Below are 144,179 nucleotides of genomic sequence, written 5' to 3'. Positions count from 1 at the left end.
CTGGAGCAGCACAGGGCAATGGATGTTTCTGCAGAAGGCTGGGCCTCATTTTCTCCTTTGGCAGCAAGTTGCTTCTCTCTACAGCCACAGAGAGCTTGAGAGGTAATAGTGCTGGCATCTCCCTGTTCCAAGAGTGGAGATGAGATGAGCATTGATGGTCTCTGGGATGACAGAACAGAACAGAACCCTAATCTCCGGGTGTGGGGAAGAGCTACATTTAACCCTGCAGGAGCTGGCTTGAAGGCTAAACCCCCCTGAGGTTTTGCAGTGCACAGGAAGTCACCCTACGTGATCACACACCATGGTCCCATCCCACTGGTACAGACATGCTGTCAGTTAGCTATGGCTGAATCCCAGGCCACTCTAAAACTTAGGGGCTTTAAGCAACCATCATTTTATTACTCATATTTCTATGAGTCAGAATCTGGGTGGTTCACCAGGAATAAATGATTTCTTCTTTACTTTGTGTTGGCTTGGGTTGTCCAAGGTGGCCCCTCTCACATGTCTGGGGACATGATGCTGGCTGTTGGCTGGGGTGTCTCTATTCACCAGCATACAGCCTCCCTCCAGCAGGACATCCTGGGCTTGTTTACATGCACTGGGGTCTAAGAGCCAAAGTGAAACTACAAGTCTACTTAGACATGGACTTAGAAGTCAATGCTATATATACACTATCTTGGTCAAAGCCAATCACAAGGCCAGATCAAGCTCAGGCTCAAAGAAACCTTCTGCATCTCTGGATGGGAGGAGCTGCGTAGCCACAGCAAAGGGGAGGGAACCCATGAGTGGGGCTCACGGGGGGCTGGAAGCAGACTCTGAGTTAAAGTTTACTGAGCACTCTGTGTATATGAACACCGCTGGACAGTCACACATGGAAGGGAGGGACAGGAGCAGGAGTGGGCAGAGAGAGAGGGAGATGAGAGTCTCCAGCATCACAAGACTTTACACATGGGCAGGTGGCCAGGACTTTATACATCTGCCACCTGCCCACACCCACCCAGCCGCTGAAGGGGGCTCTGGGCAGCCCTCACAATGTCCACCTCAACTTCTCCTGTACTGGCCTTCACCAAGAATCTGCTTTTCTCCCGAGTGCCCCATCCATCCACCTGGAAGACAAAGCGAGACACCTCTGATCTGACCTGACGCCCCCTTCTCAGCATCCCTCATTCCCTTCCTCCCTGCCCTCATGTTGGCACTGCTTCCTGCCTAATCTCCTCAATTCTACCCTCTCCCCCTCAGCCCCAGCTGCCTCTGAAAAACAGAAACCTGCCCAACACCCTCTGGCTTAGCCCTTCTCTGGCTCCTGTCTCCTGGAGACCAAGCCCTGACTTCTCGACATGGCTTCTCAGGCCGGGTGTGGCCTGCCCTGGCCCACGGCCCAGGACTCAGCACTTCCCTTTCACACTCCTTTGGGACCCTCAGTAGATTTGAGCATTGTCTTGCCTCTGGCTGCCACAGGAACTGTCCCTCTGTCTGAAAGCCCTGTTCTGCACTCTCCCTCCCCACCTCCTCTCGTTGCCTTCGCCCTACCCTTCACCAGACTGTCTTAAGCCCACCCTTTCCCTCACCCCATCCCCAGCACCATCCCATGTCCCTCACATTCCAGGTACCTGCACTCCGCCATCCCAGGCTGCACCCGGGGTAGAGGTGCCAGTGAAGCCTGTCTGACCCCCTGCACTGGACAGTGGGCTCCACGGGAACAGGCTAGGCTCACTGCGCCCCAGGGCCTGGAACACAGCATCATGCAGGGCTGCATGCGCAATAATTGCAGCGCCTCACTTACCAGTTGCCTGGGCTGTGCTCTCAGCTGATACTCAGGAGGGTGAGGGAGACAAGAGGAGGGAGAGGGCTGAGCCTGAGTCCTGAATTAGGGAAGCCGAGTCTCAGGAGGCGAACACCATGGCCGGGAAGAAGAGCTGCCCTGGGAGCCTAGAGGAGCCAGCAGGAGCACACGGGCTACACGGGCATTGAGATAACATCCAGAGCTCTACTCCCTGCGGGGCATTTCCACCCTGACAGAGCCCTCAACAGTCCCTGCCATGAAGCAAGATGCACAGCCTGTCTCTTCCTGCCCCTCAAATACTGCCAACCTACAGCACAAGGGAACTGCACGTCATTTCATAGCTCTCACAGAGTCAAGTGATGTCCATTGTGCTTTATGGGGATTGTTACCCTCAATTTTCAGGTTAGAAAACAGAGCCACAGAGAGGTTAATGGCTCATCCAAGGTCCCCACAATTAGTAAGTGTCAAATGCTGGATTTGAAGCCAAGTTCTGTCTCCTGTCCACTGCGAACACTTGACACTCTGCAGAAAGCCCAGGTGAGGCAATCTGTACAGGTCAGAGAGTAAGGCCACTGAGAGCTGCCCACCAATGAGAACAGATCACGAAGCTCGGACTTCCAGCCTCTATGAGTCATAAGCCTATTCAAAAGCAGGACTGGGAGGGAACTTGGAGACGATCTTGTCCAACTACCTCTATTTTTATTTGGTTTTATTTGGGGGGCCCTCGGGGCTGTGGCTTTAAGATCCATCCCTGTTTCTATGTGAACATCTGGTCCACTGCTTTTAAATGCTTCCAGCAGCTACATACACCCAGATTTGCTGCCCACTGCTGTAGGAATCAGTGTCCAAATGACAGCTCGCTCCCCAAATACACTGCAAAGGTCACTCACAGACATTGCTGTTTTTAAAGGCAAGAAGATGAGGGCTAAGGAGTGGAGAGACACTTGCACCCAGTATTCACGTATTTCCAGTTGGCTCTTAGCAACCCCGGGGGGTGGGGGTAGAGGGGGAGCCATTTCTCTCTCCCCTAATATCTGCATGTCCATTTTGGAAAGAATCCTGGCTGGCTGGCCTTACTTGGATGTTCACACCTTTGACTAATCCCAATGGCCAGAGATGGGGCGTTCTGATAGGGCAAGCCAGCCTGGATCCCGTGCCCACCTCTCGTTTGCAATAGCTGGAACAGATTCTTATCTGCCCACAGGACACAGAGAGGATAGGGAAAGGACAAAGAAAGAGGGGTCTTGGCAGAGAAAAATAGAAGGGGCCATCTAGGGACTCACAATTACTCCCTGCTGATCATGCAGAAGGGTCCTTTGTGGGGGGGGGGTGAGGGGCACAATGATACTCCTAAAGTGGGAGGGGGAACATGGAGGCGGTGGAGGCTGGAGGCATGCTTGTCCCTGCAATGTGCTTCCACAAAGGACAAAGAAGCCCCAGTGCCTCTCTGTCCCTCTGAGGTGCTGAGCAAGGAAGAGCAGCCCCCCCCCACACACTCCCTGCTTTATATACCCATCTCCTCACTTTGCCCCAAGTCTGAGACCCTGCTCACAAACATTACCAGATCTGCACAGAACTAGTAGAGAAGCCACGAGAATCTCCCAACATGCAAAGAGCTCTATCCTCCCAAATGCACAGCCCCATCCCTCTTCACAATTTAATCTCAGAAAACACAGGAAAAAGAACAACTCAAAAAGGAAAAAAAAAAAACTGCTTCCACAGACTTAATTCAGGTGAGCAAAAATCTGGCAGTTGAAATGGCAGAGAAAGGAAGTTAAAAAACATAACCATTGGCTCAGAATGTGTATGTGGGCGAAGTGTGTTCCCTACCTGCCACACTCTCCTCTTGTCCACAGTGAATTCCTGAGACTTCCCACATTAGGCCCAGGCAGGGCAATCTGGAAGGGTCAGAGTTCATGGCAATCTGGAAGGGTCAGAGTTCATGTCTCTGGAAGTTGCCCAGGACCCATCTGGATGTGGGAATTTGGTGATGAGGATCAGTCCCAAGCTTCCTCTCCCTCTGCTGGGGACTGAGATATGCTTTGCAAGGGCTGCCAGGGCTCCCCAGTGGGATAAGCTGTCCTCACCCAGAACATAACTTGCATGATAACAAACACGTCATCAGCTTCTTCTCCACCGGGTCTTGCTTCTCCACACCCCTACGACTTAGCAGAACAACTGCTTGCACTCAAATCCTTCTCTCGGGGTCCATGACTAGTAGGATTCCAACTAAGGCAATGTGAGAACAAAGAAAGTAAATTCTAGAAACCTGGAGGCATAGTACTAGAGTGGATAACCCTCCAGGCTTTGGGATCACATCGTCTGTTTGAATCTGCCTTACTAGTTTGTAAATACTTAAAATTAAAATGATTGTTATTTAGAGACTTTAGGAAGAGGATTTCAAGAGTGACAGAGCTGGAAACTCTACAGAAGGAAGACAGTTCCAGAAGGGTGGGAGACTTCTTAAAATTCTGAGAAATTCTCAGAATATCTCAAATAATTCATTCTACAGAGGCCCCTGCAGAAACACTGTGTCTTCCTGGGATGCACTGTGGAGGACCTGTATTTGAAAGGACAAAGGGCAGAAGGAGTAGCCATAAGCAGGACAGAGAACAAAGTCTACCCACCCCTGCCCATAAGATGAGTGTGGAGAGGCCAACCCCAGAATGTGCTGTGGCTTGCAAATCTCCAAGGACAATACGAATGGCTTTGTTAAAGCATGTTCCAAACAAAGCCAAGAATGAGGAAGGGACAAGCCAGTGCTTGGGGCAGGACGAGCTGTTCACGGGTGACAGAGAAAGTCAAACTGCTCAACACCTGCCTGGCCCTGTCTCTCATCACTGAGAAAGATTTAAAACACACAAGGTGAAGACAAACAGGGTTAGGATGGAATCCACACTCCACTAGGGCCCCCTCAGGCTTTCTGGCTTGACAGGGTTACTAGACAGAAACTCCGAGAGCCAGCAAGGCTGGGTTTGGCCTCAGAGGCTGGCAAGTAAGCCCTTGGCCTCAGGTGTATGGGGCAAGTAGGGACTAGGAGCAGGCTGCAGGGCTCTGTCCTGAGTCCCAGTAAGTCTTTCAAGAAAGTAGATGAAGATCTTAAGCACAGTGCTTAGCCTAGTGAAGGCTCTAAAAGTGCTTTTCAACAAGGGACAGTGACACTCACCCTCCCCGCCACCACACCACCCTTGTTGCCAAGAGGCCTTTGGCAAAGTCTGCATGCCAGTTTTTGACTCTCACAACAGAGGTGTGTTGGGGAGAAGGACCGCTACTGACATCCAGTGGATGGAGGCCAGGATGTGTCCCTTCCTACAGTGCTAGGGAAGACCCCCATGTCAGAGAATTGTTTGGCTCAACAAGTCAATGGTGCCAAGATTGAGAAGCCCGAGTCTCAAAAGATTCCTGTCCAATGAATGAGTGAATGAGACACTGGGCAACCACTATGAGCCCTGGAAATGCAGAAACAAATGAGACACAGGCTCTCCCTCAAGCGCTCAGATTATAATACAAGAAAAAAGGAACGGAAGTTTGGCTGGGACATGAAGTGGAGATGAAGGGTGGATGGCCATTAAATGTGCCTGGCGTGTTCACAGGGCCCTTAGGAAGGAGCACTGGAGACAATCCTGGGGAGGGACCAGGTGCCATGGTACAAGCCCCCACTGTCTTCTAGGCACAGGGGTTCAACAAAGTTGTGAGGCATGGTAACATAGGCAGATCTATTTTTTAAATAAGAATATACTTATTATCCCTTATTTTAAAACATTCTTCCCTCCAGCAAAGAATTAGTACAATTTTAATCTCATTTGAAGTGCGCCATGATGACCTTACACCCAAAACGGTAGAATACACTGGAACCCTGGAGAACACAGCAAAATGCTCTGCCCTGGGCACACTCATCAGCTGCTCCTTTGCTCTGCACATGTGCCAGATTTTTTTTAAAGTGTGCAATTCAATAATTTTTAGTAAAGGAATGGAGTTGTGCAACCATCGCCATAATCCAGTTTTAGAATATTTCTGTCACCCCAAAGAGTCCCTCGTGTGCATTTGTACTCAATCACCATTCCTCCCACAGCCCTAGGCAGCCACGATTCTTCTTTCTGTCTCTATATATTTCCTATTTCTAGACATTTCAAATAAAGCGAATCATACAATACGCAGTCTTTGCCTCCAGCTTCTTTCGCTTAGCATAATGTTTTTTTTTTTTAAAGAGAGAGTGAGAGAGAGGTAGAGAGAGAGAGAATTTCAACATTTATTTTTTAGTATTTGGAGGACACAACATCTTTGTTTGTATGTGGTGCTGAGAATCGAACCCGGGCCGCACGCATGCCAGGCGAGTGCGCTACCGCTTGAGCCACATCCCCAGCCCAAGCATAATGTTTTTGAGGTTCGTCATGTGATAGCATGAATCAGTCGTTTGTTCCTTTTTATTTCTGAATGACATCTCCGTCAGATTTCTATTTAAAAGACTGTGCTGGTTACAGAATGAAAGATGAGTGGGAGAGAGAAAGTAGAAGCCAACAGACCCTTTAGGACACCCTGGTCGTTGTTCCAGGGGAGACAAAGCCTGAGATGGATGAGTGGCCTGGGTGGTGAAGAGAGAGGGAAGGAACGGGGTCACAGAGCCAGGAGGCAGTTAGCTGATAGTAGGACCAGCTGGGAGGCTTGTTCACAGGACAGGGTCTGTGGGGGCCAGGTGAGGAGCCTAGGAGAGGTCTGCACTCTCACAGGGCTAAGCAACAGGGATGTGATCTCAATGTACTTCTGGGCAGGTTCAGACTTGGCTGAAGGGATCATGTTCAACAAATCCAAGCCACCCATGGACACTCCTGGCGGTCTGTTGAGAGCCTGGCTCTTTGAGCCATTGGGAATAGAACACATGTGGCAACTAGACAGGTGACACAAAATTGTGAGGGACAACAAATCTAGGGTAACAAAATTCAAAAAATTTAGCAGGCTCCAGTGATGGACTATGGCAGAATCTGGGCTGATCCATAGTGGAAAGAACTAATAACCTGTGACTTTCTGGTTATTCTTCCTGGGATGCTGTGAACTTTGTGAGAACAAGGACTGTGTTTACAGGGACATAAGGAAAATAATCTGAAAATGACTCCTGAAGCTTGCTCTGAGTTTTTTTTTAATTACTTTTTTAATTTATATATGACAGTGAAATGCATTCCAATTCTTATTACACATATAGAGCACATTTTTTCATATCTCTGGTTGCATACAAAGTATATTCACACCAATTCGTGTCTTCATATCTGTACTTTGGATAATAATGTCCATCACACTCCACCATCATTTCTAACCCCATGTCCCCTCCTTTCCCTTCCCACCCCTTTGCCCTATCTAGAGTTAGTCTATTCCTCCCACGCTCCCCCTCCCTATCCCACTATGAATCAGTCTCCTTATATCAGAGAAAACATTCAGCATTTGGCTTTGGGGGATTGGCTTACTTAACTTAGCATTATTTCTCTAACTCCATCTATTTACCTGCAAATGCCATGATTTTATTCTCTTTTATTGCTGAGTAATATTCCATTTTGTATATAGGCCACATTTTTTTTTATCCTTTCATCTATTGAAGGGCATCTAGGTTGGTTCCACAGTTTAGCTATTATGTGACACAGCCACATCAATGGTTATAGCAGCACAATTTGCTTGCTCTGAGTTTTATGAGGGTCACCTTTCTCAGATTCCTATGTGACTGACAGTTCCATGGAATGCCCACAGGTACACAAGATCCCATGTGCAAGGTCATGGACCACTCCTTTAAAGATCATCTCTCTGTGAGGCAAGTCCAGGAGACTGACCTTCCCCTGACTTGCTTCTCCATGGGATGCTGAAAAGATGGGGACTTTTCTTTGTGGTAACTGTATTAGCAATAACAAAATGCCTGAAGCTGGAAACTTACAAGTAAAGCGATTTAATTAGCTCATGATTCTGGTGGCTAAAGGGTCCAAACAGTGTGATACTGGCCTCCTGGTGAGGTTCCCCGGGCTGTACTACAACATATTAGAGAAACAGAAAGGGAACTGGCCTCATGCACAAAAGGTCACATGGTCAGACAGGAAGCCAGAGAGATTCAGGAGTCAGGATCCTCTTTTTATAAAAATCTGCTCTGATGAAACCAACCGGGTCCTAAGAGAACTACATTAATGTCTTCTGAGAACAATGTCCTCCAGCAATTTAATTCCCAACAGTGCCACACCAAGGACCAGGCTTGCAACATACGAACCTTTGGGGAACACACACAAACCTCATCAAATCATAGCACTGACCCAATAAGCCCGTTCCTTAGCCCTTACTGTGTGCTGGGCCAACATTTACCCCAAGCTTTGGTACACAACAGGTGGCCATTCTGGTAGCAACTAACAGAGCCCACTTCATCTTTATATCCATCTGTGCCGGCAGAGTGCCAGCCCATGGTCAGTAGCTCCAGATTTGCAAGGATTAAGTAGGGACCTTATCACTGTATTCACTTCACTGTGCCCTCATTCTTAGAAACTGGAAATTCTGATAAGATTTACCACATTTTCTAATTATATAAGTAGCTGATGCCCTCTGAGGCAGATGTGGAAAAATATAAGCAGTGCTAACTTTTCATTACTTTCTGTATAGAGAATGTATGTTTGAACATTCGTTCATTCCTACACACACACACAGACACAGACAAACATACTCCGCACATTTTTGCTACATAATTGGGATCAACAGTGCAGTTTTCAGTTTCAAATTAAAAACACTTCTTGTCTTTGAAGACACCCTCTGTAATCGGAGCATAACATCCCACCAAATACAGGTTACATAGTTGATTTTTCCATTTCCTTCTCACTGCCCCTGTAGATTTTTCTGGATCTAGGGATTGACGTTAGTGACACCCAAGTCTGCATTCGGGACTTGGCTCATTTCCCACATGGGCTCATGATTCCTTCCCCAGTTACCCGATTTTGCTTCCTTTGCCTTTAACCACCTGCTCTCAGCACCGGCACACTCTCCTCTCTGGTGGCCTTGCTTCTGGGTCTCTGTGGACACTCCCCACTCCCGCTCTTCTTCACCCCAAGGGCCTGTTCTGCCCTATTTCCCTGTTTTCTGCTACCAGCTAGTTTCTATGACTCCACAGCTTCACAGTCTCTCTGAGGCCACAGTGGCTCTCTCCTGCCACCTCCTGCCCATTCACAACATCTCTGACACCAGCTCTCCCCTCACAATGCTGCCTGCCCACTGATGACTTGGGAAAGGACACACCTAAGTCAGCATGAAGACATTATTGGGTTTAAGGAGAAAAGCTACCACTATGACAGGACCTGAGTTAATTTGCATCTGAAAATAGAACTGTAAGCTCAATAGGAATCAATAAAGGGATGTGGCTGAAAAAAAAGAAAAAGAAAGAAAGGAAAGAAAAGAAAAAGAAAGAAAGGAAAGAAAAGAAAAAGCCAATGCCATTTCCAGTCACCTTTGTGTACTGTTTTCAGATTCAAGATCAATAGGGGGAAGTCACAGGAAAACAGATTTCAGGTCAAAATGAAAAAAAGACTTTGTTAAAGGAGTTTGACCTCCAGTGAAACAGACTGGCAGGGCATTGCCCATCACAGGCCACGTTCAGGAAAAGATGGCATCCATTCTGCCTCCAAGATTTCATGGATACCCACTGAAATAAATGTATTCTTAAAAAGTGACTGTAGAAAGAGACTACCCTCGAGGTCTACAGGAGACATGGTCCGATGTTCACGTGGACCTTCATTATGCAGTCCCTTTCCTGGGGTCACAGGGAGGAATGTAGTTGCTCTTGCGGCAGGTCCTGAACAGACCTGAGGCTGGCTTTTCACCATGTCTTTCTTCTTGACAGCACGGGGCAGCACCAGGTTTCATTAACTAGGTCCATCCCAGATGGGACACAGTGTCCTCCATGCTCCTTGAGCCCTGGGAATGCAGAGGCCAAAGTCCCCCCCCACCCCCAACGCCCCACATCAGCCCCATGGTGCTTCACCAACATTCGTGTACTGTCTGTACTCAAATAAGTCATAACAACTCTGAGGGACACTTGCCTGTCACCTACTCAATGCACATTTCCTTCCTCAGCTACAGAACGGCTGACAAGGGTAGCAAGTGAGTACCTAAGAGAATGGTTCCATTTACCTTTGGGAGAGGAATAAAGAAAAGAAAGTCTTAAAGCGTCAAGACAGAGGATGAGTAAATGGATGTCTGTTGGCCCAAAATGGGCAAATGCAAAGGCGTGGAGATGGAGGGAAAGAGAGGAAAGAGAGCATCCAATGGGGCTACAGCAGAACAGGGTGAGACTCGAAGTTGAAGAGGCAGACGGGGTTCAAGATAAGAACAGCCATGCGAAGAAACTTGGGCTTCACCATGAAGGTCATGGGGGACCACTGAAGGAATATAGAGAAGAAAATGACGGAAGCAGATTTCCATTTACAACAGACACTCTTGTGACACTCCTCAGTGGAGTGGAGAATGGATTGAAGCAGAAGAGACTAGAAGTAAGCAGGTTAAGCGGACAGCACCACCATTTGTTGATGAAAAGCACCCAGCACCTTCATCACAGCAGAGAGGATCAGGAGGAGGAGGGAAGGTTTCCACCTAGAACTATTACAGATGGTTACACAGGGTTGTAAGGAGCAGGACAGGTCTGGCCAACCCCGTTTTCTGACTTGGGCAGCACTAAGGATGGCAAAGCCACTCCCCTACGCAGGGCTGTCATGAATTCAGATACTCTGCCTTGCTGCCCTTGCTTATAGGAACCATATGTCTTGATTTGCATTGGAAACGAATAACATCCATGCTGTATATGTGATGTGTCTAAGTTTTGGATGCCTAGTGTCTGAACCACTTCTTATGTTTAAAAATGTCCTACACTAAAAGTCCAAATGAGAAGCCAAGCCTATCTACCTCTATAGAAGCTGAAAATACTCAATTCTTGCTTTCTCTGGCTCCCTTACAGATATAGGACCATTACATGCCCTTCTGCCGCAGTCCGGCTGCAGCAAACTAACTGGGGGGTGACGAACAACTTGTGTAGATTGATACAGCAGGAGTGGGAGCCGTTTATTGTAGGACAACAGAGGTATTTATACATTCCACACAACTTATCTTAATTAACATAAACTAGATGCAGCAGTCAACCAATAAGAAATCTCCACACTTATTGGCTCGCTGGCGTTACTTCACACACCACTCCCTCTGGCAAAATGCCAGGCGCCATCCTGATTTGTTTACAGACTCTAACACCCTTCCAATCACACTCCTGCTCAGACTGTAAGTAAGGACCTGGTGACACAAAGAAGCAAGAGTCACAAGACTCTGGCAGAGCTGGTGACTACAATATCATGGACTTTCTGGGGGCTCAAGGCGGCAACATTAGCAGTGTCTCCCTGTGTCTAATAATTTGCGGTACAAACAGCAGAAGCAGACTTCTCACTGTACAGGTCTGTGACATTATTTAAGTAGCCTCTGAGTCTAGCTCTCCATCTCTTCTGGCAAATCTGTAGCCTAGTGTGTAATCATTCAAAAATTATTTTTCTCCCTAAATTAGCCAGAATTTGTTTCCATTGCTTGCAATTAGGATGCTGTTATTGACATTGAAGTCAGGAGTAGCTGTTGGCAGATCTTTAGAGAAATGGGAGAATTTGGATAGAGTTTGGGGAGATGAAGTCTGTGTAACCATCTTGTGTTATATGGTGGGATTCCGGCAGTCCATGCCTGCAGAGGTAGCCCGCAGATTAAATCACTACCTCCTTATACCTGGTGGGGTAGTGGGCAGGATTATGGCTCCCAAATTTCTCATACCCTAAACCCTGTGATAGTGATTAGGATATCATGCCTTACAGATATGTTACCTTACTCAGTAAGAGGAACTGCGCAGATCAGCCAATCTTAAAATAGATTATTCTGAATTATCCAGGTAGGCCAGAGGAATCACATGAACCCCTAGAAGCAGAAATATAAGGGGAAATCAAGAGAGATCTTCACCATAAGAATAATTTGATGTGTCATTGCTGGTTTGAAGCTGGAGGGCCTGCATGTCAAGGAATGGGACCCTGGGCATTCCTCCTCCACACTGAAGTGAATTCTGGCAGCAACATAAATGGGTTGGGAATGGATTCATCCCCAAAGACTTCAAAACAAACATGGCCCTCTAGCTCCTTGATTTAGACTTTGTGAGCCCTGAGCAGTGGGTTCCATCAAATCAGACCATTCTTCTGGACTACAGAACCATGAGAGAACAAATGGGTGTTGTTTTAAGCTGTGAAGTCTGGTCATTGTTACGCAGAAATAGAAAACTAGTGCAGTTACTGAGGAGGCCATTGTCAGAGAAGAGGTGAAAAGCCTGAAGAATTTGGGGACTGTCCATGGGTGCTTCCTTCTAAGGGCAATAACTGGAATTCCTAAATTCTTGGTCACAGTGGATGAGCTTATCTGCCTGCCTTCACACAGCACCACAGAGGGCACTGCTTTGTTCTCACAGAGGATTGGCTTCCATGCCCAACAGGTTCTGCCAATAGACTCACCATCTACAGATTTAGAATCAAAGACAAAAATCCATTTTTCCACAATTAAAAAAAAACTGACAATCACCCCGAGGCAGCAGGCCTTGTAAAACGGGGTAATCATTTATTAAGGACTCAGGGTATTTATCGTTGGACAAGCAATACCTTTCAGGGACTGTTCTTCCATGTCTTCCATGCCTCAAACCAGCCGCGATTACCTGGGGCCAGAAAGTGAAGGGTGGATATGCAAATGTTACTCATCCTTATTACACCTCATGACCCACCCCCAATTTTTACCTCCCATTTCTGCAACTCAGAGCTCTTTGTGTTTAAAGGTTTTAGTCACGGAGAAGAATACTTTTCATCAAGAGACAAAACAATGATTTCTAAAACATCTCAGAAAGAGACGTTGCTAGGCTCCAAATATAAAAAAAATAATAAAAGTTGGAAGAGGTGGAAATGCTAATTGCCCTGATTTCATAATTACACATTGTATACACATATTGAATGATCACACTGTGCCACATACATCTGTACAATTATTATATATCAATTAAAAATAAATTTCAAGGAAAGGCAAAAAAGTAGCTATCTGAAAAATGTGATCTTTCTGGTCCTGATGCTACTTTGGTTATGACATAAATATTACATAACTCAGGCAAAGAGATGAATAGATGGAGCCTAGGGGCTCCCTCAGACTTCTCCTGGTACTAAGATAATCAGTGGTAAAAATGTACAGAACTTCTATCTTGTGATACTGAGTCATAGCATTTGCCATTTGCCTTGGTGTAAAAATTCCCACCATGACGAATTTTTAATCATCAATATGAACATGGGGTTGGGATAAGATGCATATAATAGCACACCATTATATAATCTCTGTTCCTTACACATACAAAAGACAATCTCAAAACCATAGTGCCTCAATCCTAAAGAAAAGGAGGACATTCCAATACCATGTCCCTGGAACACCTTTAGTTCCAGAAACCTGGCCACATCAAGGGACAAAAAGGGCAGGCACAGGGTCAGGAATGCCAAGATAAACTAGAAGGACACCAACTTTGGCTCATGTATGCTGGGAACTAAGGCAAGCTAATGCTATCTGTAGAATATTTCCTTTTGCACATACTGAGATACTGGTCACACAAGCAAAGTAAGCAAGATAATGCTGATAGTGTCTCTGCTTCTGCAGCCGAACATAAAACTCCTCTCTGTGTGGTGACTGCTACAGAACTGAGGTTCCTGTGGAAAGGATGTATGTCACTCATCTAGCCAGTGGAAAAATTGCTGTGAGGGAGAAGAGGTGCTGCTTGGCAAAGCACAGTGACGGACAGTGAAGGACAGAGGTGCGATCAGTTCAGTCTTTCATGACTGGACCTCCTCTGTAAGCAGTTCTCACTAAAGCTTATACCTCATGCACTGTCTCCAGGTACTTTCTTTGATCTCTCAGCAACCTATCCCCACGGCCTTGGCACAACTGGGCTGTGGACAGAGAGATGGGTTTGAGGTACCAATTACATTTGTCTCTAATACAATTTATTTGATTAACAGTTTATATATTTTTAAATAACATCTATATTTTTAACAAATGGCCCACAACATTGTAGAAAATTGGCTAATCTTCTCTCACAAACCAGTTACAAGACAGACCCGACACACCAGTGATAAAGTAATTCTATACAGAAAGGGTCAATCAGGCTCAGATCCCTCATAAATGAAGGTCAAGGTCACCTTTCCTGGTTAAAAAATTCAGTTGAGGTTCTAGCTAATGGCAAAGTAAATTGTAAATATTGTGGAAGAAAAAAAAATCGTAAAAACCAATTCTGTCCTTCAGTCCAGTTGTAAAACTCAAGACTAAAATAACTACCCATATTTTCTCCCATTCCATGAAAATATGAGTTTTAACTGATTTTCCTTGACTTTCCTTTCTCTATATCCCACTCTTAGAGTAGTTGACTTTCTAATTTACTCTATAGAACTTATTGTAGAATTTTGAGAATGAATGTGACAACTCAAGAAGGGCTGGACAGCCCCAAGACCCTGGACTTAGATATGGAGCTGGTCACAGTTCTTATGAAATGTTGACTTGTCACCCTTGAGGAAATGCATGAATTCATTTTTTATTATGCAAGAGTTAAGAGGGGGACATTTTTGTTTTGCATATTTTGTTTTTGAAGCATGAATGTGGAAAAAGGAATGTTGTTGATATAGTAAAATCCCTCAATAAGCATCATTTCACATTGTGAATTTGGATACAACACAATTCGTAATTGCCTTGATCTTCTACCCAACCCTTGCTCTCAAATTTGGAAGACTTAATTGCTTATCTTGTGCTTCTGCAACAGGATGGAGGAGTCAGGCAACTGTGATGAGGTGAAGGGTTTGCCCTACCTCCCTGGTATTCTCCCCACATCAGGACAATGAAATGGAAACCAGCCCCGCAGGAGAGTTTTAGAATCATGTACTGTTCTAGAATCACTTCCCACTGTAGAATCCAGAATCATTCTCTTGAAATTTAAGTTGGAGTTGACAGCTTCTCCAATTGTCACCACGTGGCAACCAGGACCTGAACACAAGAGAATCCTGCAGTGGGACTTTGAGAACTTCCTTCTAATTAGCTATGCGGTCTCACCCAGTTAATGAGTTTATTTCCCAGTAATACTCACATTTTACAAGCTTTGATTGATGTGTGTGTGTGTGTAAATGTGTGTGTATGCTTACTTATGACATTACAGCAGGGGTTTATGATACTGGACACCAAAAGAAAGACCCACGAATATTTGTGTCTTGTTTACTTAATTTCAGCTTCCCAGCACTTGAGTCAATTTTTATAATTGGGGAGCTTCCACCTTTTACATTTTAGTATGAGGTTGTGCTGACGAGGCTGAATAGTCCCTGCCCCAGCTTCCTTTGTAATTAGTGTATGGGCAACATAGCCCAGGAGCAGCCAGGATGGCAAACCTGCCCTGGACTTGGCATTCAGTGACAACTGTGGCATCTCCACTGAGCCAGTCTTGATGGTTTGGCTACACAGCCCTCAAAATCTTTCCATCTTTCCAGTGATTCCATGAGCCACTTTATATTATTTTTCAATAATATAAACACAACATCTTTTATTTTATTTTTATGTGGTGCTGAGGATCGAACCCAGCACCCCACGCATGCCAGGGGAGGATGTTACCGCTTGAGCCACTTTTTCTTCTTAAATCAGACAAATATATTTGTAACTAAAACCTATTTATATAGTTCTTACTATATAAATAGATTCTAGAGGGAAGTAGCAGAGCTTCATTCCAACTTTGAACTAGTGAAACAAGGAGTAGGGCTACCCACTCACGGTGCTGGGCACACAATTGATAGAAGAGAAATGATGAGCCCTTGGAGGAAATATGGAATCCTTTTGAATGAATCTGCTTCTCACACCAATTTGCTACTTCCTTTTGTGAGCTATTTGAAACTAAACTGCCTTTAGTTTTTCCTTTCATATGGCTCATCTTACAATCACTATTTCAACCAGAATAGTGTCAAAAGAAGCAACTCTGAAATTCATAATTCAAAGAAAACAATAATAACTTTACTAGTCCAAAAGCCAAGGAAAAACAATAATCATGCCAAGAATAGAGCCTCAAAACTGTTATATTAGGAAGTACTTTTGTAATAATCCAAGCCTTGTTGTTGTGAAGGTCCAGATACTGGGCTTAAGTTAGTTATCCAAGATCACATCAATAAATCAGGAGCTTACCTAGGAGCAAGAACCAAATCTTACTTGTACATTTCACAAAAATTTATAAATTCTCATCATTAAATACGTTTGGGATGGTCCATGGATATTATCTCATGTGTACACACACACACACACACACACACACATATTGAATATTCCTTAAGATGAAGATTCTTTTGACAAAAAGGCAAATTCCAACTTCCAGCTAAGATCACTAATATCTAAAACATGTCTCACTTGATTTAAAGTTAGTCTCTCCCCTTAACCAACCTCTTCTCCCACCTAGAACCACTTTAGAAGGATCTCAGCAAGCTTTGTGCCTTGGAAATTCAACTGTATTAGTTATTCCACATTGGACTTTGGCTTTAAGTCCTGTAGGCCCTCACAGTTGAAGCACAGTAGGAAAACCAGGATCCTGCATACACCCAGATCTAAACACAGAAGAGAGAGGACCAACGTGAGCCAGTGTTCAGTGTTTTCATTCTAATATGAAATTAGACAAAACTCTCTTTTTTTCCACTCAAGTTCTAAAGATCATCCTGTGGATTAGAGAGGTAGCTCAAGGGAAAACATAAAAATCCTTAACAGATTTATGATTTTCATGAACTTTAGGAAGTTCAGAGCCAATTTTGTAGCCCAAATTTAGTTATGATGTAACCATAGAAGCAGAGATTGAAATGAAGCGTCCACCAGCCAAGGAAAGCCAGCAACTTCCAGAAGCTGGAGAAGACAAGGAACAACTCCTCCTTCACTGGAGAGAATTCAATCCTGTGAACACCTTGATTTTGATATGGAAACTGATTTCTGACTATTGACCTACAAAAGTATGAGAGAATGAATTTCTGTTGTTTTAGATCACTGCTAAGTTTGTTAGCAGTGACCACAGGACACTAATACACTCCCCAAACAACTATGACAGTGACTTTCTGATACATAGCAATCACTTAAGAAACATTGTATGGACTAGAAGAACCTATGATATCATAGCAACTCCCCAAGGTTGAATTCAAACCATAATTCTTCAGCAGCATATTGAGGTAGAAGACTGAGAAAATGCCAGTAGCAACTCAGAAAGCTAGCAACCAGATGAAAACGAGAAATATTGGTTTCTAGAATAAAAAGAATAAACTGGTAGTACTAGGTGCATAGTGGCTCAGGGGGTTGGCAGGGAGGAAGATTTCCTTTAATGAACTCAAAGAAATTCTCCCACCAAGTTTAAGAGAAATGGGCACCACTCTCCCCCAAATTCACAGTCTGAGCAAAAAAGTAAGCTCAGATACGGTGAGGTGACCTGGCACAGGAGAGCGTCCCACCATTCTCCAGTAGAGCCAGTGGAGGTGCAGAAGCAATGATTGTGTAAAAAAGACTTTGGGTTTCCTAAAAATCCCCATAGTTTACATTTATTTTTCATCTTCCATTCCATTTTTTTAATTCGTTTTTTGTTCTGCTCTTGGAATACTTCTATTTGAGTATCCGAGACCAAACAGATACTTAGACTTTACTTTTCCTTGATTAATGGGTGCCCAGGCCATGAGTCTGTCTAGGCACAGAGCGCAACTGTGACACTGACCTGGGGGAAGAGTGACAGGAGCCACTGCTGCCCATCTTTGATCATGCAGAGCAGAGAGGCAGAGGGCTCTTTCATGGGAAACTGGCGTTCTGAACACTGATAAGGAACGTGACTAAGAAAGAGTGGAACTGGTACAGAGCAGGGTTGGGCAGGAAACGGTTGATCCCGCATCCCACCACAGGCCCTGAGCTGAGGTCCCAGTGCCCAGAAGGGTCTAGAGGAGGCAGGTGCATCCCACATACTGGCCCCTGGACTGAGGCTCTTAAAGTGAGAGGTGCAGCACAATCCAGATCAGCCCACAGGCTGCACAGATGATAGAGCTGGCCAGCAGCCCCACCAGACTACTCTCCCAAGCCCAGTCACAATAACAAAGGAATTCTGAGGGTAAGTCTGCTCTGAAAGGGACAATGAGGCCAATAGGTGCTTACAGGCAAAGCAGGGAGGAAGAAGGTTCAGCATACAGACTGCCCTAACAGGTTTGCCCAGTTTGGAACAGAATCCAGGACGAGAGGATGATATTTGTGTCATACAAACTTTCTAATACCTGTGAGATTCTAAAATCAAAACCCAGGAAAGAAATGTGTCCATTTTAACATTCTCAGCAAGAAGGAAACTGACTCTTTATGACTTTATTGCGTTAGCTACTCCATGTTAACTGATTGCTAGTGTCTTCGCATATTTTGTATTTTTTCAGTTATGATTTTATGTATTTTCTCAATTAATTGGATCCTCTCTCAATAGCTCTTCTTTCTCATCTCTATTCCCCCTTCCCTTCTCCTTCATCCTTCTGTCTCTTCTCATTTTATCTTCTGTTTTCCTTCCCTCCCCCACTTTTTTTTTTCTTTTTCTTTTCTCTTTGGTCTATTTTCTTTTATCCATTTTCCAATTCAATTTAGTATACTATCATTAATGCTTAACATTTTGAGCCTGTTATATATTATTTCTCATACACTTTCCTCTTTGGCTAATAGAGTTGTAGAGATCATTAGTGATAGCATTTTTAGCATATGTTGACATATACTTAACTCCTTAATTACCAGTTACTAATGATTATTCTCTCTTCTTAAAGTGGTATTGCTGTTTGAACTTAGCACTTTGTTTATACTTGGATGTGTTGAAGATAAGATATACCCTCAGTCCAGGGCTTATTATACAGAAATAACTCCTCCTTAAAGGACCCTCACATAAAAAAGGAAGGAGGAATCCAACTCAATAGTTGCGTAAATACAGGACCACAGAAAACATGAGAAAACAAGCCAACAAGATGCCTCCAAATGCTTATAACTCCCCAATACCTAAATCACAGGTATGTGATGAAATCTTAGAGAAAGACTTCAAAAAGTTGATTGTTGAAATGATTAATAAATTTTAAAAATATCTAAGGAATAATCTAAGAGAGAAAATACAGGATGTATTCTGTCAATAAAGAGAGATTTTCAAAATAAACCAAACAGAAATCTTGGAAATGAAATACTCAATAAAGAAAATAAAAAATTTAATTGAAAGTACTATTAATAGATAGAACAACTAGAAGACAGAACCTCAGACCTTGACGACAAGGTGGACAGTCTTGAAAATTGAGATAGCGTTATATAAAATTTTAAAAAAAAGAAAAGAAACAAAACAGGTCAGAATATTTAGGAATGCTGGGACAACATTAAGAGATCAAACTTAAGAATCACTGGCATCAAGAAATACATGATTACGTGACCTGTGAAACTCTATATCATGACACCCAGAAGAATAAGAAGTTATATTCTATTTATGTATGATGTGTCAAAATGTATTCTACTGTCATGTATAAATAATTAGAACAAACTTTTAAAAATTTAAAAAGCATTTGCTGTCATAAGTTTATATATAAACAACAACTGATATTACTTTGTAAATATTATATTTTGATCATAAAATTTCTGGCTTATTCTTCTGCAATTCGATTTGTACAGCATCATTTTAATGTTTCCTCTGGCACTTTCTCTAATTTATAAAGGTCTGATAAACTGACAGTAACTTGGTTATTTGTGTGTAATTAAGAATGCTTGTCCATGCACCCTATCACTATATCTTCAATTACAATGAAATTAATATTAAAGTTATATTCTGTGTTTGAAACAAAAAAAAGGAAGGAAGGAACAGAAATACAAGTTAATGGCATTGATACCTTTTCAGTGAAATAATAGCAGAAATTTTCCAAACCTTGAAAATGAGGTGGACATTTAGATACAGAAGGCATTTAGAACCCCAAATAGACAACATTAAAAAAAATACCTATCTACAACATCATCTAATTAACATGCCAAGTATACAGAATAAGGGTAATTCTACAAAGTCTCAAAAGCAAAATGTCAGATCATAACTAGAGATTTAAAAAAATCTTATTTCTCAACAAAAATCTTAAAAATCAAAAGGGATTTTAAGCCCTGAAAGAAAATAACTACCAACTCAGATTGCTATATCTAGCAAAGCTATTGTTGTAGGGACAGATGAGGTAAGGCATCAAAGATAGCTGCAGCCAGGTTCAGAGGGCACAGCTTTTGCTGTAATCAATTAATCCCCTGAATCCCGAGTTCAGGTAGTTTCAGAGTTTTATACCCAGCATGTAAGGGGAGGGGCTCAGAAGTTCACAGTCTGCAGAAGTTCACATAAAAGCAGCTTTTACTTTTACTGTTCTGGGCAAGTTAACCCTTCAAGGACAACACCTGAGAAGGGGAGAGCTTCTTCTCCCCTTTCTTCCCCCCTCCCCACCAGCTGTTACCATGGAGCCCAACTGTAACTTATCTTAAAAATGTAGACATCTCTGTGAAGCCCAGCTCAAGGCCAGAGGCCTTGTTTACACATTTCTACAAACTACTAAACTGGATATGTTTGTGAAAAACTAGTAAGGGGGTTTTTTGTTCTGCTCTTGGTATACTTGGTATACTTGGTATACCTGGAGTGCTGGTATCTTCCCAGCCAGTGGCCAAGTAAAACAGGGTGACACGAAAATAGGAAGTTTATCTACATTGAACTCTTTTGCAGAAACTCTTTTGCTGACAGTCCTAAAATCAGCCATCGTGAAGATTTCTGGAGAAGCTCAGTTAAGACTTTTCTGTGGAGAAAGGGGGTGCCACTTCACTATCTTTCAAAACTGAAAGAGAAATAAAAATCTTCCAAGACAAGCATAAAGTAAAAGATTTCATGACTATTAAGCGAACATTGCATAAAATACTTGAAGAAATCCTATGCACAGAAGAAGTTATGAACAAAAACAGCAGAGCTTTGGAAAGGGTAAATATTATTAGAAGTGTAGTTAAGCAAATAAGAATTATGACATAAATAATTCAACAGAAATAAATCAAAATATCAGGTAATAATAAGTATTTCTCTATAATCACACCAAAAATAAGTAGTCTCAATTCTCCCATTAAAAAAAAAAAGTAGACTGGAAGATTGGATTATAAAACAAGACCCAACTATATGTTTTCTGCAAGAGACACACCACTTAGGCAAAAAACATTCTCAGGCTTAAAGTCAAAAGATGGAAAATAATATTCCATGCAAATAGAGACTAAAAGCAAGAAGGAATACCTACTTTCATATCTGACAAAGCAGAGTTCAAGCAAAATTAATCAGAAGAGACAAAGAACACCACTTCGTACTGGTAAAGGGTGCCATCCAATAATAAAAATAGTGATAGTAAATATTTATGCCCCAAACATCAAAGCACCTAATTACATAAAACAAACTACTTGACATAAAGGCCCAGACAAGTTCCATACAATAATACTGGGTGATTTCAATAAACCTCTCTCACTGGTAGGTAATCCGGACATAAAATCTGAAATAAGACTTCAGAACTAAAAAAAGTACTGTAAATCAAGTGGACTTGACATCTACAGAATATTGCATCAACAACAGCTGAGTTTACTTTCTTCTCACCTGCCCATAGAACTTTCTACAAAATAGACACTATTTTGGGCCACAAAGCAAGTCTTAGTAAACACATACCACATATGCCCACATGCACTCAAAGTATATAATTCTTTGCATCTAATCAGATTATAATGGAATGAAATTAGAAATTAACCGCAAGAAAAACTATATAAACTATATAAACACATCCTCGCCAACACTTATTGTTGTTTGTGTTCATAATAGCTGCCATTCTGACTGGAGTGAGTAGTTTTGATTTGCATTTCTCTAATTGCTAATTATGATGATGAACATGTTTTCATATATTTGTTGATTGATTGTACATCATCTTCTGAGAAGTGTCTGTTCAGGTCCTTGGCCCATTTATTGACTGGGTTATTTGTGGGTTTTGGTGCTTAGCTTTTTGAGTTCTTTATATACCCTAGAGATTAAGCTCTATCTGATGTGTGAGGGGTAAAGTTTTGCTCCCAAGATATAGGCTCTCTATTCACCTCACAGATTGTTTCTTTTCCACTGTCATATATAAATTAAAGAAATTAATTAAAAAGAAAAGAAACTATATAAATACATGGAGATGGAACAACATACTTTTGAACTATGAATAGAAGTCACAGAAGAAATTGTCAGGTGAGGGGGCGCATGCCAGTAATCCCAGTGGCTTGGGAGGCTGAGGCAGGAGGACTGTGAGTTCAAAACCAGACTCAGCAACAGCAAGGATCTAAGCAACTCAGGGAGACACTATCTCTAAGTAAAATACAAAATAGGGCTGGATATATGGCTCAGTGGTCATGCACCTCTGAGTTCAATACCCTGAACCCTCCCCCCCCCAAAAAAAAGATCATAGAATAAATTAAAGGAGACACGTAAAATTCTTAAAATCAAATGAGAATAGAGACACAACATGCCAAAATCTCTAAGCTATTATGAAAGCAGTGCTAAGAGGAAAGTTCATAGATATGAGTGCCTACATAAAAATATCATAAATATCCCATATAAATAATCTAATGATGCATCTTAAGGTCCTAGGTAAAAAAGAACAAACTAATTCCAAAACTAATAGAAGGAAGGAAATAATTAAAGGAGGGGAAGAGTGGCGGTAAAGGGAAGATACTAGGCAATGAAATTGATCAAATTAGTTATGTGCATGTAAAAATACATTATAATGGATCCCATCATGTATAATAAAGTACCAATAATAATTAAAAAATATTTTATCAACTTAAGTTCATAATAAAAGGAAAATTTCTTTTTCATTTTTTTTTTTAACCACTGGACCACCAGGGAAGGAAAAATTCTTTCAAAAGGGGAATTCCTGGAAGTGTTCATGAGAGTAGGATTTGAAAAATTAGGTGAATTATAATAGGAAAAAAATGGAGCAAGAGAACATTTCAAATGGTGGGAATAAGATGGACAAGCAAGGAGGCAGGAGATCTCAAGGCTGTTAGGATGATGATGTTGGGATGTTGGCCCAGTGTGACTTACTGGGGAACAGTGGAGAAGCACTGCAGTACAAATACCTTAGCCCCCTCATGCATGGGTCCATGCTCTGACTTTCACTGGCAGAATTTCCTCCAAATGCAACTGATCTTGCCAACGTGGGACACTTTTAGATTATTCTTCTAAGACCTGAGCATAAGCTGACATATTTTTGGTGTGCTATAAAAATCCTACCTTGGTGTATCCCTTTGACTCTCCTGCCAGAAAGCTATTTGGAGCCTAGCAGGATAGAAAGTATAGTTTGGGTCTTGTGGGAAATGGCTCTGTGAATTACTGACTGACTATTTATCATTGTCTTAAGTATTTTTCTATAATAGTTCTAACTCACAAAGTCCATTCATCAGTTTAATGTGGATAGGGTGACCCACCTAGAAAACGGATGGGCCTGTCATCTGGCTCCAAGGGCTCTAGCACTCATTTCTCTCCCAGTATTCAGGAAGAAAATACTGTCAACTCTATTTTACTATCTGGTATTCTGCTCAGGCTCCGTGCATGAGCACATTGGCACATCTGCAGTATAATGACCATCAGTTTTGTGATATTACTGATGATCTTGAAATACTAGAAGATCTTATGAATTCTCAAAGTAAGTTTCCTTAATACCATTGTTTATATACCAGAGTCCTGCCCACATAAAATAAATAGTTTTCCATATGGCAATCCCCAATGGACACTATCCCCCAATCTCCCCTTATTTATCAAGATTGCCTTTTATTTTTTAAAAAAAGCAATTTCAGATATATTTGAAACTTGAGGAAAGATGATAGGTTTTGAAGTAGAAAGAAAAGACAGACCACTGGAAAATAAGAAAGCATGAAAAATAATCCCAAATATTTATAGGAACTCTATGCTCAAGGTGGCATTACAAATCAGTGCATAGATTATTTAATTGAAAATCAAAAATTGTCTAGTTAACCAGAAAACCCAAATAGCAATTTGGACAATAAATGAACTAAATCTATATATCACATCATATCATAAAGCAAATTCCAAATGGATTATTTGTTTCAATAGTACAAGTACTAGATAAAATGTTAAAGTTCTGACACAGATGCCGGAAACCATACAAAACTGACAACTGTTAATTATGCACACATTTTAAACTTCTGAATGAGAGAAGAAACAAAGTTAAAGGACAAATGGCAAAATTGGTGTGGTGGGGGGGGGAGTGTTCAACCTATGTGACAAAGAGCACCCTTTTGTAAGTGGTTCTTAAATTAGCTTCAGAGGTAAAATTCAACTTTTTCATCCTTCTCTTTTGTCTATGTTGTCAAATTCAACTAAGTACTCAGCCCCAGGCTTTTAAAAGAAGGATTGGAATCCTATTCATTGGGTTCCCTGAACAAAGCAGGAAGTGGCCTAAAGCTCCTGCCCTTTATTCCTTCACAGGATGGGCTCTCTTGAAACTGATGGATGCATATAATTTACTGGAAAAGAGAACACCAAAGCATTAACAGTTGTTATCTACAGGTTTAGGGCAAATTATTTTTTCTTTGTCCTATCTGTATTTCTAAAACTTTCTAAATTGAAGATACTTAATTAATTCTAAGCAACAGAAACTGATTCTAGCTGTTCTAAGCAGGTAGGTGATAATGTATTTGGGATGACAGGTATAAGGACCACTGAATTGGGGTCTCACAGTAGGAAAGAGATACAAGGTTTCTCTGGTAACAGAGCATAGGCAAGTAGCAATTTATAGCCAAGGAGCAGATAGAGGTCAGTGGATTGAAAATTACTAAGAGGAAGCATCAGGAGTGAGGAGGATTCTTGTTAAAGACAAATCAGGGTGATCAGGTGATCAGACCTCATCTAAGAGGTCTGATAAAGATCCTGATCAGATATCATGGCAAGGTGAGGGATGAGGGTGATACCACCGATTACCATGATGAGTCCTTGCTTCCCTGAATGCTGAAGTATAACACCAAAGAAGCAGGCCCAGGCAAGTGTGGAGTAGAAATTGAAAGGCTGTATTAAAGGATAGCAGAAAAGACCCCCACCCCCACCACCCGCAGGAAGAAGGGGACCCGAAAGGCAGAATCCCTGGGAAGGGGAGGTCTTCTCCCTTTTATATCTAAGGTCTTCTTTTGTTCTTCTACATTTTTGTCCTTTATTTTGCTCATCTCCCTCTACCCTGCATGTGGTGGGGGATGCAGGTGGGAAGGCCAAATGTGGAAGACAGGTGGGCTGATGGGGCAGGGAGGAGTGATCTGGGCAGGAAAGGCCTAGGGTGATTTGATTAGCATCTCCCTGTCTTGCTGGGAGCTGCTTCATCAACAGTTCTTTGGGACAGCCTGGCCTTGGAAACATAACTTTTCAGTCTCCCAGGTGCTGTTCTGGTTTTCTGGGCTTAGATTGACTCTGTTTTCTTTATTAGACTCGATATTAGGCCTGATTTACCTAACTACACTACCTACCTATCTTTAAACCTGGCTTCAAAGGTGGTTGACAAACCGACTTGACAGGGTACTTTGCTAAAACTGGATTTTACAAAGAAGTACACAGATGGGCCTAGAAGATTTCCTTAGCCAGTCAAGCCAAGTTTGGCCAACTGAAGAATCGGTAAGCACCTAGGAAACCTAAAAGGGCAGGACACAGGTAGAGGAAAAAGAGCAGGAAGGAAGATATCAGGGAAAGCTGTCTACTTTAGAAATTTATTTGAAACATTTGTGGACCAAGAATAAGCCAAGATTTGTAATCCCTGTAGTTCGGGAGGCTGAGGTAGGAAGATGGCAGGTTCAAAGCCAGCCTCTCAGCAAAAGCAAGACTCTAACCAACTCAGTGAGACTCTTTCTATAGATAAAAAATATTAAAAAGGGCTGAAGGTGTGGCTCAGAGGTTGAGTGCCCCTGAATTCAATCTCTGGTATCTAATAATAATAATAATAATAATAATAATAATACAAGAAAAAAATGAGTTTTTCCTCATGGACCTAAATGGATACAAAATATAGACTCCTCCTCCTCTGGTTCAATTATCTCATAGGATATAAATTACTCCAAATTAAAAAACAGCATTCTGACTATCAAGTCCAATGGAAATACTTTAGAAGATGTGCCAGGTGGGATGTGCCAAGCAGATGTGCCAAGGGAGGGCACTCTTCAGTTTGAGAAGCATCCCAAGTGATGGGCTGGACCCACAGGGGAACCACTTGCCAGTTTCAGAAAGCAGGAACCACTGTGCTCTTCCAAAGGGATACTGTTGCCTCAGGCATGTGTGATCATTATTACCAGCCAGTTCAGAGTCAAACTAAGGTCAGCTCCAGAAAAGGAAACATGTTTAAGAACCTGTTTTCTGGGATCCAAAGCTTGCTTTTCCTACCCTTTTAGTATTTACAATCCCCTTTTCTCCTTCATATTAAGAAAAGTAAATGAGCCACCATAAACTCCTTTTTGTGATGAGGTAGAGCAAAAATCATAAATATGCACATTGACATTTCCTTGGGAAACTAGAATGTAAATTAAAGGCACTAGCTCTTTACTCTGGTTAGACATCAAATCACAATTAAATCTTCCTCAAATTCTCTGTTGTCCTGGTAACTGCTCTCTACTTAGAAGGGTGAGATTGCCCAAAAGGGCCTGGAAGGAGAGCAAGAGCTTATTAAGGAATTCTTTCTGATGCTCATAACCACACAAGCCCTGCCAGAGTGGCAGCATGGAGTTGGAGAAAAGCCCTCCTTCAGGTTATCCCGATTGCTGTGATATACTTGGGGCCCTGCTGCGGTTAAATGGCTACGTACATTATAATAACAAGATTGGCTATGGTACACCACAAATATTGACAATAAATAGTATTTTGGATAATCAGATTATAAATCCTCTTAAACACATTTGACTCTAACAGATATATTTAGACTTGCATGAACGGAGCTGGGGGAATTTTTTTTTTTTTAAGTGTCAATTGGTGTGAATGAATAAAGATAGTTTTAAAGGAGCTACACTGCTTAGGGATTAAGGCCAACTGGAACAATTCACTTAAAAAAAAAAAAAGCCTCCAAGCTTAAGAGAATGGCTCGAATTTATTTGATTGTGGCAGATATACTTTAATCATTAGGTCTTGTACTGGTAGTCCTGACATAGTTCATCTCTCCATTTGTCCAAAGAAGAATGACTTTTAATTGTGCATAAATAAGATCTTGCAACTCATTGTATTGAGACTATGTTTGCAGCAGCAACAAAGAGGGGGAAAATTTAAGTAGTAGTCATTTTTATTTTGGTTTAACAGATTTTTAGCAAGAAGACTCTGAATATGAATCGGCTTCATTTTTAAATCCTGAAGAAAATTTCTAAGCAGCCCATAAGGTGCCACTTCAGTCAGAAGCAATTAAAAAAAGCCTAGAATAGCAAGAAAGAAAATCACAAAATTTGTTTGGACATTGTAGGGAAAAGTTACAAATTACACTAACTCCGTTCCCACACCCTACTCAGTCTACTTGCCATTATTCTCTCACATTAAACTTCTCCTAGTTTTGGGGGTGGGAATGGGGCAGGACATGGTATAGGTAGTGAAAAAAAGTTTATATTAAGATATTGCTAGTCATGTTGTAGCTCCAACATGCAAAGTACTTCAAGCCCATCAAAGGATGGAGTGGACATTCTCCCCATAGGCCAGGGGTTCTTCTCAGGGTCAGACCCCTGAGGGTCCAGCCTGCCCTTGATCCCTGAGGCATCACTACAAAATGTGAACTCAGCTTCTCCTCTCTGGGTAGGAGAGAAGGAGAAGGCATTTCCAGAGAAGATGCTCTCACACTTAGATTTTTTTTGACAATATATAGCAACCTTGAGGATCCTGGAAACAACCTGAAATTTGGTTTCTCAAAGTGCAATACCAACAGAGGAGATAGAGCTACTTCAATTTCTTGCAGGTTCCTTTTTTAAAGTGGCCTTCATCCTATTCTCCAAGCCTCTAAGAAAGCTACTTAATGATGCATAAAACTAATTATTATAAAATAAGACTGAATCTGTATGGTAGCTGTTCACAATGTGGAAAATCACACTTTTTCATGGTCTATTTTCTTTTAAAATGTGTGGCCTTTTCCCATCCTTAATGTGTTCTGTATATGTAAAATAAATACTCTTCGCAGCAGGACCCTGGCTTAGAGGCCTTAAAACCTAATAAAAGAGTCCTGTAGCTTAATGGTCCTTAAATGCTCAACATCTTTTTCACTTAATGTAAAATCCATCTGATCTAATAGCTGTGACTGAATTATAGATATATAATTTTTTTCTATTAAATGTTAATCTTCTGAGTTGGCAGAGCAATAGAAGCTCTAAATTATTAAGAAGGCAATAACCTCTCTAAACTCTTTACAGAATTCAGAATATTCCCAGGACTGCTATCAAGGAAAAAAAAATTGCAAACCTGCTTAAAATATAAAATAAAAATCAGTTCTATTAAGTACAACAATTTGATGGCAGATAACAATTATAAGGGGCATTGTTTTTATTGATGTCTCCCATTATTTCACTGAGTACACACACACATATAAACATATATACATACACACATGTGACAGTAAACCTCACAAGTCCTGGCTCTTTCTCATTTACATATGACATTTTTGTTACCTTCCCCTTTTGGTTTAATTCATTCATCCCAATGTTTGTTCATGCAGGCATAAATAATGAAAATGCCCTCTAACAGAACAGTGATGCCACATACCCAATTATGCTAAACACCAGCACTCCCACTGCCCAGGGAGTCTTGTTGGAATGTCATCTCTGCAGCTTGATTTAAAAAAAAAAAAAAAATCTGTACAATCATGACTCACTTGAGCCAAAGGTCAATACAGGTAGTAAAACCAAAAACCATGCTAAAAAGCAGGTTAATATGTACCTAGAGACACTGATCTGCAAGGTTGTCTCAAAACATGGAAAAGAGTTGAATTTCCAACCAGGAAGTATCAGATCCAGCTTAGCTGGGGACATCACTGAATGAAATGGGAGTTGAAATGACTATTCTACATTCCATTTTCTATTTAGTGTACAATATATTTTTTGGTGCAAACTCTGTCTTATTCATCTGTTGTCCCCCCCCCCCCACCAAATTAACTTATGATATTTAGGGGGCTGAAGTAAGATCTAGATTCTTTTCTTCTCTGCCAACCATATGCTGCTGTATTTTACATGTTCATCACAGGCAATTCCTCTCCAAGCCAGATCTTGCTGTAAGAGTACTGCCATTCCATTACTTTGGTGAACATACATAAAGAAAAAAAATCACCACAAGGTTGCAGAATTCTGGATGAGGAAAGTAAGGAGGCAATAAGTAGTTTTGTTTTTTTTTTTTTTTCCATCAGGTGAAGCAAAAGTCAAGAGAAGCTCACAACTGTTGAGTCAAATTTGGCATACATGTAAGCGGGTACTGATACAGCATCATGAACCCCAAAAGTTAATTTGAAACTCTTCCCTTTCCAACTTTGAAAAAAGCAAGCTAAAGAACAGGAGCCATTCAGGCAGGTAAGGTTCTTGTTAGAGAAAAGCTGGTAAACACTTGGGGAGAAATGATTTTGTTCAAAAGCCACAAGATTTTTAAAGCAGCAACGAGCCAATGCATTTAGAAAAACAAAAATAAATAAACTGTATAAAATTTGGTTAGGGTCAAGAGAAAAGGTTTTAAATAAAAAGCAAGCCATAAGAAAGACTGTTAGCTTTTTGTTGCTATGGGAAAATGTCTGACATAACCAACTTTAAAAATAGGAAATGTTTATTTGGGCTCATAGTTTCAGTCTATGGTTGCTTGGTCCTGTTGCTTTCCAGCCTGTGGTGAGGTAGTACACCATAGCAGAAGCAGGGCCACAGAGGAAACTGCTTACCTGATAGTAGTCAGAAAGCTTAGAGGAGGGAGAAGGGAAAAGGGAGAGAGACCAGAATCCCAGTCTCTCTTTCCAGGGCATGCCCCAGTGATCTAACTTCCTTCCAGTAGTCACCCCCTCCCCCAAGAGTCCCATCACTTCCCAATAGCACCACAGGCTGGTAGCCAAGCCTTTAGCACATGGGCCTTTATGGAACATTTAAGATTCAAACCATAACAGACTAAACTAAATTTTAGAACAATGCAGGTATAGCTAGTGATCAAGTCACTATAATTTAAAGTGTTTATTGCATGAATATTTAATTTTAATCAAAACACTGACCCTCAGTCAAAGGGAATTAGCTTTTCTGATGAAGCAGGACTGATAAGAGCGATAAGAAAAACTAAGGATTAAAGGATAAAAGATTGCACTGCAGCAGGAATTCAGTCATTATCCTAGAGGGCACCTGCAACATTGTAGACAATAATTCTCTGAATGTGGCCCTAAATTCAGTTCTCACAGTCTTTCTGAACACTGAATGGCAGAGAGATTAGCACTATCCATTATCTATGTCCTACTTGTTTACTAAATAAAAGGCTTTAGTTATCAGTGTTGTAAATGCAATCTCTGCCTTTCATATCAAAAGGTGAGACAACAGGATTAGCTTAAAAGGATTCTAGACAGTTAACTGAAAATGATTACCATTCTGAATTTTGACCTCATTTTCTACTCCAAATATTCAAAGATTGGAAATGAACTAGTTCCAAATATTTATAAGGAGTGGGTTCAAAACAATACTCTACAGAAAATATTTTATTGATGGTTGAAGACAAAATAAAATACACAGAAAGTTCCCTTCCCGCCTTATTAAGAAAAATACAACACTGAATTCAAGTATTCAGTCTAGAACTTTGCTCCACTGTTGAGCTTCAATGGTGACCTAAAAGTCACTAAACAGAACCCAGGATAAAAGACAACAATGTATATAATTAAAGAAATCAGATATTGCTTATGTAAACTATGTGTCTACCTAGAGAATTAAAAATAAATCCAATTCTGATTTTTCACCATTGTTTCTATACTGAAGAAATACAGTGGCTTATTCTTTGGTTTGAGAAGCTATTCTGATGGTCTTTTTTCCCCATTATGCAGAGATGGGACAAACATGTCTGGTTCAGGGTAGTGAAAGACTTTGCTAAGGCACATTTTGCAATTAAAGAAAAGTCAGCCAAAATGATCACTTTGTTCAGCTATTTGCTAAATTTTTGGTCTGAATGGTAAATAAAATATTAATAAAAATAACATATAAACTTTCCTTAATGAGATGTAATCAATAAAAACAGTTATATCATTTACTATAAACATGTCCTATTTCATTATTTTCTTGCTCTCTATAAAGTTTACTGTGTTACTGCACTTTTGTCTAACTTAAAATGTCTTTGAAAATCAATTATCTAATACTAATTTTGTATTTCACATTATTAATGTCATTAATATAATTTTCCTATAAGTATGAAACATCTGGAGGATGCATGTATAATGAGTGCTTGATATAATACAGCAGCAAATGTCAAAGTAACTGCTCAAAAAAAGTCTATAAATTTTTTGACACTTTAAAATCTAGCATATAATTTTTCTCCAAATACTGTGGTAACAAAAGTCACCACAGGTTAAAAAAAAAAATTAAGACATCATTGTAAAGATTATGTAGGAACTTTATTATAAATTCCTGAAATATTTTACCCCTATGTTTAATCTAAATGTAACTTAGCACTACAAAACATTTATGAAAAGAAATTTACTTTAAAAGGCATAAAAATTATTAGCATAAGAAAAATACTGTACCTCCAAAAGAAGTTAAAGTCTCTCATTAAGTTATCTCAATAAAGACAGAACTTGGCCAGCCAAGTTACTATGCTTGCCTTAAAACTACATGAGGCTCAGGATCAACTAAAAGATCTTTTTGATACACTTAAAAGTAGTCACCAAACAAATTACTTTCTCTTAAATAAATCTTTAAACAAATATTCCTGCCTAACCCCTCTTCATATGGAACCACTCTGATGGCTCATATTTTAAGTAGCTCAAAGGTACGTAGTTAGTGCAAGGCAAAGTGTTATGTGGTTTGCAAACTGTAAAATAAACATATATAGAATATAAGATTGAACTTGATATTGAAAAACTCAGTAACATACTCATCTAAAAAAAAAACCCTATTAATGGAACAAAATATATTTTATTTTAATTCCAGTAGCAGAGTCAGGCCCAGAAGAGTAAGAGTTGCACACAGAATGCTCAGCACCAGGAGGAGAAGTCAGACTGGGGCTGCTCGGTACTAATGCTAGCACACAAGCCCCTGCCGCATCTGAATGATCTGTAGTAAGGCTGCCTGAACATCTTCATCCATGTGACCCTGAGAAAAAGAAACATTTCATGTCATCATTGTTTACACAGATATCGAAAGTCAAAGCCTTTATCGCAGGGCCCAAGAGGTTGTGACTGACCACATGCTAAACCTCACCACCATGCTAAACCATGCTAACCCTCACCACTGTGATAGGCTACAGGAAGTAATGGAAAAGAAAGAACAGCTCTATTGTGAAAATTAAAAAAAAGTCAATAAGTAGTATGCACTAGTTGATTTTAACATCTATTACAGAAAACAAATGGACAAGCTTCTCACTCTTTTTTAATAATGGCTTTAAATGGTTGGTAGCTTAAGGTCCAAATGAACAAAGTCAACTACATACTTGTGTTATTGTTGTTGCTGCTGCTGCCACTACTGAGGATTTTTTTTTCCTAAATAATTTTCTAAATAATTGAGGGGAAATAATACTCACATTATGTTTTCATATGAAATGTGATCAGAAAATAAATATCACTTTACAACTTGCTTTTTTACTTAGTGTCACAGACATCTCTCACTAGAGCTACTTAATCAATATTTGTATAATTTCTCTTTGTATTAAATTTCTTTACCTATTTCCCTAAAGATGAAAATACTTTAAATGTATTTCCAACCTTTACAGACAAATATCTAGAGAAGAAATTGCTGGGTTGAAGAGCTGATTCATATTTTAATTTTGTGAAGTACTACAAAAGTTCCCTCTTATGGAGATTATAACAATTTATACTTCCATCCATACAGGATATAAATGCCTATTTCCCTCACACTATGGCCAACACTATGGGTTGTCATCTTTTAATATGTACCAATCCCACAGATAAAAAAAAAAAAACAATGCCCTTTGTTCATTTGTATCTCCCCTGTTACTGAGTAGATTGACCATCATTGTACATGCACAGTGACCTTTTTGGGGGGGTGGGGTGAGAGCGCAGGTGGGAGGTACTGGGGATTGAACCTAGGAGTGCTTTACCACTGAGCTACATCCCCAATGCTTTTTGAGACAGGGTCTTTCTGGGTTATTCTGGAAGCTGGTCCAGAACTTGAGATCCTCCTGCTTTAGCCTCCCAAGTAGCTGGAATTACAGGTGTATGCCTGATGTGATTTGTATTTTAAAAGAAACACTTTATCCAGGTGTGCTAGTACATGCCTGTAATTGCAGCTATTAGAAGCTGAGGCAGAAGGATCAAATAACACACCCTGTCTCAAAAAATAAAATAAAGAGGGAGAAAAAAAAAAGCTGAGATTGTAACAAAGTGATAGAGAACCCAGGGTTCAATCCCAGTACTAAAGAAAAGAAAAGGAGAAAGAAGAAAGAAAGAAAAGGAAGAGAAAGAATCAGGGAGAGAAGGAGGGAGGGGAGGAGAGATTTAAAAAAGTAGAAAGAGACTTCATTAAATGAGTCAATATGGTGGGCTTTCAACAATCCTCTACTTCTTTTTTTCTTTTTTCCTTGTTGAAATACTTGAATAGGTTTCAGCACAACACTTCTATTAATATAAAGTTTTGCTTCTGAAATCTGTTTTTATAACAGCAGGATGCTTAAATTTCAAACATTAGCCACAGTTGACTAAACTGAATTCTTAGTTAACTTTATGATGCCAGAAGGCAAGACTATTTCAAATGCCAATTGCTTTTGTTATGTTTCATTAGGACTCAGTAGAAAATAATCTCAAATTTCAGAAATGTAGATTATACTAAGTGGAAAGGCTTGTTAGTTTGTTGCATCTTTCAGTGAGAGCAAGCTCCTCCTCCTGTGGCCAATACCAGTGTGCTTCACATCCTCTCTAACACAGATTTTCTATGCTCTTCTACCATTCCCCTCCAAACTTCCCATTCAGGTGTCCACATACAGTTTTTTCTAATAACTACAATAAACTTTGAAATCTCAGGTTATCCTCCATCTACTCAAAAGATGGCAGTATGGATGCCTTTTTTTATTAGACCCTTCATTCTTTTTCAGCGACTCCCCTTCCACCTACAGAAACAGTAGGACTTTTGATTTTAGGAATTTGATATTATAAAGGACTTCTCTTTTTATTATTTTATCTAGTTCTCTTTTTAAAAGTGGTCTTCATTTGAAATTTCTTCTCAACACTCATTCCCCCCCCCTTTTTAAAAAATTTTAACAGTGTGCCCTAACACCCTTCAAATCCAAATAATTCCTAGTATCTCACTTGTCACTCTAACATTTGTCTCTTGTAGTACACACATCTTCCTGAGAAATCTATTCTGAGAATTTTAGAGATGCTGCTCGTGCAGTTTTGGAGATGTTGCTCATACAGAGCATTAAGAATATATTTTAATATGCTAAGTATTTCCTTGATATGATCTAAAAAGAAACAGTGTTCTCAATATACCCCTAAAGAAGAAAATTTGTAAGCTTATGCTTCAATAAATTTAAGGCTCAATAAATATGATAATCTCTTAATAGACCAAGTTTTCTTTACTTATCACTATTCTACGCATGCCCTCTTTGTCCTCTTCATACTTCTCTAGTATTCTCTACATTTCAAAGAAATACTCCTAAGCTACCAAGAAACATATGAAGCCCTTTCCACTCTCCTCTTTCAGCTGACAGCCACGTGTGGATGTCAAGGCTTTATCTCCAGCTAGCAACACTATTAATGTGCTCTGCCATCATATATTGCCAAACTGTCTAAAAAATGAGTGACAAGCAGATGGAGACAACACTAAATTTAAGTTGTTGTGTTGCCATATAGCTTTGTAAATTTTTCTGGGAGATATGCAAGCCATGATTAAAAGAAACACAATTATTTTTAAATAAGCATATGGGACACAGCTACTTTAAACATCAATTACTTTTACATGAATTTACTTGAAAATAAAAGCTAATTTTCTCTCAAACAATACCCTTTCTAACAGAGCAATAGTTTTTCACCTGTGCAGCACTAAGGAGGTGTGTCCGATAAATTGCAATTACTTCTTGGTGCTGTCTGTCGGCATCCTAGAAATATGGAAAGATGGGACATATCAGAATATCAGCATTTACATTTCCAAACATGTGGAGGCTTGTGACAATGCTCTCCTCGGGCCTGATGCTATAAAATAGCAACCTATCAAAGGACTTCTGCTACTCTTCTTAGAACAAACCACCTGGGACCTACCAGACACTGAATTCCATAACGTGAAAGAAGATAAACTTCTCTAATGAATGTGCGAGAATACTCATCATGAAAGCAATACCACTTATCCTAGGTAACATGAATTTACTGTCTTGGTTTACATATACTGCATGAACTTGCCAGACACTTATCAACTTGTGCTTTGCATTATTGGCAAAGTTTTCATTTTATCTCCCTGTCACCAACCTGGGTTCCCTACCATGCTTCCAAGACTGAGGTAGCTCTTACCTCACCTCCTTTTAGTTTAAACACTCTGAGTGGCACTTCTTTATTTATAAGTGACTCATCAGCTTGGTTCTTAAAGTCCTCCACAATTTGGCTTCATATATTAGCCTCAAGATTCAGGCAAGGCGTTTTTTTGTTTGTCTGTTTATTCAATTGTGCTGGGCCATGCCACCTTACACTCCTTCTCCATGGCTCTTCACCCTATTTCCTTTTCCTAGAAGACCCTCTATTTTCCTTATGCCTACCAAACACCATCTATTTTCTAAGTTCAGGCCAAATACTCTCTTCTTGAAACAGGCTCCCACTCCACCAGTAATTATTCCTTCCTGGGAAACAAGGATGCTTTGAATGTGTCCCCCAAAATTTCTGTTAGAAACTTAATTCTTAATGCAACAGTGTGAAGAGTGGGGAATTCTCAGAGGTGATTAGATCATGAGGACTCTACCCTCATTCATGGACTAATGTCACTATCACAGAGTTGGATTACTAGAGTGGGGTCCTGATGAAGAATGCGTTTCACCCACACATGATGCCTTCTGCCCCGCTTTTACACAACAAGAAGGCCCTCATCTGCAGCAGCCTCTTGACCTCGGACTTCCCAACTTCCAAAACCACAGACCATATAAATTACTGTTCATTAGACATTATCCAGTCTGTTATTTACAGTTATAGCAACACAAATAGATGAAGACAGAACCCTGTCCTTCAGAATCTGGTATTACATTCCTAATTCTGTATCTGACATTTCTCATTTAGAGGTTGAAGACCCCACTGCTTGAGGCCCTATTGTGAGGCATACACATTATAGTAGGGCATGCACGGGGGAACAAACTCTTCACCTCATAGCAGGACAGAGAGGAAGGGACAGGCTGGGGGTCCCAGTATCCCCTTCAAGGACACACTCCTGATAACTGGAAGACCTCCCACTAGGCCTCACCTATTAAAGTCTTCACCATCTCCCAAAAGCATGGAGCTGGGGACTGTTTTTAACACATGTGCCTCTGGGGGACATTTCAGATCTAAATTATGAGCAATATCTTCTTTCTATTCAAAACCAATTCATAACCAAATCCTACAGAATAGGAAAACATTGGCAACAATTTGCATTTGACTAGGTCATGCTTTACTTTGCATTCAATGTGTACTAGCTCAATTAAAAATGTGAACAAGCTGGATGCAATGAGGCAGGAGAATCACAAGTTCAAAGCCAGCCTCAGCAACTGAGCAAAGCCCCAGACAACTTAGTGAGACCCTGTCTCAAAAAAAAAAAAAAAAAAAAAAAAATTTAAAAAGGGGCTTCTCATCCTATTTTATGGATGTGGAAGCCAAAGATTAAAGGGAATGTTCCATGCCACTCACTTTTGAGTTGCAGGACTAACACCAGAGCTCCCATCTTTAAGGACTTCTAAATCCAGATACCTTCCTTAAAGTTATAAAGCATAAAAGCATAGGAATTCCTATTTTTGTTCGGAAGGATAGAAGATAATGAAAATTTCCCTTAGGTTAGTAGACCAATATTTTAGAGCACACACTGCATGAGAAAGATGCTAGATTGATAACTGGTCATCCCAAGTTTAAATTCCAGCTCTATGATCCCAAACATGAAGTATTTTAATCTTTGTTTTCTTAAGAATCAAACAGTGGGAATAAAATCTGTTTGAAGAATACTGATAAAGACAAACTTTATACTTAAAATAAGTAAAGTATTTAAGGTAGTGCCTGGCATATATTAGGCACTAAATAAATGATATTATTATGCCCCCAACAGAGGTAATTTGGGGCAAAAATGATTACATTCTTAGATGTGAACACAGCTACAAATCCATTTGCTCTCCAGAAAAGCCTTACACACAAACTAAGACAGACAGCTGCCAGCCAAGGCCTGTATGTCTGGTACTCACAGCCAGCTGCTGCTGCAGGGCCTTCACTTGGTGCTGAAGAGTGTCAATCAGCTGGCTCTGCCTCTTGGTGGGGCTGCCACTTGTGTATGTGAGTTGGGAAAGGCCGTTGAGCGCCTGTTTTAGTCTTTCTACATCATTAAGCAATTCAGTTATCTTTTGAAAAAGAGAAAAAAGTCATGGTAGAAATGCATATCATTTACTTATTCTTTATACCAAACACCTTTGTACAGAAATCAATCCTTACTTGAGACATTTATTCTTTTTTTGCCAGAAAAATGAGGTAGAAATATTGCAAAGATCATTATCAACAATATATACAACATATTATTTGCATTTCTTTGACTTAATTCCTCTCAGTAAATTTCTTAGAAAAGTATCAAATTAAAGAATATAACACATCCTAAGATTAAGAATGAACTTAGTCTTGATTTAAAATAATAAAAAAGGATCTATGAAGGTACAGAAACTATCTTCGAGGCAATGTTTGAAACAGAGAGGCATCTCCATCTGACAAAGTGTAAAAAGTAAAAGAACACAGCTCATGTATTTCTAAAATTAACTTGTGTACCCTGTTCTTTACAGAAGTTGTATTATTAAGACTACTTTGTGTAAAGAAAGAAAAAAAAATAGGGAGGCTCTTTAGAGAAGTGGAAAGAGCACAGACTTTGAAGTCAGACAGACTCGATGTGGAAAGTTTAGCTAATTTCCTTTATTTTTCTGAGCCTTGAAAGGTGAAAAACCTTTCATAGTCAAGAAAATCAATGAGGTCATAAATATATACCTAGTACATGCTCAAAAAATGACAACATGTACTATTAAACTATATGCTATCATATTCATAACCACCCTCCAAACAAAGTTAGAGAATTTACATTCTGAATTATATGGAACGATGTGCCAGAATTTGTACTTATACCTCTCTAGTGAGGAGTGCTGGGTCTGAATCTGCTTTTACTCATTGCTAGTTCCTAGCAGCTGCCATATAGAAGGCACTTAATAATGACTTGTTGATTAGATAAAACTGTAGTCAATCTTCATCTCATGTCCACAGAAGAAATTATGTGACTACCAGTTTCAAAATATTGTTGAATACCTATTCTGTAAATTGTACCATGAGATTGAAAGAGAAGAAAGAAAATTAAGTTATAAACCCTGCTCTTCAAAGCTGGTTGGAAAGATCAGTCACACAATTCTAATGCAGTAATACAAATGTTTTAAATGCATGGAAAAGCTAAAACAAAATATGAGTTCTAGAAGATGAACCCTTTACTGAAGCCTAGAGTGGACAGGATAGGCTTTAGGAAGGAGAATAAGGGGCTAAAGAATGTACAGTATTCAACTCAATAAGAAAGGAGGGGCACTATATACTGGCCCCACTGAATTCTGACTATTCCTCTAGGAAGCCAGTGAATCACAGTATTTTTTTCAACTCTTGGCTGTACTATCCAAGGAACATTAGGAAAAATGCTTTTGATTTTTGTGTTTTTTTTTTTTTTCAATTCAGGATCTTCTGCACATCAATAGTCATAACAAAAAGGGGGCACTTATTTAATAACTTTGTCAGCTTGTCTGTGGAATTCTATGGTTAAAAAATCCCATTCTATTCTGGCCGTCCTGCTCTGGGGTTTTCAGTGCATAGCCACACAGACTATACTGTGCCTACCTTATTATCTTTTGCTTCAATTTGTTTAGCAGATTCTTGAATTCTTCTCTGTAACTCTGTGATTGTTGTTAAGGACTTATCACATCGTTCCTTCTGATCCTTGATTTCTTGCTCAATGCTGAAATGTACTAAATCCTTTTCATCTTTCTTCTTTTTGGCATGCAAAACCTCTTCACATACTTCATCATACTTTCTATTGAGATTGGCCAGTTTTTCATTTAAATTGGAAATCTGAGTCTCCAAATCACTTTTTGTTGCTTTATATTTAGACAAATCAACTACCTCTCTTGTCTCTAATTTCTTTAATGCTTGTTTAGTGTTCTGAACCTCGGTCTGGAGTTTAGAGACTTCTTCAGTTTTGTTTTGGCTTTCTTCTTCCTTTTTTATCAAGCTAATTTTCATGATTCCAACCTCTTTCTCAAATGCTTCCTTAATCTGCAAATGCTCCACCAGGGGTACTGAAGAGTTCTTTTGATTCTCCAACAGCTGATGCAGTTTGGTCACCGTCTGTTGTTCTTTCTCAAAACACCTTTGCTTATTCTTCAGTTCTTCCTTTAAATTCTCAATTGTGCCATTAAGAGACTTTTTCAGAGCCTCAACCTGTTCCAATGGAACATGCTGTTTTTGCAAAAGATTTTGTGCTGCAAGGATCTCCGAACCCTGTCTGGCATTTTCTTCCATGAGCTTCTCTTTCTCCTTCTTTACTTCAGTGTATTTCTGTGACAGGTCTTTTAACTCTTTGTTTAGCTCTTCTGTTTTTCTGCTTAATGCTCTTTCGGTTTCACGGGAATTCACCATTAGAGCACTCTTATCCTTTAACTCTTTCTGAAGGGCGAAAATCTCCTTCTTTAACTTGTCATTCTCTAGCTTGCTTTTCTTGGCCTCTTCTTCTCTGACAGTACACTTCTGTGTCTGCTCTAATAGCTGTTCTTTTAGTTCTTTCTCTGTCGCTTTGAATTTTCGCTCACACTCTTCAAAGCTGATAATTGGGGCATATTTTAGCTTGATGCATTCTTGTATTGTATCAAGTTCCTTCTTCTGGGCTTTAATTTCAGCATGCAGTGTCACAATCTCTTCCTGGCCTTGGTTGTACTTGGTCAGGATCTCAGCATTAGCGTCCTGCTCCTTCTTTAGGCTCTGGTTCATAACACGCATCTTTCCCTCATGTTCTTCCAGGCTGATGTACTCAGCTTTTATTTGATTCTGAGTGTTTTCCAGGTTTCTTTTTAAAATTTCATTCTCATCCTTTATTTTTATGAATTCTTGATTTATACCTTCAAAGCTTTTCTTCACATCAAATAATTCTCTGTTAGTTTTATCTAAAGAGTTATTCAAGGCAGTCTTAATCTCTTCGTGGGTTTTGGCTGGTACATACTGGCTACTCAGAGTCTTTTTCAAACTTGTGTTTTCAGACGTGAGTGCATGAATTTTCTCTTGGTCTTCACCACATTTTTTATTAAGTTCAGACTGCTGTTTTTTAAGTTCAACAATATTGGATTTCAGAGCCATTATCTCTTTTTCGTGTTTCTCAGGAGGTATAAACACAGTTTCCAGGTGGCTAACATTCTTACTTAATCTGTCATTTTCCATCAGCAATTTCTCTGTCTCCAACTTCTTCTCTGTATATTTTTGTGTTACATCTGAAAGCTTTTTATTCAAATCATCAATATTTATATCATGTGACTTTTTCATTTCTTCACTTACCTTTAAAGGAACATAATGATTTTTCATTTCAATTGTTAGATTATGTACTTGCTGGTTGAGGAGCTTCTTATCCAGAGAAACTTTTTCAACTTCCTTTTGTAGTGCCTGGTTTTTCAGTGTTAGCTCAGTGATCTTCTTTCCAAGCTCTCCTGACTTTTGTTCTAACCTGCTCTTGAGCTGCTCATGTTCCTCTGGTCTCACGTGTTGGGCGAACTTGGCCCTAATGTTCTCAAGTTCTCTCTTCAGCTGTCTAATTTCGCTAAGTGATTTTTCATATTCTCTTTCCATCTCTGCCAGTTTTTTTGCTTTCTCACTCACTTCATTTGATAATAAGCTCTTCATGTTTTCAAATGTTTCTGTTGGAATGGAAAGGGCCACCTTTGCTAACAATTCTTTTAACTGGCATTCCATCTCCATGACCTTTCTTCCTTTCTTCTCTCGTTCCATTTCACACATACTAAATTCCTTCTGCAATCGCTTATTTTCTTCTATCAACCTACCTTCATCCCTCTTAAACTGTTCTACTAACATCTCATTTTGTTTGATTTGGTTTCTTAACTTTCCCACTTCTGCAGATGCGCCTTCATATTTTGCTTTCATGTCTTTCAGCTGATCCTTCAGTTCTTCCATTACTCTGTGATTCCCTGTGGCTGCTTCACTGGTTAGGTGCTCTTTAAGGGCAAGAAAATGGGTCTGCATTTGTTTCACTTTACCTTCTGACTCGTACATTCTCTTCTGCACATCTTTTAATGCATCTTCTAATTGCTTTATCTGTTCATCTGAGTCCTCCTTGACCCTTTCACATTCTAATGCTAAGGCTTTGCACTCTGCCACCTTGTGAGCCAGTTCATTTTGGAGCTTGAGTCGATCTTGCTTTGCTGAATCACAGAAGGTTCGCATTGCTTCTAACTCTTTCTTTAAAATTTCATTTTCAGAGTATGAGGTTTGACTGGGTAAAGATAGCTCCAGTGGTCTTAACATAGATCTGCTTTGCATATGAGCTGGCATACCTGGGGAAGTACACTGAAAAGGAAAACAAGGCATCAATCACAAAAGTCTAAAGAAGACAAAGATTTCTTATTTGCCAAACTGTAGAAAAGGCTGCACATCATCAGGAGTCAAAGGATTTTTCAGAGTAAGTAGGTATGTTGAGGACTAAAAATCACATCACTGATTTCTACGGCAAGAAAAGCAATTTTGAATATGATTTTTTTTAACATACTCAAAACATTTTGGGAGTTCTATATGCTTGAATCTATTTCTGGCAGAATAAGGAAGAAAAATAGCTGTGGTCTCTGGGCTCTATTTTCTCTTTCTTTCCCCATTCATAATTCCTACCTATAAAACAAAAATATCAATTTTATCAAAAAATATTTACCTCTATGTTTTATGATATATGATGTACTAAGAATTACAAATTATTTAGCAGATGCTGTTTTTTTTTTTTGGGGGGGGGGATACTTGAGGGTTGAACCCAGAGGTACTTAACCACTGAACTACATCTCCAGCCCTTTTTATGTATTTATTTTTTATTTTGAGACATGGTCTTGTTAAGTTGCTTAGGGCCTCATTAAGTTGATAAGGATGGCCTTAAACTCATCATCCTCCTATCTCAGTTTTCTGAGTTGACAGAATTAGAGGTATAAGCCACAGTGCTTGGCTTACATATTATTTATCTTCTAATAAGACATATGACTTCTGAGTACCCTTACTGTTAACTCTGAAATAATGTTATTTAAATTTTTAAAATACCACCAAAATAAACCCAGCTAGTATAAGAGCTGTCAAAAGAATGTCAACTCACAAAAAGGAAACAAGTTTTCTTAGGAAGATAAATTAGAATATAGTACATAATGGTCATATAAAATTTGAAGGGTACCTTGTTCCCTCTCTTAAGTGCTGACAAAAAGAGGAAGTATAATTAAACTTCTGAGTGAAATAGTCCAAATACCAGAACATGCAATCATGAAGGACTAAATTTAGCTATTTTTATTTTCTCAATATAGCCTATTACAATAAAGGCTCTTTACAAGTACTAATTCATTGATAAAAGCCATGTGTCATGAGCATATCCGATTATTTTAATGGGCAGTTAAATGAAAACTGTCTTCTTCTGAAACAAGAGAAAGAAAATTGACAACATGGAATAATTTCCTAGCCTGGATCTGCTGCCAAATTATCCTTTAATTTATCAATTATCTTTAGACTTATGGCTATTTTAATTGCCCCCAAAATTACACACACAGCTTCATAACTTATATGCCTATTTTATTAAAATCACATACTTACCTAATCTTAAATACTGGTAAGTTGATAACCATTCCTTCCACTTAGACGCTTAGAATTTCCCACCTTAAAGAGGCCTTACACTTTACCTAGGTCTACTCACTCTGACTGCACAAAAGAAGGTATATAAAAGCCTTTACAGCCCAAATATACATCAGTTCTACAGGCTATAGAAGGTTCTAGAAATACAAACCTTAAACGTACTGGAAAATAAGGACCTAAAGCAGATAGATAAATAAGTAGTAAGAAAAAAAGCCAATACTCTAACTCTTGGAAGCTTGCTTTACTTAGAGGTGAATTTCCAAAACATAGAATGTATATTTAATTGAAAGGATACATTTCAAAGCCAAAACAATTTATTTCAAAATTAGTCATATCTGTTTTCCCCCTTCCATGGGAAAATGTGAAGAGTTAACTGCTATAATAACAGAGGCTCATTAACAAAGACAATGAAACTGTAATTCAAATCTTGTTTAAGCCAATACTACCACAAACACTCTAGAGGGCACCACAAATAGCAATCTGCTTTGATTAAACTCAAGAAAGCAAGATCAACTTTGATAATGAAATCTGTACTTAATGCATGCAGATTTAATAAATATATACATAGGACTGTTTTCTCTTTTTTAAAAGATACAAATATTTTCTTAAAATGTTTTTTAAATAAAAGAAACAATATTACCTGTGAGTCTGTCATATACATTTGACCTTGTTTAAGAAGCACATCTTCTTTTCCTAAATAAATCCAAATAAATGGTACCTTAAATATCTACGCCAAAGTAGGCTAAATATTCATTTAGTATCACTCCCTCACTTATTATCCCATCAAAAAAAAGCAGGAAGTACAACAAAATTATTCTTGTTCTAAAATATCTATTTTTCTTATTATTTCTACTAAATATAAAGGAATTATGTAAGGTCTATAGTAAGCTGTTTTTTAGAAATATGAAAGATGGTTAAACAGGCTACGTAATTAATATAAAAGATACAGTCAAAATAAAAATATGTTCTCTGAGATTCATAGGATAAGTATTATCATTATACTGAATGAAGAGTTTAATACTCACTAGGAAGAAAAAATCGATTTTCTAGAGAAAGTGTAAAACTGAAGAGTAAACGAAGACTATGTACAGTCCTAAAATAATTAATAAATAATTATTTATGAAACTTGTAATTACAAAATGCTTATCTGAATTGAGATTGATTTCTCCAAATCAGAAAACTGTGTTTGTTTTTATTTCCATGGAAAAGCCAACTATCACAAGAAAAATGTCTACTGATCAAAAAGGCAAATGTATTACACATAACTCACAGTAATGCTATTGGCATACAATTCATACAATGTACAATTTAAAACTACAGGTGGCAAAGGAAAACAGGGCCTCAGTGACTCTCAGAGTTTATGGTAGAGGTCATGGCATTCATCTGAACCTCTTCCTATTCTACTTGCTGAAGTGTAACACACAGGTGGGTGTATAAAGTTTAACAGCAGGAGTATTATGTACAATCAGACAAATAAATAGGTATAAATATTCTTTTTCGCTTGAACTGGGAGAACCATAATAACAAAGCCAATATTTTTATACTCACGGTTACTGAAATGACTTCCTGATCCTAAATGATCACTCTGAAATCAGAAGCATAAATTAAAACACTTGTGTGAATGCTGCTTCATTTTCTTGAAAGTCTAGTTTAGCTCTAAATGATCCAGTCATTAAAACCACATTTTTTACATTCCTTTTTTCTCCTGAGTATTATTCTATTTGATCCCACAAAATGACACAGCACTAACAACAATTAGACAGATCAGCTGGGAATAAACAACTTCACTAAGCATTTAAAAGCAGTTAAGTGTTTCAAGGAAAAACTTTATTGCTCTATAGAAAAAAAAAAAGTGAGCCCCAAACAAACTGAAACAACTTTCAATATCTAGTGTTTGCCCCTGCTTTACCTCAAAAGGAAAGAAGTACCCCGTTTGCATCCAGGACTCATTTTACTTTACGACTGTTGGGAGCAGAAACCCTAACTCAGTGACTATGAAATATTAGTGTAATCCTTTCCTTTGGAATTTATAGAATATTGATTACTTTTGAAAGCAAAAGGAGACAGAGAGCAGGAAATGAAACTGTGGCAAAGACCTACACACAAAGGTAGTAATAAACCTGTCAATGTATCAGTTAGGAAAAGGAATACAATAAACACTTAAGATACTTTGAAATACCCTTGGTTTGCTCCTTTTCCCAAGTAAGGAAAATACAAAGAATCTAATATATAAACTAAAGTATTACACTTCAAGAATAAGTGTATACAGATGAAGTTCTGGGAGTATTAGTAGCAAAAGCTACACATCAAATTCTTACATTAAGTTACTATGATAAAAAGTCTAGAGTTTCATAGCTAAATTAATGCCACCTCCATTAAACCTTAATGCTCTAAATGTGTGAAAAATATCTCTAAGCTTCCTTAAGTTCTTCATTCCATGCAATATTTAATATCAGAGTTTGTAAAAACCTAAATAGGCTTGTATGTGGATGTAAGGGATAGAGGTTATGCACACAAGGAGTTAAAAAAACCTTAATTTGGTTTTGTTATCTTTATTTCTCAAATGAAAACAAATGCATGGATTATAAAATTATACTTATTCTAAAATATTCATATTTCCATGTATTTTTTCTATAAATGTAAGGGAAATACCTTCATATTAAGTATTACACATAACTCACAGTAATGCTATTGGCAGTTTAAGAAGTTTTTAAACATGTGAGATGATACAGTAATGGATATTTAAGTTGTTCCTTGGTGTCCATGAGGATTTGTTCCAGGACCCCACAGATGCCAAAATCTATAGATGCTCAAGTCTCTTATAGAAAATGGTACAGTATGTGCATTTAACTTCTATGCATACCTTCCATATAATTTAAATCATCTCTATATTACTTACAATACCTAACACAAGAAAAATGCTATGGAAATAGTTGTTATTTAGGAATATTAACAAGAAAATAGTATGTGTTCAGTAAAGATGCAATTTTAAAAATATTTTCAATCTGCAGTTTACTTAATCCATGGATGCAAAAATCATGAACATGAAAGCCTGATTTTATTGAAAGTTTTTATTTTATTTATTTTATTCTTAGATTTTAATGGCTGCTTTCATAAATACTGGGTCACATATAAATAGGTCCTGTAATTTTCTTCTTGAAAGTAAAAAATCATTCCTAGCATGAAAATTAATCAAAATTAATTTGTAACAACTAAGGAAACTAGCCCCATTATATTGAAAGAAGGGTTACAAAATGGAATGTACAATATGACTCAAGCTGTTAAATGAGTATGTGAAAAACAAATAATGCACAAAGTACTAGAAAGATATTGGTCAGGTACTAAAAGCACAAAGATGACAGGTGTCTCTATTTTCTGCTTTTAGTTTGACTATATTTTCTAATTTAAAAATGCATATTGGTTTTGTGATAAGAAAAATAAGGTAACTTTTCTACAGATTATTATGACCTTATTGAAAGTTACAAACCTGAAAAACTAGAGTTTCTCTACAGAAAACAACTTATTCCTGAGACATGCAGAGTAGAAGAAAAGTAAGGTAAAAACAGTACCCAAATTACAGGTGCCAGACTTTGATGATTACTTCGAAGCCCCTGTTTATACACCTGTATTTTCTCATTCAAGCTATTCTAAGTGCAAATAGCATGTGAGTTAAGATACCTGGATTCAAGTTTCGGCTCTGCTACTTCCTATTTGTGAAGTCCCTCACTGCGTAAAACCGCTCTGCTCTTCAGCTTCTTCACTTATTAAGTTCAGATAATAATAAAACATATCACACAGGGTTGATGTGTTCATTAATGCACATACACTGCACAAAGCAGAATATGATTTGTTCTATGAAAATGTTGACTCTGACTAGATTTCACAACCTTAAAAAGAAGTCTTCAAATACGACTAGATTTCATAACCTTTCAAATGTGAAAAAGAAATCCCTACAGTTAGATTATTCTTATGTTTTAGCTTATAGAACTGTTTCTGAACACTCTTTAGAATGCAGCCATAAATAAAACACTTTTGTTCTATTTTTAAAAATGTATGAAGGCCTAACTCAGCTGCCTGAGTACACCAGCATTAAGTGCCCACTACAATAATTTCTGCCCACATATACTCTGTGTAATCACAACCCATGTCAAGATACAGAGTATGTACAGCAGCCCAGGAGCTTCTTCATGCACCACTCTGGCCTATAACCCCTTCACCAAAGGGTGGCCTCTATTAAATATCCAACAACACTGATCTGTTTATCTGCTTTTAGATTTCATAGAAATAGAACTGTGCAGTATGTACTCTTTGTTCAGATTGCTTTCATGCAACATTTTGTCTGTGAAAGTCATCCATGCTTTACATTCTTTTTTCATAGCTGCATACATACTTTTTTTATTTACAAAGAAAACAATTTACTCTGCATGTCCCTTAAAATATGCTGAAACTTAACTTAGGTGGTACCAGAGGTGGAGCCTTTTGGAAAGTGATTAAGTCACAAGGGCTTTGCCTTCATGAATGAATTAGTGCCTTATAGAAGAGCTACCAGGAACTAGCTTAGCCCCCTTTTTGCCCTTTCACCTTCTGCCAAAGGAGAACACAGTTTCGTATACTTCCACCACATGAGGATGCAGCCAGGAGGCCCTCACCAGACAGCAAATGAGGGCACCTTGATCTGGGATTTCCCAGTCTTCATAAATGTGAGACATAAACTTTTGTTCTTTATAAAGTACCCAGTCTTGGGCACTTTGATACAGCAGCACAAGTGAATTAAGACACACTTTTAAAGTACTGTGGAATTATATTTCCCAGTAAGAATTAGATTCATTCTCAATCAGTCACTTTTTTCAGCAATCCCTAATGATGAATGACATTATACAATATATAATATGGCATTACAGTTAAAAGTTGGAGAGAGGTTCCCCTTAATGTAGCAAGAGCAAGGAGTGACAAGAAGCAAGTGTGAGAGAGGCTTTAAGTGTTGGTAACATTCTGTTTCTTGATCTGGATGTGTTTAAATTGAAAATTTATTAACTTGCACACTTTAAGTGTGTACTTTTAAAATGTCTATTATATTTCAATAAAAGTTAAAAATATGATCTTGAAGAAACTAAAAACTAACTGATTCAACCAAATGAGTATATGATGTCAGCTTTATTAATATACCATTCTCACCAAGATGTTCTAATTAGGCCATATGCACACAGTTCTTCCTGAGACAACCCTGGTCATACTGCTTTTCATTTATATGATTATTAATCTTGCCACTATAATCACTGAAAATTTACAGGTAAAAACATGAAGTTTTGAAAAGGTACAAATAAACAACTAAGAAGGTTGGGGAAAAGAATCTGGACTGCAGCTAAGTGTCAACAGCATGCTAGTCAACTGTAATGACTCCACCTAACCGTTACAACTCTCTGAAGAAAGGCAAGATAGTCCTAATTTTTCCAAAGAGGCAAAAAACTAAGAGATTTTAAACAAAATCCTGAGGTCACACTATAACAAAGAGTTATAACCCAAATTCAAGTCTGATGCCAAGCCCCTTACTACTACTACCTACTATGAATTATAGGAAATAAATAAGTTTTCTATACCTCAAGATATTTAAATCTATTTTTCAGAGTCTCAATAGTTCTTAAGCTTTCTTCATGTTGCTTTTCTTTAGCTGCCAAGAGGGACTTCAGCTTTTCTCTCTGAAAAGCAAGGAATAAATACAGAGTAAAATCACCCTGTGCATGAAATAGGAATTCCTTTGAGAACTGGAGTTAATGAATTCTCTAACCTGGTGGAATTTATTAGTAGAATTAATAACATAAATATGCTAATAAATCATGCAATATATACAAATATTATAAAAAATTCAAATCTCTGTTATTTAAATCTTAGTATGTTCATCCTTTATAATGTTTAGAATTTTTCATCATGTCATGATAAGTTCCACAGAAAACAATATTCAAAACAATTTTAAGTCATACATAGGTTTTTCTTTCCCTCTAAGCAATAACTAGAAATAGAATCTTGTTTTTCATCTCAATTTAGGACTTAAACCTTTACTACAATATTATCTTCAAATTTACAAAACACTTTATATGTTTAAAATAAAATTTAGCATCCTACCTCACTTTCCAGATCATCAGCAACCATTACTTCCTAAATTTAAGAAAAAGAAATGTATTTTAATTCTTGAAAGTTTATCTCAAAAGATAAGAGAGTGGCAAATATATTTTTAAAAGACTGGTAAATGTCTTTAAGATTGGAGACAAGGATGTGAGAAGAAAATGGTAAGTGTTACCATGTCTGCTGTAGTTCATTCTTCTTACCGACTTCAGAAGCACTTTTTTTTTTTTTACATTATTCAAAGTTTTGTGTAATTCAATTCAATTACTCTTCTATGTAGAGACCTACATAACACATATTTCTTTAAGAAAAATACATATATGAACACATGTACTTTTTTGATTCAAGTCAAAAGAAACTTCCCAAGTCCTATCTGCTCTTCCTCCTCATATCTTCTGCCTACGGCTGCTTCTTCAATCCCCTGGCCTCTACTATAGTTCAATCCTTTGCTATTATCATATACCTAAATTATTGATAATGGCCTTCTTTTTTTGGTATGAGCTTCCTTATTGTAAAATGTCACATACACACAAAATAAGTCCATTTTCAATACTTTAAGTATTATTTAGAGGACAATAAAGTGAACATCTGTGCCACTATCTTTCTATATTTATAGTAAAGGAATGTATATCTTCTATAATTCCAAAGTTCAGGATTAATTTTATATGCTAGATCAAAATTGCTAATTTATTTTTCTGTTAAAAGCTACTATGTCATGAGTTGTCCTATGGGAAGTTCTCATGGCAAGGAATGAGGATCCTTTAACAAGCATCACGTCAGTTAGCTTCAGAGCAGATCCTTTAGCCCTTCAGATACTGCAGCTTGGTTGACTGCCTGACTTCAACATGAGAGACCTGGAGCCAGAACCAACCCTGCTCTTAAAGCTTCTAAGTTTGAGGGTAACACATTACACATTAATAAACACCTAATACACCTTGTGTATATGAAATTATCTTTATTTTATCCTCTTGTTTGATTGAGTATTTGGCGATAGAATTTTAGCATGAAATTTATTTTCTTCAAAATTCTGAAGGTATCCTCTACTGTCTTCCCATTTTCAATGTTACAGTTGAGATTCAGAGTCATTTTGATTTCTGATCCTTGAACATGCTACCTGACTCTTTTAGGGAGTGGGGGGAGACAGTTGTTGGTAGGATCTTCTTCGTCCTCAATTCTCTGAAGCTTCACAACAATTGCTAGTTTCATCAACGGTGGGTCTTCTCTATGTGGAAAAGCATGTCTTTCATTTCTGGGAAATTTTCTTTAGTTACCTTTTTGATGATTTTCTCCCCTCTGCTATCTCTTTCTGGAACACCTATTACTTAGATGCTGGACTATGCTCTTCCGTTTTCCAATCTTTCTACTTTTTTCTAGTTGATAAGTCTTTATCTTTTTTCTATACTTGCAGGGTGTTTTCCCAGATTCACTTTTTTTTTTTTTTTTTAAATATCAGAATGTTCCCCTTTTAGATGAGATATTTTCTTGTGTCACTGAAAATATTAAGAGTAGTCAGTTTTAGGGTTTTGTTTTTTAAAACTTGCTTTCCTGCACAAACCATTTCTTACATTCTCCTGTGTGTTAAATCTCTACCTTCCACAGATCATAAATATGCAGCACCTTGGTTTTTGCTTGTGTTCAAAAGTGAAGACTTAAAGAGGTGACTGAAATGTCTACACCTGTGTATGACTAAGGGTTGTACTGCAAGACAGTATGATGGGGCCAGCTAGGTAAGGAACCCTTCATTTCAGCATTTTAAAGTGTTTCCTCCTTGGGCTGAAAAGATTCCTTTGAGAAGACTTCCAATCTCCTGCCAGCTGTAAAGGACTCACTTGCAGAGCAACAGGATCTTAGCACTATTACTTAACCTAGTGTGTTTCTTACGGTGCACCCACCTTTGGCTACACTTGGTGTCCTCAGTTCAGATATTCTTCTATTGAGAAGAATAAAGAGGAGCAGTTAGAACTGAATGAAAAGAGTCAGGTATTTAGGAACCTGTTTTTTTTTTAAACAGAATTTTAACTACTCATTCAGCTTTCATTCCTAAATCCAGAGATAGCTGACACTACCAACTTCTAAGCTTTTTAGAGGTTATGAATTATAAATCATTCCACTTTCCCCACTGCTGGCCTTAGATTCAAATTTCTCAAGTCTAATAATTTATTGTTCATTAATCTGCTTTCCAGATTCAATATTTTGTTACTATGATATCTGTTCCTACCATACCTGTCCTGAGAGATGCTTTTGAAATGTCCCTTAACTCTCCTTTCAGTGGAGATGTGAATGGAAGAATGTGCATGTATTCTAATTGTTGCCTTAACTAAGAAGTTATCCCGACCAAAGTTAGTATTTAATTTTTATAATGAAAAATTAATCTTACCAACATAATTTATCAATTTCCGGACTCATCTGTGTTTCCTATATCCCACAACTTTCCTCTTAGTTTATCTTTCTTGATGCAGAAGTACATTCTTTAATGATTATTTTATTGAAGGCCTACGTGTGGCATATTCTCTTAGTCTTCAGAAATCTGAAAATGTCTTCACTCTGCCCTCATTCTTGAATGAGTGCTTGGAAACAAAAGTCTAGGCTGAAGCTCATTTTTTGCTAGCATTTTGATGGTATTAATGGTTTTTCTTTTTGTCCATATAAATTACATTGTCTTTCCTTCTTAACCACTTTTAAGATCTTCTCTTTAAATCTAATGGTATATAGTTCTACAATGTAATATTTAGTTGTATCTATATTTTTGTTCCATCTTGATACTCAAAGTACACAATCACCTAGTTTCAATTCTTGAAAATTATCAATAATTATCTCCATTTTATTTTAATTGGACTTATCGATTTTTATGCATTTTTTATCTGTGTGCCACATCTTGATGCATACTTTACACTATCTATAAATCAAAATTCAGTCTTTAAGTGTAACCAATCTTGAGTTTAGCCTGTCACAATTTTTATCTCAGTGACTATCCTCAGGGCAACTAAATCAATGTAGTGGGGAGAGGCAGTAGGAAAGGGGACTCAGAGATGATTCTAAGGTTAGTGCAGATACCAAAACCAGTCAGTAGGGCTCTTAGAACAAAAAAAAAAAAAAAAAGGGAATGACTAATTTCCAGTTAAGATGGTGAATTTGCTTTTGGATACATTCCATTTTAGGAAAATCTAAAAGAGAAATATATTAAAATAATGAGGAAAATTAGAACCAAAAGGACAGCTATCCCAATCATGGGCTTATTTCCCACTCTTAAAATAAAAATATCACACAAGATGGCACCTGTGACAAGTCATACACATGATAAAATATGCATTTAAAGAGTGAAATGATTATCCTGGATTTCATATTTTCTTTAAAAAATAATAGCTTATAGATATTTCTTGCATTTTCAACTTTTACACAATAGATAATATAGATCACTGTTTCTGTGACTTTGTTCATAATAGCACTCTCTGGAATATCCCTTTGTTCCTTCTTGCTTGCTACAAAATTCAGTCAAAATACCATCTTCTTGCAGGAAGTACCACCTTAGAAGCAACAGCTCACAGCTCTCTCCTTTCTCCTCTAATGTCCCTCACATGTCCTTACTTATCATCTGGGTTGCATTACTTTATATATTTACATTAGAAGCTTCAAGGAAAGGGTTTGGCCTCAGTAAGATACAACTGTCCTCAGGACAATGACTTGATTTTACCTCCTTTAGCATTGTGACCTGAAATGACAGACAACTGGTAACAATATCTTATTGATAATTATAGGTACTAAAACAGTTTTCAGATTTTTAAAAATACTGTGCAGATTATTTACCTCATTCAACTGTAATTGTAAACCATTGACTTTATCCAATAGTATCCTTTGTTCTTGCTGAATTTTTCTCAACCGCTCTTTCAAATCTTCATTTTCAATCTCCAGATCCTTAAGAGAGAAAACAGATAAAAATTTTTATAAAATAAATTTAAAAAGCAGTTTGCTATCACAGATATACATATATATAAAACAGCTTTAAGTACAAATGATATAATTTCAATGACAATGTTACTCAAAATCTAAAAATGAGTAATAAAATTGCTGTCCAATGATAATAAATACAAGTATATTAAAGAGAGTAACTAATCAATTTGATTTCAACAAATAAAAAATAAAAGCAACACTTGGAAACAGAATATGGCAGAATATGCCACTTTAACTTTTGCTTAAGAATTCCCAAGTTGCTGGGTACAGTGGTGCACACCTGTAATCCTAGGAGTGCAGGAGGATTGCGAGTTCAAAGACAGCATCAGGAACTTAGCAAGGCCCTAAGAAACTCAGTGAGACCCTGTCTCTAAATAAGACTTTTTTAAAAAAACTGGGAGTGCGGGGTGATATGACTCAGTGGTTAAACTCCTCTGGGTTCAATCCCTGGTACAAAAAAAAAAAAAAAAAAAACTCCAAAGTTTATGAGACATTCTAATGCTTCTGTTAAACTTATCATTTCACGACTCTGATAAAATATGAAAGGTTCCTACTTAAGTCCACAGTCTACTTTCTCAACACTACCTAGAAACCCAAATAAAATGCTTTTATTATATTGAAAGCAGCTATTTAACTTATAATTTAATGATGTTCCAGTAATAAACTAAGTATGAGTTCTTTACTCAACATAATCCACTTAATAATTACTCTGGAAAACTTTGACCAACATAAAAAGGCACTGTGTAGTTAGTTTAACAAAATTATTTTTCTTCATAAAAATAAAAAATTTTTAAAGTTTAGATTTTATTTTTTTATATTACCATTACTTTTATTACCATAATTAATTTTACAACATGAACATAAATGTATGGTTTATAAAAGACATGAAAATCAAAAAGAGTTAATAAAATTGCTAAGTTATTTGATTTTCTAGTGTAATCGAAACAATGTATTCTATACTATACTTCTGTTATATACTTGAGTTACTTAATACAGACTCAAACACTCATAACAAAAGTCAATTTTTGAAAAAGAGTAAGAAAATATCCCAACCATAACAAACTTCCTTTCCTTTCTCCATTCATTTCACCTGTGTCTCTGTTCTCACTTCCCCCATCCCACTATATACAACACTGAAATTCTTTTAAAAGTAAGATATTAATTTTTTTTCTTTGTACCTGAATGTTTTGATGCTCCCTCTGATTTGACTTCATGTTTATTTCATCTTGCATGTGTGTCAAATTTCGCTTGGGTAAAACATTAAGAAAAGACAAATTAACAAGTATAAGAATATGGAACAGTAATATTTTCCTCAATAGTCAATACACCCAACCAGTGACTTTCAGTTCATTCAACATTAAATTTTACTGTGTATAACACAAGATGGCAGTATTTCCACTTAAAAACCCCTAAATGGAAAGCATCTTTAAGGATAGAGGCTTTAAAAAAATCAAAGTATAATTTAAAACACTACCAATTTTTTAAACTTATTAAGGATTTATTTTAACTAAACTCACAAAATTTAAAAAGTAAATTTTTTACTAGACACAATATGAATGTTGTGCTATAAAACATCACATACCACTTCATAGGAAGAATTTAGTTTTTAAAAAATGGAGGGGAAGGGCTGGGGCTGGGGCTCAGCAGTACAGTGCTCGCCTAGCAAGTGCAAGGCGCTGGGTTCGATCCTCAGCACCACATAAAAATAAATAAAATAAAGGTATTGTGTCCAACTACAACTAAAAAAAAATTTTTTTTTCATGGAGAGGAAGAGGAAACCACATTAAGTTTGAAAGACAATATGGAGATTATTTCCTTTTCTGAGTACTGCTAAAACAAAGTATCAAGATGCAGTGTTAAGAAGAGACACTGACTTGGATATATAAAAGATCTCTAACTCTGTTGGGTATATGTTCCATTTTTTAACACTTACAGCTTTGGAACTTTATTCCAGTTTAGAGATTTGCTTTAACAAAAACAGAGCACAATGATTAAGCAAGAGAACAAATAACCTCCTTTTTAAAAAATCCAATTGGTCTTCAAATCTACATAATAACCAATTTAGAAACATCACTCTTAAAGTTAAAAAAAAGATTGCTTTAATTCCTCTAGATAATTTTTCATGTTTTATATTACTTGTTTGTTTAATCAATTTATTCAACTACCATTATAATGAGTTCGGATCTAGAATTCGGGGACAGGTCCCTTTAAAAAGATATTCTGTAGCCACAATTTCCAAAATATGTTTCTAGTTTCATTCATTCTACTAGAGGACTGTTCCTCAAGAGGCATTTGACATTTATTAACAGCTCACTTCATCATATCACTCTTATTTTTTTTATTGTTTTTGAGACACGGGTCACTGTGTTGCCCAGGCCAATCTCAGATTCTCAAAATCACTGTGTTGCCCAGACTCAGTCAATCCTCCTGCCTGGGACTACAGGTGCCCACTATGGCTCCTGGCTCATCATAGAGCCCTCATTCCCAGCCTTCCTCTCAGAATCCTCACCCATTTCCTCCCCTTAACCCACCCCTGCTCAGACAAACTAAGTCAACTCCACCCATGAAGACCCAGCTTCCTGACAAGGCCTTCTTAGCAACAAGAAGAGAATGTTCCTTGCCCTTCCAGCTCCAAGAGGCAGTGACCCAGGCACAACTAATGGCTGATATAAGCCTTCCGCAAGCTGTTGGTCTTCAGAAGACATATATTTGAAGTCTTTACCACTCCAAATTCTTCTTAACACAGCACCTGGTTATTTTACCACTCTCTCCTTCTGCCCGCTCCATCGTGTACACAGCACTTCTGCCAACCTGAGCTTCTACTGTCCCACAGGTGGGCGAAACACACTCCCTCATCAAGGGTTGGAACTTGCCTCCCCCTCAGCCTGTGAACTTCTCTGGAGCCCCCACTCTCTCCATCTTCATCCTTTAATACTGTTTCCTTCGTAGCATCTGCTCTGATGCAATTGGTCATTTGTTTATTGTTTTTCTCTCTCAATAACCTGGGAGCTGCATGAGGGCAACAACTTTGCACCTGGCAATATCCTGACACTTAGAACAGTAACTGGCACACTGTAGGTGTTTGTTGAACAAACAACTAAGTCTTCCTTTTACAACTATATTGCAGGTTTCTTGATAATAGGGACTGCATGGCTTGTACAAAAACAGTTCCTATTTATAGTAGATAGTCTATAAGTATATTCAATAAATATGGAAACAGGAATTAGGAGTCATTACTCTTACTGCTCCTAGTAGAAAATTAACTCCTTGTATTCACTCAGAAATCCTTACAGTACTTAGCAGAGTACTATTCCCATGTAAATATTCAATAATTCTTTATTTTAAATATCTGTACATTTCAGAACTCATTTTTCTCTTCTGTGGGATGGCTGGTATAAACACAAGAGTATACTTTTTATCTCACTCGACTCCTACTTAAATTATCTGAGAAACAGGGAGAAGGTTGATGAAAAAGAAAGTATCAACAGACATGACCCATGTATGAACATGTTACTTCATTCTGATGGATTGAAAAGGAGAACAAGCTTTAATACAGCTTTCAGATTGAGGTGAGAGGTAGAGATAATGGTGCAGAATGATGAATAGAATTGCTCAGAAGGTACCTGATTACTTTTTCTTCAGGGTTTGGAAGTGCCCAGGTTCCTCTCACTAGAGAAAAGCTGAAAGCCTGGAAGGGAACAGCCAGCAGAAGAGGAAAGCTGCCTACACTAGCTCTGCAGCCAGAGTGCTGTCAACCACCCCACTTCAACTCAAAAAGATGAGAGGAAAACACAAGACATTTACTCAAACCAGGACATAAAACCAGGGTTAAACTGTGATTTGTTAAGTGGTTAGTATAAAGTATGAATTGTTCCATGTGCTATTTTAAAGTCCTCAATTGAGTATACATAGAAAAAAGACTTTTAGAAATAGAAAATACTCTATATTAACAGTGGTATTGAAATCACAACAGATAATCAGTTCTTAACTGTTTTCTTCAGTTCTTATTGCACTAAAAGAATTTTCCCAAATCAGTACAGATTGGCTCTGTTGTTGAGAGAGGATAGGGGGAAACTGCCTATGATCTGCCAGGCTAAAATTCATCATTTAATAATTTCAGTGAGGTGTGATATCACCACATACATGGAACTAAATGCCCAAACCAGGAGGCTATTTATTCCCCACTGGATACATTCATTGTGATTGTGATCCATTACCAGGCTAAGTGATATTATCTTAATATAATAGGATCTTATGACCTTAATACTACATTCTACATGGGCATGATAAACTGGGGAGATAGAAAGCATGCACTTAAACTCACAATGAGTTGTGTATAATCATTAACCAGCTTTACTAAGTATTTTACTTAAATTGCACAATACCTACAATTTTTAAAAATTAAAATTAAGATCTACCTGTTGCAGAGATGGTCCTTTCTTCCAAAGTTCTCTCCCTAAAGATTTAAAGAGAGAAAAACAGTAAAACAGCAGAGTATTATGGGTAGATATGCATTCCTTAACTATACCACTCAGTCAATATTAACTAAATAAATCTTAAAGTTTCCTCTAAAGCTTACTACTTTTTAGTTTTAATTCTGAAATTCATGCTTAAAACAACAATAAAATAACATTTTTGCTAACCAAATTAACAAAGGTTTTTTTTTATATGACAATATTTAGATAACTGAAACATCAACTTGTTAAACTATCTCAAAAGCCATAATGTACATATCCTAAAGCCTAGTGATTCAATTTCTAGGAATTGATCTCAGGGGAATAATAAATAAACATATGCCCAAAACACATAAGGAAAAACCAGTGAAAAAACAGATATAACTTAGATACCACCAACAGAAAATTGTCTTAATTAATTGCCTTAATTTAAGTAAATGGAATCCTATGCATTAATAAAAATTATACTAAAAATATGAGGAAAAAAATAGAAAAACGAAAAAGTCTTCAAAATATGTTACATAAAAAAGTAAGCTACAACTCAGTGTTATAGGTGACCTTCAATTTTATAGATAAGGAAAAGACTGGACAGCTATGCTTCAAAATATCCACAAAGGCTTCTCAGTGGCAGGATGAGTGTCTAACTTTATTCATTGTGCTCTTCTGCATTTTCCAATTTTTCTTTCATAAATAGAAAAACACTTGGTATAGGCATTTGATATATAACATTTGAATACTTTATATACATATGTTAAAATGTTTTTTTTTCTTTAAAATTTCCTGAGTATAAAGTTAGGAGCTTCACTCCTTATCAAAAATATTAATATATACAGTTTTTATGTGTCAATTAAAAAATATTAGTAAAACCCTTGAGTTGACTCTTCCTCTCAGTTCTTAAATTAGTCCACAGTATATCAGGATTTATTTGATAAACTACACAATAAATGTGACAGACACTGTCCCAAAACAAAGGGGTATGATGTAAGTAAGCAAATCTATGGTACAAAGGGAGGGAAACCAACACTTTATTAAAACTTTATTATTTATTATCTAAATCTTTAAAAAGCTGCTCTTTCTTAACCTGGACTTTTCTAGTCATAGAGAACTGCTAATACCTTTGCTGGTATTTTCTGACGCAGTCTTCAGTAAGGTTAGAATGTCCAGATTGTCACCAATTCTTGCGTAGTAAGAACTATCATGGCCAAGGGCATCCAGTAAGCTTACATCAGCACCATTTTTAATTAAGATTTCTACTGCATCTCTGCAACCATACTCACAACCCAGCATGAGAGCCGTTCTAAAAGGAAAGGGGAAGAATAAAAGACCTTGAGGAAAATCCAAGGAAATGTTTCAAAAATATTCAGCTAGAGGCCTCCTTAAAACATCAGTACTACTTTAAGAGATTATATCATTATAGATACAGATTTTACTTTATCTGTTTATCTTACATTTTAATTTCATCACATTTATAAAAAAAACATTTACTTTATGTTTGCAGAGCTTAAACCTTATGATGTCTTATATACTTTAATTACTTGTCAAACTAAACTTGTTTATTCCAGTTCATTAATGTGGTATAAATAATTACCATAAAAAAATCTTCTACAACTAATATTGTCACCCCCTCTGCTCAAACCTTAACTCAGTCTTTTCATAAACTGAACCACATCACACAAACTTCCCCGAGAAATCATTTATCCTCCAAGGGAGGGCTTTCATGTCTTTAAGCTTCATTTAAAACTTGTCTCATTAAATGAACTTTCCTCAACTACTCACACATTAACATAGACCATTCCTTTATTCTGCATGAGAAAGCCACCAGCACTCAAACATTTCACATATGTCAGAAAACAATCATCATGAAATAATACAATTAACTTGTCATGGAAATTTAGAAGGACCCTAAAAATTATTTTGTCAAATTTTTTTTACAACTGAGGGAATCAACACCTAACAAAATAAAGTGACTTATCCTATATCAAACTTCAATTGAGACTACTGAATTTCATAAGAAAATTATTCTTGCCTTTACTATCCTATGTAAGCTCTTTCTTATACAACCAATACCCCCATAGTTGCTGGTATAAAATTCTATACAAAATAGGCATTAACAAAGTTGTATTATTAGCTTTAAAAAAATGCCAAAAACTCAATAACAACCACAAAAAAGTTGAATACAGTGTCAAAAACTATAATTTTAAAATCATTTGCTATCTAGCAAGTTTATAAAACATCATGGTGTGTGTGTGTTTGTATGTGTGTGTAAAACAAAAGAACTATAAAAATGTAAGGCATTATACATAAATCACCAGATCAACCCTCTGTAATTAAAATTAAAATTTTAATTTTAGAATCAAATTTTATTAGTTATGCTTAGACAAACAGATTATAGTATCTGCACAAAATAATACAAGAATTCCATCTTCTTATCACATTAGTGATTTAATTGCTTAAGAATTTCCTCCATTGAGATGTCTGCACAATAAAAACAATTAGAATTATAAATATGACATCTAAAAACTATTTTATTTGTCTTCTTTCAATGAACTATAAATAGTATACATGTTTAGAAGAATAAAATTAAATAAAAAGAACAAATTTATTAGTAATTATTTGTAAAATCCCAGAAACTTAGCTATAAATTATTACAACAGCCCAACTAATTAGGGGAATATATTTCAGATATTTGCTACCAGAAAGTTTGTGACTATATATACATCAAAATTATAATATAGAAAACACCATGATACACCAGACTCAGAGAAGGAGAAAAGGCAGACTGTGGATGGAAATTATCAGAGCAGATTACCTGAAAAACATTCATATACAGGGGGAAAGTAAACTAAGGGAAGCTTAGGATGAAGAAACAGACTCATTTTCAGAGGAGACAGCACTGTGCTCTGATAGGCTAAGGAGAAAACACCTCAAGAAAATCTAAATTGACCATGTCAAGCTTTACAATGTCCAAGAACCACCTGAATCTAAAAAAAATTCACAAGTGAAGAAACAGTCTATAGATGTAATTTTTTAAATTCTTCTGTATTTTGTATTTATGCCCATTTCATTAAAGATTTTTTTTAAAGCTTAAAATAACAGGGATGTACTTCCTTTTTCCTTCAGTTCCCTGACCCAAATATAGGCCCTAATCACTGCTTTTATTCACCATTTAGCCTGTCATTTCCCCCTATTTTCCTTGCCTTTATCCTTCAGCAACTGAAGAAAAGTGAGGGATGGATGATAATTCCAAAGAAGAGCAAGCAAAGGAGGGGAGAGAAGGAGAGGAAAAGGCCAAATCACAGCAGCAAAGTTTCAGAATCACTGTGCTTCCAGCTGCTACCTTGGAGCCAAGAAAAAAGAATTACCTGTTTTGTTTGTCTCTGGAATTAATATCTGCCCCTCTATCTATCAGCAGTTGACATATTGTTGGCCTACACATCTGAGTAGCAAGAACAAGTGGTGTCCGCCCATCCTAAGCAACAAGAAAAATAAACCAGCATTAAGAAAAGAAAGTTAGAATACATGAGACAAAATGAGAATAAAAACATAAACTGACTTACTATATCCTTGGCATTCACAGAGGCCCCATGGTCACAAAGCAGCTGTATGCTAGAAGGACAGTCTGCCATTGCTTTGAGAAAGAAAGAAAAGTGATAAATGGTGAACATCTGTTAGGACACATGGTGCTTTTCTAGGTCCATATAAAGCAATATAGTTCTTCAATTTCTACACCACCAATCTTTATATTCATCATCCTCAGTGTAGCATTATAAGCATCAATTTTCTATTTAAAAATGGGTTATATGAGATCATTTTGTAACTTTTTGAATAATTTATTAGGATCAAGGAACTATTGTCATCCTTGTAGAAGATAAGGATATATTACTAATCAAGGGCAAAAGAGATAATAAAAACCAAACTTAAATTTTCTATTTATAGCATGTTTTTAAACATAGCTACAACTACCTTGTTTCTTGAAGTTAGTGGGGTTTTTTTATATTCATTTTATAGTACAGTCACAGTGAGTAAAGAATGAAACATACAATTCACATTTTATTTTAAAAGTAGAGAATGCAATATCTGCCCTTTAATGATGGAAATCGGGCCATTTTGCTTAAAATTATAAAATCACATAACACTTCTTCTTGACTAACACTAGACTTCATATTTACATTGGGAAAAAATTTTTATTAAATTCAGACTGTTTACACGCCTCATGATTTTTTTTCAAAGCCTTATGAGCACATTATTTTTTTCCCCTTGGTGGAATTTAATAGAATTAAACAAAATATACATAAGAAAATCAAGTAAATTTTAATTTTTGTCTCTGAGCCAGCAAATCCCTCATTAAAATGCTAATCAAACTTAATAAAGAAATAAACCAAACTGAATACATTAATTCAGAAACTAAAATCTATAACTAGCCAGGTTCAACTATAAATGAGAATTAAAAATGAAAAGCTTAATAAATTCCAGGGTTATAATATACTGAACATGTAAAAGTTAGTATTAAAGGTCCATGGTGAAGACTGTTAGCTAGTCACCCAACTTGGATTACCCTCTCTTCCATGATAATAAAGTTGTATTGAGCACATAGTGACTCATCTAATGACTCCATTTTCCAATCCCTCCCCCCAATAGCCAAGTGTGGCCATGTGACTTTGATTCTGTCTATGAAATGTGATAAGAGTGATGTGTGTCACTTCCCAGTCTAGACCTTAAAAGACTAGTGATGCCTTCCTCTGCAATCTTTTCCCTTCCTATGAGCTGGAACACAGAAGTGCCTGCTACCAGCTCAGCCTTAAAATTGAGAACAACTCTAAAAGATGGTAAATCTGCTAAATGGAAGAAATCTGGGTTTCTAAATGACCCTGTGGATCGAAGCATTAGCCAATGTGAACATCAGGTCTGTGATACGAAAGAAAGAAATTCTGTCCTTCCTTTAAAGCCAATGTTAATGTTATTTTATGGTTTGTTATATAGTAACTTAGCCTAAGACAAAAATTACTATCAAGTGGGGTGCTAATATAACAAATACATAAAATAAACAGTACAGGTTTAATGGTTGGATGCCATGTGATGAGTTAACAAATCTCAGGCTAGAAATCTGGTGAACCTCTTATGCTGTGACAAAATATTTTACACAGCTATTATCTATGATAATTTAGAAGGTATACCGTGTGATTATACCTTTCTTGGTTAGGCAATAGAAAAGAGCCATACTAATAGGATATATTTAATAATATATGTATTTGAGACCTCACAAGTGTGGTGAAGCAAATTGTTTCTCTATACCAAACAATACAATATAAAATCATTGTTGCTTACAACTTTTCTCAAAGGCCTTATAGCAAGGGAAAAAAAGATCAAATCCTAGAATAAAGATAAGATTGAGGATGTTATATTAACATTCATGACTATTGTTTCAGATGGCTTTAAGATAAGTAGCCATTAAAATAAGATAAAAAAAAAATCCTGAGTCTAGAAATAAAGACAAGAGATAATGGAGGGTTAAGAACCATATGTCCAGCACATAACTTCTGATATGGTTCTTGGTATATAAGTGGTTGGAAGCAAATAGGTTTTGAGGGAATTGTCCTACTGCAAAAGCCCAGTCAGCTGAAACTCAGTTGTTCCGAACTTAATCTGCTTCCACAAAGGGCAACTTTCTCCAATAACCAATTTACCTGTCTTAGAGGAATATAGACAAGTAGGACTCTCCCTAAAGGCAGGGCCAGGAGCCACAGAGAGCAATGGATAAGGGATGTCTCCCATAAAACAGAAGGGGAAGGTGGCAGCACCAGTAGAACAAATCAAGAAATTGAACCCTAGGATCTCAGCAGGAAGTCCTGTTCCAAGTTCTGCTCAGCAGGATTTGATACCTGTTACTAACTAGTGAGTGCTGTGTGTCCCCGTTCCTTCCTTCCAAAAAGGAATCTTTATTTTACTTACCCTGTTCTTGTGCCTTCATTCTATATTATAAGGAGATATCTTCCATTTGAATTTATAGACTGCTACACTATGAAGTGTTACCTCAGAGCTAAAATAATAAAACTGTTGCAACATCCAGAAATCCTGGACTTTGAGCTAGAGGCTGAAGAACTGATTTATGTATTCTCACCCTTGAGAAGAAGATGAAGGATTCCATGTGTGGGGAGTAGAGGCTACAGAAATATCTGGAAGGACAGAGTTGGACTAGAGCAGAAATTGCAAAATCTGTTCTCCCCCTTTTCAACTGTGTAATAACCTGACTAGTCACCTAGAAACTATACTTCTGAGCCCCCTTTACAGATAAAAAAATGCCACCTGGCTTTGCTTTTTTTCAGGAGAATATGAATGGAGGGTTATTTACCACTTCTAAGTTTGGGCCTTAGACTTTGAGCATGTGGTCCACCCATATTCCCTTTCCGCTCACTTCTAGTCCCCTCATAGACAAGACTATAACTGCTTCGACCACACAGTTGAGGAAGAAACCCAGAAGATAGAGTAGCAACAAGATGAAAAGAATTTCATACAGAAATGACCATGAGTCACCTGCCAATCTATACTACATTCAAAAGTTTTTTGTAAGAAGCTGATATTAGAGTTCTTTTGGTAGAGCACTAAAAAGATATCCATCCTACCAATAAATGTATTGAACAAATATTAAGATTTCAATTGATCAGGTGGTACCAGTTCTAAAAAAAGGGGATAAAATTCATAATAACTCTTGGAATTTTATTGTAAGGCTGAAATGATAATGTACATGAAAATGCTTTGCATATAATACCATTCTATATAAAAATAAAAGAGAAGAAAATGCATTGAGAAATAAAAACAGAAAAGCACCTAAAATGCAAAAGAGAAAAAAGTGAAAGAAAATTAAGACATAAAAAGTTAAAGGAAATTAAAGTGTATCTTTAATATGGACCACTTTAAGTCATGCAAATAGTCCCTTTACATGAAAAGAGAGGGTAGATTTATTTTTTTCATTCTAGTAAACTATAGAAATTTCACACTGAGAAGAACCACACAAGAAGTCAGGCTATCTTACATTCCAAAAATACCTGAACATCTAACTTTTTCAATGTATTTTCTTTATGACACCTAAAGAATAATTCAGACACTTTGACACATAAGTGTGAACAATAAACTCTGTGAAATTACTAGTAAATTTTTTTATATATAGCACATTACAGTGATATGAAATTCAGTATTGACACCTCTAAGTCAAAACAATCACCATAATTAATTAATTACTTAATTAATTCAGGCACTATTTATGATTTAATTGTAATAGTATTATTAACTTCATTCTGCAAGTGAGAAAAAAATAAGGTTTAGATATGCTAATTAGGTACATTCAATTTTAGAAACAAAAGTCTTTCCCACTTCCCATATATCTTAACAATTCACACACACACACACACACACACACACACACACACACAGTGCTTGGAGCTCCTTGAGAGCAGGGTATGCTGTATTTATCTTTGTGCCTTTAGTATCTAACAAACTGGCCTGTAAAAATTCACTGATTCAATCTTTTTAAACTTTATAATCTAATAAATTATACACAGAAGTGTAGAGCATTCTTTATTTCACCATGAATCATACCAATACATGTTAAAACTTCGACATTAATTTAAATGATTAGATGTTTTAATAAACATTTGTGTTCATGTGAAACCTTTGCTTACCTGCATCATGAAGTGCAGTTCTCCCCTGAAGGTCTACATGTTCAGTAGGACAATTGTACTGTTAAGACACAGAAACTTGGGTGATCTGAGAGAGTTTTGTTTTAAAATTCAATATCCAGACTGAAATGAACAGCTGTTATTTCTTAAAATATTACAAATATCAAAGAAACTTAAGACTTTTTAGACAATGTAGCAAATATTTTGACATGAAACAAATATAATAACATGATATAACTGTAAATTTCACGGTATTTCACCAAACAGGAAACATACGGTACATTACAATAGCACGGAATATTGAAAATATGTTTGTTTGTTTGTTTTTTTCAGTGAAATTTAAAACAAACTTCTGAATAAGAACAAATAAATCCTACTGTGAAATTTAGTGGAAGACCCTTTGATTAAATTCAGCCAACCAGTTCACAGAATTTTGTGGTTGCTGGATTAAAAGTTTAACTAATAATGTTAATATTATGTAGTCAAAATTATTTACATTTATATAGAAATATATAAATCATATCTTCTATCACTTTATCTTAGGCCATATTCTAGACAACAGAAAATTCCAATCTCCAGCTAATGTCAACAGGAAGGTCAAGTCTTTGTTATTTATTTTTAATACACTGAGTTATGCAATTCACTTCCCTTGGAGTTTTTGTTCTTTATTGTTCACATTCCTTCACAAACGATGGAAAAAATATCATGTAAGCTAACAAAGTTAGCCTACCATTTTCTTTGAACTCAAATTCCAAAATACATTAAAAACACATTTTTCAGTCAAATAATAAAACTAAAATTTTAACCACTTCCACTACCTGTAGAAGTTTTTGCAGGCACAATGCATGTCCATACTTAGCAGCCAGATGAAGAGCATTTCTCCCTAAAAAAAAATTATGTAAAGGATTGTTTTCTTCATACATTAATTTTTATAAAAATATGATTCTTTATTCCAAAATTAGTTGACAGGATATTTAATTTGTAAGCAGGCTCTTAGTTTCTATGATTTTTCACTTAGTCTGATATTTTAATAAGAGATAAATATACACACAAAACAATAAAGATGGGATGAAAAATTAGCATACAAATTCAAAGAAGTAGGAACTTTGTCTTATTCACCACCACCGAATCTCCAGAACCTACAGTAGTATCTAAGACAAAGTAGGTAGTTAAGTACTGGCATAAAGAAGGAGGGAGTAGAGAAAAAAAGAATGGGAAGAGGAGAAAAGGAAAGAAATACCAGATTTTATGTAACATTTCCAATTAGGCAGTGTGGGCAGTAATAATGGAGAAAGTTAAATATAAGTCATAGAAAAGGTATTCTCTAATTTTCATACTTCACCTAGAATTCATAGTCCATTATGAGACTATATTTCTGAACATCAGACCATTTGTTCAAATATAATATGTACCAAAATGTGCAATTTTATACACATTTTAAAAGAAATGCCAAAGGGATTGGGGAGGAAAGGTTACCAAATAATTTAAAAAGCTGACTTTGAATTCTGGATAAAGTAAACTCTCAGAGGATATCTTAACTCCAAACATTCTCTTCTAATTATGTTTTTTTACACTTTCATCTCTCTTTGTTCTCTTTTTTACTGGTTTACTTTAGTTATACATGACAGTAGAATCCACTATGTATAATTATACAAGCATGAAATACATTCACCTCTCTTGAATAGTAAAAAATACAAGGGTTTCACTAAGATATTCTATCTTCCACTTTTTAATACTCTTAATTTTCTTCTAACCTCACAAATTTCTGAAAATATAATTTGACTTTGCAAGTACACCTTTCTACTAGAAAAATAATTTATATTCTGACCATTTTGGATGGATAAATAAATTGGCTTTCAATTCCCAGTCAAGAGTTTAGGTAAGTGGATAGGTTTTCCTGGCCTGATCACTTCTCTGCAGCTGGTTAAAAAGATTCTAGAACAAAATACAGTGAGACCAGGCACAGATGTAATATATCAGCCACATCCAATCATCTTCTAATTTCAAATCAGTCAGATGTGATCATTTCAAATTTCAACTTAGTACCATTAATGGACAAGTTTCCTAGAAACATTTTACATTGTGAAAAATAACTGACAGCATGGAAATGGAGGTGGTGGAATGAGGCATAGTGGTGAGTCTCTAGTGTTCAACAAAATGTTACAGAAAGCTGGTTACATAAATAGGCCTAAGGAAATACTCAATCCAGACACTTGAGATGTAGCAGCAAAAAAGAATCAGGACACACCAGATCTAAAATGTGCAATGTTAAGGAAAACACCAAAGGGGTTGGGAAGGGGAGGAAACCTTTCATTATAAATCACTTTCATATAAAACAAAAATTAGGTTAGTTTACATAAAAATTTTAAATCAAATATCTACATCTGGATTGTAACAGATTCTGTAACAAATGAGAAATGTCCTTGTCTTCAAGAAAGGACATCTCTAGAGACAGACAAAGAATCAAATAAAAATATAGCTAAATAGCAGCATAAACAAAAGAAAGGAAGACTTTAGGATATGTTAGAATGCAGTATATGAAGCAATGTCTGCTGATCTTGGGAAAGCTTTATTTGAGTTTTATCTGCACTGAAGGAGGCCGGAAAAAAGTCACTAGATTATCCACAAGGCAAAAATGTCCAGAACAGAAAAAACACAGATTAAAAAAGAAAGAAAGAAAATACATGTTTGAATTGGAATCAGCACAGTAAATAGTCTTAAAAGTTCTGAAGACATATAGGTTTAAAATTTCTAAGAATATATACACCTTCAGTGATATACAGGAACATTCCTACAATAAACATATTTCTTTCTTCAAACATAGGTAATAAACTAAGTTTGGACTTTTATTTAAAATTTCATGTGTGTTAGGTAAAGATTTTCCTCACTAACTCAATTGTATCTCTGTTTCCCTTTTTCTGTTTCATTTCTAAAAACAACACTGGTTAACAGTAATATATTTATTTGCCCATACACAGAGTCATAGGATAAAATATTAAAGGTGTTAAGCAAATTCTCTGCTCTGAGTCAATTCCTATATTTAACTGACTAACAAAGTAGAATTACAGAGAACTAAGCTGTTAAAGAATGCCAGAGAAATGAGAATGGTGATCCTGATGGACTGAAAAGTAACACTCACTGAAAACATAAAAACATATTTTTTAACATAAAAACATATATTTTATGTTAACACTCACAGCTATATTCAAATACTTACGGGTCTACCTTTGATATGCAAACTTACGCTACATGATTTTAAAGGACAGACATAGGCATGACTAAGTGTAAGCAGAAGATAAAGTAAAAAAGATTTCCATTGTTTTTAAAAATATAGCTAAGCAAACAGACTGGGTTCCCTTTGAGGCATAATGGCTAAGAACACAGACTGACTGCAACGTTATCTACTGCAGGGCCTTGGGCAAGGTACTTAACAGCTCAGTGCCTCATACCTCACTGAGTTAACATGGAGATAAAATGAGTTAACATATGTGAAGCATATAAGGTACTTATTTATCAGCTTAGCAGAGAAGGTATACAAATATTATATAAATGTCAGCTATCCTTGCTACTATCATTATTGTTGAGGTTGTTGCTATTTCAAGGTGGTTAGTTCTCTATCACAAAAAATGTTTAACTGAATGTCAAATGACCCCATGACAGAGAGGACTCTTAGAATAATATATGAATATCAATTCAATAGCCCCTAAAGATATTAAAAATCTGAGATTTTAGGATCCCATAACACTACTAACACCAGCACTAGACTATAGGTCTTACACTGCTTATCAGTCCAGTAATCCTTTCTCCTCAATTCCCTATACATGACTGCTCTCCACAATGATAACTCAGAAGTAAACCTTTTCTCAACTATTTGAACATAGAAAAGTAAAGGACTTTTCTTTAGTCTAACTACTTAAGTGGCCAGGGGTATAGCTCAAAAGTAGAGCACTTGCCTTGCATGTGCAAGGCCCTGGATTCAAACTGAAACAACACACACATATACATATGCACGCACTAACAGTGGACAGTGTTTGCAACCTCTTGATGCTTTGACATTGACTATGGAGGTAAACATACCTGCAGTGTCACTGGTTGTAATGTCAATTCCATGTATAAGGATGGCATTCAAACACTCAAGATTCCCCTTTGAGGCCACAACATGGAAGCTAAGCAAAAAGAAAATATTTGTTATGCCACAGAGCCTACCAAAGCTAATTTTTATGTTACATGAATGTCACTACTTATTCAAAACGTGCATGTGCACGCACGCACACACACACACACACATTTAAAGGCTACATATTTAAAGGAACATATTGAGCATCCCTAAACCAAAAATCTGAAATTTTAAATACTCCAAAGTTGGATTTCTGTAACATGCCAATACATTCCAGAACATTCATTAGAACCAATAAAATATTCTAATATTCAAGTCTTAAGAGAAAATTTATACCATTAATACCATTAACTCCATAATTTACCATTTCAATAGCAAAAGTATTGGTGCTTGGATAATAAATGTACACTGAAAGATTTCTATTTAGATCATTTTGTTTAATTTCAAATATACCAAAAATACCAAAAAAAAAAAAGTTATAACAAAATCCTGAGGTAAAGATACATCAAAACATTTATCTCTTGGGGCTGGGGTTTTAGCTTAGTGGTAGAGAGCTTGCCTGGCATGTGTAAGGCACTGGGTTCAACCCTCAGCACCACTTAAAAATAAAACAAAGGTGTTGTGTACATCTACAACTAAAAAAAAAAAACAAACAAAAATTTAAAGTCCATTGACAACTAAAAAATATTTTTTAAAAAATTTACCCCTTCTCTTTACAATTATCAAACTAAGCCTTCCAAACAAGCAAAATGACCTTTAAAAGCCACAAAAGAACCTGTGACCAGTGACCAAAGACTATCAGCTAATTCTTCTTCTTGCTTACAGACCTTCATGATTGGTTAAGTTTCACACAAACCGATATAACTGAATGATTTTCCTTATAAGGCAAGTCAAACCTGCTTAAGAAACTGTGAAGCATCAAGGATTTAAGACACCAGATAACAAAACATTCCATTTCTTTGATCATCTAGTTTATAATCAACATTTACAGAAACTTTCTCTGTGCACTAAGACCTGACATTGACTATCAAATTCAAAGCGGTAAATAACATAAGAGTTGTTGGCAAAGGACACTGAACTCAGGTTGAAGTAGAAATGAGGTTCTAAACAAGTACAATAACCACTCTGAAGATGCCAGGAGACAAAGGATATGAATGTGTTCAGCAAGGTGCCTGGAAACAGAAGCACTCTGTATCGCTTTCTCAACCCAGGGTGCATCCCTGGCCAGACCATTGAAAAGTTTTATGATCCTCCTGGTCCCTGAAAGCTTAGTACTTCTAGTTCCCCGATCCCTGCCTTATTATTTTATGAAGAACTTAACATTTTCATAATACATAAATTCAATGCTTATTTTCTTTATAGTTTTTGAATCTCTTCTTAATCAATTGCAAACTCAATAAATGCAGAGATTTTATCTGTTTTCCTTTCTATTGAAGCCCCAGAATCAAGTGCAAGACAGATAGTGGACCTTGAAATATTTGAATAACTAAATACTTAGAGACAAACTTTGAAGACAGCTTGCAAATTAATTTCCAAGTATTATGATATTCAGTGTGTGACTCTACCTACTATTATGACAGATAAAATGCAAACTAGAGACCAAGCATTCCTTTAAAAAAAAAAAAAAAAGCAGGTTTGAATACAAACTGAATTAAAGAAAAATAGATGTTTCTGATAAAAGGTATATAGTGTTCTTAAGAGTCAGACTAGTTCTCCTTCTAACAGAATAATTAAGGCTGAGGATATTGTTCAATCTTTGCAATAACACTGAAATCAAGAAATAATTGTTACATTTTTGCTTTAAATTTCAAAATTAAAAAAATCATAATAAAGTTTTTTATAATTACAGATAATACAAAAGATACATTTGTAATGACCTATACTTGACTACTTACTAAATGCTTTAATTAAGGAGAAATATAGTTTATATTTATTAAGTATATATTAAGGCTGAGGATATCGTTCAATCTCTCTGCAATACTGAATGAATTATACTATGCAATGCACTATGAGAGCCTTTTGGGCGCTGCTAATTCCTTCACACAGATACTTAGCCCCCCAGTGATCTTGGAGATAACACTTTTTGTTTGCTTGCTTGTTTTCATCTCTTGGCTCACAAAATTTAGAAGACCCCCTTCTTCAAAATCAATCAATATTATAAGAATGACATGCTAAAAGTCAGAAATCAGAACAAATCTATAATGGATTATTAATATCGGTATGCTATAAATAGTAAATGTGCTTCAGAAAGACAATACATCAATTATTAAAATGTGAGCAAAGAACTGTAAAGGAATATGAAAAACTGCTTCACAAAAATACTCTTTTGCAATTAAAATATCAGTTCTTAGCTTTTCCATTTAAGAATCAAGAGACGAATTTCTGCTTCCATAATGGAAGATATAGATAATTTGGACAATCAGTACCTCTGAGGACAAATAGAAAAGCTGCACAAAATATAAACATATCCTCGAGGAAAGATAGTAAAGAAATGACTAGGCCAGGATGCAAGGGAAGACAGACGCCCAGAGGGGAGAGCTTAGTATCTGAGCGGAGGCCACTTCTTCCTTGTGAACATTTGCTGATTCCGGAGAAAGCAGTTGGGAGGTTGAACACCACTTTGAAAGCCACTGGGGGAAGGGAAGTGAAAATCTAGAGCCCATAGTTCTGTCATTGGTGGTGGGGATCCTTGGTGAACCTGCCTATTTGGGACTGGAAGTTCCAAAGGCTGTGCCCTAGGAGACAGGTACACAGGAAAGAAACAGATCCTTGCAGTGACAATGGCTAGGCTTCAAATATTTCATTTGTTAAATAACACTGAGATCAAGAAGAACTTGTTACATTTTTTTGCTTTAAATTTCAAAATTAAAAAAATTCAGAATAAAATTGTTTTTATAATTACAGATAATACAAAAGATGCATTTGTAATGTCCTATACTTAACTAAACACTAAATGCTTTAACTAAGGAGGAATATAGTTTACATGTGTGAATAAAAATTGAAAATATTTTATCCCATGAATCCCAGGAAGAATTCTACTTCTTACACTGAAAACCTCAAAGATTAATTCTATTCATTTATTTCACAAACTAGAATTCAAAGTTCATCGAATGATACTAAATTTTATACTTTATAAGTAATTTCACCCAAAACTGAACCTTAGATCAAAAATTCAAACAAAAACTCAAAGATCGTTCATTCAAAACACTGAAAACAGGGATGGGCTGAAACGAGGTTTCACCAAAGAGTTTCACACCACAGAAGACTTCCTTTATCTTTTAACATCTCAGAGTTTCTGGAAAAACAAAATCACTTACAGATACTAAATTTTAATTATTTCTACTGTGAGTCCATTTTCATAAATAACTTAAAATTTAGAAAAAAAATAGGGAAAATCAAAAATAACCAATGTGTCTATAACTATCAAATTATAACTTGATGAAAGTGAAACATTATAAATGTTTAACTTTTCAAATTTTATTGTTTATTTCAAACTTTGTATTATCTTTAAAACTACTTAATTTATAGTCATGCTTTACTATTTTTACTATATTTAAAAGTCTAAGCATTCCAAGGTAATGACCTCCATCAAACATTAACTATTCACTTCCTAATATTCATTTCTATATTTAGTCTTTGGTTTCCACCTATAATATTCTGAATAAACGCTTACAAGTATAAGACTGAGGAATTTTAGGAAATGGGACTTTTCACCTTTAACTTTGGAAGGATGCCCAGATAGGGTTTTAACTGCTATAATTATAAAGGGTCTTAACAGAATCTATATCTACCCTTTAAACCAACTGATCCCCACCCTCAACAGGAAGGGAAGCAATGAAGATTTGGAATGGGTGGGGGAAGAGACACATAGTTCATAAGCACATAAACTAGCCAGCTGTCCTTCTCAGTAACAAAAACAAGAGCAGGATCACTACCTATGTCTCTCTAGGACACACTAGTTATTCTGCTTCCATTCTGTTCTGAACATTCTCATTTAAGTATCTAAGTTTTAAAAAAAAATAGATCAGGGACTTGGGGGGAAAGACAGTAAAATTTACAGAACTCTTCAAAGAAAAAAGCTTGGGCTCACATCCTAGTTCTGTGACTTACCATGAGATTAAAGCAAGCATTTTAACTTCTGTAAACTTTTTTTCTACTTCTTTTATAGGGCTGCTCTGAAGATCAAATATGGAAATATGAAAAAATCTTATCAATAAAAAGGCATCAAATAACTATAGGCCATGGTTTACTCTTGGGCCTAAACAGCTAGACCATCAGAGTAATCTGGTGTTCTTTCTCTCACTTGGGAATCTTTTAAATTAGAACAATCATTAAAAAAATAGTAAAGAATCTCTTAAATTAGCTTGTTTGAAAGGTTTTTGTTTTGTTTTTTGTTTTGATACCAGGGATTTAAGGGGCATTTAACCACTGAGCCACACACCCAGTCGATTTTTCTTTTTTAAAAATTATTATTTAGAGACAGGGTCTTGCTGAGTTGCTTAGAACCTCATTAAGTTGCTGAGGCTGGCTTTGAACTCAGAATCCTACATCAGCCTCCCTAGCTGCTGGGATTACAGGTATGTACCACCACACCCAGCTGTTTGAAAGTTTTAACAGTGAGTTTTGGTAGAGATTTCTTAATTAAAAATTAATATCCATAGTTCACAAAATTTCATTTGTATCCCAACATTCTACCCAAATTTTCTTCAGACATGCTTTCATCACGGGCAATACTTACGCAGATCTGCCCTCCACATCTAGTTTGCCTGGACTGACTCCCTTTTTAGCAAGGATTGAGGATACTTTTTCTACATCCCCTCTCTCTGCAGCTTTCATCAACCGGTCATCATATTTATTCCAATCTGCTGCATGCTACAAAAAGGAAAAAAAAAAGGAAACATGGCATAGTATATTAGTAAGATTTTGTGGAGGAGGAAGGAAAAAAGAAGGGAAAGTGGTACTGCGTAAGACATTCCTCCTTTTCCAACAGCATCCCAAACTTCCTTCTCCGTGGTGTGCTAACTTCAGTAGAACAGCAGTTACAAAACCTTCCCAGGACACAGGACATTCAAGTGTAGTTTACATTGTACTTTTGAGAAAAAGTATGCTTCTCATTTTCTCTGTCCTGTTCCCTTTGTCCTCAGGGAGAAAACAAGGAAATTAATAATTACTAAAGCCACCCTGTGCCAGACATAAATGACCCAAAAAAAACCCTAATAAACTAAAATTATCTTCTCTACTTAACAGATGTGGAGAGTCAATGCTCTGGGGACATTAAATGGCTGAAGTCGCCAAGCCCAATCTTGACTTCTCCCAAATCAGTTGCTTTTCCTATTCCCCAAATCCCTTTCAGATTTGGCCCCCAGGACTGTTAGCCATAGAATTCTATATACATTTTAAGAAACCATATTCCTCTCCCACTTATTTAAAGGTACTGTTAGAAATATATTTATTTCTATAAGGCAAATAATACACACACACACACACTCAATACAGAAAGAAACTCATTATGCTTATATATTAGGATAAAAAAAGAACTTCTACACCAAAAAAAAAAAAAAAACTAGAAAGACTCTAAAGTATTAATTTCTTAGAATCTAAAATAATAAAATTAGAAATGACTTTCATTTTCTTCTTTACATTTACTACATTTTAGTTTTATAAAAAAGATTTTTAATTTTAACAAAAATTCAATACATGTTTTAAAAATGAAGATCAAAAGTAGTTTTTTAGGGCTGGGGTTGTAGCTCAGTAGTTGAGTGAGGCACTGGGCCCAATCTGCAGCACCACGTAAATAAATAAATAAATAAATAAATAAGGATATTGTGCTCATCTACAACTCAAAAAACTTTTTTTAAAAAGGTAGTTTTTTAAAATAATATTTACTTGTACATATATTTAATTGTACTAAGATTATATTTAGCTTTGATTTGAAGAAAGTTCATTTTAAGATATTATTCTCAGTAAGCAGAAATTAAAGAACACAGAAATTAAATACATGCTGTTTACACATTCAAGATTTTAACCTTTTAAAATATATATCAACTTCCTGCTTAATTCTGTGCTAAATCCAGTACTATTTCTAGAACAAAAAATATCTACACATTTTTTACATAACTTATAAAGCAAATCCTATGCTTACAAATATCATAACAAACCTCTGCGGGGGAAGTTATTTACTGACAGATTCCCTAAATGTTTGTTTAATCAGCAAGATTATTTTATATCTAATATCCTCTCTGAACCACAAAAAGAAAAAAACACCAATTTTCTAGCTAAATATCAAAGTACTCATTAAAAATATTAAAATTGTGTATAAAAAGATAAATACATTAAAATTTTAACTCACTCTTGAAACTCAGTATTTTTATGGAACCTGGTTCAAGTACCTACAGACTTAATAATTGTCTTGAAATCTATAACAATATGAAGATTAACCCACTTCTTTCTAAATTCAGAAGTTAAAATTGACAATTATGAGTAGAGAATAACACTATTTATTGACTCAAAATCTTAAGTTACATTTTAGGCACTACCTTTCTCTAGTGCAGACCAAAACAGTGTAGTGACTCTGATTTGAGGAATGGTAGTGGATGCAGACCTAAAAGACGCCACACTTTCAAATGCCTCAGGGATTAAGTCATATTTAACACACTTTCTCTGTATTGATTAGTTTATCCTTACAAATAAAACAATCATTATTTCCAACTAGCTGGTGGAGTAAAAAGCTACATAATTCCAAAGGAAGGCTTTAAAAAAAAAAAAACAATTAAACAGGATCAAAGTCTCACATGAGGATGTGATTTTCAGGTCTACTTCATCAAGCTCCATTTTCAATTCTGGTCCAGTGTCAGTTAACAGTAACGCTGCTTAATGATTAAGATTCTATCATGTGCTTTTTTAATCCAAGAAAACAAACAAGAACTTTTATTTTCTATCACTAATCCTAATGGCAAATCAGGAAGAAGAGTAATCCAAAGAAAGCAAAATTAATAAAACAGCACATTTTAAAAGAACACAGTTCAGAAAGCCGAATGAGAACCTTTTGTTACACTGAACTACTAGGATACCTACTCTGTTCTTAGGAGCACAAGAAAACCAACAGCTCATCATAGACAGGATTTAGTTTCTTGTTGCTAACGGCAAACCACTCCGCATTAAGTTACAAATCTCTGCAGCTCACAAAGCAAGCCTTCACACAAACGCCTAATGAGTGGGGTGACTCAGTCCCTCACATGCTGTGCTACACTTAGCTTGGATCTCTAAGGATATTTTCTTCGTCTTCAGGATCCTTCTCCGCCTTCATAACGCTTGAAAATTATTTTCCTCACAGCGCAGCACTTGATTAACAGGAGCCTCAAGTCAGGTACTGTAACTCCTCCTATTTCTTGTTCTTTAGAGACTGTCTTTCAAAGTCCTCCTTTTCAAGGACCCCACTAGAAAACCTGAACAGTACTCTGCATCCTGCTGCTTTGAAACTGCAACAGAGACTCTGCAGTGCATGATAAAACTGTCCACATCCGAAAGGTCCAGTAAACAATGCAGAGACTGTCTCCCGTTGATGGAGTTCTATTTTAGATTCCATAGGACCTGACAGCTGAGTAATAGAAAGGAGCAGCTAAGAATATATTGTAAAGGCATGCTTTTCTTCTGAGTAATAAATTTCAGGTCTCCTGGGAAAATGACTCAAACATGTTGTAAAACATGCTTATTATATAAAAACAACTTGTGTGACATAATGACAACACTGTTAAGAGACAAATTTGGTTATCCTACAAAACAATATTTAAAACCAGTTTCAGTCTTAGGATCATCTATCATGGAGTTATAATAGCCTTGACAAACAGAATATAAAATTCTATTTAAAGCCAGTGTGTCACACTTTAATTTAAGGAAACGCACACACTCACAGTAACACTTTCAAATTTCCTCCATTTTAGTACCCATACCAATCTCATTCCGCATACAACCAAGTTTCAGCTTACAACTGCTGCCAGTCTGTCTCCTTGCATGTTAAATGAGAAGAGACAGAGGAACTGCCAAGACATTAAATAGACTACATCATGATGAATACTTTTCAACAAATTTTAAATTTAACTCAGTACTCTTTAATTTCCAAGTTTAGCACCCTGCCTGTTATAACAAGTAAATATTTTATCAGTGGAAAGTCAAATTATCTGGATTTGGCAGATTAAAAAACAAATAAACTGATTAAACACTAAAAGAGGCATTAAATATTGAACTAGACCATAAATGAAATTCTGTTTGGGGACAAAGCAGAGAACTCCTCCATATTCTCTACAATATCTATACTTGTACCAACATTCCACACATTATCAAGTTGATACACCCACAAGTTCAGGATTCTTTTTTAAACCATGTTTTATTTACCACAATAGTATAAGAATAATTTTATACTTCCTCCAAAAAGGCACATTCAGGAAAAATGTTTCCTGGGAATGCAAAGCATTCCAACACAAGCATTTATAGGAAGGAGGTAACTGCTAGCCTATGGATCATGTGCCCAGTACAAAATTCTGTTATGAACTTCAGCAAGAAATCTATTTCCTACTATTTAATTTTAAAACATCAGGTCCATTTTTTAATTTTAAAGTATATATGTATTACTTTCAGAACAATGATTTTCCCCCCCTCAATCCATGAGCTATCAAAATGGATTTATCTGACTGAGTCAAGAAACTCCACCCAGCCTATTCAATCTTCTTCAGAGGAAATCTGGAATAGAACTCAGGTCTTATCCTTTGGTTAACAAAGCAAGTACATTCTTCTTGACATAGGACAGCATCAGCAAAAGAAATAAAAAGAAGGGGGAAACTTGTAAGGAGTAATTAAAGCCATAGAAGAAGCTGCCCACGCTCAAGAAGATAGGATGTGAGTGTCCTAGTGTACAGAGAAAGTCCCAAGCCTCCCCACTCTGTGGCTCAGTCTCCAGCTCCTACTCTCACACACTCCTTCACTGCTGTTGCCAAGGAATCCTAAGCAAATCCCTGCTATTGCTGTCCCCTGTTGTCTTGAAGGTTCTTCCCTCACCTTCATTCAGGTTCTTCTCAAATGTCATTCTCTCAATAAATGCTTCTCAGATCTCTGTATCTAAGCAGCCCCCATCTGCTTGACCCCACCACTCTTTATCCTGTGCCACTGTACTTTCCTTCAAAATACTTAATAGCATCTGCCATTATATTATAATTTACCTGTTTGGTATATAACTTACTGCCTATCTCCCCAGTACCTCTATAATTTGACTAGATGTCTAAAATCTTTTCTATGTCTATTTGAAATTATAAAGCTATTTTTTAAGAAAGTAATTTGGAGGGCTAGGGCTGGGACTCAGCAGCAGTGTACTTGCCTGGCATGTGTGAGGCACTGGGTTCAATTCTCAGCACCACATATAACTAAATAAATCTAAAACTGTTTGAGGAACCCTCTTTCTTTTGGGAGACATTGCTAACAAGGCCAGATCTGGAACATATTTTTACTAGCAACATTGTTTCCCAGTAAACTGTCCACCTTCAGACAACAAGTAGGAAGCCCAAGAGTGGCTCAGCTGATTGCAACTGAATAGACCCTACAGCTTGTTATCAATTAAAAATCCTTGGGGGTGGGGGGTGCTGGGGTCATAGCTCAGCGGTAGAGCGCTTGCCTAGCATAGATGAGGCACTGGGTTCAATCCTCAGCACCACATATATGTAAATAAAATAAAGGTATTTTAAAAAATCCTTCGAGACCCTTACCTCCTGTAAAATCTATGTCTCAAGTCTCTCTTCACCACTCTTCAAATCCCACTGGGTCCTTCAGAAAGTACCATAAATAATAGTTGAAGAATATGTATTGGAGTCAGGCAAACCTGGGTTCAGATTCCAGTTCTGCTATCTTCCCGCTGTGTACAAGTAGAATTTATTTATACTTTATAAGCCTCAGTTGCCTCAAGTACAAAGAGAACCTATCTATATAAAGTCAAATAGGTAATACATAGGAAAGGTCAGCACTGTGCCTGGCAGATATTAATGTCCAAAAATTGGAAGGCATTGGTGATGGTCACAGAGCTCCTGCTCAGAGATGCTGAACAGAAGAAAATTCTTTTAAAAACTACCAAAGTAAAAAAGAAAAAGAAAAAAACTTCAAGCACTTTTTCTGCATTTCCTATGTTCCTATGTCAACTATGCCTGGGGGTTACTAAAATAGTTGATGAGGGTAAGTTTATATTTATAAAGGTATAATAACCAATAAAAAAAAGAATTAGAATTTCACCATTTTGTAATCCTTATATAATCAATGGATCTAAGCAATGATCCTCAAAGACTATTAACATCACTAAAAGATAAGTAGATCTTAGGTTCCTTTTATAATAGCATCAAACCCAGAATTTTAAAAGTAAATATTTATCTAAACCTCTAACTACAAGAAATTCAGAGGACAGAGGAACATAATAAACTACAATACAAGGATGAATCAGAAAGTTCTATCATAGAGAAAATTGTGGTTTCTAAAAATACAACAAGAAAAAAAGAGAAGTAGACCTATAGGTCAGGTACAGTGGCACATATCTATAATCCCAGTGACTGGGGAGGCTGAGGCAGGAGAACTTCAAGTTCAAGGCCAGCCTCAGCAACTTAGATTCTCAGCCATGATGTGACAGGCTGTCTCGAAATAAAAAATAAAAAGGGCTGGGGATGTATCTTAGCACTAGAATAATAATACCACCAAAAAAGAAAAAAGAAAAAAAAAAGTGAACCTTTTTTTTTTTACTCCCTTGTTTATTAAATTTATTCCTAAGTATTTTAGGTTTTTTTGATGCTATTATAAAGGGAATTATTTTAATTTTTTTCATATTATTCATTGTCAATGTATACAAATGCAACTAATTTGTGTATTTCCTATATAATTAAATGACTTCAGAAATATACCAATCAATCACTAGGCATGGAACTTAAGTATCTTAATTAACTATTTTAGAAAACATAGCTACTGACTGGATATTTGATGATATTAAAGAATTATAATAAATCAAGGGTTTGGTAATAATGTTACTATGATTTTTTAATCCCTTTTTTCAGGAAACATTTTTAGATAAATGATAAGACATCTGGTATTTGCTTCAAAAATAATAATAATTATCAGGGGGCAAACCAAATTCAACAGAACTTTTGAAGGATTATATACCCAAACTAAGCAGAATTTACTCCTGGAAGGCAAGGTGACTCAAGATGGGAAAACCAATCAGTGTAATACACCAAATTAACAGGATGAAGGACATCATCTCAATTGAAGCAGAAAAAGTATTTGACAAGATATGACTTCAAAGGTAAATATATTCAACAAACAGGAAGAGAAGGAAACTACCTCAATGTAATAAAGACCATATATGAAAAGTGCACTGACAATGTCATGCACAGCTCTAGATGACTGAAGGCTTTCCCTGTAAGATCAGACACGAAACAAGGTTGCCCACTCTAGTCTTCTATTCAATACAGTAGTCAGAGCAATTAGAAAGGAAGGAAGGAAAAGAAAAAGAAAGGGGCAGCTGAGGGAGGAGAGGGCTAAGGAGAGTAGGTGCAAAGAAAAGACATCCAAATTGGAAAGAGAGAAGTGAAATCGTCTCTGTTCACTGATGACATGTAGAAACCAAAAAAGTTCCACCCCCTCATAAAAACAAGCCTGTTAGAATAAATTCTGTAAAGTTGAGGAATACAAAAGCAACACACAAATTAGTTGCATTTGTATACATTAACAATGAATAATATGAAAAAAATTAAGAAAATAATTCCCTTTATAATAGCATCAAAAAAACTAAAATACTTAGGAATAAATTTAATAAACAAGGGAGTAAAAAAATCTGTACACTGAAAACTACAAAACATTGCTAAAAAAAATTAAAGAAGTCACAAATAAATGGGAAAATATCCTGTGTTCATGAACTTGGAAGACTTCATGTTGTTAAGATTTCAATACTTCCCAAGGTGATCTACAGATCAATACAATCTTCCAAATTCCAATGGCATTTTTTTTTGCAGAAATTGAAAAATCCATTCTAAAATTCATGTGGAATTTCAAGGGACCACAAATAAGTAAATAATCTTGAAAAAGAAAAAAAAAAAAAGACCAAAGTTAGTCATCTCATACTTCTTGATTTCAAATATACTACAAAGCCACAGTAATCAAAACAGTTTGGTATTGGCATAAAGACAGGTTATATATAGTCTGGAATAGAATAAATAGATAAACTTCATGTATACTTTCAAAAGACCTTTGACAGCAGTGCTAAGATCACTCATTGGGTAAAGAATAGTCTCTTCAATGAATTCTACCAGGGAAACAGGATATCCACCTGCAAAAGAATGAAGCTGGACCCTTATTTTACAGAAGATACAAGAATTTACCCAAAATGGATAAAAGACCTAATTGTTAAGACCCATAATGATAAAACTCCTAGAAGAAAACCTGCATGACATTGGATTTGGCAATGAGTCCTTAGCTATGACACCAAAAGCACAGGCCACAAAGGCAACACTAGATGAATAAGACTACATCAAACCTAAAAACTTCTATGTAGGGGTTCGAGATGTGGCTCAAGTGGTAGTGTGCTCACCTGGCATGCGTGAGGCACTGGGTTTGATCCTCAGCACCACATAAAAATAAAATAAAGACATTGTGTCCATCTAAAACTAAAAAATAAATATTAAAAAAAAAACTTCTATGTAGCAAAGGAAACAATCAATCCTTCCAATCAGAGTAAAATGTCAACCTCTGGAATTTGAGAAAATATGTGCAAATATATATATATATCTGATAAGGGGTTAGTATGTAGAAAATACATTTTTAAAAATCTTATGACTGGGGCTGCAGTTCTGGCTCAGTGGTAGAGTGCTCGTCTCATATGTGTCAGGCCCTGGGTTCAATCCTCAGCACCACATAAAGATAAATAAAATAAAGGTATTGTGTCCATCTACAACAAAATACATATATTTTAAAAAAATGACTTAACAGGAAAACAAATATCTAACTTTTTTAGTGAGCAAAGGATTTGAATGTGCATTTCTCCAAAGCTAACACACCAATGGCCAACAAGCATATTAAAAAAGATTCTAGATGTCAGTAATCTTTAGAGAAATACAAATCAAAACCATAATGAGCTATGCCTTGGCACACCTGGATAATGACTATCAAAAAAATTAAAAAGAAAGGAAAAAAAGAAAAGACAAAGGTATTGGAAAGTACGTAGAGAACCATTTCTTGTACAATGTTGGGCATATAAAATAGAGCAATCATATGATCCAGTCACTTCCACTTGCTCTTTCCTTTTTTTGCCAAGTTATGATGACCTCACTACAAGTGGAGCAAACGTCTGTACCATGCATGCTCTTAAGACTTCACAGTCCCTAGAATTCTGAGCCAAAATTAATTTCTTTCCTTTATAAACGATCAAGTCCCAGGCATTTGATTATAGTAACAGAAAACAGATTAAGACAAATCACCACTTGCCCCATGTTGTGGCCTATGCTCTGACTAACTGGTGAATTTTATGTTATGCTGAACTTTATGTTATGCCATGATCCCCTCTTCTGGTTTGATTAATTTGCCAGAGCAGCCCACAGGATTAAAGGAAGCAATTAGCTTATATTTACTCATTTATTAGAAAAGATAATGACCTAGGATACAATAAACAGTCAGATGAAAGAGATGTATAGAGCAAAGTATGTGGGAAGCAGCACAGTTTTCTTACCATCTCCTGGAGTGTCACCCTCCAAGTTCCTCCTGTATTCAGCAAGCAAGAAACTCTCTGAACCTTATCCTTTTGGGGTTGTTATAAAGACTTCACTATGCAGTTATGCTTGATTACATCATTGGCCACTGATGATCAACTCATCCTTCAGTCCCTCTCCCCTCCCCCAAGGTTAGAGGATTTTGTCTGCCATAACTGTAGGAAGCTGTAGAATGACTGTAGAATCCTGTTGTTTTGACACCTACCTGGTATTCTTTCTATTAATTAAACTATTCTCATGTCTCTAATTATCTGGGAAAAAAAATCAATGTAAAAATGCAAATATTTCTTTAAAAATTTAAACCTAAGAAACTCAGATGTCCTGTACAGCAAAAACATATGAAAATGTTTACATTTATATATGCAAACTTTTATGAAGCACCTTCTACATGTCTGGCACAGCACCAGGGATACAACAGTAAAATAGCCAAAGTCTCTTCTCCTTAATGGAACCTGATGACCTAATAAGGAAAGACAGAAAGTGAACAACTAAGGAAAACAAGTTATCAGGTAAACATAGGGAAGATATGAAGGCAATGCTGGAGTAGAATGTGAGGCTGGCTAATCATGAAAGGCTGTTCTGAGAAGGTAATCATGATGTTGAGTTCACAATGACAAGGAACAACCAGCCCATGAGGATTTACATTCCAAGGAGAGAGGACAACAGTAAAAGTACGATTTATCTGAAAGAAGGCCAGTGTAGCAGACACATAATCAGTAAGGGGGATCCAGGATGAGATAAGGGTAGAAGAGAAGGCAGGCCCCAACAGATGTAAAATGTGGGATTTCTCAGTTTTATCATAAACATTTTTCAAAAGGGACTTCAAGGATTAAAGTAACTGCCTTTTCATTAAGTTCTTTGGGCCACTTTATAATAAAGTCTTAAAAAAAAATCCTATTTTTTTTCACTTCCAAGAATTTATATTAAGCAATAACTGGCTGAATCTTAACTTCCCTTGAAATGTTTACAAGACTAATCAACTACTTTAACATACCAGATACCATAATCTATCTCACCCATTTCATACCTAGAAACCCAAATAAACTTTGAAACTATACTAAAAAATAACCTTAAAAAAATAGTACCTTAAAAACAATCTCAATCATAACCTCAAGATAAGTGTCTTTTAAAAAAAGAATGTAGAGGCAACTATTAAAATCTTCTCCAATGGAAAAGATACATATGCCCTAAATAAAAACTAAATAATACAAATGTATCATTTAGGTAAATTCCCCCCAGTAGCTAATTGAAACAAAATACTACAGGATTCTTCAGTATCCGTAGTTATCAACATTCCCAATTATTAAACTTAAGACAATCACCACCATAATTTAAAACTTAGCAGAGAGCAAAGCTCATGAAGCATTAACATTCCTTAAAGATTAGGCTGCACAATTAAGAACTGTTCTACAGTTCACTGGACTGGTGATGGTTAGAAATATTTCTCCCATTCCATTTAGTCCAAAGATTATTTATTCCTCCCTCTTGTGTAACAGCAGCAAATTAGAGCTTACATAATAGGAAAGGAAAAGAAGAAGGCTAAAATAAACCAGGAAAACAAAAGCTGTACTACTAGCTTCCTTCTCCCAGACCCCTAGCTCTCTTCTCTTTTATGATTTTCCCTTATCTTTATTTAATTATGCCCTATCCACCTCTCTCACCCTTCTAGGGGCAAAAGTATGCAGTAAGGAACAAAGAGAAAAAGAAAACTATATTCTATCAATTACTTTTCTGAGCACAGCAATAACAGGCTTAATCCTGCTTCACTGGATTTCTCTGCATAAAAATGACAAGAACTAAGATGATGATGATGATAATGATGAGCATTTAAATAATAAATCTAATCCCTTCAGGATCTCAGGTGGCTATTTGATCTGGAAAAAAAAATCTTTTTTTTTTTTTAAGAACTAGAATCAGAAAGACTAGGAATGCACTGCCTTGCCAAGATTTCCTAACCACCCAGTTTGATTCTATTCCAGTCTGTTGTTTAAATACCAGACTGTCTACCCCGCCCTAATGCAGGTATTTGTTCCCTTATTAGAGCTGTCTAGGCCCTCAAAAGAGGTTACTAAAAATATAGACCCAGAAATTGCAAGTTTAATAAATATCACTTGTTTCTAATATCACCTATTTCACCCTTCTTCAAAAGAAGACAAATTAAATTCCAAATATAATGTGTAAATATATGCATAGATCTTAAGTAGAATAAATTATAATGCATGTTATATAAGAATAGAGTTATGAGGTTGGTTAAATAAGATTTTATTCAAAATCACTCTTTAAAAGTTAAAGAATTGGGAATTTGGAAAAAATAAACTTTGTTCCTTAATATTTTTAGAAAAATATATTCAAATTAGAGTTTTTAAAATGCCTGAATGTCATGAGTAAAAATTTTTAAACATTAAAGTAAAAACCAAGGAAGGTCTATTATCACCTCCCACGCTTACATACACCAATGAACAGAGTGATACCTTTGATGAGTTTTAACAAATATTTTTGCCAATGTTCTAATATATATCTCAAAACAGGACTGTTTTAGAAAGCACAAAGTGAAAAGCAAAACAGATACATTTGTTAAAATAGAGCCTCTGATGAAGGTTTTCCACAGTAAAAAAAACAAGATATTTTTATTTCTTTGGCTTTTTTTTCCCTAGGATTTGTAAAGAAACATTAATTAAATAAAAATATGAAGTTTGGGGGTTTGCTAGAACCCAAAAGTCCCTTCAAGAATTAAAGTGAAAACAAACCTTACAATACCAGCCAATATTTTTAAAAATCTAAAATGGAAAATATGTACATAAAAATAAAACTTATGGGGAAGTATATTTTTGGTAAACACATTTGAACGTAATTGTTTTTGCTCTTATATATTAAATGAATATGTTTTTTACATAACACAAAGATCTTCCCACACAGTTATTTTACAAAGGAGTTCCTTTGAGTGAATCTTAATATGTTTTCCATATTAAAAATGCATGGCCATCCTAATTAGAATAAGTTACAATCCATGTATGTATAATGTTAAAATATACTCTACTGTCATATATATCTAAGAAGTACAAATAAAAAAAATACATGGCTGAATTAATAATAAGAAAGAATACTTATTTGCATATTTAGGTTTATAGTGAAAACAGCTTCTAAAATAAGGATGCTCCTTCAAAGTTGTTTAAGAAATACTTCTGAGTGCATATATAATTGTTAAACTTTAAGAATCCTGCAGTTTAAGTCATATTGCTATTGAAAACTCAGTCCTTAGCCCCAATTGTCAATCCAGTAATGAAAACACGGTTTTGAGAAAAGGAAAAAAGAGTTTTATTGCTTTGCTAGCAAAGAAAAAACACAGGGGACTCCTGTCCCAAAGACTGTGACTCTGCCCATCAAGAACAGGGGGATTTTTAAAGAGGCAATTCAAAGGCTACATTCCTGTGTGCTCTGTTGTAAGTTGTAACTCACTTGTTAATTTAGGAGATAGTCATTTCCACATCTTCTGGTGCCATTCCCAAAGTTTGAATTACTTTGTTCCTTTGGTGGGTGTGTGCTGCAGACAGATAACTCTGCCTAGGATGAGGAAGAAAGGTAAGTACAGTTTCCCCCAAGATTAGGGAGGCAAAGAGATTAGGAGGGGAAGGGGGAGAGAGAGAGAGGAAGAGAAAGAAACAGGTCCCTTTTAAAAATAAGCTGCAGCAGCAGAGCAACAAGGGCTACACTCAAAGCATAAAGTGGACCACTGTTACAATACTGTTGTTTCTACTTTCCAAATACGGCGTGAATTAAAGTTAACTAATTTATGGTGGTGGATTGTGCAGCGATCTTAATGTCTTTCACTCCTGGGAGCCCACCCTTTTGCAATGTGACTTGGTTATTCCTCCTATTAAGACATGGCATTTATTGCCTTGTCCCTTGAGTCTTCACTGGACTTGTAACTTATTTTGAATGCAGTAGAAGTAACCTGGTGAACGTCTGCATGTAGGCCTCAAGAGACCTTGCAGCTACCACTTTAGTTTTCTTGGAATGCTGCCAGCACATTGTGAGCACAGCAACCCCCTTGAGGATGAAAGTGCGCCAGAGAAAAAGAGCCCAGCTACCCAGACACACTAGCCAGAATCATGTGACAGAAACAGTGGTGTGACCATCCTAGCCACCCAGTCCTGGTGCAACCACCAGGCGACTGCAGTCATATGAGTGGCCCTAGCAGACCAGTGGAATCACCACGTGGCAGGGCCTAGCCCAAACTGGTGACCTACAGAGTCAGCAAGAAATAAAATAGCTCTTGTTTTAAGCCACTAAATTTAAACCTAGAATTGTCTGAATTCAGAGTCTAGACTCTCTCCACTAAATAAAGTTGTACTTTATTCTTTGCTATGGAAACACATACACCTTGTAGTCTAATTTAACTTTGTAGATATTAAGAGCAAGCAAATTAGGAAATAATAACAATTTGGTTAAACATTATCTGAAAACAGGGGATGAGGTGGGTACAGAAATACATCTTTTTACCCTCTTAAAAGAAGGAAAATAGATATTCATATTGAAATTTGTAATGGCAAATTTATAGAAAAAATACTTATAGAAAAAATACTTCCCCTTCTTTCCCATAGATACACAAGTATTCATTTGGAAACTAACAGGAGAATCACAGCCTCTGGGACAGGTCCCCTGTGTTTCTCCTTTGCTAACCAAACATTAAAACTTCTTTTTCCTTTCTTCTCAAAATGATGTCCTCATTTGGATTGTGCTATGGTTTAGCTATGAGGTGTGTCCCCCAAAAGCTCACGGGGAGACAATGCAAGGTTCATAGGAGAAATGATTGGGTTGTGAGAGTCTTAACCCAATCAGTGATTTAATCCCCTGATAGGGATTAACTGAGTGGTAACTGAAGTGGTGGGGTGTGGCTGGAGGAGGCAGGAATTGAGGCTTGGCTTTGGGTTATTTGTATCTGGCAAGTGGAGACTTTTCCCTCTGCTTTCTGATCGCCATTTGAGTTGCTTCCCTCTGCCACACTCTTCCTCCATAATGTTCTGCCTCACCTCAAGCCCTGAGGAATGGAGCAAGCCTTCTATGGACTAAGACCTCTGAAGCCTAAACCTTTCCTCCTCTGCAATTATTCTGGTAATAATTTAATCACAGAAGCAAAAAAGTTGACTAGAACAGATTGGTAATGAGGACAAGATCCAAGCTTTCAATAAATTGGCAACCACGAAGGAACCCAAGAGCAGCCCATGCTCCAGTTCTTTGGGGGTGGGTCTGGCACTGTGAACAACCCCGCTTCCACACTAAGGATGTAAGGTGGCTGGTAAGCTTTTTTGAGAGCACACTGATAGAGAATTAGAAGATGGGGTGAGTTTGCCTTGGGTCCAACCAGAGGAGCTATTCCTGTGAGTAAAGGAAAGGACTAAGGGACTGTCCAAGCAGCTCCAGAAGCTCCTTTTGTTCCAGGGAACTTGGGCCTCTCTCTCAACTGTATGGGTTGCTCCATCTTTTGGTCTACATTGAGAAAAAGGAAACTGAATACAACTCGTTGGCCATCTGGATTACCTTTCTTTCCCATCCTAGGTAAAGTGATCTGTCCTTGAGCATATATCCTCCACAGGAATTTCGATGTAGGGATATCACCAGAAGATCTAAGAATGACTATTTGCCAAATTAACAAGTGAATTATGATCCCCATCAGTAATGTAGCCTTTGAATCACCTCTTTAAAAACTATCTGTTCCCCTTGATGAGCAAAATTACAGCCTCCCCTGTGAAAGCAATAAAACTTTTCTTTTTCTCCAACATAAAATAAAGCCTAACAGAACTCATTTGTTTTATCCATGAAAACTGAACTCAGTACGTGATCTAAAAATAAATCTGAATGTGCAATAAAAATTTAGAAATGACTGATTTTTATTCATCTAATAAAAGTTGTGGCTCCAGAAAATGCACTGAAGTCTAAAGTGAAGGGATACACTAAACTAGGAGAGGGGCATAACAGAACAAGAACCACAGCATCTTCTTTATAGGTAGGAAAACTTTCTCTGTAAAAGGGTAGCTACTAAATGTTTCAGACTTTGTAGGCCACATGATCTGATGTAACTTCTTAACTCTGCCACTAAAGAATGAAAGCAGCCACAGACAACATGTAATGAATAAGCATGGCTATGCTCCACTAACACTTCATATATAATTATATAGGCAGCAGGCCATAATTTGCAAACCCCTATTTAAGGTACTATTATATTATATTCAGCCAAATATGCTTTGTTTATTAGCTCTGGTCAAACTAATCTGTGTGCTGACTCATCATGAGGATTATTAGAAAGTACTCCCTCTATTTACATTCTTCTATCTGCAAATTAGTAATGTACGTGATGGCTAAATTTTGTGTCAACATGGCTCAGTTATGGTGCTCAGTTGTTTAGTTTTAAACATAAGCCTATTTTGCAGATGTGCTTAACATCTAAAACAAGGTGACCTAAAGTAAAGGGACTTACTCTTTATCATGTAGGTAGGCATCATTCAATCATATGAAGACCTTCAGAGAAAAAACTGAGGATCTCCACTAAAGAATTGTGCCCCAAGACTATAACATAAAAATTCTACCTGATTGGTTAGGAATCTTGTTCATATCATATCTTTTTGTTGTTTAATACTAATGGACACAGGTAACTTATTTATAGTCCTCTGTCCCCAAACTAATATTTACAATATGAGCAACTTTTTTTCCTCTGTATATGGTAGATAAGTATCTCATAGAACTTCTAATTCTGTAAGATGTATCCCTTCATACAATGCAGTGTAAAATATTAAAGGAGCTCAAAAGACTTGGCAGCAAAGAGCTCCATTTAACTCCTTTGCCCATTATGTCCTGAGTTTAATCAAACAGGGTTTTGTTTTGTTCTGTTTTCTGGCAGCATTCCTTTTAATGGAATGAAAAATTGCTTTAGAGCAGTATAACCAGGGCTTCCTGATTACCAACAAATTGGCCTGGAGACCTATAATAAACATAGTATCTTTTGAAAACCTGAAAAAAAAAAAAAAAAAACTTAGGTTTTATATTGCCTGAGTCCCCAGCTTGCTCTATAAATTTCAGCTTCATCATTCCCCACAATCACATAAGCCAATTCCTTAAAATAAATCTCTTTTTATAGGTATATACCTATATCCTATTAGTTTTATTTCTCTGGAGAACGCTGATGAATATGTAGAATATTAAGGCAAGATGTCCTTAAATTTTTAAAAAATATATACTCTGATGTTTTTATCACATGTCTAAAATTTAGAAGAAACAGATGTCCCTACCTATTGATTTTTGGATCACTCATGTGACATATTTGACTCATTAGTCAAATGGGGAAGAATGAAATGTCTGTCACATCTAAACAAAAACTTTAAGTAGCAGTCTGAGCTTGGTCCAGCCTTCTTGCTTCAGTAGTCAAGAGATGGGCATCTCTGATGTAAGGGATATTTCTTCGGCCATGGTTCCAAATGAGAAAAGGTCTGGAGCACAGCTGCAGGCTGGGACAGAACTGAAGCTGACTCAAAATCTGTATGTAAAAGTAGTACAAAATCTAAGGTTTTTTAATTTTGAAAAGTCACTGAAATTCAGAGGTCATTACTATAACAGAGCTGAACACTGCAGAAACTAGCACCAGAAATGGTCTGTTACCTTAACAATAACCACCAACAAAAATAATTTTAAAAATCTGAAGTAGGGTTTGAAGTTAGGTGACAGATGGCAAGGAAACTCTTAGTGGAGATTGGAAAAATGGCAAATTACATCATTCAATGGTAAATAATAAAGCCATCATGTATAAAATATTGGATAAATTGATGAAAAAAACTAAAAAATAAAAGTTGTGCTTTAGTTATCATTAACTGAATTTGATAAAGTACTATTAGAAAAAGGGCCAGCAAGGATAAAAAGAGAACCCTAAAAATCTTGGACTTGCAAGGTAGAAACTTTAAGTTATTTCCCATCTTAACAGGCACAGAAGTGCTTTCAAAGGTCCAAGTAAGACAGAAACTCAGGGCTAACACCAAATCAGAGGTGTGGCCATCACAATATTTAAGATCTCTGAGCTGATGGATTTGAAGACAGACCCACACACCCAGGGGAAGAGACTAACAATGTGGTCCCTCAGAAGCCCAATAAACTCAGGATACCTGTACTAAAGTCTTTGTAGCTATCAACACACAAATGATCTGACTGATCAAACAAACAAAAAGACAATAGATAACCAATAAGTAACACCCAGCCTGAGTTAAGAAACTGGAGCTGACTTCTTCTAGATCACCTTTGGGTCTCCAATTCTCTGAGCATGCTGAGTAGGCTGCTCAACCCTGACTGCACTTCCCAGTTAAGAAGGGCGTATCTCCCAATATGCTGTTCAAATGTGGACAAGAATGACATATTAAAAAAAAGTCACAGAGTACACAGCTGAGAGCCATGAAAACAACATACTGGGGTGCCAATCAAGGAACACCCCAGCTAATCATGGAATATGCCATCATATCCAGAAACGAATCCTCACTACATTTACCCAATAGGATTTTCAGCAACGCTAGGGATCCATGATTGCCATGTGTTTACATTCTTCCTTTTTTTTTTTTGTATTGGGGATTGAACCCAGGGGTGCAGGGGTGTTTAATCACTGAGCCACATCCCCAGCCCGTTTTTAAAATTTGGGGGTGGGTGGGCACTGGAGTTGTAGTTCAGTGGTAGAGTGGTTCCTTCGCATGTGTGAGGCACTGGGTTCAATTCTCAGCCTCCCCAGGCCCCACACATGGGACTCTTCCCCTTTCTCAAAAAGAATGTTTACTGTGGATATCCTATTACTGAGCCATCACCATATGTGGCAAGAAACAGTCTCAGTCACTGATCAAGGAAATCTATATATACAAAAGGTACAAAAATTTTAATGAGGTTTAGACTGAAGGAAATTCTTGAGGTGTTTTCTTTCCTTGAGGAAAGAATGAATCTATTTTGAATACTGAAAGGAATGAAGTTAACATTTGTGATCTGACTGACCAGGTGTGGTGGCACATGCCTATAATCCCATCTACTTGTGGGGCTGAGATAAGAGGATAGTAAATTTGAGGCCAACCTGGGCAATTTAGCAAGACCCTGACTCTCCCCCCCACCCCCCCAAAAAATAGAGGACTGATTGTATTGGATTATATTATTATTCACAATTTACCATCCCCCATCCTTCAAAGAGGTTTATACATCCCTGTCCATTAATTTATAACTTGCCTCTATTTCCTGTGGGAAGAATATTTGCCCCTGCATCTGACTTTGAACTTGACCATGTCCCAAGTTCTGGCACTCAGGAACCACTCCACACCTGACAGAAGTTTTAAGAGGTTTTGCATGGTTTAGCCAACCCTGAGTTCTGTGCACTACCATACAAATGGCAGGTGGAGACAAGGGATGCTTCTTCAGTCTGGGTCTTGGAATGAACACGTGTAGAGCAGAGCCACTCTGAGCCCACAGTCAAAAGCCTACATGTAGTGTAATGCTGTTATAAGCCACCCCTGTGGCAAAATTGGTTAATACAGAAATCAAATGAAACAAAAAGTAAAAGGGGAAAGAATTATGTGATGCATCATAGGTATTACTCTAGTAGGTGAATACAGAATGACATGCTATAGTCATAGATAAGTACAGTTAGTGAAGGATCTGTTTATAAAAAAGACTATGGGTAAGGGTAAATAAGGATTATTTAAGGATAAATCAGTTCAATTTGATTGCCGGAAACAAGGTTATGGTAATAAATAAAACTAAGGTTGCTTAGTTTTATTTATTCTTGAGCTTATGCTTCACACAGACTATAATCAAGACAGATTTTTATGATGACCATTTTCATTTTACATAAAAGAGAAACTTAGAGAAGTTCAATTACTTGTCAACATTACACAGCTACCAAGTAAAAGTTAAAAAATTCAAACCCAAGGCTAATTCTAAAATTCAAATTTTTTTCTATACCTACTATCAAAAAAAGGGCACACCCAGTTGTTCAGGAGGCTGAGGCAGAGGATCACAAGTTCAAAGCCAGCCTCAGCAACAGCGAGGTGCTAAGCAACTCAGTGAGACCCTGTCTCTAAATAAAATACAAAATAGGGCTGGGGATGTGGCTCAGTGGTTGAGTGCCCCTGAGTTCACTCTTCAGTATGCCTCCAAAAAAGGGCACAGATTACTTAAGAATCATGCCATAAATAGCGGCTACTTGATTTTATACCATCTACTAATTCTTTTTTTTTTTAGGGTTTGATTCTTTTATTTTTTTAATTTTTTTGCATTTGTTTATTTTTTATCTTTTATTGATTTTATTTTTTTAAATACACGATAGCAGTAGAATGCATTACAATTCTTATTACACATATAGAGCACAATCTTTCATATCTCTGTATATAAAGTATGTTCACACCAATTTATGCCTTTATACATGTACCTTTTTTTGCATTACAACTCTTAATACACATATACCACAATTTTTCATATCTCTGTTTGTATATAAAGTATGTTGACACCCAATTCAAGTCTTCAGACATGTACTTTGTATAATGATGTCCATCGCATTCCACCATCCTTGCTAATCCCTGCCTCCTCCTACCATCTACCAATTCTAATAAGAAAAGTTGATACCATAAATTCAAAGTCTGAATCCTTTTAAATACATTATTCATATTGAATATTTCTTTTATAATCTGAAATGTACCTATTATGTGACAACCAAGAATCTAAGACAATACATCTTTTATCTCTATTCAATAAAAAAGTTTATATTTAGACTATAGTAATTCAGAATCCCAAAGATTCAGATAAATGATGGCCTAAATCTAACTTTTCAAAATAAAAAAGATTTCCCAGACAAATTAACAATAAATAAAATGACAGGTGATGTGTTTCAGAGTTTTTAAATACTTTTTAATCTAGCAAATAGCTATTAAACTCTCCTTAGTAGCTACAATTAAGTGTTGTTTTATTATGTAACAATATATTCAGAGTAAAAGAGAAAATAATAATACATATTCAAAATGAGAAGCCAAGCAAGAGGGAGGGAGAGAGAAAAAGACAGGTAAAATCATCATTAAAATGATGGTGAGTGATATTAGCCAGATTATATTGTTAATGACTATATTGTTATATTGTGTGCATGTATGAATATGTAACAACACATCCCATCATTATGTACAACTATAATGCGCCAATTAAAAACTATAGAAAAAAAGAACACTAATTTTATATTTTGTTACCTATCTGTCCAGATTTCCTTTCAACACCTAGATATACATTAAATTTTAAGTCAAAATAAGAACATACTATACATGTTTTACTTAAAGAATCATTCTTAATATGAATTTATCAGAATTGCTTATAGATGAATATTTCTAACTTGGAGAATTTCAAAGCTTATTAAAATATCAAGCTTTCTGGCTCCCTCTGGTGGTAACTAACATAAGCTTTTTTTTCCCTTCAATTAAAAAAAAAAAAAAATCAAAATGACCCAACTCAAGAGAAGGGCTCGTTTAACACTAAAAATATTTTTAAGAACAAAGGCACATGCACAATTGGGCCATAATGTGTAAAATGGACAATTTTTGAGTGAATATCTATTATACAACAACATCTGACATCACAAACACCTGAACTGAGTTCCAAGGTTGACTTAATTGCACCAGTTTTGTCATCTGTAAAATGAAGCTAATAACTACTTCATTAGTTATAATAATTGGAGTTAATATCTTTGCACTTTTTCTATGCTCCAAAGTACTAACACAGAAAAAAAATGCAAAATAAATGGCATTTAACTATCACTACTACCACCACCACCACCTTGATGCTGGCTTATAATTAGATAGCATGAAGAATTTCTACTCAGTGATCAAATTCAAACAGATATAAATGTCTTGAATGCAAATCTACTGTATACACAGTCTTCAAGGACTTCTAAGTATTTTATTTAATCATTTATATAGTTTTTTCCTTTATTAGCACCTTATAGTTATACATAATAGTTAGGTTCATTTTGACAAAATCATACATGCATGGGAATCAATTTACTCCATTTAAATCCCCAGTCCTCCCCCACTTTTCCTTCCCCTCTTCCCTCCCCTATTCTCTTTCCTCTACTCCACTGATCTTTCACTCATTTATTTTAATTAGTTCTTTATAGACATATATAAAGGTGGAATTCACTGTGGTATATTTATACATGTACATATCACAATTTTTTCAAATTCATTCCTCATATTTTCACCTTCCCCATCCCTCCTCCCTCTCTCCTCATCTTTTTCTACTCCATCGATCTTTCCCTATATCTGTATGATATCCGACCTCCCCTTTTTTCCCTTATTTTGCTCTAGATTCCACATAAGAGAGAAACATTCAACACTTCATTTTCTGAGTTTGGCTTATTTCACTTAGCATGATGTTCTCCATTTCTATCCCTTTATCATCAAATGCGATAATTTCATTCTTCTTTATACCTGAATAAAGCTCATTAAGTATATACACCACATTTTCTTAATTATTCACCTACTGATGGGCATATGGGCTGGTTCTATAACCTAGCTAATGTGAACTGTGCTGCTATAAACACTGATGTGGCTATCACTTTATTTAGTAGGATGGGATAAATACCAAGGAATAGGATAGCTGATAGCTAGGTCATATGATGGTTCCACTCTTAATTTTTTGAAGAAACTCCATACTGCTTTGCAGAGGTTTGTACTGATTTGCAGTACCACTAACAATGCATGAATGCAGTACATACAATCTTTTAACAAATTTTTATTGCTCAAGACCAAAATCCTTACCATGACCTCTAAGATTCTTTACGGTCTTGTCCTGCTGGCCTCTGAAGTGTAACCTTGAGTTGGATACTCTCCCTCTAGCCCTTCAATCTCTTTTTATGGTGAAGTTTTTCAAAAGCACCAAGTTCCCTCATTGGGTACCTGGGAATAGTGTTCCCTTTCTGCATCTCTAACTCTTCCCTCCCATTACATATTCTGGTATATCTCTCCTTTGAACAGCTAATTACATAGAGTTGTGGCTTTATATTTAAATGTGTTAGCATTGGAATCCTGTCTTCTCCTCTTTTCTAAGAAGTATATGTTCTGCTTACTACTCTGTCCTTAGAACCTCGGTGGCTGTCTGCATATACCAGGAACTTAAATATCTATTGACTTAACAGAAATAAACAAATATTGAAATTGAAAAATTCTTTACAGACCTGCTTCAGATAAACAGTGGTCATATAAATATTATGTTTTGTATTTCCTCTCAGGCTAACTAGTATTCATAAAGGCTGACATAAAACAATACTCAAATAGAACTATGTTTAACACATCACTCAAAGTAGTTCCCTTCCAAGAAGAATCTTTAAGAGAACAGAAACCTAAATATATAATGATAGTCCTTCAACATCCCAAATTTAAATTTTGAAAACTTTAGTGTGTGTGTGTGTGTGTGTGTTATCTTAAGGGAAACTATATTTTAAAATACAGCTCATTTATAATAGAAACAAGCTGCCATTGAAGATCATCTTGTCCCGCAACAATAAATATCTAGTAATATGTGTGGCCTCTCCTGTGGCAAATATGGATAAATCAATCTTAGCACTCTTTCCTTGATCAAGACCACCTAGATTCTTGACAATAAGGCAATAATCAATAATGTAAGAGAAGCATGGTCATTTTTATTAGCACAGAGAACATCTCCTGCTACAAAAGGAGGCAGCTAACAACTCAGGGAAACCTCCCTCCCTCCCTGTCTTAAAAGAAAATCTAATTTAAACCTTTACAACATCCTTCCAACCTTAAAGAGGACCTCTCATGACAGATTTCTTTATATTCCAGTTTCCACGGAGAAGGGCAGATTATGAATTGACATAATGTATTTCACACATTATCATTTAGCCAAGAAATAGGAACCAAGAGTGGAGACACTGAAGTACTTATGACTGCAGAGGTACATTAAGAAGGATGGTTTTCAGGAAATCAGACCCTGGCCATGAAAAAAAACAATGCAAAATAGATGAAGGAGACACCAAGACATCACAATATACGTACTTTATACATTAGAATATACTCCTTTGTTCCTATTGTTCTGACCCTTTCTTCAGAAATCAAGCTTTTGATAAACTTTTTTCCCTTTTGGGTAACATGAGGTAGAAGTACTCAGCTCACTAGTCAGCTATTAAGCTCTCATTATATACTAATAAGATGATATGTAATACATCAATGAACTTTCAGTCTAACTCTGTACCCCTAAACCCAATCAAGACTGAATTTTTGTTGAAATAAAAGATTAATTTATCAAGGTGACCAAAGGCCTTCCCTGGCAACAGGCAATTGAGTCTCCCTTACCAAAACCTTTAATTCAAACTTTTACAAATGCATATCTGAGCAGCACAGAGGAAACTATAAAAACTATAAACAGCACTGATTTTTCTCATCAGCTTAGAAGTATATTTTTTGCTGTTCTTTTTATAAGAAAACTAAATCTCCCCAGAATTCAGGTTTTAAAAATATTTCACTAATTTTTCCAATTAATTTCATTTTACTTGGCTTTACTTTGATTTTCTTCTGTACTACAAATAAAGGTACAATAACTTGGCACATTTAAAAGATCACAATTTTAAGATATAAACATTCCAAAAGACAATGGAAGGAAATAACTAAAAATTTATAGCTATGAGATATAGAATTAGAAAATACTTTTTTCTTTCTTATTTTTATATTTTCTACATGTTCTATAATGAATATTTTTCTGTTCAGGTTTCTTTATTTGAAAAGAACAAATAATCTTTCAGATGCCTTAAGGATTTATCATAAAGATATCATAAGAGTTACAAGGAAATCTAACAGAAAGCAAACAATGGGAGCCATCAGCAGGCTAGAGGGTGAGTTAGAGGGTGGCCTGGGAGCCATTCTGCTTTGGGAGCCTCAAGAATATACTCAGGGAGGCTGCTGCCAGTGTTCTGCCATGCACCCTGCTAAGCTCTCATCCATGTGTGCTTCTCCATTCCCACCATCAGCTGTGAACACTCTGCCTTTGCCACCATATCGAACTCCAAACTTCTTCCATTTTAAGTATAAGGCTGTGGTTGAGGTACTAAGGAAAATAAGCAGCTTTTTATTTCATTTTTTAAATTTGTTCCAATTAATTATACATGACAGCACAGTGCATTTCGATTCATTGTACATAAATAGAGCACAACTTTTCATTTCTCTGGTTGTACTCGATGTAGAGTCACAACACACGTGTACCTAGAGTAATGATGTCCATCTCATTCTACCATCTTTCCTGCCCCCAAAACCCTTCCCCTCCCTCCTCTTTGCCCAAAGTTCCTCCATTCTTCTCACGCCACACACACACACCCCCACACATACCCCAATTATGGATCTGCATCTACTTATCAGAGAGAACATTGGGCTTTTGGTTTTGGGGGATTAGCTTACTTCGCTTAGCATGATATTCTCCAACTCCATCCATTTACCTGCAAATACCATAATTTTACTCTCTTTTAATGCTGAGTAATATTCCATTGTGAATATATACCACAGTTTCTTTATACATTCATTTATTGAAGGGCATCTAGGTTGCTTCCACAGTTTGGCTATTGTGAATTAAGCTGCTATAAACATTGATGTGGCTGTGTCACTATAATATGCTGATGTTGAAGGCTGAAATCAAGTCAAGATGGCGCCTGGCACTTTGCCAGGAGGAGTGGTCTGTAAAGCAACACCAGCGAGCCATTAAGATGATGAGGATTCCTTATTGGTTGACTGCTGTATCTAGTTTATGTTAATTGAGTTACCTGTGTGTAATTAGTTAAATATATAGACCTCTGCTGTCCGGCAGAGAAGCGGCTCCTGCTATCTTGGGTGCCCGCTACTTTGAGTTCTCGCTCAGTTCCTGCTGAGTTCACTTGCAATAAAGTAGTTCCAGATTCAACCTTCAAGTTGCTTGTCACCTCTCGGTTATTTAACCCAGCCGGACTACGGCATGCTGATTTTAAGTTCTTTGAGTGTAAACTGAGGAGTGGGATAGCTGAAATGGTGGTTCCATTCCCCATTTTTCTAAGTAATCTCCATACTGCTTTTCAGAGTGGTAGCACCAATTTGCAGTCCCACCAGCAATGTATGAGTGTGCCTTTTCCCCCACATCCTTGCCAACATTTATTATTGCTTGCATTCTTAATAACTGCCATTCTGACTAGAGTGAGATGAAATCTTCAGAGTAGTTTTTATTTGCACTTCTCCAATTACTAGAGAAGTTGAACATTTTTTCATATATTTGTTGATCGATTGTACATCTTCTTCTGAGAAGTTTCTATTCAGTTCCTTAGCCCATTTATTGATTGTTTTTGTTTTTGTTTTGTTTTTGGTGTTTTTTGAGTTCTTTATACATCCTAGAAATTACTGCTGTATCTGATGTGTATGCAGTAAAGATGTTCTCCCACTCTGTGGGTTCACTCTTCACATTACTGATTGTTTCTTTTGCTAAGAAGCTTTTTAGTTTGAATACATCCCATTTACTAATTCCTGATTTTATTTCTTGTGCTTTAGGAGTCTGATTAAGGTAGCCAGGATCTAATCTGACCTGATGAATATTTGGGCCTACTTTTTCTTCTAATAGGTACACTGGTCTAATATCTATTATCACTTCTATTAGGTCTCTGGTCTAATATCTAGATCCCTGATCCATTTTGAGTTGAGTTTTGTGCATGATAAGAGATAGTAGTTTAATTTCATTTTGCTGCATATGGATTTCCAGTTTTCCCAGAAGCATTTGTTGAAGAGGCTATCTTTTCGCCAATGCATGTTTTAAGCACCTTTGTCTAGTATGAGATAACTGTATTTATGTGGGTTTGTCTCTGTAGCTTCTATTCTGTACCATTGATCTACATGTCTATTTTGGTGTCAATACCTTGCAGTTTTTGTTACTGAGGTATGGTATTGTGATGCCTCCTGCTTCACTCTTCTTGCTAAGGATTGCTTTGGCTGTTCTGGGTCTCTTATTTCTTATGAATTAAAAATTGCCGGGGCGGGGGGAGTACTGGGAATTGTACCCCAGGGATGCTCTACCACTGAGCTACATCCATAGCACTTTTTATTTTTTTGAGACAGGGTCTTGCTAAGTTGCCCAGTCTGACCTTGAACTTGCAATCTTCCTGTTTGGGTCTCCCAAATCAGTGGGATTATAGGCATGTGCCACCACGTCCTGCTAAATTTAACTTCTGATTATAAATGTAATATGGAAACATACATACACAGATGGTTTTAAAAACATACAGCAGTACAGAGAAGGGTATATAAAAGGAAAAGTCTTCTTGGCATTTTTTTCAGGAAAAATGAAAAATGACAGGAAAATTTACATTTAATTCATTTCCAAAAATCATAAAAATGATTTTCTTATTACATAAACAATCGTATAACAACAACAAAACTCAGATCATCAAAAGCAAAAACACATCACTTTAAAATTACTGGACATCATATCACACACAAATAATATGCATTACTTTAAAACTGATTGGTTCTATTTTTTAATTTTTTTATTTATAGGTGCACACAATATCTTTATTTTATTTTTAGGGGGTGCTGAGGATCAAACCCGGTGCTTCACACCCATCAGGCAAGCACTCTACCACTGAACCACAGCCACAACCCTGATTGGTTCTATTTTAAATAGATATTTTTCTGACCTTCACTGTCCACAGAGCAGATAAATATATATTAACAATCTATTTATATATAAAGTATATAAAATACATCATCATTGTAGAAACATTGTAATTCCTCTTATACTTTTAATCTATCCTACTCAGGAGTAAGTGGCTAAACTAAAAGCACTGTGAAAGTATTCTCAAAAAGCAAAATCACCAAATAAACATGTAAGTGATGCTTAAGATATTAACTGTTGATAATACCCTTAATCTGTCCTAAAACTTCTACCTGATAGGGTCAGTCATCTCAGTGGTTTTCAAATCTAATTTTAGAAATTTTCTTCAAAGAAGACCTGACACAAACTGCACTGTTTAAAGGCAGGATCCCTTCAGTGTATGTTTCCTTCATTTGTCCTAAGATTCTTCATGGAGCAGCTCTGACAGGGTAGTGGGCAAACAACTGCATCAAAATACCTGGTACAGGTATTTATTTAAAATGCAGTCAAGACACCACTCTAAATCTTCCAAACCCCTAGGCATGGTAGCACATTCCTATAGTCCCAGCTTCTCAGAAGGCTGAAGTAGGAACATCACTTGAGCCCTGGAGTTTGAGACAACCTGGGCAACATAGTAAGACATCCCCTTCAAAGGATGTGGGGACAGGAAAAGAAAGCAGAGGAGGGAATAAAAGGATGAGGGAGGAAAGAAGGGAAAGGAGATAGGCAGAAAGACAGAAAAAGAGAAAGAAAGAGTCCAAACCCACCTCTGGATGGATGATCTCAGAATATGTATGTGAACTTCATATTCCTGAACCCCTTAAACATATGAAACTATTTTTAAGAGTTTGGTGAAGAATTTGGTGTATATTTTCCTGTTTAAAAAATCTCCATTAACCAAATCGGAATCATACTAATAGACTGTTCTCCAACTTGCTTTTCTCGCAAAATTATATCTTAGGCATCTTGACATACCTTGCATCCCAAATGATAATTTCCAAAGTCTTACAATATTCTATAGACAAAAAAAAAATTTTAAAGGAAATAATAAATGTTTTCATTTTACTGTGTTATTATAAGTACTCTGAGTTGATTTTGAAATTTAATGTTGGGGATTTGGGTATTACTATTATACTGGTAGATACTACTATTATACCAGTTAATGTTCAAACCTCTGGTGTGGGATTTGAAATTAACATTAGATTCCTGAATTAGTTAGCCAGTTTAATTTTCATGTTTTAGAAATATTGAATCATTCTTAAATGGCAATTTTGAATGTATCATATCACATTTACAAAGCCAAGTAACTCCACAGTATCCCACCTTCTTCATGGGAACACATTCCAAGGCTCCCAGTAGATGCCTGAAAGCACAGATTGTACCAAACTCTAAATGTACTGCTCTTTCCTCTGTATACATACCTGTGATAGAGTTTAATTTATAAATGAGGAAACAGTAAAAGATTAACCTAAATAACTTTAATCAAATAGAATAATCATAACTATTATAATAAAGTTTTGTGAATGAGCTCTCTCAAAATATCTTACTGTATGTACTGACTGTTCATGACACGGATTTTTTTTCCTTCTTGACAAGTTTACAGATACAAGATACACTTTGACCTTAGATCTAAGCAATCTCAGCATACAATTTTTTTCTCTCCTTATTAACTTGATAACTGTAACCTCTCCATGTAAAGGAAGCACTTTACAGTTTCTCTTTTGCATATCTGAATTGCCAGCATTATCAATCTTGTACACTCGCAGTAAGAATTTACCAGCTAAAATAAGGGTTTACTTTAATACAAGCACCACAATACCACATCAGTTAATTCTGATAACATAGATGGCTACTAAGAACTAATAGGCGGTTAGCAAACACAGTGTGGATACAGCAGACAAAGGAATGACTCACTTCCCAGATGGAATGGAGCAGGAGGGCACAAGATTTCATCCTGCTACTCAGAATGACATGCAATCTAAACCTTCTGAATTGTCTGTTCCAATTTACCATTTAATATTTTTAGATGTGGTTGATTGCAGATAATTGAAACCATGGAAAATAAGACCACAGAAAAGAGGGGAATACTGTGTATGAAGAATAAATTGAATCTGGCATAATCGGTAGTTTTCATATTACTTATATGCTTTAAATATTTTATTTTTATCTCAGATTCTTAATTATATCAAACTACTGTAAAAATCATTATACTATACAATTAAAATAAAATATTTTGTACAGAACAGGATAGAATGCTGAAGAATTCAACCTGCTTTCAAATACTATTTTCTACATTTGAGAAATTATGGAATTTGAAGTTTAACATCTTTATTTGATTTTTTTATAGGATTATAGCTACTTATATTGATGTGATTATCCTAATTTCAGTAAATAAATGCTTATACTGATGATGACAGGGCTCATGATCTCTGCTTCTGCAGGGCTAGATACTGGAACAGGCACTAACTTTCTCTGGTTATCAAACATTGACTTGTGATACCCACATGGTGTAATAGGTCTAAGAGTATATCATATCCATCATTTTTTTTTTGGGGGGGGGGTTCAAGAATATGAAAAACATTTAATAATAAGCATAATGTCTCAAAAGATTTCGGTCCTTTTTGAGTGCAGCAATGCTGTATTTGGAAACCATTTCTATATTATAAACAGATTTAAAACAGTGGGATATTTCATCTAGACTTATAAATGTATATATTAGAGGAAAAAAAAAACCTTTTTTTTAGGTCAAAATTTAAATTTTATGTTACACTCTTTCTAATAACTTTTACTTAACACTAAATTGCATATAGTACTTTCTCCGTATTTAAAACTTCTTAGTCTATTACTTTACACATATTTATATAATTAGTGTCATAAATTAAGATACTTGTATTTCTACCTATACTTTAAACTTCCAATCATATCCTTTAACTTAATATGAAAGAAACACTTTTAGAAATGAAGACCACACAGCAAGTGGAGTGCCAGCCACAGCACTCAAACAAAAGCCAAGCCACACTTAGAGATCCAATCCACAAACAATTCACTTAGACTTTTCCAATAACATAGAGATAACACTGCCTCAAACATTTGGTAATTTGTTATTCCCTTCCCACATCTCTCCTAGATTCTCATTAATGTTTTGAGGGAAAGATGAGTTTTTAAATAGGTTCGTGAGTATATTATCTTGAATTTTGATTATTTCTCAAATAAATGTATACAAATACAAATGAAAGTTTTTTTTAAAATAACCTAGATAAATTTAATTTATACTAGTCAATCGCAATAAGAATTGTTATAGTTCATATTGTTTTCCTAGTTTAGACACTGTGGACTACTTATCTATTAACTGGTCTCATTGCTTCTATTCTACCCTTGCACCACCCTACAGTTTATTCTCTCTTCAGTAAGAATATATTTTTTTAAAAAAACCTAAGTTAAATCATGTCACTCCTTTGTTTAAAACTCTGTGGTAGTTAGTGTTCTTGCCATAAATGTTTAACCTAAACCTAATAATAAGAAAGCAAATAAAAAGCTGGGTGCGGTGGCGCACACCTGTAATTCCAGTGGCTTGGGTGGCTGAGACAGAAGGATCACAGGCTCAAAGCCAGTTTCAGCAATTGGGGGTGTTTAACAACTCAATGAGACCCTGTCTCTAAATAAAACACAAAATAGAACTGGGAATGTGTGGCTCAGTGGTTGATTGGCCTCGAGTTCAATCCCAAGAAAGAAAGAAAAGAAAGAAAGCAAATAAACACAAATTATAGAAATGTTTGTAGAAATGTTTAAAAAAAAAAAAGAAAAAGAAAAAAAGCACCTGTATCCTATATTCTTAGACTGGCATCCAAACACAATGCAAAGTCCTTACCCATACTTGACCCAGATCCCTAGAGATCATTGATACAATCTTCTGTTTTCTCCCCCTGCTCATTTCAATCTTAATGGCCCCCTGTCTCTAAAACATGAAGACAACAAATAAGACCTCATCTCAAGATCTTTTAACATGCTATTTGCTCTGCCTGAAATTATTACTAGTCAAAGAAAAAAGTAGAAATATTCATTTAAAAAACCAAAGGCATTACCATGTGATAATGAATCAGTTACCTATTACCAAAAAACTAATTCATAGTGATTAAAACAGCTAACATTTATTATTTTTCATGAGTTTACTGGCAGGTAGTTCTACTAGGCTGGGCCAGGCTCAGAAATCTCTACTTGGCTTATACATTCACACATGCATCTACAGTCAACTAACAAGCTGGCTCATCTAGAATGGTCTTTTCCAGTTTTTCTGATGATTGACTAGATTTCAGTTGGGGTAACAGGGACAACCAGTAACAGTAACCAGCATGCTAGAAAGCATGTGCTTAGATTTATTAATCTAAACTATCTTCACAGTATTTATATTCCTGTAACATTGTATATAAATTAAATCACTTTAAGTACATAAGATATACTTTGTATCTTTATAAACTAAACATGCTCTAACACTCGGGTACAAATCTATGATAGCATTGGCCAAGGGAAATCATAAGAACCAATTTAAAGACCTCCATTCTGGTATTTCAGGGGGCCGGGGGGAATAATAAGTTGCTCCTTTACAGAAAAGAAAATGCAGTAACTTGCTAACCCAGTGATGCACCAAATAGAGCTGAGAGGACAGCAAGAGCACAATAAAGAACCTAGGGGAGAAATGTAAGGGAGACTCACTCTCAGGACAAACAATGAGTCAAAAGGTGAGGCAAAAAGCCTGCTGTTTACAACTCATCTCCAATCCAGCAGGCAAGGGAATCAGCACTTTGATTTCTGCATGACAAAAATCTGTCCTCTACTAAGCCTCAGCACTTATACCTTACCCATCAACATTTCTGTGTCCCTTCAAAGAACCACAGGGCTTACCATCTGTGCTAAAGTGATATCAAACGGGGAAACTACTGATAGAAAGGGTCGCTTACAAGAATACAACTAGGATGGTTGGCAAAATTTTTAAATTGTAAATTAGGTAGAAATGAGAGGCATTTCGGGAAGTTTCCAAAATTCTGTCCTTTATAAAGTTCACTTTGTGTTTTAAAATGATTTATAATTTGTAAACATGAATTTCAAACATTTTTTTCCAACAATATCTATTTAACTAAACCAATGTTATACCCAGAAACACTGGGAAGCAATAGTAAATAGTATGTGGTTAGGAATGTTAAGTTTTAGTAATCAGTTTCATGCAAAAAATGACTATAAACCAGGGTTTTGTCTTCAGAGTGCAAATGTATTCCTTCCCTAATTGTGGTCTTCTACAAGGCATATCTTTCATTCTAAGCAGTCAGGAGCAGCCACAGGAAGTTTATCTTTTAGGTTAGAACCAACAACAACTATGTGACAGCCTCATCGCATCAAATGAGACATTGAATTTTCTTAGGTATACACAAACACACCACCACACCCAAAAGTATTTATAATGGGTCCTAAGTGTAGTTCCTTCCTCTTTCCTGACTCACCCTTTCCCATGCTATCAAAACAGTTCAATAGCAGGAATGCAATTAGATCTAAGCAATTAAGTACTTGCTATTCTATTTCCTCCATGGGTATACAGAAAAGATTCTGATTAATAAAGCTTAACTTACAGGGCCTTACAATACAGTTCTTTCATTAAGGTTAAATTAAATTACTTAATGTGGCTATAAGCAATAACAGGCACAAGTTCTTTCAGTTCTTTCACACATCTTTTTTTTAAAGGCCATACACCAGCAACTTGAAACTACCTTTCCAACTACTTCATACCTCTACACAGAATTTCTAGTCAAAAAATGTTCAGGTCTGTGCATCCCCCAACCAACATGGGGCAGCAAAAGTTATTTCTGTAGTAAACTAGTTAACTGGACAATGTTAAGGAATGCAGAATTTGGGGGCTCTTGATACCAATTATATTAGTGATATATTAATTAAGCAAAAGGAAAACATATAAATGTTTATCACACCCAATGCTTGCTAACAAGTCTTTTATACCTATGAATCTATATGTTTTAAGTCATAAATTTCTAAGTAATATTAAGCTATTAGTTTTATAGGAAAGTTTATTAAATTAATACAACTCCATTTTAATTACAAAAAGTAATATAACAAAGAAATGGGAAATTTAAATTTTTTTCATAAATCTTCCACATCTTCATAACTGTGATCATTTTTTATATCTTCTTCCAGTCTTCTCCTTTGTGAATGTTTTTCATTTATCAGATTATGCCTATATATTTTATTCTATTTTTTTTACTTATAAGATTTTCATTTCCTTATAGAATTTCTTCATATTCTTACAAAGTGGCGGCCTTTTATATTAATTTTCTCTCAGGTACAAATCTATGACACTCGGGTACAAATCACTACAAATGTAGAAGCTTAAAAACAACTATCGGTAAGTTCACAGTTCTGTAGATCAGAAGTCCAGGTGGGACTGACTACATTGTCTGCGTAGGGTCTGGTTTCTCAAGGACAAAAATCAGGGTCCAGCCAGCCTGGACTGTTGGCTGAAGAAAATTTTGCTTTCAGGATCCTTCAGGTTGTAGACAGAAAGCAGTTCCCTGCAGTGGGGGGACTGAGGTCCATAGTTCCTACTGGCTGTGTGACAGGAGACTCTCTCAGCTGTTTAAGGCCACTCACATTCCTTCTCACATGGTCCCATCCACCTTCAACCCGAACAACAGGACAAGACCTTCTTAAATTTAAATCTCTTAAATTTGTGCAGGTCTGCTTCAAGCCAGAGAAAAATCTGTGGTCTTTAAAAGGGTGTGTCATTAGAATCGACCCACCTAGAATAATGTCCCTTTTTACTACCTTAAAGTCAAGTGATTGGAAAACTTTATTATCTGTGCAAAATTTTGTTTGTCATTGATTATGACATAATCATGGGCATATTTTCTCATTATAAAGTCCTGGAAATTAGGGTTAAAAAAATCACAAAAGGTCATTTCTAGAATTCTGCCTATTACATCTGTGGATCACTAAAGAAAATTATTTCTCACTGTGGGTTGTAGTAAAAAGAGCTTAAAGGTCATCCAGCCACTGCTCTAGAAAACTTTAAGGTAAGGGCTGGGGCTATAACTCAGTGGTAGAGCACCTGCCTCGCATGTGCAAGGCACTGGGTTCAATCCTCAGCACCACATAAAAATAAACAAATAGAGAAAACTTTAAGGTCACTTCCAATCCAAAGTTCTAAAAATCTAATATTAAAATATCTTAAAAAATAAAATGTAAGGTTGTTTTTAAAATTGGAAAGGAAATAAAATTATATAAATTGAAAAGATAGTTTAAAAGTAAGCTGAAGCTTTTCCTTGTTTAAAAAAAAAAGAAAATATTTCTATAATCACTTTTTTTTAGTCTATTTTCTAGTCATATCAAGAGATTGAACCTTTAAGGAAGAATGATACATGAGAGTAGAAATAAAGGTTAGTGCCACTTTAGTGCCAAATCATAATGCCTGGGAAATTCAGAAGGAAAAAAACAAAAAAGAACTCTAAGCCAGTGACAATTTCACAGTACAAACTCATTTGATTCTATATACAAAGATTAGAGGAGGTAAAGGGGCCAAATGAAAACTAGGTAATATACAGGCTATTCCACTCAAGGATCACTAAGAAAAACTACAACTAAGGGTATAACCCTGTTACCAGAATGGCAGGCCTCTTAAAGAAGAGGGATCAGCTGACTGGCTTTAGTATAAAAGAGTCCACACCCCACATTCCTACGGAAGGAAGGAAGGAAGGAAGGAAGGAAGGAAGGAAGGAAGGAAGGAAGGAGGGAGGGAGGGAGGGAGGAAGAAAGGGAGATGAAGGGTGGGAAGGAGGAGGAAAGAAGGCAGGGAGGAGAAAAAGAAAAGAAAAGGTACTTGGCATATAGTAGGTGCTAAATGCATATTTGTTGACTGAAGATACAATATAATGGATCATAAATACATTTGTTAGCCTCCAGTAACCTTTACCAACTCAAAGAAGTATTTCTTTTTCATTTATTTATTTTTTAAAATTTGTTCTAATTAGTTATACATGACAGTATTTTGACACATTGTACACAAATACAGCACAACTTCTCATTTCTATGGCTGTACATGATGCAGAATCACACCAGTCGAGTAGTCGTACATATATAGAGAGGGAAATAATGTCCATCTCATTCCACTGTCTTTCCCACCTCCACATCCCCACCCTCCCCTCACTCCCCTCTGCCCAATCCAAAGTTCCTCCATTCTTCCCTACCTGCCCCCTCACTATGGATAAGCATCTGCTTATCAGAGAAAGCATTCGGCCTTTGATTTTTGGGGGTTTGGCTTATTTCACTTAGCATAATGTTCTCCAGGTGCTAAGAGCCACAGCCAAGTAATATGATGCATGGCATTTTTGGTTGAAAGGCGATGCCAGCAAGCCATTGAGATGATATGATTATGTTAAGATTTGCATTCACATGGATATTGGACTCCTGCTGTTCACCTTGACCTGCTAGGGGACTCCTGGAGAGTTCCCATTGGTTGGGGAAGTGCGGTAGGAGGGAATTCCAGAGGAGGAACTTCCTCTTGGGATCCGGGAGAACGCCGCGTGCATCCATCGATCCGCGTGCATCCATCGATCGGCAATCTTCCCGGGAGCTTACGGGGCATTGGTGGCAGTTTCAAAAAATAAAGTTTGTTCCTGCTTGAGTGGCTTGTGATTTTGTGCCCAGCCAGACTGCGACAATTGGTGGCCCGTGCGGGGGACGCCTGAAGCTTGGAGGTGAGTAAAATTGCTTGCCCCTGAGGGAAGGCGAGAGAATGGGTGACCATTTCAAAAAAAAATGTGTACTTGTTTTGATTTATTTTGTTTTTGTTTCAAGCTGCCTATCCCTAGAATTTTCTCAGGCAAACTGGGAAAAATGGTTGGCTCAAGGTTTGCAGTTGTTCGGCCCTGAGAAAGAGAAAATTGATACAGCGATTTTTTGTTCCGTTTTTGTTTCATTCTGTTTCGGTTTTGTTTTATGCTATCTTATTGGGTTGCGTTACCTTTATAGTAGATTAGAAACTAGTAAAAAACAAACCGAAAGACTGTTAAGTAAATTGTTAGAGGTCCAGACTATGGTAGAAAACATGTTAGGTCAAGCAAAAGAGAAGGTCTCTCGAGCTAGTCAGACAGAGGAAAATTTAAAAGAAGAAAGCTTAGAGGAAAAACAACCATCAGCGGGGGAGTTACAACAGGAGGCTGCTACTAATTCCGTTCTATCACCAGAGGGCATAATTCAACCAACAGCTCCATCTACAGCTGAGCGGCCCTCAACTCCCGTAGTTGATGGACGGAATCCCGAGGCAGGACCTCAAAGATTAGCATGCCCTGTACTTGAACAGGCAGGAGGGCAACGAATTCACCGTGCTTTAGATTTTAAAACAGTGAAGCAATTAAAGGAGGCTGTAACAACCTATGGTCCGCAAGCACCCTTTACCATAAGTATGGTCGAATCTGTTACCAACTTGGACATGACACCAGCAGATTGGGCTAACATGTGTCGATCTGTGCTAAATGGAGGACAATATTTGTTATGGGAGGTTTCCAATGAGGAATTTTGCAGGGAAACAGCTAGGCGAAATGCAGCAGCCGGTTACCCTCAAAGAAATCTAGAAATGTTGTTAGGAAAAGGACCTTATGAGGGTCAACGGCAACAAATTGAATATGATCCTGGTGTATACGCACAAATTGCTGTAGATGCGGTTAGGGCATGGAAAACTTTACAGGGGCATGGAGATTTACAAGGACAATTATCTAAGGTAATACAAGGAACTAATGAACCTTACACTGAATTTGTAGATAGGCTTATTCAAACAGCTTCTAGAATATTTGGGGATACAGAACAGGCAATGCCATTTATAAAACAACTGGCTTATGACCAAGCAAATCGTTGCTGCAGAGAGGTCATTAGACCATGGAGACATGAAGATTTAAACACATATATTAAATTATGTAGAGACATTAATGAACAAGGGCAAGTCTTGGCAGCAGTACAACAGGCTTTAGATGCCAGGCCAAAAACATGCTATAATTGTGATCAAACAGGATATTTTAAAAGGAGTTGCCCCATAGGAGGAGGGTTTAACAAAGCTAGGTATCAAAGGAATAGAATACCGGGTATTTGCCCACGATGCCGTAGAGGGAGACATTGGGCTAATGAATGCCGTTATCAAACCACCATAGAGGGTATTCCGTTATCAAAAAACGGACAAGGACCAAGTGTTTACCCACGATATCGTGGAGAAAGGCATCAGGCTCCATTGCCAAAAAACGGACTGGAGGGCCCAATGCTCCGGGGCCCAAAACCACAAATATACAGGGCAGTGGAGGAACCCAGCAACACCATCAGGGTAGTGCCCAGGACACATTATCCATTAAATCCCTCATCAGACAAACTAGAGGGAGCGCAGGGCTGGACATCTGCACCTCTGCCAGAGCAGTACTAACTCCAGAGATGGGAGTTCAAATCATTCCCACAGGAGTAAAAGGACCTCTTCCCCAAGGAACAGTAGGCTTATTATTGGGACATAGTTCTTCTACACTAAAAGGACTTATGATAAGTCCTGGGGTAATTGATCCCGATTATGAAGGTGAAATAAAAATTATAGCTAGTTCTCCAAGAGGTATATCAGTAATTTCACCAGGAGATAGAATTGCACAGTTATTAATAATACCCAGCCTACATGATAAATTTTCCAGTCATACTGTAGAAAGAGGTTCCAGGGGATTAGGCTCCACAGGTGTAGATTGGGCTATGCTGTCTTTAAATTTAGATTCTCGCCCCATGCTAAAACTAAATATTCAAGGACATGAATTTAATGGGCTACTGGACACAGGTGCTGACCTTAGCATCATATCTCGTCAAGAATGGCCAAAACTTCTTTGAAAAAATAAACAAAATCGACAGACCCTTAGCGATGCTAGTGAAGAGAAGAAGAGAGAGAACTCAAATTACTAGCATACGGGATGAAAAAGGCAATATCACAACAGACACTTCAGAAATACAGAAGATAATCAAAAACTATTTTGAATCCTTATACTCCAATAAATTAGAAGATAGTGAAGGCATAGATAAATTTCTTAAGTCATATGATCTGCCCAGATTGAGTCAGGAGGATATAGAAAACCTAAACAGACCAATATCAATTGAGGAGATAGAAGAAACCATAAAAAGACTACCAACTAAGAAAAGCCCAGGTCCCGATGGGTATACAGCAGAATTTTACAAAACCTTTAAAGAAGAACTAACACCAATACTTTTCAAGCTACTTCAGGAAATAGAAAAGGAGGGAGAACTTCCAAATTCATTCTATGAGGCCAACATCACCCTGATACCTAAACCAGACAAAGACACTTCAAAGAAAGAAAACTACAGACCAATATCTCTAATGAACCTAGATGCAAAAATCCTCAATAAAATTCTGGCGAATCGGATACAAAAACATATAAAAAAAAATGTACACCATGATCAAGGAGGATTCATCCCTGGGATGCAAGGCTGGTTCAATATACGGAAATCAATAAATGTTATTCACCACATCAATAGACTTAAAAATAAGAACCATATGATCATCTCGATAGATGCGGAAAAAGCATTTGACAAAGTACAGCATCCCTTTATGTTCAAAACTCTAGAAAAACTAGGGATAACAGGAACATACCTCAATATTGTAAAAGCAATCTATGCTAAGCCTCAGGCTAGCATTATTCTGAATGGAGAAAAACTGAAGGCATTCCCTCTAAAATCTGGAACAAGACAGGGATGCCCTCTCTCTCCACTTCTCTTCAACATAGTTCTCGAAACACTGGCCAGAGCAATTAGACAGACGAAAGAAATTAAAGGCATAAAAATAGGAAAAGAAGAAATTAAATTATCACTATTTGCAGATGATATGATTCTATACCTAGCAGACCCAAAAGGATCTACAAAGAAACTATTAGAGCTAATAAATGAATTCAGCAAAGTGGCAGGATTTAAAATCAACACGCATAAATCAAAGGCATTCCTGTATATCAGCGACAAATCCTCTGAAATGGAAATGAGGACAACCACTCCATTCAAAATATCTTCAAAAAAAATAAAATACTTGGGAATCAACCTAACAAAAGAGGTGAAAGACTTATACAATGAAAACTACAGAACCCTAAAGAGAGAAATAGAAGAAGATCTTAGAAGATGGAAAAATATACCCTGTTCATGGATAGGCAGAACTAACATCATCAAAATGGCGATATTACCAAAAGTTCTCTATAGGTTTAATGCAATGCCAATCAAAATCCCAATGGCATTTCTTGTAGAAATAGAGAAAGCAATCATGAAATTCATATGGAAAAATAAAAGACCCAGAATAGCAAAAACAATGCTAAGCAAGAAGTGTGAATCAGGCGGTATAGCGATACCAGACTTCAAACTATACTACAGAGCAATAGTAACAAAAACAGCATGGTACTGGTACCAAAACAGGCGTGTGGACCAATGGTACAGAATAGAGGACACAGAAACCAATCCACAAAACTACAACTATCTTATATTTGATAAAGGGGCTAAAAGCATGCAATGGAGGAAGGATAGCATCTTCAACAAATGGTGCTGGGAAAACTGGAAATCCATATGCAACAAAATGAAACTGAATCCCTTTCTCTCGCCATGCACAAAAGTGAATTCAAAATGGATCAAGGAACTTGATATCAAATCAGAGACGCGCCGTCTGATAGAAGAAAAAGTTGGCTACGATCTACAGTCGGTGGGGTCGGGCTCCAAATTCCTCAATAGGACACCCATAGCACAAAAGTTAATAACTAGAATCAACAAATGGGACTTACTCAAACTAAGAAGTTTTTTCTCAGCAAAAGAAACAATAAGAGAGGTAAATAGGGAGCCTACATCCTGGGAACAAATCTTTACTCCTCACACTTCAGATAGAGCCCTAATATCCAGAGTATACAAAGAACTCAAAAAATTAGACAATAAGAGAACAAACAACCCAATCAACAAATGGGCCAAGGACCTGAACAGACACTTCACAGAGGAGGACATACAGTCAATCAACAAGTACATGAAAAAATGCTCAACATCTCTAGCTGTCAGAGAAATGCAAATCAAAACCACCCTAAGATACCATCTCACTCCAGTAAGATTGGCAGCCATTAGGAAGTCAAACAACAACAAGTGCTGGCGAGGATGTGGGGAAAAGGGTACACTTGTACATTGCTGGTGGGACTGCAGATTGGTGCAGCCAATTTGGAAAGCAGTATGGAGATTTCTTGGAAAGCTGGGAATGGAGCCACCATTTGACCCAGCTATTCCCCTTCTTGGTCTATTCCCTAAAGACCTAAAAAGAGCATGCTACAGGGACACTGCTACATCGATGTTCATAGCAGCACAGTTCACAATAGCAAGACTGTGGAACCAACCTAGATGCCCTTCAATAGACGAATGGATAAAAAAAATGTGGCATTTATACACAATGGAGTATTACTCTGCATTAAAAAATGACAAAATCATAGAATTTACAGGGAAATGGATGGCATTAGAGCAGATTATGCTAAGTGAAGCTAGCCAATCCCTAAAAAACAAATGCCAAATGTCTTCTTTGATATAAGGAAAGTAACTAAGAACAGAGTAGGGACGAAGAACAGGAGAAGAAGATTAACATTTAACAGGGATGAGAGGTGGGAGGGAAAGGGAGAGAGAAGGTAAATTGCACGGTAATGGAAGGAGACCCTCAGGGTTATACAGTGGAGGGGGTAGAGAGAGAGGAGGGGAGGGGAGGGGAGAGGTGGGGAGGGGGGAGGGTGGATGATGGGAAAGGCAGCGGAGCACAACAGACACTAGTATGGCAATTTGTAAATCAATGGATGTGTAACTGATGTGAATCTGCAATCTGTGTATGGGGTGAAGGTGGGAGTTCATAACCCACTAGAATCAAAGTGTGGAATATGATATGTCAAGAAATTTGTAATGTTTTGAACAACCCACAATAAAAAATTAAAAAAAAAAAAAAAGAATGGCCAAAACATTAGCCATTACAACAAGCCACTCAAACGCTTCAAGGCCTAGGAGGGGAGACTAATCCCCATAGAAGTGCAATGGTATTAGATTGGAAGGATCCTGAAGGATGTGAAGGAACTATACAACCCTATGTATTGGATCATCTTCCTATAAATTTATGGGGACGAGATGTCCTAGATCAATTAGGTTTGACATTAACAAATAACATCAGTCCTAACACGCCCACTACTAGGGCTAGACAAGGCTTTAGGAAAGAAAAAAGATTAAGAGAACAAGAACAAGGTATGACAGCACCAATTCAAATAGATCAAGAAATAAATAGACATGGATTGGGTTTTCAGAAAGGGCCACTGAGACAATCAAAATTACTTGGAAATCAGAAAGACCAGTGTGGGTTCCTCAGTGGCCCCTGACTAAAGAAAAGATACAAGTAGCCCATGACCTGGTCAAACAACAATTAGCGGGGGGACATATACAACCTTCTGTATCTCACCATAATACTCCCATTTTTGTCATTAAAAAGAAATCTGGTAAATGGAGATTATTACAAGATTTAAGAGCCATTAATAATGAGATGGTTATTATGGGACCTGCTCAATCAGGGATTCCCCAATTGTCTGCTTTACCAAAAACCTGGTATGTTTGAGCTATAGATATTAAAGATTGGTTTTTTTTAATTCCAATTCATCCTGAGGATAGTCCACATTTTGCATTTACTATCCCTGCACTAAATCATGAAGGTCCTGATTAGAGATATGAATGGAAAGTACTCCCTCAAGGGATGGCTAATAGTCCAACTATGTGTCAAATTTATGTTAACAAAGTAATCCAGCCACTTAGAAATCAAAATCCTGAACTACAAATATTTCACTATATGGATGATGTGTCATTGGCATATAAAGATAAAAACACATTGCTAGAATGTTATGCCACACTTACAAATTTATTAAAAAATTATAATCTAGAGATAGCAACAGATAAAGTACAATTAAATCTTCCAATTAATTATTTAGGAGTTCTATTATCCTCAACCATGGTCCGTCCACCAAAAATTCAAATACAAGTAGATCAACTCAAATCACTTAATGACTTTCAAAAGTTATTGGGAGACATAAATTGGATAAGGCCTTATCTAGGCATACCAACAGGAGAGCTAGGACCTTTATTTGACACCCTAAAAGGTCCATCAGATCCAAATTCACCCCGCATGTTAACGCCTAAAGCAAGAAAGGCATTAAAAATCATTGAAACATACATGGAAAATATGCATTTGGATAGAATTCATATAAGTTTGCCTTTATTATTTATTGTACTACCAACAAAAAATATTCCTACAGGAGTATTTTGGCAAGAAGGTCCATTATTGTGGATACATTTATCTTATTCTCCTAACACTATTCTTACTAGATATCCTGAGCCTGTAGGACAATTAATACTCAAAGGAATAAAAGCAGCAAAGGGAGTGTTTGGGATTTCTCCCAATAAAATTATTACTCCATATACTATGGATCAAATTGATGAGTTAGCTAATGAGTTAAATACTTGGGCAATAATCATGTGTAAATCTAATGTTTCATTTGATAATCACTTACCATCTAATCCTTTGTTGTCTTTTTGGTCTAAGCATCCTGTAGTTTTTCCAAAAATGACAAGAAAAACCCCTATCATGAATGCTCCAAATATATTCACTGATGGGTCAAATAATGGTATAGCAGCAGTAGTTACCCCTGATCAAACTTTTACATTTTTAGTACCCAAACAATCAGCTCAAAAGGTAGAGCTTAATGCAGTATTACAAGGTTTTATGATGTTTAAAGATTCTTTATTTAATTTATTTTCTGATAGTCAGTATGTAGTTAATGCTATAGTATCCCTTGAAGATGCTGGTAGGATTTCCCCTTCTTCTACTGTTTTCTCTCTGTTTTCCACTATACAAAGCCTAATCTGGGACAGAAAAGATCCATTCTTTATAGGACATATCAGGGCACATACAGGATTGCCTGGAGCCCTTAGTTTGGGCAATGAATTAGCATATAAATCTACACATGACATACATATTTTCTCCACAATAGAAGAAGCTATAAATTTTCATAAAAGGTTCCATGTCAATGCTAATACTTTACAAAAGCATTTTAAAATAACTAAAGAACAAGCCAGACATATAATAAAACAATGTCAAAATTGTGTGACATTTTTACCACAAGTTAATCTTGGAGTCAATCATAGAGGACTGATACCTAACCATATTTGGCAGATGGACGTCACACACTTGCCAGAATTTGGAAAATTAAAATATTTGCAGGTTACAGTTGATACTTCTTCCGGATTTTTGATGGGCTCCCTTCATGCCAGAGAAAAAACTAAAGATATTATAGCTCATTGCTTACAAAATTTTGCCACTGTGGGCGTTCCAAAACAGTTAAAAACAGATAAGGGTCCTGGTTATGCTTCTACGTCTTTTAAACAATTTTGCTCATCATTTGGCATTACTCACATAACAGGAATTCCATACAATCCACAGGGATAAGGCATAGTTGAAAGAGCTCATCAAACTATTAAAATGTACTTACTAAAACAAAAGAAGGCAATTGGAAAGGGATATATATCCCCCAAAGATAAACTTAAAATAACCCTTTTTACTCTAAACTTTTAAAATTTGGATTCATCAGGGCTTAGTGCTGCGGAACTTAGTGCTTCGGAAAGACATTTGTATCCAAAAAATGTACTTAAGCCTAAGGTACTTTGGAAGGATATTCTAACAGGACAATGGAAAGGTCCTGACCCAGTGATTGTCTGGTGTCGGGGCTCTGTTTATGTGTTTCCACAGGGAGAACAGCAGCCGATTTGGATTCCAGAGAGATTAACCAAAACAATTTCTACAGACCAAAAAGAAGATGATTTGACTCAAATCCATAACAGCTGATATCCAGAACTCTAGCTTGGCTATTCTTACATCTGCGACAGTGATTAACCAGGATGCTTTTTTCAATATCTATTTTATTATTGTTTTTTCCCACATCATAAAGTTCTATTTTATTTTTGAGCTCATACAGACCTAGGTTAATGTTTTTCTGATCAGTTTTATTTTTGACTGTGGAGCTTTTAAACATTGCAATGGAGATTTCACCTAGGTAAAGCCACAAGGCCTTTACTATTGTCTTATGTGTTGTATGTTACGTGTGCACACTTCTGTTTTGTGTTGTATGTCTGTATGTGCATATGTCCATATATCATATATGAGGAGCGCTCATGAATAAATGGATCCAAATTTTTTTTATTATTCACGTGATTTTAATGGTTTAATTTAAATTGGGTAAACAGCTGTTGAGGATTGTTTTAATATGTGTACAAATAAGCAGGTTAACAGATCTGTTTGTTTACTTTCACCTTTCCTTTTCATTATATTTAATAATTCTGTTCAGGATAATGTAAATTGTTCTGAAAATTGTTTTCTTAGTACCTGTTGAAATGTTACATATTTTTTTTAACATCATTGTCAGAATTCCTATTTTCATCCCAGTGCCGGTGAAGACAAAGATGAAACCAAACTACAACTTCTTCGATAATTATCACAACAAACTGTATAAACTGATACATCAATGAATAATAACTCAACAAGTAATGCTCAATCAATGAGTCAATTTATTTTGGGAGGAAACGGACATATTGATAGATTCCTCCGCTTTGAACTGCTTACAGAACTTGCCTGGAATATGTATCACTTGTATGCATTGTGATCTATCTGTTGATGCAGCGAATTATGGTAGTGCTGGTGTATCTTTGCTGATGTGTCACCAGTGATGCAATTTTTCCTAGGAGCCATCAATTGGCTTGGTGTCGTGGCATTTCTGTATCCTCCTCCCTTCTACTAGTGATGGTCTAATTTGGGGGGCCAACAGAGGTGAGGAAAAGAACCTCACCCCCTCACTGGTGCATAGGCCTATCCACAAGTATGACTATATGCTGGACCGGTAGTCAATGACGGGTATGATCCAATTGCAGTGGTATCAACCTAAGACAGGAGGCTGACGCCTAAAGGTCAGTTCATCCAATGACGGGTAAGAACCATATGTTGAATTGGACAAATTTAACAGGCACGGTCCCTAGCCACATTGCTTGTTGCTTAATTAAACAGAAGGGGGGAGATGCTAAGAGCCACAGCCAAGTAATATGATGCATGGCATTTTTGGTTGAAAGGTGATGCCAGCAAGCCATTGAGATGATATGATTATGTTAAGATTTGCATTCATATGGATATTGCACTCCTGCTGTTCACCTCGACCTGCTAGGGGACTCCTGGAGAGTTCCCATTGGTTGGGGAAGTGCGGTAGGAGCGGGAGCTTACGGGGCATTGGCGGCAGTTTCAAAAAATAAAGTTTGTTCCTGCTTGAGTGGCTCGTGATTTTGTGCCCAGCCAGACTGCAGCATCCAGCTCCAACCATTTACCTGCAAATGCCATAATTTCATTCATGTTTAAGGCTGAGTAATATTCCATTATGTATATATACCACAGTTTCTTTATCCATTTATCTGTTGAAAGGTATCTAGTTTGGTTCCATAGTTTAGCTATTGTGAATTGAGCTGCTATAAACATTGATGTGGCCAGGCACAGAGGATGAGACAGGAGGATGATGAGTTCAAAGCCAGCCTCAACAACAGCAAGGTGCTAAGCAACTCAGTGAAACCCTGTCTCTAAATAAAATACAAAATAAGGCTGGGGATGTGGTTCAGTGGCCAAGTGCCCAAGTTCAATCCCTAATACCCGCCCCCCCCCAAAAAAATTGATGTGATTCATCACTATAGTATGCTGATTTTAAGTCCCCTGGGTATATGCCGGGAGTGGGATAACTGGGTCAAATGGGGGTTCCAGTCCAAGTTTTCTAAGGCATCTCCATACTGCTTTCCAGAGTGGTTGCACCAATTTGCAGTCCCACCAGCAATGTATGAGTGTACCTTTTTCCCCACATCCTCACCAAAACTTATTATTGCTTGTTTTCTTAATAATTGCCATTCTGAATGGAGTGAGATGAAACCTTAAAGTAGTTTTGATTTGCATTTCTCTAATTGCTAGAGATGTTGATATTGAACATTTTTTCGTATATTTGTTGATCGATGTATTTCTTCTTCTGAGAAGTGTCTGTTCAGTTCCTTAGCCCTTATACTGATTGGGTTATTTGGTTTTTGTTTGTTTGTTTGTTTGTTGTTGTTGTTTGGGGGGTTGGCGTTAAGTTTTTTTTTAGTTCTTTATATACCCTGGAGATTAGCACTCTATCTGAGGTGCATGTGGTAAAGATTTTCTCCCGCTCTGTAGGCTCTCTCTTCACATTATCGATTTTTTTTTTTGCAGAGCTTTTAGTTTGATTTTTGATTTAGTTTTGATTATTGATTATTGATTTTACTTCTTACACTTTTGGAGTCTATTAAGGAAGTCAGGCCCACATGATGAATATTTGGGCCTACTTTTTCTTGTATTAGGCGCAGGGTCTCTGTTCTACTGCCTAAGTCTTTGATCCAGTTTGAGTTGAGCTTTGCGTAGGGTTAGAGAGAGAGATTTAATCTCATTTTGCTACACATGGATTTCCAGTTTTCCCAGCACCCTTTTGTTGAAGAGGTTGTCTTTTCTCCAATGTATGTTTTTAGCATCTTTGTCTGGTATGAGATAACCATATTTATGTGGGTTTGCTTCAGAGAAGTATTTCTAAATCTTAGGCACTAGTGGACAAAAACCTATCAATATAAACCAGGCTCACCCTAGATCTAAGGAGAGCAGTACACAAGGGGCTGGATTCCCAGAATGACAGAAGAAAATAGGGATATGCAACAAAAGTGTGAAATCCAAAAATAAATAAATAAAAATAAAGCCTTAAATATTAGTGGAACTCAACTTTGCTGAAATTTTTTAATCTCATAGTAATAAATTATACAATAGCAAATACACATGTAGATACAGTGTTCTCAACAGAATTCCAAAGAAATGTCCCCAGCAAAATAAGCCAGGATTCTATCAGTATCAACTAGCAGAAAGAGCTTATTAACAGCTGTGAATGATGCCATGGAATGAAAAGCTTATAACAAACACAGAATACTTCAACTTCTCATCAAACATGCAAGTGTAATGTTTTCCATGGCTTACAAAATGCTCTAAGTCTAGGGTTCTCATTCACTTCTGTACTCTGAAGATGTCTTGGGGAAAAAAATGTGTATTTTGTCACATTTACAAGGATTGTTCCATCTCAACTGTGCTTTATTCAGTTAACCAACTCAAAACTGCATTGTGCAAAAACAAAAGCGGTATTCATATTTACCACTCATGGAATCAACATGAGCAGTTTGAATTAGAATTCAAATCTTTTAATTCCACTATAAGCAATAAATCTTACTATTCACCTCATAAAAATGTAGCAACACATTTCATTTTCAGAACTGGACCAGAGCAATTCTGTATATAGCCAACAAAAATTAATGTAATGGTTTTAATTGACAGATAATGACCATTGCTTAAATTTCTATACCTTCTGTTCAACAGTTTCCAAAATATTTCCATTCTTTTTAGAACCTAAAATTTCTGGTAAGTTAGAAAGGTAAGTAGTGTCCCCAAGAGAAATAACTCAAAACTTTCTGAGATAAAGTGCTTTGCTCAAGTCACAGACATTTTTAGTAGCACTACCTGCACCTGAATCAAGATTTTTTTGATACTTTGTCTATCATCCCTGATCTTTTTGCTACAGAATGTCTCTATTTTAGTGGTATTAATACTTAAAAATGAAAGAAGATGTTTTTAGCATTGCATCAAATTTCTTTATATTCAGAGGGAAAAGCAAAATAACTGAATAAACATGTTAAAGAAAACATTTATTTTTTAAGATCCTAATAAAACTAATTTGAGAAAATAAATAGCTATTATCCTAATATTCTAAACTAGAAGAATTATTTAGCAGTCAAAACAATGGACACACTAATAATCCACTCTAGACAACCATGAGCTATTTTGAATAATTCAATAAGCTATACCCTATTCAGAAATTACATTATATTCTTAAACATAAATTTAGGTGATTTATTTTAAATTTAAAAAATTCAAAGAACAATAAATTTCAAATACTCATGGACATACAATGAATTTTTTGTTTTGTTCCTCAGGCAACACAGTGCCTCGCATAAAGAACATGTGTTTTTAAAAATGTGTTCAAATATAATTTAAATACTAAATAATAATTATTTCAAAAAATTTTCGATAAATTATAATTCTTAGCTATAAAGAAAATTTTTTTAAAAAAATCAGTCAGTCTACAAATAGGAAAATATTCACTTAGTAGCAGAATGTAGAACTGAGCATCTAAGTGTGGTCTATACAATACTATGCAGGCAACTCTCTGGCACAAAGGCAACTGTGGTAACAGTCTTCTAGAATTTCCTCCTAAGATGCCACATCACTCAGTATAAGCCTGCTGCAAGGATAACTGCAGAGGCATGAAGTCAGTAATAAAAGCAAAAAGCCTGTTCCAGAGCTATGGTCCCTGCTTCAACCTAGTGACAAGACCAGTACAACGCAAGTACTCATATGCAGCTGCATCAACACTCTCTTCCCACCTGCCACTACCCTTACTAATGCTCCTTCCCCAGATGCTAATCAGAGAGATTCTCTGCAGTGCAGAGGACTGCCAGTAACCCCTTTACTCAGCATCTGGCACAGTTTCCTCTCTAAATAAATATATTGGTATTATATTTTTTTTAAATAAATCAACTTAAAAGCACATTAGCAATTATTATAAATGTTTCATGGATGTGACAAAAATCATAAAAATAAGGAACTAATATTATTACTAAAGTTTGAAAGTTGGTGTTACCATGTACAATGCAAGGTAAAGGGGCCTGAGAAATTGGAAAACACAACTTTTTCATATTGTTGAGTTTCCTCGCCTTTAAATAAAAGGTCCAATTTCAAATATCAGCATTATATTAAAGATATTTAAGAAGATTATTATTCTTAAGTGATGCATACTACGGTATTTAACGGTGAAATAAAATACTATGATTTCCCTTCAAACCATTCAGTGAAAAATGAGTGTACTATGTACATAAAATTTGATATACACATATACAAATAGAGCAAATGCAGCAATATATTAACGTTTGGGTCTAAGTAGTAGGCAGGAAGATCCTAGATCATGGTACTACTATTCTTTTTCTATTAAAAAGTCAAAGAAAACAAATTACCTTCTAAAAATTATCTTCATAATGTTAAACTAAGGTATTTTCCAAACATCATCAGAACATTGAGCCATTCTTCCAAACTAATTATAAGTAAGTGTGCTTTTTAAAAAACATTGTTAATATATAGAAAGCTGTAGGCAGTGTCCTCTCACCCCATCAGAACATAATTACATCCAATCAGATACCCAGGGGACTCAGTGGGAATCACACAGGACAAGTAGGCAGGGACTTGAGAATCTGTTTGCTGTGTGACTAGTGAGTTAGAACTTTGGATCTCTGGTACCCTTCTCTCCATTTACTTCCAGCACTAAAGGATTCAGGCCCTCACTAATTCTTGCCTATGCCACTGAGGCAGTTTCATAACTGATGTACTACTCCAAGTTCCATCTCCTCCAATCTCTTCTGAACAGAACTACTACTAATAATTCATTAGAAACACACTTGATCATGTGATTGTCACCTCTGGGTCCACAGGACAAAGTACAAACACTTACAGATGGTATATTTAAAACCATTCCAACTTCCCCTCTGCCTATTTTCCACCCAAGCCCACTGATATCATCCTAGGATCCAGGAAAGCTGAGCTGACAATCTAACTGCTCCCTTCCCCCAACATCATATTTCTCTTCTATGTCTGTTCTTCCCTCTGATAGGAATTCTATCCTTTCCTGGATTACTTCTGTCACATCCTAGAAGCCTCCGACTAAGAGGCTCACTCTACAAACTGTTGATTGCCATGGGATAGGGAAAGGTAGGTGGAAAGCAACTACTTAATGGGTCCACAGTTTCCTTCTGAGGTGATGGAAATGTTTGGTACTACATAATACAGTATTTACACAATACTGTAGATACACAAGATGCCACTGAATTTTCACTTACAGGATTAATTTTATGTTATGAATCTCACCTCAATTGCGAAAAGAAAAACAACAGCAGTTTACCTTGAAAAATCAACCTGGCTCACTTCTCAGCTCCACACTGGATGGATCAAGTACCTTGTACATTATCACAGCACTCAAGGCTTTACATTATGCTGCCAGAAAACTGTGAATAAGCCTTTTGTTTTGTCTTCTCATCTCCCAGTGTTCAGCCTAGGACAGCCCTTGAGAAATATTTATTTTCCATAATTGAAAAATAGAGATGCCAATTATCTCCCTCAGGGCAAGAAGCTGAAGCGGATGACCTTTGGAAGATCTAGGTTACATGAACACCTTACAGAAGTCTGTCTTTGTTGGAGAAGATCAGGAAATCCATACTTCACCCATAAGCAGTCAACAATGGAGTGACCTCCAGTGAGATGTTTCAGTTAGTAATTAAGAAGTAATCTTTACTGAGACAACTTCAGGCACTATGCTAACAAGTAAGCCCCGATTATGTCTCACAGCTACTCTACAAAATACAATTATTAACCGCATCTTCCAAATGAGGCAAACAAACATATTTGAGTTCTTGCCTAAGGTCACAAAACTGATTACCAGGAGTGGCAACACTCAAACCCAGGCTACCTGGGCTACACAGTTTAACCAAGTAGCATCAACATGTTACCCTACCCTTTTATATTTGTCCCACTACAGTTTCAAGAGCCATTTAGGGTCATTCTTTGGCCCACCATTACCTTTTATAAGGCTGACAAGGCATTTCATTTACTTACTTATCCATAGTCATGATTGCTGTTTATATTCCATACAGTGATTTTTAAAGATATATAATGTTAATTTTAAAAATCTATCCATCAAAAAAGAGAAATGATCCTTAAAAAGATCTCTCAATTAAAAGACTTCTCACATGTAAATCAGCAAGCATTTGACTGTTCCTCTTGCCCATGCCAAAAAAGGTCATGTGCCTGCTTCACTAGAACCACACCCACAAGGCTTCCTCACTGAAGTGCCCCAACCTCTGCACAGGGTAAACCCCCTACAGATTTAATTCTAGTTTAGAGAATGTTGGGAGCTGCCCCATAGGAACCGAGCACCCCTTAGCCCTGAGCCATGGAAATGTGGAGCTGTGGCAAGCCAGCCATGGGCTGTGTGTGAACTAGGGGCATTGAGTGCACACAGTGGACTGACCTGTCTTGCCCCTCTGTTTGGGTGGGACTCGCTCTGGTCTTTCCACTTGCTCTGCCTTTGACCCCCACACATCTCAAGAGTTAGGCATGGCCTTTCTAGATGTCAGTCCATCTGCGACAACAGACATCAGGAAGCTAGACCCAACCCCCTGACACCTGACCCCTTGCCTCATTTGATGTCTTATCCCCAATAAAAGGGTTCAGCACATGCCCCATGCTCTCTCTCTTTCCATGGACCCCTAAGATCAGAGAAACTGGCACAGGACCCAAAGAAAAAAGTATTTCTCTGTCTGTGTGATTATTTCGTGCAGTCCAGTTCACCTGGAGTGACATGAAGCAGGGGTAAGGGTATAGCTCAGCAGTAGAGCACTTGTCCAGGAAGAACAAGACCCTGGGTTTGACCGCTAGAGCCCACAGGAAAACAAAAACAAAACCAAAAGCAATGACGTCTAAGTGTGCACATGTGCATGCTCTCTCACACATTCTCTGCCACTCTCTCTCTCTAAGAAAATGCCACAATGTAGAAAGAAGAAAATTTTTACCAAGATTCAGTAAAAATAAAAATAATTATTTGTACATCTGTAAGGGAAAACCTTACTACAGAGTTAATGTCAAACCTTGACAACTTAGCAATAAAGCCGATATTAAAAATGTCATCTCTTTAAAAAACACACACCCTTTTAGACATACATACACACAACCCTCCAGATTAAGCCAGTTTTCAGTTCTACTGGATCCTCAGGACTTCCTTTACCTATATATACATCCTTATAAAAATCTGATGCTAAAATCAAGCATGAGAGGATAATGTACAAAAGATCCGGAAAAAAAAAAAAAAAAAAAGAAGGGGGTATGTAACAGTATTAATATAGAACAATGTAGAATTCAAGTAAAAAGTCATAATGTGACAAACTAGACCCTTTTACAGTGAATATAAAATAGCCAAGAACCTTAATGTAGCAATTATCACAAAATTAAATACTTTTAAAAAAAACTTTGAAATACAGGGGAAAATGACAGAAACTCACTATACTGAGATACAGGCTACTCTCAAAGCTATGACTGACCAAGCAACAAAGATACAGATATAAAGCTCTTCCAGATCAATATGAATAAGACATCAGTTTAAAAAATGGTAAAAGAACATGAACTAACAATTTCTAAAACAAGAAATGAAAGCAGTCACTAACATGAAAATATGTTCAAACTCCCTAGAACACAAAAACACAAATTAAAGCAACAATTCTTTTTTTCCTATCAAGTTGACAAATATTTGCTTACATTCATTCTATCCATTACTGAAAGGATACAGGGAATCTAACAATTTCATACACCACTGGAGGAAGTATAAATTGATGTTGAAACTTCCCATTGAAGACCTGCTTTCCTGTTAAACACCCCACCCATTTTTTATATGGCTTAAGATACAAATTCCATAGTTTTAAATTTGAAATTATACCAGTTCAGAATGGTAAGGACTTGGATTCCAGAACCAGGCTACCTAGCTTCCCACTTACCAGCCATGGCAGGTAAATTATTTAACTTCTATCTGAAATGATGGCAAAGTGCCCACTTCTTATTATTGCTGTGAGGACTAAGTTAATGTAAATCACTTAGAAGGAAGCTCGGACACACATGCTCAAAACATGTTGGCTAGGGCACTTTTATTTCTCATGAACAATTTAAGTAATTCACTAGCATTTCCTGAGAACAAAACAAATCCAACAGATAAAACTTTTTTGTGTGATTACAAACAATTCCATTTGTGTTTTTGTGCTGTACTTTTTTAAGCCCCCCCAAAATATATACATTTTCTAAATATATTAAAGCTACATAATCATTTGTATCTGCTCAAATAATTTCATATTGCTTATAACTTTCAAATACAAATTTGTTACCATAAAATATTATTTAAAATTGTTCCTATATCACTACTGTAGTGTTAAGATAATTAAATACTAACTAAATAACAAAGAGGCAGGACGGAATTTTAAAACAAGCACAACCAGTGGTTATGGCACAGTAAATAGCTCTATGGGTAACTTGTTTGGTCTCAACTCTATTTTCTACAGTGATTTATATGAGGTGGGTATTTTGTTTTTCGTTTTGTTTTTAAGAACAGAGGATGGAACCCAGGGCATCATACATGCTAGGCAAGTGCTCTACCACTGAGATACACAACTGGCCTCCAAAGGCTTTAAAACAATAGCAGCCTTTTATCCTAACTGGTTGTCATATACCTACTCTTTATTAAAAAGACTTGCCAGGTCTGATTCAATTAAACAATTACAATTTATCCCATTCCCACCCTTTGCTAGATCCTTTAGTCACTCAACCACATCATTTCCTCTTCTGCCCATCATTTTAGAGAGGTTATCATTTGAAAATAATATTAACATTTAGGATTTCTGAGAACAAAACAAGTCCAACAGGCAAAACTTTTTTGTGTGATTACAAACAATTCCATTTGTTTTCTGGGTTGTACTTTTAAGCCATATATATATATATTCTAAGTATATTAAAGCTATATAAAATGTTTAATAATTTTATTTTTTAGAGATATAAGGTGATATAAATATACTATCCCACTTTTCTAATTTTAGAAAGTGCATTTCAGTCCTCTGTTTTTAGGGAAATTCCTTACATAAATCACTTTGTTTTCTCTTGAATAAATGAGCTCATACAGGTGAAAATTTTGACCATCTGATATATCCTTTAGGTGGCAGAATAAATATTTGCCTAACTGTAATAATAGGATAGTGAATGGTTCCATATTATAGAGATGAATACAAACAGAATACATGAGTTATAAGGTTCAAATCTAGTACTTTGGACCTAGATTTTTCTACCAAGGACCCAATTAAACATAGCTGATGACAACAAAATTTTGTCGGCTATTAGCTAAATCTAGGGATGATGGCAGAAGAGAAAGGGTAAACTTGTTAAATCACTATTATGAAAACTTCTGAAGGTGAAACTTTAATGACTCCACTACAGTCTCTCTAAACATGGCATAAACATCAAGTATTTTAAAATTTTAATTCAAGTTAATAAAAAAAAAGGGGGGGGGAACCTTCCCTAACTACAACCCCCAATCTGTTGCCTTCTAACCCCTTTCACTGAAATTCTTACAAGGTGATTAGTTTAGTTTCCTAACCTGATGCACCCTCAGCAGGCTAAATAATTTCACAGTTCCACACCACAATACTTGCTCTTCTTTTGCCTACAAAGTCATTCAAGTTGTCTTTCTGGCCCTGGCGGAAGCTTCACTTGCCAGCCTTTCCCCTGTCCCTACTCTATACATCTGCACTCCCATAGCAATATATACAGACCTCTATTATGGCTCTGATACTGTATTACTGTTATTGTTTAATTGTCTCTTAAAATCCTTGAAGGCTGAGACTAGATCTTTCTTATTATAAAAATTTTAGGAAATATGCTGAATTCAACAGTAATACAAAAGTAGATACAATAGCATCACAAACCACCCAGCTACAACTGACCAATTTTAGTTCAACTATAACCCTACTTACTCACCCCATCTACTCTCCACCAGAGTATTTTGAAGCAAATCCTAGACTTCATATTATTTCATCTGTAAAAGCACTTCTAAACATATCTTTGAAAGATACTCTTTATAAAGATAATGACATTACTACCATAGTCACATTTAAATTGTTAAACAATTCTATATCATGAAGTATCCAGTTAGTGTTTACATTTCCTCAATTGTCTTATAAGTTTTCACTTTCTACAACTACTTAATCAGGGTCTAAATAAAGTCCATCATTGCAATTGTCAATATGTCTTTTAATCTCTTAAAATCTTGTAATCTCTAGATTTCTTCTCCATCTTTTTTCTTTTCTTATAATTTATTTTTGAAGACACCAGGTCACCTGTTCTTTAGTTTCCCACACTCAGAATTTTCCTGACTACATCTCACATTTCTCTTTCCTTTGTATTTTCTATAAAATGGTGGTTATATGTAAAGGGCTATCATATTCAGGTATGATTTTCTGGGCAAGATACTAATAAATGGTGAAGAAAATATCTACCAGGGGATAATGTTCACTGTCTAAACTCTACACCCATTAATTCACTAGGACATGTAAAATCATAATACGCTAGCATTCTTGCTTACTAGCTTGAAGAATATGTGATATGTTAATTCTATCACCCCTTCTTCATCTATTAGCTGGGATAAAATTCCTTTCATAAAGAGAAACTTTCCCTTATTGACAGTTCAGTTACCCTGAGATACAGTTTACAACAGAAAATCATGACAAATATTTTGTTATATCCCTTTATTTTCCAGAGCTTAAAAGAATGCATCAGTTCCCCAGCATACTCTAAAAGTGACAAATTGTTTTTATTTTTTAATCATCACTACGAACTCATGGATTGAAAGATTTTAGTCCACTGTAGTTGTTTCCTAATCAATGATCAAAAAGTCCCATCTGTGGCCAAGTGGGGGCCTCTTCAAGTTAGCATCAGAATTCTAATCTTTGATTCCCCGCCCCCCCCTGCATTCTAGCATGACAAGGAATTCCAGGCTCATCTTGTACTACTTCTGCTTCCAGTTTGGAATCATCCATTTCTTCAAAGAGGATGTAACAATTAATCCATTCTTGAGACTAACTTAATATTCCATAAATATTTTCCAAGCTAAGTAACTGCTGAGCAAAGTCCAATTTCTAAACTAAGTTTAAATTTGAACAATATGTATGATGCACAATAAAGACATACAAATTACTTCATCCTTATTAATATAAGTAATTAAAATCCTAAACTACTCATCACTTAAGTTTTTAGACTCATGTACCAGAAGACCTACAAAAGCAACTGTTTTGGTATTCAGATACAAATTTCATAATTCAAATACACATGATAATCTGGGTAAACCTGCTGCTTATGTTGGGGTTGAAATGGAAAAGTGTGAAAAACAAAACAAACAAAAAAATCTTCTTAACTATAATCTTCATCCTTCAAGAATCACAGGAAATACAATGCAAGAATAAGAATAGGAAGTTGTCTAAATAAAGCTTTAATTAAGATATGCATTTTTAATTAAAGGTTGTAATCTTTAATGATAATGAGTGAATAGTGCTCAATTAAGTATCATGAGTTTAGAATGAACATAACGATTTGCGATCTTAATTATTCACATTACCCAGAAGTCATTGTGGTAATATTAACATGTTTTCAAACACACCCAAATCCCTGAGTGGAAAACATAAAACCAAAACTAAAATCCAAACTAAAACAAAATCATGTTTAACTCTTTATGCTTTCTAAACATCTCAAACTAATATCCTTAGTAGGAACCAAAAGAAGTTTTTTGAAAAAATTTTAGTTGCTATTTTGTAACCAAATTCCTTTAGAAATCACAATGTTTCTTCAGGGTGCTGAGGCATTAGCAAGATGCTTTCAGAACAAAATTAGAATCTGGCACTGTGGGACATGCCTTTAATTCCAGCAACTTGGGAGGCTGAGAAAGGAGGGTTGCAAGCTTGAGACCAGCCTCAGGAACTTAGTGAGACCCTGTTTCAAAATTAAAAAAAAAAGAAAGAAAGAAAGAAAGAACTGGAAAGTGCATAACCACTCACTGATAAAGCACCCCTGAATTCAATCCCAATATCCAAAAATGAAAGGGAAGCAAAAGTAATCACTGCAGGACCTCCCAGGTCAGAAAACTTTTACAATCAAGACTTTGCTACAAATGTTGAACATAGCTACAATTTAAAGTGGAACTGCCCCTCCCAAAGTATCTGCTTACAATATTTGTCTCTAGCATGCAGCCTCTACTGGTTCTTAATTTTATTACTAAAGGTCAGATTTCATAATTAAAAATAAGTGTAGCAACAGAAATATTCTAGTTTATGATTAATAAATGCAGCTATCTCCAGATTTGACTTGTAAAGTACTAATCATCAAATGTATTTTACTCTGAATTGATAATTGTGAACTGTTTATCTATGGATATATAAACCTGTCCCCATTTAGCTGGGCTTTAAACTCACTAGCATATTTATAACAATGGTACTAGTCTGATCATTTAAAATTACTTTTTTTCTGCACATCATCTGTGTATAATTATAATTTAGTATGTTAAGCTAAGATGTTATATTTTACATACATACTATGTCATAAAATGTTTACATACCTAACATACTTCAGTCTATTGCTCATGTCTCCTCTTCAGATATAAGCTTAAATAAATACACAAAGAAAACCATGATATAAACAATTTTAAAATTTCTCTCAAATCAAAGTAGCTCAAATTGTAATTATTTCCATGATAATTAAAAAAAAAATGTTAAATTCAAATTAAGGGATTCAAATAGGGGAAAGGAGGGAGAAAAAAGAAAGCAAGATGTATACCTTCTTACAACAGAATAAATTCTGTGTGTATCCAAAAAATGCAACAAAGCAAACAGAAGAAACTTGGGGAATTTCTGCTGTTGTTTAATATTGCAGAGTGAAAAGGCCAAAATGTAACATAAATCTAAATCTAAAAGTCACAAAATAAAAGGTTAAGAATTCCGATAGTATAAAAACAAGTACTTTCTGCCCAGCAAATGCCACCATAAAAATATCATGACAAATTACCAATAAATTAATATTAGCTATTCATATTAAAAGGGCTAATTTTCATGCCATAAAGTACATATAAATTAATAAAAAATCAACAATGCAATAGAAAAATGGGAAGGATAAACTGTTCACAGAAAAGAAGATGCAAAGCAACTGAAGAAATACTTCACAGAAGAAGAAATACAACTGGTCAACAAATATATAAAAAAATGTTGAACATCTCTAGCAATTAGAGAAATACAAATCAAAACTACACTGAGATTCCATCTTACTCCAGTCAGAACGGTAAATGAAGAATCCAAGTAACAATAAGTGTTGACAAGGATGAGGGGGGAAAAGTACACTCATACACTTCTAGTGGAACTGCAAATTGGTGCAACCACTCTGGAAAGCAATATGGAGATTCCTCAGAAAACTTGGAATGGAACCACCATTTGACCCAGTTATCCCACCCCTTAGCATATACCAGAGGACTTAAAAACAGCATTGGATAGCAGCCACATCAATGTTTACAGCAGCTCAATTCACAATAGCTAAGCTATGGAACCAACCTAGGTACCCTTCAACAGATGAATGGATAAACAATGGAAATTACTCAGCCATAAAGAAGAATGAAATTATGGCATTTGCCAGTAAATGGATGGAACTGGAGATGGAAATGGAGACTATCATGTGAAGTGAAATAAGCCAATCCCAAAATAACCAAAGGTGGAATGTTCTGATATCCGGATGCTAACACACAATAAGTGGGGGAGGGAGAATAGAAGTTCATTGGATTAGACAAAGGGGAATGAAGGGAAGGGAGATGGAAAGACAATAGAATATGACATAACTTTCCTATATTCATATGTGAATGCATGACCAGTGAAACTCCACATCATGTACAACCACAAGAATGGGAAGTTATGCTCTATGTTTATATGATATGTCAAAATACATTCTAGTGTCATGTATAACTAAAAAGAATTTAAAAAAATTTAATATGAGAAAAAGAAGATGCAAACGGCTTGTAAAAATTTGAAAAGATGTTCCACTTCAATCATAAGGGAAATAATGCAAATCTAAAGTACCCCTGTCATATTTTATCTGTCAGACTAGCAAAGATCAAAAAATTTGAAGACTTTTAATAAAAGTTCAAAAATATTTTTTCCCCACACATTGGTTTCATGATACATAAAAGGAAATTTGACAACATCTTTTAAGGTACAAAGAATGTACCTATCCTCTAACCTAGCAATTCCACTTCCAGGAATGGGAAGCTCTGGACCAAATTCACCATTAACACAACAACACAGGATATGGAACAGCAAGAAAGGTGAGTTACTATTTCTATGAAGGATGAATATTTATATTCATATTTGTTTATATATACCAAGCTCTCTCTGAAGGAACATGCAGGCAACTAATAACAACAGTAGCCTCTGAGGTGGGTGGGGCCAGGTGGATAAAGGACAGGGATGAAAGGCGGACATTCTGTTGCAAATATTTGTTGTTGTTGTTGTTGTTCCTTGCAAGTCAAACCAGTTCCTATATTATCTATTCAAAAATGTCTAAAGTCAAGGTGGGGCTGGGAAGGAGGGAGGGAGAGGCCTGCCCAATCATAACAATAAATACATATGTGACCAAATCAGGAGTTATGATGTAATATATAGACTGAAAAGCAGAAGGAATCGATTTCTCCTCTATATTTTATTCTAGCTTGGTTTGGCTTTATTAGTTACCACACTCACTTTCATTTAAAAATCTTACAAAACTTACTCTAATATGTATCAAACTGAGAAGACGTTTGCTTTTTTTTTTTGTACTGGGGATTGAACTCAGGGGCATTCAGCCATTGAGCCACATTCCCAGTCCTATTTGTATTTTATTTAAAGACAGGGTCTCACTGAGTTACTTAGAGCCTTACTTTTTCCTGAGGCTGACACTGAACCCGCGATTCTCCTGTCTCAGCCTCCCAAGCCGCTGGGATTACAGGCATGCACCATCATGCCCTGCTCCATGTATTTCGTCTTCATTCCATTATTTTATGAAAAGTAACAGAATGCTGAATTTAATGAGCACTAAAGACATAAGCTTCCAAATGTATAAAATGAAAATTGAGATATGGAATATACCAATAACAATCAAATACTCTCTACTTTTCTAGAGGAGAAAACAGGATAAAATTAAGGTATATAAGTTTTCAAGTGCTATGTAAATCCTTAGTGTAAAAACAAACAAAACTGTGGGAGATGTAGCTAAATAGATATAGAACAGCATATCTTCCATAAAGCTGAAAACACAACCTGTATCACAAAGAAGTTCAATCTTTAACTTGGCTATAATGATCTCCAATATTACTACATATTTTTGCCAATTATTATTTTAAGTGAAATCAAAGGAGTCTTTTTCCTGAGCTTATGAAACATTTTCAAGCTTTACTAACACCACCAAATATCATATTATCTGAATCTATTCTTTTTATTTTTTAAATTTTTAATTAAAAATTCTAGTCCCTCCACACTTTCCTTATGACCTAGTAAAATAATCCTGGAAATGGGTGGAAACAAAGGCACAAATCTGTATAAAGTCTAATTCGTATTTTCATAAAAAGCATATAATCCTTTGGTAAAATCTACATAAAACTATAAAGATCCTTTTCAATTACTCCCACTATGTAACTGGGCTGTTTCAGCATAAATTTCCTCAGTATTTGATTCTTCAACGCTTTTTAAATAGCATTTATTTTAATAACACAGAATTGTGATGATATTGCCATTCTTCTAACCTGCCAAATTATCTAAATCCCAACATCTGCGGTCAGGCTGTTTCCCAAGATCCCTGTTCTCTTGCCAACTAAACAGAGGCCCTGACTATTCTCCTTCTTAGCCTGCACACAGAGGCGGGCTGCAAATCAGAGCCCAGTGGGTGTCCTTTACGGATCTGCTCCACAGCTGACATGGCCAACAGGGCAACCCGCTTCCTGACTTCCCGACCTACTGGGTCAACACCTAAGTGAGGATTTGTCTTCACAACGATGCCCATTCTCTCGGCCTCTCTCAAAATCAGATTTTCCCAGTGACAGCGACAGCGGAAGACCCACGACGTCCACGCAGCCCGGCAGGACTCAGGCTCGCAGTCACAGCCCAGAGACCGGTTCGGAGTCCGCGCGAGGCGGCGCCGGGGGCGCGGCCTGCCCACCTGGGCAGGGGAACCCCGGGCAGGGGACGCCTTGAGACCGCCTCGCCCCCGCGGAGGACTGCGGGCGGGGAGCCAGCGCCGAGAAAGGGGAGGGGCTGCGCGCGGAGACACTCCGCAAACGCCAGCTTTAGTAGGGGACTACAAACCCGCAGCCCCCGGGCTTCTCCAGAAGCTCCGAGACGCAGCGACGAGGGGCGGGGCAGGGACCCCCGAGGAGCTGCTGCCGCGGCGGGGAGGGTCCGCGGGGTCTCCGAGCCTGAAGGAGGGTCGCCGGGCCCTAGAGCCGGACTGAGGGCCCGCGGGGAAGGGCGGCGCAGGGCTTGCGGGAGTCGAGCTCAGGGAAGCCCAGAACGCGCGCGGACCGCGGGACTCACCGCGCTGGCGGCGGCAGTGGCGCCTGACGACGCGGGGCCGGGCGCGTCCTGCCTCCTCAGGCGGGACTTGAGGCTCTTCATGGCCAACTCTTGGCAGACCGGCTCCCGGCAGGCGCGGCGCGCCTGGCCCGCGCGCGAACCTTCAAGCTTGAGAGTTGCGAGAGCGAGACGGGGAGGAGGAAACTTCGGGGGCGGTGCGGGCTGTCCCCGCCCCATCTGCCACCTGGGGCGGCCGCCTGCTCCCGGCCTGAGGCTCTCCCCTCCCTCAGCCAATCGGCTGACCGCATGGCGGGGGTGGGGTCGGCCCCAACCAATCGGAATCCGGGAAGAGGGAGGGACTTCCCTTTTAAACTTAATAACACCCTTCCTCTCGCTTGCTGGAGGAAAAGTTAGGGAACTTCGAGTGGCGTAGGTGTGCGGCTAGGTCGTAGAAAGGCTCCAGGCTCCATACTTCTGGCGTCCGCCCACTCGGGCGGTGGAGCCTAAGGTCCAGAGCATGCTTAGGGTCCCGCTAAGCCAGCTCTAGTCTTCCCGGACTCCCTCTTCTTTCCAACCACGTGCTCTTTCCAGAGTAAAGTTCTCTTCCGTTGTGTCCCAGAAATTACTCTGGGTTACCTGTACAAAGACCAGATTTCGAGAGCAATTTCTCTTCCGCCTGATGTTTTACGACACAAATCTCACAAATTCCACAACCACTCGTACCAAAAACTCCAGAACGGTAACCTCTAAGAAATAGGTTGTTGATAGTACAGAAGGACATACAGTTAACAGACTTTAACATACGTTATTGTAAATCAAAGTACATGTTAGGTGTTATTTGTTGAGTGAAGAACCCACTGCTTTGGAGGGAAAGAGATGGAATGAAGGGGAGAGGTGCTCTCAATAAACAAAATTTGCCCACATGGCCAAAGTGATGTTGTCAAAAAAAAAAAAAAAAAAAAAAACAACTAAGTCATAATGTGTTTCCTATAGAAACACATTACAGATTAAAGTGTAGAAATGACTCTCGGAGGCTGATACAGGAGAAATGCAAGCTTGAGCCCAGCCTCAGCAATTTAATGAGATCTCCAGATACACAATAAAAAATAAAGAAAAGGTCAGGGGATGTAGCTAGGTGGTAAAGCACCCCCTGGTTCAGTCTCCAGTAATACATACACACATACACACACACCCACACACACACACACACACACGTATAAAAATGAAAGAGCAGAAATATGGATTAATGAAAATTATTTAAGGAAAGGGTGAAGAAATCGTCTGGTGAGCAATACCCAATAATTTGCTGTCAATGCGATAGTTTCAAAAATCTTTGGTGTCAGTTTTTTCCCAGTAAAATGTTTATTCTAGCAAGCAACCATTTCAAAAGACAAACAGGTTGTCCATGGTTCTAACAAAGGACTCTTTTTGTCTTCTAACAGGGCAATTGCTTTTTTTTAGTTTCCTTATAGCAACTCAAGGTTTTATTCAAATATTTCAAGAAAGTTTCCAGAACTCTCTTAGAGAGACAGCATTCAAAGACTCCTTTTAAAAAGTAAATAACAAGTACTGGAAAAAAATACGAATTGTGGCTTAATTGTATCTATGGAAGAAAATTTTCTTTGATTCCCCCTTTTTCTCAAGGGCCACAATCAGTTTTTGTAGGCTCTTTATAGTGTTTGCAGATGGCCGGTTACTCTCTGTCCTCACTGCCACTACAGAGCCAAAATTATCTGATGCCTGTATCATTATAGAAGCTTCCCAACCAGTATTCCAAACTCCAGTCCTCTCCCATTACCAATAAGTTACTAACCATCACTGAAAAGTCTTACAAACTTCTCTTTTTTCAAAACCCTTCAACAGCAAGTGGGTAAATCTACCTTCTTTATGTAGCATTTAAGTCTCTACAACATGGACCCAACCCTGTTCTCCAACTGGCACTCTGAGCCAATTACTCATAAACTCATTTCTCAAACATCAGTCATGGTTTCCAATGTCTCTCAGTGTGTATGTCTTTACACATGGACATTGTACAATAATAATAATTCATATGGATTCAGTATATGAATCCACCTCTAATAATTTTTTCTCTGTCTACAGTTCATCTAACAAATCCTGCTTCCCCAAGTGTGGTTAGGAGGGGGCAAAAACGGCACTGGAGGTCTTTTTGAAACACCGTGCTATTCTATCTAGATACTGCTTACACAACTAGTATGTTCAGTTTATGAGAATTCACTGAGTCTGTACTCTTCATGCAGTGTACACTCTTATGTGTGTGCTATACTTTAATATATACTTTATACTTTAATAAAAATGGTAGTTTTTAGATAAAGTATACATTCCTCCCAAGTGTCTTTCCCTATAATAGATCATGTAATCATTACCTAATCATGCAACTGAAAAATTAGAGCAGCTGTTATCTCTCAAAGGTACTAATACAAATAATCTGAACTCATTACTGAACTCCAAACCTCTTAAAATCAGGAAAAAGCTGACATACATTTGCATTTCCTAAAATGTTAGCACATTATAATATTCAATAAGTATTTCTGAATGGACCAATGCATTCTTTTTAGTCGCTAGAGTGAAATGTGGTTGGTTGTTCTGGTTACTCATGTGACACAAATTTGGGACCCCTTCCTTATGAACACAAGTGAGATGATCTTGGGCTATGTTACTGCTACTTGTACCACCAATCAACTGCTTTATTCTGGACTTAAGATAAACACCCCTTTCAATCAAGTCCCCTGGCTGAATCTTAAATGTTAATTGTCTTTAGTAGCACTGTCTCCCCTACATAATTGGCTGTTGAGCTAACTACAGCCTTATTCTGTACTGGTGTTTCCTGTAGCATCCAAGTTATCATAGCCCTGGTGGCGTTATTGAATAAAGCAAAGGAAACAGACAGAACCACAAGTATAGCTTGCATCAGATTCCAAAAATGTTGGGCAAGTTATTTTTATGAACTGTCTGAATGATGTCCCCATGGTGTTTGTGTCCAGTGGCTATTATGGATTTTTCCAGGCTAGAAACTTGATAGCTGATTCTATGTATTACCATTTGAGAGCAATTAAATGAACAGCACTAATTTGAATACACAGTGAAAGTTTTGATCTGGAAGCCCCCTAAATAAAGTCAAGTTGCTATTATTAACATTTAGCCAGACAGGTTTGGTTTGTTTTTGTTAATTATTATCACTATTTTTCATTTTTATCTTCCTTTCAGAGCAAAGGGCACTTATCAAACCTAAATGGACTTTCATTTGTTACCATATTGAATCTATATAAAATACTTTTTTGTTTTGCTTCTTACTTTTTACAACATATGTAAACAGGAAGCGTAATGCACTTTCTAAAAGTATTTTAATAGGTTATACATACACATGTTAAAGAAATGCCAGATAATGTAAAGAGTATACAGATAAGATTCTTATATCACCTCTCTCCCTTTGACATCTGATGCTAAACAACTTGTGTCCTAGATAAGGGGACAAAGCTAGCATATAAAATTCAAATGGAATCTACTTTCTAAACTGTTCATAGGATTGCAGGTATGAGTGGTACTGAAGGAAGGGGGAAAAACAGAAGATAAATTTACTTGAATGGAAGATCCCAAGGTTGGGTATTCATTCATTCCTTGGATGCACTCAGCTGAGAGTTAACACCAGGTAGGCAGAAATTACCCGGGGAATCTAGGGGAAAAAAGCATAACTGGGATCTCACTAATAACTAATGACAAGGATGATTTCTCAGAGGAGAAGAATAAAGAATGAACATACAAAATCTAAAATTTACACAGAGAACAATTCCTTTGCAAACAGGATCTCCTTTCTAGCAAGCTTCAGTTATGAATTCCATTTCCAGTGACTTCCTGGGAAATCCGGCCAATGAAGCCAGTCAATAAATTCCGCAGAAGGGCCCAAGACATCATTCATTCTCTCCCTAGTTCAGATGCCAAGGCAGATAGCTGGCAGAGACACGTGTGGCCACAGGGTCACGAGGAAGGGTCCCCCACCCACCCAGAGCTCCAAGAACGAGAGACCTGAGGCAGTTCTCACACCCTCTTTTCTCTCCACATTTGGAACTAAAACACATTGCATAAGAGGGCTTAAAAAAATAAATAGGTCATCTCTGGCACTAACTTTAAAACCATCTGCATTTCTAATAAGCTGTCCAGTGACTCCATCCTGAAAACTAGAGTGGGAAGAAGAAAGTGGGAAGAGGAGGTAGCTTCTGCTCTATACAAACATAGACCCTTATGTTTCCTAGTTATTCATAACTAAAATTTCCAAGGATGTCATTTTCCACTTACAGAAACAACTTTTTAATATCTCCTGCTGAGGGTTGTTTTGTATTTATCTACAGCAATCTTGAGTCGACCATCTATCTCTTGACCTGGGCTGCTTTCTACCTATCTCTGTCTTCATTGGCATTTATGGACTGTCATTCATCTATGATACATGAACTGTGCCCTTAGTTTCAATGTGGAAAGGGAGAGCAGAAAGCAGGGAGGGTCCTGGTCAGAAACAAAACGAGACTTGCCCAGGATATTGACCTTATAACCTTAGACCCCAGGGACCTGTCAGAACAGGGAGGAGAACACAGATGATGCTAATAACTTGTTTAATATAAAGAAAACCCAATGGGTTTCACTTGGTAAAAATTAACCTTCATTATTAAGTCTTGGTTACAAAGCTCCAGATATACCATTGCTTTCCCTTGAATGAGAAGACTATATGCCCATGATTCAAGGCAGAGTGCCTTTCTTTTTTTTTTTTTTTTAATTAGTATACTTTCAGAAGCTCTTTCTTGCCTCTTTTAAAGCAGGCTGCTTAGCCTAGAACCTAGATAAACACCAGGAATTTGGTTCAGGGATCAGAAACCATCTGATTCCGTAGGAAACTTTCCCAGACCTTGGAGTTTTCTTATCTTAGCTAGGGGGCCAGGATATGAGCAAACAATGAGCCAAAAGACTTTCAAAACTTCAGCACTATCAAATAAATTGAATAAAAAGGCTTCTTGCCTTTGTATTGAAAATGTGGCAAATAAAGGCTATCTCTGTAGAATTTTAAATGATAACTTTGCTTGTCCTTGCTTGTGCTTGTACTTTTTCCCTTTTGGATCTCCAAAGGACCTTTTAAAGTTCTGGCAAGGTACTCAGTAAATACTCTAGACTAAATGATTAAATCACTAGTACATTTTGTGGTTGGTTCAATACCATTAATTACTCAATGCCAGTATTTGCTAACTGTCCTAACAAAATAACATTGCAGACAAAATAAATCAAGCTAAATTTCACTTTCAAGTACACTTGGAAAATGACCTAAGTCTTATGCTAGGTGTTCAACATGAATTTAGTTATTTAAATTGAAATTACTATATTGATTTATGCTGAAAGAAAGGTCATAGTCAAAACACTGGAGAGACATATTCCAATAAACTTATATATAAGGAAATTTATTATATATTATATTACATATTGTGTTATATATTTTATATATTTTAATGTACCATTTTGAATTTTTCATCAATTATCCTTAGAAATTAATACATCTTTATGTAAGTCCTAATTTTATGTAAAAATAAAGCCCACATAAATGCAGATAAAATGTGTATTTTTAAAAGTTATTCTTAAAAATTAGTTGCTTGCATGATGTAACAATACAATTTATTGATTGATTGTTTTTGTTTTTTTAATTTGGTTACCAAAAGACTCAAACTTTGGCTTCCTGGAAGAAAAATTGATGAAAAAGTTATGAAAAGTTTTTTCTGAATTCCTCTTCTTCAAAACTACTTGCACAATGTTTAAATTTGTATTAAAATTAAAATATAATTTTGCTAAATGATAATTAATTGCAATGCTTATCTGGGAAATTTTCTTAAATTAAGCTATAATTCTTGTATACAATGGCATTCCACATTGCATTTAGGTTATCAGGGCTATTTTCAAGGTATATTCTATTCCAAGAGATTTGTCCACTGCTGTACCCTTATGGATTAATCGTGTATATATTCTTTATATCATCTATGTCTATCTGATACAAGTATGAACACATATTCAATAATAATGGATCAGTATATGATTTTCCAATTGCTGTTTTAGGAATGCTATTGCCACAAGCAAAACATATAAAATAACCAATAAATTAAAATACCAACACACTCTGGTCTTCAAAAGAGTTACATTTTAATTCCATCATGCTGGGGAGAAGCATGTACGCATTATGCTCCATAAACTTCAAAACCACTCCAGGCCTAAACAACAATTAAGAAAAGTTCCTTTGAACCTCAGAAGGGTGCAGTTCATTCATTTATTTAAGATCAAGGCATAGCATTTGAAGCCTACTCTAAAAGGTATATTTCTTCCACTTCTGAGACAGGGAGCACTGAGAGAATAATACACTGTTAAAATCCATTGACTTTTTAGCTCATGACTATGAAGTGACACTCATCAAGTCAACAAATGCAAATAAACCTAAAACCCCTCACACCCAGAGGGTTGGGCTCTTAGTGGGTAATTCAAGCACTAAGTACAGCAACCTTGTGGAATCACAGATATGAATCACAGCAAATCACTGAACAACAATGAGGACTGCCCAGACTGCCACATAAACTCTTCCATCCAGAAAACTCCCATCCAACAGCACATTGTTCCTTGCCAAGATCCCTGACAGGCAGCTGTCCAGTCTCTGCCTCAGTGTTAACTCTTGCAATGATTTTGTTCAAATCACACTTTTTTTTAAAATTTAACTGTACATAAAATTGTACATAGTTATAGAGTACCATGTGATGTTTTTATACACAAAAACACTGCATAAGATTCAAATCAAGGTAAACTTATCTATCTCCTCAAACATTTATCATTTCATTATGGTAAAAGCACTCAAAATCCTTTCTTCTAGACTTAAATATATATATATATATATATATATATATATATATATATTATATACACAAAATACATTATTATTTAGAGTCACCATACTGTACAATAGAACACCAGAACTTCTTTCTCATAACATCATATTCATTAATAAATCTTTCCCCATAACTTCTTCCCCTTTAAATCACACCTCTCTCCAAAAAGGAAGTGTGGTGACTTGTAATAAATTTCATTACCAGAAATTTGTTCTGATAACAAAAGTAGGAAATAAATCTGAAGAAGGGAGAACCCACGTTCACAGCTGGAGAGACTATGCCTGCTGTCCTTAAGCTTGAAATTTGATTTTCCCTTTCCTAATAATCAAAAATGTAAACAATCTGCAACAGCTTTAATATTGGAAGCAGGAGACTCAGCAGGTTCTCAATGTAGTCAAGTTCTCCTGATGCATCATTCTGAAATGAACTTCTCATGTGGGTGTGACTTTACATATAGGAGAAAGAGCATGGTCATAGACAATCTCCTCACCTGCAAGAAATGTCTTTGTTCAGGATCCAGAATGTTCAGTCATTGCTACAGCAATTATTGGTTAGTCACAAGGGATATGTAAACTAGTGCTGGGGAAACAGCAGGTACCAGGATGGACAAAGGGCTTGCTCTTGTGAAGCAAAAGTGCCAGTAAAGAGGACATAAAGTAAGCCACCAAGTTTCCTTGGGTGATCAAGGCATATCTTTCTGGAGAAATGACATGAACTAAGACCTGAATAATAGGAAGCATAGATGTGGTGGCAGAACACTACAAATACAAAGGCCTAAGGGGACATCCAGCTTCACATGCTGCAGGAATATACTGAAGGCCTGTGGACCTGGAGCATATAGGAGAAGAACATGAGCAAGATGAGGTTGGAGAGGCAGGATTGGGCCAGCACAGAGAGGGCCTGGTGAGTCAAAGTAAGAGTTTTTAATTGTAGTCTCAAGAAACTAATTAAATGGGGATGATCTGGTGTTATTTATATATCAAAAAGACCCTTCTGGTGCTAGAGAGAAAACTGATCATAAATAACCAAGACAGAAATCAGGAGGGCCTGGACAGGATTGAGATATCATGTAGGAATAGAGCCAACTGGCTGATTAGATTGGGCGGAGAGGGAAACATTAAGCAAGTAGGTAGTGGTGTCATTTACTGAGTGGGCATGATTACAGGAAATATATTTTGAAGAAAACGTCAAGAGTTCTATTTGGTCTTTTTGTTTGAGCTGCTATTTGAATATTCAAGTAAGGATATAAGTAGGACTGAAACTCATTAGAGAGTGGGGCTGGAGACACAGATTGGGGAATCATAGGCAATCATGGAGACAGATAAGATACATTATGGAAGAAGACCACCAAAGGCCAAGATGTAGGTACTACAACATTTACAAATTGAGCAGACAGAAGGCACAAAAAAGGAGTTTGAGAGGGATTGGCTAGCGGGTAGGCAGAAAGCCAGAGAATGTGGTGATAGCAGCCAACAGAGGATGGTTTTTCAAAGGTCAGGGATCCTGATGCCACTGAAGGATGGAGAAGCCCAAAGACAGATAGATGAGTGACCACTACATTTCCCATCATGGATGTTGCCAGTAGCCTTGACAAAATGGTTTCCACCAGCTTGGGGGAGAGAAAGCTGACTAAAGTAGATTTGAGGGGGAAAAAAAAAACCCAGAATGTGGAAGGGTGAAGACTTTGACCAAGTGCTAAAAAGGGAACAGGGAAAGGAGATGGCAGTTGAGAATAGTGAGACAGCAGAGGAAAGCTTTTTATCCTAAGGTGGGAGCTAGAACTGTTTTGTAGGCTAGAAGAGGATGATCCAGTAGAGAAGGAAGGGCTGGTGATACAGAGAAGGGAGTCCATTCAGAGCCAAATCCTTGAGAAGGTGAGAAGGAACATGATCCTTTAGGTGCAGCTTGGACACATTATTTATAGTAACAGG

General features: G+C 36.8%; 1 protein-coding gene across 3 annotated transcripts; it reads right to left on the bottom strand.

Annotated features, from left to right (window-relative positions):
- Nucleotides 1-31,997: 31,997 nt before the first annotated feature.
- On the bottom strand, nt 31,998-135,510 carry Uaca (uveal autoantigen with coiled-coil domains and ankyrin repeats). 3 transcript variants are annotated; one of them, XM_046426545.2, is made up of 19 exons: nt 135,353-135,510; nt 74,203-74,336; nt 69,425-69,513; nt 66,166-66,230; nt 65,351-65,408; nt 61,232-61,302; nt 61,037-61,143; nt 58,790-58,971; nt 57,639-57,676; nt 54,399-54,467; nt 53,077-53,184; nt 49,273-49,305; nt 48,750-48,848; nt 44,701-44,737; nt 43,793-43,845; nt 39,121-41,847; nt 37,458-37,610; nt 35,088-35,153; nt 31,998-32,194 (listed from the first exon to the last, which is right to left on the bottom strand). In XM_046426545.2, exons 1-19 carry the CDS (start codon nt 135,431-135,433, stop codon nt 32,123-32,125), a joined length of 4,242 nt encoding a protein of 1,413 aa, XP_046282501.1. In that variant the 5' UTR covers nt 135,434-135,510; the 3' UTR covers nt 31,998-32,122. The 3 variants fall into 3 exon arrangements, with proteins under 3 accessions (XP_046282501.1, XP_046282502.1, XP_058429318.1); XM_046426546.2 differs by lacking the exon at nt 135,353-135,510 and adding an exon at nt 76,539-77,130; XM_058573335.1 differs by lacking the exon at nt 135,353-135,510 and adding an exon at nt 76,256-76,443.
- Nucleotides 135,511-144,179: the final 8,669 nt, after the last annotated feature.

The sequence above is a fragment of the Marmota monax genome, unplaced genomic scaffold (assembly GCF_021218885.2).
Source record: "Marmota monax isolate L192 unplaced genomic scaffold, Marmota_monax_Labrador192_F-V1.1 WCK01_AAM20220418_F8-fsc00078, whole genome shotgun sequence".
Taxonomy (NCBI): domain Eukaryota; kingdom Metazoa; phylum Chordata; class Mammalia; order Rodentia; family Sciuridae; genus Marmota; species Marmota monax.
This window is presented reverse-complemented; position numbering and strand designations above follow the sequence as displayed.

What these genes read in the sequence shown, in the direction of transcription:
- Uaca (XM_046426545.2), bottom strand. Translation starts at nt 135,433, where the DNA reads ATGAAGAGCCTCAAGTCCCGCCTGAGGAGGCAGGACGCGCCCGGCCCC. An exon ending in AAGGACCATCTCTGCAACAG is followed by an intron (nt 54,468 to 57,638) that starts GTAGATCTTAAT and finishes GTTTTACCCAAG; the next exon opens with CGAAATTTGACACACATGCA. An exon ending in ATAGATTTAAATATCTTGAG is followed by an intron (nt 44,738 to 48,749) that starts GTATAGAAAACT and finishes TTCTGATTTCAG; the next exon opens with AGTGATCATTTAGGATCAGG.